The 134,309-nt window shown below is 39.3% G+C and overlaps 1 protein-coding gene across 5 annotated transcripts; it reads right to left on the reverse strand.

The window, feature by feature from the left end:
• Window positions 1-10,992: 10,992 nt before the first annotated feature.
• Window positions 10,993-86,087, reverse strand: LOC150067326 (polypeptide N-acetylgalactosaminyltransferase 4). Of its 5 annotated transcripts, none has more exons than XM_090328364.1 (12): window positions 86,037-86,087; window positions 85,379-85,463; window positions 68,195-68,366; window positions 62,873-63,052; window positions 55,726-55,833; window positions 55,485-55,600; window positions 54,590-54,723; window positions 52,066-52,134; window positions 51,156-51,308; window positions 43,707-43,787; window positions 16,228-16,443; window positions 10,993-11,773 (listed from the first exon to the last, which is right to left on the reverse strand). In XM_090328364.1, exons 1-12 carry the CDS (start codon window positions 86,049-86,051, stop codon window positions 11,669-11,671), a joined length of 1,434 nt encoding a protein of 477 aa, XP_090184490.1. In that variant the 5' UTR covers window positions 86,052-86,087; the 3' UTR covers window positions 10,993-11,668. The 5 variants fall into 5 exon arrangements, with proteins under 5 accessions (XP_090184490.1, XP_090184493.1, XP_090184492.1 ...); XM_090328367.1 differs by lacking the exon at window positions 86,037-86,087 and adding an exon at window positions 16,038-16,128 and having other exon boundaries at window positions 85,379-85,466; XM_090328366.1 differs by lacking the exons at window positions 85,379-85,463; window positions 86,037-86,087 and adding exons at window positions 16,038-16,128; window positions 74,691-74,762.
• Window positions 86,088-134,309: the final 48,222 nt, after the last annotated feature.

The following is a 134,309-nucleotide window of genomic DNA, read 5'->3' on the forward strand; positions in this document are numbered from 1 at the left end:
TGCATTGTTCTCTCAGGGCATCTGTCCTGGAATAAGGAAGAGGATGCTTAAGTCCTCTTTTCTCTCGGGTGGGGAATAGAAGACAGGGTGGTGGCACAGGCAGAACTCTGAGGAAAGGATAGGAATATCAGTGCCCTGGGCCAAGACTGTGGTTCAGTGGTAGAGTACTTGTCTCAGACATGCTGGGTATCATCCCCAGCATACACACACACACACACACACACACACACACACACGGTATAGTAAGTAGCTTTTTCCAGTTTTTTTTTTTTCTTTCTGATTCCCATGCTTTTGCACAATTAGGTTTTTCTTTTTTTGTCCCCATGCAGATATCCGGTAAGCTCTGCTTAGGAATGCACGGGTTACTGCTGACCTACATTCAGGACATCAGTGAGCACAGCGTTGCTCACCACTTCCCTCCCAAGAGCCTGACTTCTGAAGGATATTTTCCCTAAGCCTTCATCTCAACCTTTTGCTTCATAATTTTGAGGTAAAACCCATTTTAAGACAGGTCCTCCCAAAGCGCTAAGAATTGAACAGTGCCTCATTGTGATTCTGGCAGTAATCTCCAAATAACATTGGTGAATTTGGATTTTGTAAGAAAATGTGCATGGATTAGTCACACTATGACCAAGAAAAGGACAACTCTAGTTTACGAAGCTGTGGTTGCATGTCTTTTTTATGACTGCAGGTGGACGGCAAAGCAGTGAGGCATGTTGCTCTTTTCCCAGAGCAATTGGGCAATTAGGTGTCTTCTTTTCCTTTCCTTCTCTCATTTAGCTCTTTCTCTTCTTCCCTCAGAATACTGTTTCAAAGCAGAAGACCCAAGACATTAGTGTAACTAGTTATAAAGCATAGCTATTGTCCCATTGTTCTTGAAATCTTCAGCTCCTTACTATTAGATTACCATCTAACTCATTAGCTAAATAACTATAAAAGGTATGTTCTCTCTCTCACACATACACTTTTCATGTTAGATTTTCAAAATAGTGATAAAAATAATAATTCTCCTCAATCAATCTAGAGGCGAATTTAGTTTGAAAATTTTTAGTTACTTTGAAGTACTAGTGGCCCCCGAAAAACCGACCTCTGGTCACATATCTGCCTCAGGAAGAGTAAGAGGCTGATATTTCTGAAAATTTCTTGAGGCTGAAAATTCCACAACACCCTCTTATACTTGGGAGTTGCCTCTGGTTCTAGAATTCCTTCTCACAATTACCACTTCAGCAGACAGAAAGCCCAGGAGCACAGTCTCAAGGCAGATGGTTATCGTAAATGTTCTGACAAAAAGATCTATAATTTCCTCAGCAAGGTGTAATGTAGCTTTCTTTAAAGCATCCCTGGGAATAGGCTGCCCTGGACCACTAACTAAGGAGGGTCCATTTGTTTCCAGATAGAACTAATGGAAAGTCCTCATTATGTCCCCCTTCTGCCTTCTGCCTTCTGCAATGTTTTTGAATGTCCAGAGTTTCTAGGTTGGCTGTCTTTTACGTATATGTCAGCCATTTCCCACACAGGAATCCTAAGGCTGATCAGGTGGTTCTGCTCCCAGCAGAGGGACACAGTGACTTCCTTGTACACAGGTGACTGCGTTTCTTGTGCTTTTTCTGTCCTACACCATCTGTGGGCTGTTGCCAGTCGGGAGACCCAGAATAAATATTTATCTCACGAGGGCTGATGGTAATAAAATTCATCAATGAGATTTCTTCTCTCAAGAATTTGGTTTGGAACAACAGGGGAGGTTAGTTAGGAACATTTGTCAAGCACAAGCAAAACAAAACATATCCTAGTCATCTTAATGATGGAGTACTAGAAAGGAGTCCCGATTTTATTTATTTTTTTGCTTTTTGTTTTTGTTGTTTTGTCAGTTGTGGGACTTAAACTTAGGGCCTGGTTGATGTCTCTGAGCCCTACAACTTTGAACCACAGCTCCACTCCTAGTATTCTGGTGGGTAATTGGAAATAAGGGTCTTATAGACTTACGTGGCCAGGCTGGCTTTGAACTTCTGATCTCAGCCTCCTGAGTAGCTATGATGTCAGGTGTGAGCTACCAGTGCCCAGCCAAAAGAAGTCCTTTTGAGGGTCTGGGATAGTAATCAGGCTATTGTAGTATTGATGGACTTTACAACCATTTTGAATGGATCTCAGTCTGAAGTTCAGATAGGCTCATCTATACTACAACTCATCCCTTTTCCAATAAACTTCTATGCTTTTCCTAAGTTGCCGCAATCAATATAGGCTCATGCCTATAATCCTATCCTTCTGAGATCTGAGGATCAAAGTCAGCCAGGGCAGGAAAGCCTATAAGACTCTTATCTTAAATAAATTACTAACTCTTTGGTAGTTTATACTAGCCTTGAAGCAAAATAAAATAATAATAATAATAATAATAATAATAATAATCATTTAGCACCCAGGCCCTGAATTCAAGTCCCAAAACTGGCGCATGAGCATGTAAGTACACACACACACACACACACACACACACACACACACACACACACACACAGATCTTGCCTTCCTTCTTTGCACATAAAGGTTCTTGCTCTACCAGAAATAAACCAAACTAACCCCTAATCCTTGACCCCACAAGAACCGACTAGTCTTCACATTCTCTAAATCTTCTCTTCTTCTTGCTAAAGATCTCCAACAGTTGGCCCAGTGTTATGAAGTGGCTTCTAGAAGCTTCATCTTTTCTACCCCCTACTCTTTGCTACTACCCATCTCTATCTTTCCCTCTCACCTCTCCTGCTTCCCTCCCACATAATCAGCCTCACCCAAGAAGAAGACAGAATGTAAACCTGCAGTAAGCACTTAATATGTTTGCAAAGTCAACCATCCATTCACATTTTGTGAATGATAGGAGTAGATTTCTCTGCTTGATCAGCACAGATAACCCAACAATTATAAGAATCATTTTCATTTTGAAGGAAGGACAGGTGGGTACTATGGTTTTCTTAGGGCTGTCAACTTATTAAGCAGGTAGGTGCTCTGCCACTTGAGCCACATCTTGAGATCCTTTATTTTAGGTGTTTTCTTGAATTTTGGCCTGGACCATCATGTTCTGCCTTTCTTTCCTTCCCTCTATCCCTTCTTTCTTTTTCTTTAGTCTCCTGAGTACTTGTGCCGCTATACCCAGTTTACCAACCCATGACCATTAAAGAGTGCTTGGAAAACAAAAGGATTCCTTAATGCCACTACCTACAGACTTCTCTCAGTGCATTATTTACAAATTGTTACTTACATACTGCCCAGAAAAGGTATTTCTTCCTTTTTGTATTTTCATTTCAGCATAAGATTATCTAAGGCTCAAGGGTTTTGAAATAAAATGTAAACTATAATTAGATGTATAGAACAGCAGATAGAGGACTGCCTTAAGAATGAGAGATTGTTGGGGCTGGAAATACGGCTCAGTGGTAGAGCATAAAGCCCTGGGTTCAATTCCTCAGTACCACTGAACAGAAAAAGTTGGAAGTAGCACTGTGGCTTAAATGGTAGAGTGCTAGCCTTGAGCAAAAGAAGCTCAGGGACAGTCCCCAGGCTCAAGCCACAAGATTGCCAAAAAAAAAAACAAAACAAAAAAAAGGTTGTTCTGGTACTAATCTAACCCTGAATTTCCATTTCCTCAAAGAGATAAAATTTCTCAGTTCCATATTCTCAAGTCTTCAAGATGATAAATCACGCACCTTTGATGGTGTGATTAATGCAAGTAGGCCAAGAAAGGAGTGCTGTGGCTCTTGCTGTTAATTGCTACCTTGTGAAGTAGGGGAACCAAACTTATAACCCCATAAGGGGTTAATGGGAATTTTGCTGATTAGCTATTTCCCTTTTTGTTGACTCTATTGAATTAGATCTATTTTGTTCCCCATATCTACTTTCCACTTGGCCCATTTCACAGGCTTGGTTCAACTCCACATTCCACCCAGACTTTGCTATAAAAATATAGAAATATCCACAATGTTTCCTGAAATGGGACCATCTCCATACTTGAGACCTATAAGCTGTCCTATTCAGAGACCAGTTAAGCATTGTGGGCTGGAGCCACAAAGATAAGCAGATGAACTGGCAGTTGTTGCCATGTATAATATAGAAAACAGGACATATAATAGTAGGTCATCTAATTTTTCAATAGAAGCCAGAAATCAAGTTCTTTGATTTTTAATCATTAGAACCTAGTTAAAAAAAAAAAAGAAACAAAATGAAGCACAGCAAAGGCTAAGCACATGTCTATAAAGTGTCAATTTTTAACCACCTGGACCAGCAGCACGCTGATCAAGAAGGGTAAATGGTGGATCAAATCCACAAACATCCATGTAAGGAAAGGTGGGTTCTGAAGAGCTTATGAGGCATTTTGCTGTGTAGATCTACATTACTCTACTGGTTGGAAACACCTAATGCTTGTATTAATGGTGAAGAGACAGTCTGGGTATTATCATTTCTAGTCTTTTTATGTTGTCAGAACACTTCCTTTGCTTATTTATTTCAGAACACCATTGGGACCCACTGAGATTTAACGTATTAGCTTTCAACTCCTTTTACAGATATCTTTCATATTCATATCTGGATCCATATGAAATCCAGTGTTATTTGCCTTATTCACTCAGTTTAGGCTGAAAAGGAGAATGTAAATGATGAAAGTGCAGACAGGTGCTCCCAGGAGTGAAAAGTACTATCTCAAGCAATTGATTCTTTTCTTCTTCCTCTTTAATCACTCCTTTTCAGACAGAGAATGAGCAACATCTCCATCTCCAGATATGACATTGATGCTTGCTTGCTGAAAGGGGATTTAACCACTTTGAACTTTCCATGTGATTTTTTTTTTGCCATTGACATAGTTGTTATTAGAGTTCTGAAGAAGCAACAGCTCCCCCTTCCCCTCCCCTTCCCTCCCAAGAACATCAGATTTCTAAACGATTCATCTCTTCATCCTTGATATTCAATCCAGGTGTTGGAATAAACAGCACAACCCGGGGGCTCTATCCTGGGTCTTGGAAAGGCTTCAGTGAAATTCTATAGCAAAAGGCTAGGCGCTTCCCTGACTTTCTCTTTGTTCTACTAACTTTTTATCTCTGAAAAGCAAAGGGATTTCCTCAGGGGATTAAGCGGAGGAAACAACCTGAGGGAGGGATAGTGTTTCATTGGAAGTGAAAGTCACTAAAGTATCCTGCAGCTTTCTCAGCAAGTCTTCCCCTCCCCCCTCCCCCAGGCTAAAACTGCTCTTGATATACCCAGTTTCCAGTGTCACAAATCCCCATCCCTGCTAAGGTTTCTCATTCTTCTTTCTCTAGGCTACTGGTGTCTCTTGGGCAAACCATAGTAATTTCTTAAGCAAGACAGAAAGATGTTTCATCCAATTGTGCAACATGCTTTCTTTTATCCTCTGTAGTTTTCAAGACTTTTACGCGCATTACCTTTTTCACATTAAGTTCTTGTGAAATCATTTTAGTATCAGTAGATGGCTCTTTTATCCTGTCATATTTTAGTTTAGTTTCCAGATGATGAAAGGATCCAAAAAGATGGAGACAGATGACACTTTTTCTCCCCTCCTCCTCCTCCTCCTTTCTTGAGACAGGATCTTGTTATAGAGCTAACAGTCCTCACATTTGAGAGTATTCTGCCTCAGCCTCTTGAGTGAAGGCATTATGCTTGTTCTAATCATGCTTGGCTAATGGCATATGTTAAGGAGGGCTGTACTATAGCCTCACAAATCAAAATTCCTAGTTTTCTTAATGATAGATCTTAGACGTCACTGCAAACAACTGAAATGAGCGCAGAGTTCCCTGCTTCCTCGGGGCTTCTGGGATCTCAAGATATGCAAAATGGCACTTAAGAATTTTCCCTGCTTTTTATTGCAAGCCAAAGTCTGTAGAAAAATTAAGTGTGATATAAAGGATAAGAAATCTGTGTCAAAGAAGCTAAGCTAATGCCGCCTGATGGGACCATTTCCTATCAACCTAAGACTAGATAAAAGTAACATAGGTGGATGTTATTTTAAAGCCACAAACAAAAGTAAATGAAGCAAACTGTTATTAGATGTGTTTCTCAGTTGTGTGTCAGTATAATACTTCAAAAATCTTCAGTGATAATCTAAATAATCAGTTTCCAAGGTTACCAGTTTTTAATTACTTTTGAAGTGAAGCAAGTTTTATCTGTTAGTGATTAACATTAAAAATCTCCAAGATACAATTTTTTCCACACTTATTTGAGCCTTATTTTCTTCATTTATTGGGATTACTATATTTTTAGGAAGATGCATGGCTTATGCTTTGTTTTGACATGTCTAATTTGACACATTGCATTCCTATTTTCATTAAAAAATATTCCTTGCTATATTTTTTTGGCTTAAATTCTTACTGGAGTTTAAATTTTCTTTTTTTTCACATATTCTATGTGATTAAGGATTTTAAAAAGCTTTAAATAAAATAATTTATACTCTCTGGCCACATGGCATGTAGAATTTTGACTACAATGCTCTGTATCAAGTGATCCAGAACATGTTTAAGATGTTTTTGGACAAAAAAAGCAATTTAGTGTGTTGTTTCTTGCCGTTGTTTCAGGGTAAATCCATATTAAGTAGCTCTAATATGTTGACATTTCCAATTATATCTTGTATTTCTGCCATTTTCTCCTGTTCCTATATCTTTTGTTTAATTTAGAATGTGGGATGGTCAAGTGCTTTTGTTGTGAAATATGCTTTATCTGAAAAATCTTAAATCAGAATCTTTATTTTGAATAGAAATGCTTGAACTGTGCCATCTCCTAAAAAATACAATGAATATACTCTATAACAGAAAAAGTAATGTGCATACATCCCTCTTTTTCCCTTCTCCCCCAGTCACTAGTCTCTTGGCCAGTTACTGACCTGTTTTCTTAGTAAGCCTAGCTTGCAACTGTGCTACCTGGCTACCACAGTTGGGGTATATGCAGGGCAACCTGGCAATTACGCTGTGTTCCTAGAGTCAATGACCATTCATAAATCCTTTGGTTCATGAATCTAAAAACCTAATGACTTTGTCAGTGAATTCTAAGCCATCAGGGGAAAAAAAATGTTGCAGATAGTGTATCTCTTATAATCTCACTTAAAAATCCATAATAAAACCATCTGTTTTTATTATTCAACCGTCATATGATTTCATTGTAATTCTTTTTTAATAACCTCCAAATATTACAATTATCTGTTTCTCTTGGTCACCAAATATTCCTCTTCAGGGACAGAAGATTTAGCTTCTAGTCCTCTTAGATGCATAGAATGCTTCATCTTGGAGATGTCTGTACTCCATACGTGGACAAAAAGGTGGGGGAGCACCTAGATGGTCTTGTCTTTCAACAAAAGACTTTAAGCAAATAACACTGGCTCTCTAGATGGTAAATCAGACCAGAAAGGATGAGTTCCAGGCAAATTTTGTTCTTAATGACACCTAATTGACTCACATTCCAGTTCCCTCCCCCACTTCCCGTGTTTGCCTGGCCTCTCTCTATTTAAGGATAATTATGCATTGGTATTTCTCAGGGTAAATTCCTTAGAAGTTGCTCAATGACTGCATTTGGTCAGTACCCTGAGTTTTCTGCCTATTAAAAGCTAATTCTCTTACAGAATTACTCTCATAGAATTTTTACAAATGTAACATTAATTTTAAATTAAGTACTATGCTTTTCATTAGTTACCACTTTAGTATTAAATTCTAATTTCCTTCTGGTTACAATTGAATTCATAATTACTTGGAAATGCTGTCCAAAGAAACAAAATTGCAAATCAACAGTAATAATATCTATTTCCATTGCAATTACTGTTCACTTACTGTGTGGTAGCTACTGTACTGGCTATTTTGTAAACAACTCACATGATTATTATTACCTTCAGTTAAAGTATATAGACATACTGAGCGTCTTCCTTAAAGGAAGACACTACTATGCACAGGTGGAATTCGTACCTAAGTATTTCTGTCTTCAAACACAGCATAACAGCTCCTGAGATACGTAACCACTAGCAGCAGGTCATTTTCACTGCTACTTAGTCCCAGTCATTTCACATGGAAATGTTTATGTACCAATCTCTTTGTCTACTCACTGGTTTTAACTGCTTTTCCCTCTAAGTGAAGAACAATGTCATTAAAACAGCAACAAAATCATCTGACTCTATGAAAATAGTGCTTTACTTGGACATTGTACAAGTAGCTAATCTAAAGGTAACAGTACTTTCCCTTAAAAGTCCAGTCAGAATGGAGGAAGCACAGTTTGTATGAGTGGAGACTCATACAAAATGATCTGGAAGAACAAGAGCAAAATCTGAAGAGATACATGGGTTAGTTTTTGAAAGATGAGGGTTTTTCTGTAAAGAACTTGGAAGAAAATCTCAGAGTAAAGTTGCATTGGAGGAGGACCAAGTTTAAGTTTCACCAATCAGAAGCCACCTTGTATAACCTCTGTGTCTGAGAGTTTATGGCTTTCTATTCCACATTAACTAGTCAAATAGTCCTGTCTTTTTTCCTCAAACACCCTATAAAAGATTCGCCATGAGCTTGTACTTGCTGGGGAAGCCCAGACTTCTTATAGTTTGGTATGGCCAGATTTTTTAATTCATTGCTGTCTGCCCAAAGAAATGAAAAATGTTTAAGGTGGTAGAAATGGTAATGACCCGGATTTGAATATTGACACATAGTATACATGTGTTGAATAATCACACTGTCTTGTCATAAATAAGTACACTTGTTATATTTCAGTTTTTGAAATTATAGCCATTCGTGGCGGAGATTGCCTGTAGTTCTAGCACTTGGAGACTGAGACAGAAAGAGTAGAGTACAAGGAGAAAGTGATTATATCAAAGATCGTAACAGAAGAGCTGGTGAGCTCTTCTGCTCAGGAATTAAATGAGGATGACAAGACACAGTAGGGGTAAAGGAATAAATCTGCAACTTAGTAGTTGTTTTCATATTTTGTAAGATCTATATTATGTTTGCTCCAAAGTGGACATTCTCATCATGAACCATTACATAGGTCGCATGCTAATGAGTACATGGCAGAAAACCACTCCTGGTGAGAGAAAAGCAATCCTGGTCAGGAGGTCTGGTACACGGGTAAACAAAGACAATTAGGAAGACAGTGAACAGTGGCTGAATGCTGTCAGGGATGCCTTGGGGCAGAATTCCAGGCTGAGGAAATCAAGGAGTCTGAAGGGCAGTGCATGAAAGTAACTCAGGGAATGGCTCAGAGGTGAAGACATAACATCTGAAGTTTTGAACATTTCCTTGAGATGGGAACTGGCTTTCTTGTTGCTGTGTGTTTCTCTGAGACAACGTCTCCCTAAGTGACCCAGGCTGGCATTCAACTTTTGATCCTTCTGCTTCAGGCTTCAGAGTGCTTCGATTGATTACAGGCATCTACCAATACATCTGGTTGTGCCCCCTATGTTAGCCCAGGTTTTCAAGAACCACTAGGCCTGATGTTTATAGGTGGTAGTGGGAAGAACAGTTAGGAGGTACCTACAGTCATCCAGAAAGAGATGATGACGTGGGCCACGATGAAGATAGAGGTGATGAGAAACTGAGTTTCATAAATTTTTAAGATTTGCTGAAGAATGGAAGAATGAGGTTTGAAAGAAGTAGCCAAGGAGGAAACCAAGACTTCAGTTTCACCAATGGAAGACTGCCATTTTATGAAGTCGAAAGAGTAGAACACTGGTGGGGCTACTGATGGTGGTAATCAGGAGAGCATGGCAGAACTAACTGATTATGAATGTTCTTAGAGATGACTACTGGACTTTGAGGAGGAGATATTCCAGTTAGGGGTGGGAGGGCTAGAATCAGTTTAGAAGTGGAGGGGAAGAAGGGCAATTATAAAATGACCTTCCAGAAAACGTTTTAAGTTCATATCATTCCCATAGATCACTTCTGCCAGGTCTGTAAAAATAATGTGGCAATATCGTGTTGAAAAAGTGAGCTAAAGCTACATCAGTGATTCCTCAAGTGTGAGAGCCTCAGGCCAATGTCCTCACAGTAGCTGGTGAGGAGTTAGAGACATGTCCTGGGCCCCTTCATCCTTGTGAGTCATTTACTGTGGAGATGAGCCTCTGCACGCTGTTTGGACCAGCTCTCCAGGACAGTGTTCTGTACACTGTGAGGGCTGGATAAGAAGTTTAGTATTTCCAGGTTTTAAGCATTAAAAAAAAGAAAAAAGACTTTTTTTTTTTAAAAGGAAAAGTGTCTTTATTGTTTGAAGCATAAAAAAATTGTAAACAAAAATTGGCATGACATTTCATTTCTTAGTCTTTTCAATGAAGTTATAAAAATATAATACCATTTACTCTTTGAAGCTCTTGAAAATGTCTAAAAGAACATAACATAAAAGGCACTTATAACACACGAGGAGATGATAAAAATAAAACCAGCTCATGGGTGCAATTGAAATTGCTTTGAAAAAATTTTCGAGTATAAATTCTCATATAAAAGTACTTCACCCTCTTATTTTAGTTTTTAAGTCATCAATAATATTTTCCTTACATTATCTTTAGAGACTTTAAATGGTCTTCCATCTCCCATCTTTGTTCTTGATTCAGGTTACTAGAAAAGCAAGCTGCAATTAATTTGACTTCTTTTTTTTAAACTTTACTGTTTTGTTAAAGATAAAATAAAATTCTTAATCTGCAACCACAATCTTTTAGAAAGTCTGGCTCATTTTCATTTTGTTTCAAGTCACAATTCATTAAAAAAAAACCACCAAAACCAGGAAGACAATGGATATAAATAATGTTTTTCAAAATAAATAACGAACTTATTATTTAGCTGCCAAAAAACACCCTAAGCAAAGATATTTCAGAAGCATGTGCATGTGTGCCTATTTTTAAATAGATCTGTTACATCATTCTGGCTTTTTAGCCTGCTGAAATCACATTAACATAATCTCTGCAAACCATGATTGCAGGTTTAAGCACAGCCCAGATCATTCTGCCCATTCATCTGTGACATAAACTACACGTGCGTTTCAATTGCTTTTCCTTTTAGGACAGTTAAAAGATAAAGAAAGCACATCAGAAATCAGATAAAAACCCTCTGCCTCACTTTCCACAAGTCCTGTTGCTAATCAGGAATATTCTTGCTGTGGAAGTTCTACAGCTTTGGCATTTTTATTCATTATTTTTTAAGACATTAATAAGAGGATGCTTTTTCTATTGTTGTTTAAAAAGAAATATGAGCCGGATCAATAGCTCATTCTGTACTTTCAGATGCTGTTTTAGAAATGAATTATTCACTCTACAAGTGTGTTGTTAAGGAAATAAATGATTCACTTTAAGGAATTTCCTGAACATGATCAATCTCCAATAATTTAGCAATAAAATCCAAAGATTTGGTAAACTTTCCTGGCAGGATTTAAGGTATGAATGAAAAATGACATTTATATAAAATAATATGGGGGGGGAAATGCAGAATTGCTTGAATGCTTCTCCGTTTTATTACGGCAATCATAGCTGGGGTGATGTAAATTAGTTCTTGACATTGCTGTGTATGTTTAAATTGGTGCTTCATTAGGCCCTTTCTGTCTTTTGTTCTGTTGCTCACCCTTTGAAGAAATGTCATGGGAAATGGCGCGTGGGGTGTGGTGTGGAGCTTTGGGGGCCACCTTCCTGAGTATACACACGTGTTCATTTCTCATGCCTCTGCTCACACTTTCCTAGTCAACTCTTCTGGCGGATGGCACCGAAAAGTTTTTGCTGATTTTCAAGGCAGTCTTTCAGCTTATCCTCTGTCAAAGTCAGTCGCTGCTCCAAAATTGAAACAGTCTGCAAATAGGAGGACAGAATAATCAATAGCTGGTAACTTTGAGATTAGGATGAAAAATATGGTGTCTGCATGAGCAGAGAATTGGGATGCCAATCTTCTGTGAATGAAAATGAGCCCCAGAATTTGCAATGCTGCTGGACCCTACCAAGGGTCTAGCACTATCAAGCAGATTGAGGGAATGGACAACACTGATACATATGAGGGCAAAGGAATAGAGACAATGTTTCTATCTGATCTGCTGAAGTCACAAGGTCAGGAAGAGATCATATAAAGTACTCTAGGTGGTGCCACAGGCTACACAGTAGTGTGCAGAGAGAGGTGACAATCTTCCACATGCCTGGCTCAGGTGGTATGGAGATGTCATCCTGTCATTCTGTTGTAGTTGAATCCCTGGCAAAGCATCCCTTCAGCACCCCTGAGTGATGCAGAGTTAGAGTACTTGGAAGAGACTATAGTAACTGCCACTGGTTCCCTCACCTAGAAGATGCTGGCAGCAGCTCACAGGCTGACAAGAGCAAAGATGTACATACACAGTGCTTCTGCTGGTTCTAGGCTGCTGCACCCAGTGGTTCTTGACCATGCTAACTCCTCTTCAAGATGCAATCACATACCCTTATTAAAAATGCAAGCACTAGAAGCTTGGCAAAGTGGCTCATGCCTGCAATCCTAGCTCCTCAGGAGGCTGAGATCTGAGGATCAAGGTTCAAAGCCAGCCCAGGCACTAAAGGACCTGAGACTTCTTATCTCCAATTAATCTCTGTAATATGGAAGTGGGGCTTGGCCCAAAGGGTAGGGCGGTAGCCTTGAGCTGAAGAGCTCAGGGACAACACCCAAGCCCAGAGTTCAATCCCACGACCGACAGAAAAAAAAAAAATATAGGCACTAAATTTGAAAAATCTTGGGATATTATTTGCTTTCAGTATTTTACACCTGTGTGTGTGTGTGTTTGTGTGTGTGTGTGTGTGTGTGTGTGTGTGTGTGTGTGCGTGCTTGCATACACGTGTATTTGTGTGCTGGTACTGGGCTGGAACTCAGGACTTAGATAATATCCCTTAAAAGCCTTTTCATTCAAGCCTGGAACTCTACCATTTAAGCTACAGTTCCAATTCCATTTTTGGCTAACTGGAGATGAGTGTCTCACAGAGCTTCCTGTCTGGACTGGTTTAGGACTCTAATCCTCAGATCTCAGCCTCTTGAGTAGATAGAATTCTAGGTGTGAGCCACTGGCATGTGGCTTCTTTTACACCTTAAGAAAAATACTTGTTATGAACTAGAATATACATCAGGAAGTCATACAAGACTTAATGAATTCTCACAAGGAAAATGTCCTAATAGCTACCACGAAACTCTGCTGGTCCCTAGAGCCCCTTCCACTCATGCCCTGTTACTTCTCCGCATTCCTTCCACAGCAGCCCATCTCCTGACCTTTACAATCACTTCTTTAATATTTCCTTATGGTTTTATTTCTCAAATGTAAATCCCAAGACAATACACTCTCTCTTTCTCATCTTCAAGATCTGCTGTGTTTCTTTTAATCTACAGGTACCACATTTTCCCTATCTTCTTTTGATAGATGATTTGTTGCAGCTCAGGTCAGCTGGCCTGTGAAGTTTCCAGTGATCTGGACTGCAGGGGTTGCACACTCGAGAGGTGCAGCCTAGTTTGTTCCTCCAGCCTCTGCACATTCTACACGAGCAGGGTAGGTGCTGGTGGTCTGTGCTTTCCTTAGCGGGCACACAGTCAAGCTCAGTTGTTTCTCTTTCAGTGATGACTCAATGCCTGGATGTATTCATTCTTGGGAGATGCAAATGACAATTTTCTAATTCTGTCATATGAGAAATCTTATACGCTGGGATAATTTATAAGTAAAAGACAGTTTCTGCACTTCCTGCTTGGCTATCCAAAGGCAGAATTCATATAGGAAAGGCAAGCTAAGTGTTTGGTTATTTTAGCCAACAACATACAAGAAAATGAAGTGATTTTTCCATCATACTTGAAAGGTAAACTGTCATCACTTCAAAGCTCTTGCTTTCAGATTCACGGAGTCGATCATGACATTAAAAATGATAGCTAAGCTCATAATACTTTCTACCACTTCTTGAGTGCCTAAAGTGTGCCAAACAACTTGCCAGATACAACATACTACGACATTATCATTACTCATGCTAAAGTTGTTTGACACTGACTGACTCCATTTATCTACTAGCTAAATGTTATTTCATTTAAATTTAGTTCTAATTACAGTTCCTAAGACAGTTAAATTCTATGTAACTCAAGTGATGTGAAGTCACTTGTAATTGGGGTAAGAATATACTTATTTTTCTTGCTACTTGCCTGCCGACACTTTGTCCCCTTTTACAAGTGTGCTGGGCCTGCTTTGACCTCTTTAATAGACAATCCTGTCCAAAATTATTTTTTTTTAAATCATAGATTTAACAGGACTGAACATTTTTCACTTAACTTTGACTCAGGGGGAGGAAGCAATGGATCATGAAGCTGAAGCGGTACTGAATGAGAAGGTTTTATGTGAGAGATTCTAATGAGGACTGGCACTCACAAGTAACAGCTTAGGTGAAGTCATGACAATCTGGAGAACAAGCCAGCTAAAACTGATTCTTGACATAAAACTAAGAGGGCAACAAATCTCCCCTCCCCCTGTTTCTTCTTATTTCCCCTCTTCCTTTTCTTCTTCTTCTTCTTCTTCTTTTTTTTTTTTGTTATACAGCTCAAGCTGGCTGTGAACCCATGATCCTCTAGTTGCAGCCTCTCAAGTCCTGAGATGACAGGTGCATACTTTCCCACCTTACCACCTTTAAAGGAAAGAAACGTGGCAAAAACAGAGAAAGTCTCTCTGGCACAATATGACAAAGTAGTAACAGGTGATTTTTATATGTTCACTGAGCAAATCATACATGGCTCCAAGTCTCACATGGTTCTGTCCCACAGCTTGTTGACTAAAACCATGGGAACGCTTCTTAAAGCTCCAAAAGCCTTGAGAGGTTGTCAACAGAATACACATATGCATTAAATTAGTGGTTCTAGCCTAGTGCCTGTGGCTTACACCTGTAATCTTAGCTGCTCAGGAGGTGAGAACTGAGAATTTTGTGGTTCAAAGCCAGCCTGGGCAGAAAAAGTCCCCCTGACACTCTTATCTATAACAACAGAAGTGGACACTGTGGTTCAAGTGGTAAGAGTGCTAACCTTGAGCACAAAGAGATTCAGGGACAGTGCCCAGGCCCTGAGTTCAAGCCCCACAACTGGCAAAAAAAAAAAAAAAGTGTTTCTAAACATTGGCTACAAAACAGAATTACAAGACATGCTGAATGTCAGCAGTATCTTATCCCATATCAGTGGAAATGAGTCTCTTGTGTCTGTAAAGCTAGTACTGAGAATGAGGTAATTTCCATACAGAGCTATTTTTTATCTTGGAATATTTTTCTAGACAAGTAATTGATATCTATCTAGATAGTGTTTTAGTCCTTTGTTCTATATAATTTATCTTCTCAAACATTTTATACGTGGTAGATTGTACAGACATTATATGTGTCTAAGAACTTAACATAAGACATCTCTAAAGAAAACATGAGGGGGTGGGGGAGAGGGTAATGGGTACCAAGACATGTGAAAGGGTATCAATGTATGTGAATTAATGCACCTTCTATCTGGCAAATATCCTGTAACCCTTTTATTAATTACAATAAAAAATTATATAAAAAAAAGAAAACATGAAATCAGCAGAGATGAAGGGAAACCCTTAGTGCGCCGTTTCTATGTACAACCTTCTTTACCGCATCTATACCTTTCACCAAGAACTGGAAGGCTTGGGGAACATTATTTAAGATCCATTATTTCTCTTCTTGTGAGAAAAAGGTAAACTCCCTCACAAGACTGGTTAAGGTTCTAAACTTGGAATACAAGTCCTTACTACTGGGAGACTATTACTGATTCATGAAGCTCTGGAAAGAGAGAAGTTACATATGGACATTCAACAGAATAAAATAATACACATTGATAATAGTTCATAATAACCAGAAATGCTTACTTGCAATACATTTTTCTTAAGGTCTTGAGTATTACTTAATCAACATTCAGAATATCACAAATTCTAAGGGCAAAACATTACTGCCTAAAACCAAATGCCTTTGTGGCATGGAGTATCATGGCTTTTTCCAGAGAAAGCTCTGTGTGTTTGTGTGTGTGTGTGTGTGCGCGCGCTCGCACGTGTGCAGGCATACGTGTGCGTGTGTATGCACACATACCTACTTTTTTCCTCTCTCTTTATCCCCTGCCCTTTTCTTTCTCTCTCTTCAAGCTTCTCCACGAGGCATGGCTTAGAGCAGTTAGCCCAGCATTCCTTGCCAATAAAAAAAAAATTTCTTCATGCACCATTAGTTTTGCAACCTGCTGCAACAAAATTTTGTGTATCTTCCTAAGGCCAAGCATGCCAACTCACCTGTGTCAAGACGTTGAGCTGTTCCATAATATGCTCTAGTGCATCGGTCAGAGCAAGCGGTATGCTTCTTTGACTGTCAGTGAGGAGGTCACTCACATCTTCTGTTCTCTTTCTCACAGCTGGTGGACACCCTGGCTGTATCAAGGACGGGTTCATGAAATACCCACAGACGTCTTCATTCTTGTCTGTCTGAGTTCTATCAATGGTGTCTGTTGTCTTTAAAATCATAGAAAAGACAGGGAGAGTTATATTTCCCCAAGTTTAAAATGATATGCATCCAATAAAAGTGTAAAAAATTCTAGACTTACAGGGTTGTTAGGGGGCAGAGATAGAGGGATCATAATTTGAGGCCAGCATGGGAAAAATGTTATGAAAGATCTCATCTAAATAAAATAAGCCAGGTTCCATGGTGCATGCCTGTAATCTCAGTTATGTGGGAGGCACAGGCAGGAAGACTGTAGTCTGTGCTGGCCCTGGGGAAAAATATAGGAGACTATCTGAAAAATAACTAAGGCAAAAACAGGCAGGAGGTGCCTAGAAAGTTGAAGGCCCTGAGCTACCAAAAATTCAGACAAGCATTTAATTATTTATCAACTTAATAAATTGTGGGTATTCCCAATTATAATAAAGAAATAAAGCTAACAATGAATTGAAAAAAAATCCACCATTTTCTTTTCACTGAAATACTTTTAGTATGTCTAAGAGAGTAAATGTTTAATTTCCAAGTAAAAAGAAATTTATATTTTTTCGTACGATGATGATGATGATGATGATGATGATGATTGTCAGTTGGGCTTGAACTCAGGGCTTGGGCACTGTCCCCTGAGCTTCTTTTTGTTCAAGACTAGCACTCTACCACTTGAGCCACAGTGCCATTTCCAACTTTACTGTTTATGTAGTGCTGAGGAATCAAACCCAGGGATTCGTGCATGCTAGGCAAGTATTCTACCATTAAGCAACATTCCCAGCCCCTAGTATGACATTATATATATATATATATATATATATATATATATATATATATATATATAAAGTAACAAATGTTGGTGAAGATGTAGAGTAGTTTGAATGGTTTGTGCATTGTTGTGTAAGAGGCAAAACGTTTAGCTGTCATGAAAACCAGCAGGGTCATCCCTTAAAACAATTACAGAATCACAAGGCCGATAGGGCTTTCCCTATGTATAGAAGCAGAGGAACTGAAAGCAGAGACTCAAACAGATAGTCACAGCCATCTTTTCAAATAGCCGCTGGTGAAACAGATAAACATGTAAAGAAAATGTGACACAATGCACCTACTAACTGGCGAATGCAACTGGTACCCCTTTAAACATTACCCTGACAATAAAAAAAAGAAAAGAAAATGTGACTGAAATTTATGATGAGATGTAATTCAGGTATAAAAATGAACAGAATTTTGGTACCTAGTATAGCACTGATAAACCTTGAAAACTCTGCTGAGATACACCAGAAACAAAAAGTGCAAACATGGCATGATCCCACTTACAAGAGGTACCAGGACTAAGTCAACCAAGAGATGAAAAAGAGGGTGAAGGTTACTAGGGGCTGGGAGGAAGTAAAATAAAAAGTTATTGCTTAATGGGTGCAGAGTTTCTGTTTGCAATGATCAAAGGATTTTGGAAATAAACAGGGGTGATGGTTATACAACACATGAAGTTGGTGAATGAATATATTTAGTGGTAAAAATGGCAAAAGTGGTGAAAGATTTTAAAAAGTGGTAATAGCGAGGCTGTGTATTTTATCACAATAAAATAAAAACTGATAACACTTCCAACTTATGGCAGTGAACAATACAAACATGAACGTTAGTGCAGCTAAAATGCCATTAAAAGAACAATATATAGGACTCATACTTTCAAACTATAAAACTTACTACCAAGTTACACTACAACAACGTGAGTGGTGGTGTTACTCAATGGTAAAGTACTTGTCTAACATGCCTGAGGTCTTGGGCTCAATCTTGCAGTACCAGGAAAATAAACAAACAACAGGGTGATACTTGCATAGGAATACACACACAGATCACCAGGATAGAACTGAGAAGCCAGAAATAAACACATTTATTTATGATCAGTTAATTTCTGACATGTTTGCAAAATGAATTTAATCACCAAAGAATATTTTTACCAACAAATGGTGCCAGGAAAATTAGATACACTTAAGAAAGTACTTGGGATCCTACCTCACCTCATATATACAAAATTAATTTAAAATAGATTAAATGAAGGAACTATATGTAGAAACTTTAAGAAGAAAATAAAGGAGTAGATATTCCCAACCCTGGAGTAGACAAATGCTACTTACATCAAATGCACACACGACAAAACAAAGAAACCAGTTAGACTTTATAAAAATTAAATATTCATACAACTAAAAGGATCAAGAAAGTTGAAAAAGAAGGCAACCATAGACTAGAAGAAAATATTTTCAGAATATATGAGACAAATGTAGATATGAATTCATACAACTAAATGATAAAAAGGTAATCTAATTGGAAATGAGTGAAGGTACTAAAAAATGTACATTATACCTGGGCATGTAAAATGAAATCTACTTCCAATAACTATCTGACAATAATAAAAATAAATAGGTGAAAAGTTTGAGTATACATTTTTACAAAGATACATAAAGTGTCAACAAACACGTAAGAATATGCTCAGCATCATTAGGCAAAAGGGAAATGAAGAGAGATGGTAAGTGTTAGCCAGGTTGTAGAAAAATTGTCACTCTCATGCACAGCTGGTGGGACAGTGAAGTGCATCCACTTTGGGAAGCAGTGGGTGAAGTTCCTCCAAATGCTGACCACAGAATCACCATGCGACCTGACAATTCTGTTCCTAGGCATAAACCCAGGAGAAGTGTATATGAACATTCACAGAAGCGTTGGCCATAATATCCAAGAACTGGGGAACAACCCAAAGGCCTAAACATGATAATATGAAATACGACATAATCTGACTATGGATTACTACTTGCTTGGGGCTGGGAGTTTGGCCTAGTGGTAGAGTGCTTGCCTAGCATGCATGAAGACCACATACCACATACCACATACACAGAAAAATCCAGAAGTGGTGCTATAGCTCTAGTGATAGAGCTCTAGCCTTGAGAAAAAAACCCAAGGACAGTGCCTAGGCCCTAAACTCAGGCCTAGGACTGGCCAAAAAAAGAAAAAAAAAGAATGGACTGCTTATACATGTCAGATTATATGACTGTTAGGGGTCGAATGCAAGAGAAAATGGAGAGAGACTGGGATTGAGTATGATGGGGACAAAAACATCCTCAAATTCCCTTTGGAGTGATAGAATAGTTAAATGTAGGTAATAGTAAAGATAGTACAACTTTGTAGATAAACTAAACACCACATCAGTGAATTATATACTTTAAAAGAGTGAATTTTATATCATGCAAATAATACCATTAAAAAATAAACTATTAGGGCTGGGACTTTGGCCTAGTGGTAGAGTGCTTGCCTAGCATGCACGAAGACCTGGGTTCAATTCCTTGGTACCACATATATAGAAAAAAGCTAGAAGTGGTTCTGTGGCTCCAATGGTAGAGCGCTAGCCTTGAGGAAACCCAAGGACAGTGCTTAGGCCCTGAGCTCAAACTCCAGGACTGGCCAAAAAAATAAAAAATAAACAATTACGAAAGTAAATGTTCACCTATTTAAACTTATGCTTTTCACTTGGGAATGCAGTAGTTCTTTACTGAGGTTACTTCAAACATGGAGAACACACTTTTTCTGACACTCAGTCCCTAATAAGCTTACTGTGTGCAGTGAATTGTTTCTAGTGTTTCCTGTATAGTAACTGATTGAACTCATGACCACCTGTCATGCGTTTCTCTGCCTCCTAGCAACCCTGAATGGAAAACTCCTTTTGACTACCAAATTATTTCTCACATTTTACAAATACAGTTAGCTTGTCCAAGGTCAGAAAGGTAGGAGAGATGAAACAACAAATTAAAAATCTGACAGGCAGAAATTAGGCCATGCTCTGAAACTTTGAAATCAAAACTATTTTCGGTGATCTTCCAGTGCATGTTTTAGGAAGATGAAAACTTTCAAATTTCGTTGTTACATTTTTAGTATTTGTTTAAAATAAGAAAAGCAAACTGAAAATCCAGTATTCTATTCTTCTTCTTTTTTTTTTTTTTTCCAGTCATGGCACTTGAAATCAGGGCCTGGGCACTGTTCCTGAGCTTCTTTTACTAGCATTCACCACTTCCAGCCTTTTCTACTTACATGGTACTGAGGAAATGAACTCAAGGTTTCATGCATGATAGGCAAGCACTCTACTGCTAAGCCACATTCCCAGCCTCTTCTCTTACCCTCCCCTTCCTCCTCCTCCTATTATTATTATTATTATTATTGTTTATCACTATTTGGTGATAGGATCAAATCAAAGGCTTCAAGCAGGCTAGGCAATTCTCTCATCCTGAGCTACATCCCTGGCATAAAACCACTATTCTTCATTCAAATGAGCTTACCTGCCTGCCTTCTGTACTTTCTCTGTCCCCTTCCCTTCCTTACCTTTCTTTCTCTTCCATTTTTCTCCTTTCCTTTCTTTTCTCTTCAGTACTGGAGCTTGAACTCAGGTCTCATGACAAAGTGTGCCTTTTTCTGCTCATGGCTGCTACTCATTCTATCATTTAAGCCACTCTTCTAGTATAAAATACATCTTTGTAATCTCATTCAGCTAAGTTTATCTGTTCGCACAACATACATTTTTAGAACCTTACTCTGGCCGGGAACTCTTAGGGGCACTGGATAGCATTATCCAACACCGTGGACCCTCCTGCAGCTCCCACTCTGGAGCTTGTACTCACACGAACTTAACCATTTCTCTCCCCAAGATTTATTATTATTATGATGATGATGATGATGATGATGATGATGTTGATGCTGTTGTTGTTCTAACTGTTGAACTCAGGGTCTCATGCTACACCTTCAGGCACCCCTCAGAGAGATTTATATATTTTGTTATATTTTTGTTTACCTATTTAGTAAACATTTGTCTTAAAAAAACATAGTAATTTTTTTTCTGTTGAAGGGTTCTTTTTTTTTATTGTCAGGATAATGTACATAGGGTTACGGTTGCATTTGCCAGGTAGTAAGTGCATTACTTCTTACACATTGATACTCCTTTCTTATGTTTTTATCCCCATTTTCCTCCCCCCACCCCCTCCACCCAATCATCTTGCTTTCTCCCTTTCCCTTTCCTATTGCAAATAAACAAATAAACGTATTTACAATATACCAGGTAACAAAGTCAGTAATAATATGAGATTAACCATAAGGGCAAAAAAAGAGAAGAGAAATAACATAGTACATTAAGAACAACAATCACACAAGATAAAGCTCTTATTTCCATATCCTGGAGATCCTTTCATTTAGTTTTATCCTGCATGACCTTATGTACCTAGGTTTTGAGCTATTGTAATCCTCTGCTAGGAGAGTCCTAGCAGACTCATTATTATAAATGGGGGAAACCATTGAGCCTATGTTCCTTTGGGTCTGGCTTACTTCACTTAATACAACATCGTAATGTTTAAGATGCTATGTTCAGTATCCTTGAATCTCCTCTTGGGATGTGTCTGCTAATGTCAGAGCATGAACCTAAAATAGCTAGACAGAAGGACTCCTTGGAGCATGAGTGTCCACTGAGTCCCACACCTTCACACAATCCACAGTCTGTCACTACCACTCCAATTACTCAGCTCCATATGATAAAACTAACATCATGCTGAAAATGTCCAGAAAAAAAAAGCCTCCTGGCAATCACAGATGAAAGAACAAGTCAGGACAAGGGGTGATTAATACTACTCATTAGCTGAATTCACAAGTATCTATGACCTACCACCTATTCATGCTCTCCTCTATGGGAACGGGGAAAACAATATAAAGCACTTAGCCACCTGGCTCCTTAACTCTCGAGCTGGTGGCTAAGGCTAAAATGAATCAGTGTACAGATGAGTGTGGGAACACAGAGGACTCGTCAGGAAATGCAGCATCACGATCCCAGTCTGCATCCCCATTCCTGGGAAGCCACCTCATTCACCGGAGACAACAGATGTCTATGCATAACTATCTTCACCCCAAAATAATTAATTCCATTCAAAAGACAAGCTTTCCCTGCCTCACTGCTTCTGCTTTGTCTCCAAAGACCACTGCTAGCCTAACATGCCTTTAAAGGCCATCTTAATTGCCCTACCTTTAGAAAATTGTGGACTACTCATCAGAGCTGGACTTTCCGTTGGCTAGCAAGGTACGCCACTGTTCCCTTCAGAATGAATAGAGAGTTTTTAATGGTGCATCTCTTCCTTGTCTGATGTCTGTCTTCTTCCACTGCTTAGCTGGATCATAGCTGTTTCTCTCATCCCAGTTGCCCTAGAGCTAGTATCATGTCTGGCACTTAGCAGAAACATGAGTATCTCTGTAACCACTTACATGCAGAATTCATTACTGTGATAGCAGTAATTCTCTATAAACAAAAAGTACGTACACATATAGCTACAAATATCACTCATTGTATGTCAGCTCCAGCTCTTCATAGAAAAAGGTTCCAATCCAATTAACAAACTAATCACTGAACTCTGGGAACTTGCAGTCTAGGTAGTTATTGGAGGGGTAGGGGGAGTAAGATATAGACAATCTAAGCAATAGAAGAACTGCAATAATAATAACAATAATTCTCTTGTTTGGGATCATATATTATCATCATGGAGAGAAACAAAAAAGTGGGAGAAGTAAGAAAAGGTACAAAATTTCCATTTCTCATTAACCAACAGATTCCATCTATCTTTGTATGAATCAAGGGATTAGAACTCATGTATGGAGAGATTCATACCAACCCTTCCTTTGCATTCTGTAATTTATGTAAGGGAAGAATGAGTCACACAGCTTGAAGAAGTTTCAACACACTCATAACATTTAAAGAAATGATACTTAAGACTCTAGGCTAACAGAAAAGTCCATCAAATGAAGTCTATAGTATCTGCTGCTCCCCAAACTATAAAGGTAATTTGTTTTAGAAAACTTACTGATCACCTATGCCATTCTCAGCAATTGCCAATGAAATGTATATACAGCAAACTGCCTGCTCTCAAGGATTCTCTTCATTATCTTAGATCCCAAATGAGATGACTAAAAACGTGATTCTAAGTATTGTCATGAAGAAGAAATGGATAGGGCAAATATGGCAGTAGATACCTATAATCCCTGCACTTCAAAAACTGAAAGTAGAGAGCTACAGAATTCAAGGTCAGCCTGGCCTATTTAGCAAGAGCATGTGTCAAATACCCACAAATATTTATGTGATGTAATGTCATGCCATAAATACATAAATGATTCTTTTAAAATTGTATGAGAGATAATAAAAATGGCTGTCTTACTCTGAATGCCCTATGAAGTGTAATATCAGGGTTCACAAAAGAAGTAATAGCTATTTACTCCTCACCCTCCCCTATTTTTTCCCCCCACTGTGTGTCAGACTTAAGGGCTTGAACTCAGGGTCAGAGTATTGTCCTTAAGCAAGAAAAGCTCTACCACTTTGAGCCACAGCTCCATTTCTGGCTTTTTGGTGATATAATGGAAATAAAGAGTCCCACAGACTTTCCTGCCTGGGCTAGCTTTAAATCATGATCCTCAGATCTCAACCTTCTGAGTTACTAGGTTTAAAGGTGTGAACCACACTATTTTTTTTTTTTTAATCAGTCCTGGGCTTGAGCTCAGGGCTTGAGCACTGTCCTTGGACTTTTTCTCAAGGCTAGCACTCTACCACTTGAGCCTCAGCACCACTTCTGGCTTTTTGCTATGTATGTGGTACTGAGGAATCGAACCTGGGTCTTCATGCATGCTAGGCAAGCACTCTACCACTAGGCCAAACTCCCGGCCCTGAACCACACTATTTTTCCATGAGAATTTATAGGAAGCTTTCTTGCTATTGTATTTATCAGGAACACTGTATACTTGTAGCCTATTAAGTTCACTATTTACTCAGGAGAGCATTAATTCTATTTTACTGGCTACCTATTTTCTTTCTCCCTATCTCCAGAGAGTTGTAGTCAAATGCTTTTTCATTAATTAAGATATATCTGTATGATACACTGAGGATCAGGGTAGGGCCCTTGAAGGAATTGGCAGTTTCTGTTTTCTTAAATACATGTTAAGTGAAACCAGGAGGGCAATTTTGTTTTTGTTTTGTTTTTAAGATTTTATTTGTCTTAGTTGTGTCTTAATCATTCATGGCTTCAGAAATAATCAGTCTCTAAAGAAATGAAAGTAAGGAATAAAGACAATGGTAGTAATATGTCTATGGCTTCAGCTGTCTTTTCCAAGGGGACAAAAGTATTTGGATATTCTAGTGGACCAAAGAGGTATGGTTGTCAAATCTGCTAGAAATGTGGAGAAGAAAAATCAAAACTCTCAACAAACCTTTATGTCCTAAGCATGAAATTTCTTTTGTTTAGAAAAAGATCTATAATTTCTCCTGAAGAACGAACAGACCTTTTCAGCTCACTAAATTTAACCAGAGGAAAAAGGAATTAAATACCATTCTCTGATCTTTATCCTAGAAAGACTTTTACATCAGTCAGACTTGATAGATTCAAACAGGTATGTTCTTACAGGTATGTTCTTATGGGTACAGTGGCTCATACCTGTAATCCTAGCTACTCAGGAGGCTGAGATCTAAGGATTGTGGTTCAAAGCCAGCCTAGACACAAGTCCATGAGATTCTTATCTCCAATTAACCATCAGAAAGCCAGAAGTGGTGCTGTGGCTCAAGGGGTAGGGCAATAGCCTTGAGTTGAAGAGCTCAGGGACAATGCTCAGGCCCAGAGTTCAAGTCCCAAGACCGACAAAAAACATGAGTATGTAATAGAGAATCATTATAAAAGTTAGATATTGTATAACTTTTCTTCTTCAAGATTCACATCCTAAAAATCCAAGTAATTTAGAAACTAGGCTTGAAGTCTATATTGTACTTTCGTGACAATTCATCTGGGAGACTACCGCTCATTTTTGTTCCTCTGAATGATCCTGACAGCACTGTCTCTGATCTTAGGAAAAGAATCAGCTCTAGAGCACCATTTAGTAACTTCAGGAAGACAGTTTTCTTGTCTGCCAGTATCTCAGTGAACCATCTGAATCCTCTGTGCCAATAGTGGCCACTGCTTCTCCTATTCCTCCAGTCTAATGACTCATCAACTCCAGTCCTTCAAGCTTCCTCCTTTTTCATTATCCATTCCCTATGCCTGTGTGCTTGGATGCTTCAGCATTCCCATCATGCTTTTCCCCATTTCTCTTTCTGTTGTCCTCATCCAGAAAAACACCTGTGTGCACCTACATGCAAGGAATAGAATTCGACTAAACCACTAGGCTGGCTGATCTCACTTCCTATTTAGACAACGCCTCAAGGATACTTAACCACTGCCTCACTTGTAAACAAATCAACAACACTTTTGTATACTAAGTTATTCAGAAAGCCAGACAAATTAACAGGTTAAAGTACATCTTCAAATAACTAGCCTACTTTTACAAGTTACCAAAGAATCAGAAGCTTTACTCAAAATACCTTTATGAAACATTATTTTGCAAGCTGGCTTATTCTCTGAGATAAATGTTATTTATTGGTTTTTCTTAGAGACTCTATTTTTTATTCCTTAAAACTCTCTAAAGGCCAATTCAGCCGAAATGAGTTGTGTTATAAGTCATGAAATAATCTTTAAAAGAAAATTATGCTTTGTTCACTTGACTAAGACTTCAGCTTCCTTACAAGTATTTGTTTTTAACACTATAAAGAAGTAATTTTAAAGCCAGAATTCATCCAATCATTTAACAAAGCCACATTCAAAAACTGGCAAACTGAATGGATCATCTTTTAGAGGATGAATATTTTATTTATTGTTCTATTCACCATCTAGTATAATATGAACATTATAGTAGGATTAATGATAACTCTATGATTACAGAGTAACAGTAAAATATATTCACAGCTAGGTACTGAAAACCACCCTTCTATTTATTATTCATTAAATCATTTAAACACAGAAAACCCAGAAAGTGAAAGATTTCTATGTGAATTCAGCATACAAGTGTACATTATATTGTCAATTTAATTTGCACATGGAAAACAATGAAGTCTTTCCTCATGCTCCCAAAATAGATGCAATCTGCCTGCCTCTTCTCCAAATCTTGATAATAATTCAGTTTTGCTCTTTATGACAGTTTTTTTTGCTTGCATTCCTGCTATTTGTGGTTCCTGTTATTATCTGTGATAGTGAAGATGGTAGTTTCAATCCTTCTCTTCTGTGTACTAACTATATAATCTGGGACAAATCATTTAACCTCTCTAAGTCTTACTTTTCTTATCAATTAAATGGAAGTATTAATACTGAGCTACATTATATGATGGTTATAAGAATGAAGTTAAGGTTTTAATTTATAGTTTGTGTTAACTCATGTGTCATCAACAATATAATATCATCTCCTTTCACACTCCATTAAATTCTAACGTGCACCTTAATAGAGATTAGATGTCATAATTTTACTTCCAGACCACTGATAATAAGCTAGCTACACCTCTTATGTGTAACGACACACATTTCTTGAATTAAAGGCATTTCTTTACTCATTATATTTCCAGATTTTGTTTGTTTGTTTTTGTTTTTTTTTTGCCAGTCCTGGGCATGGGCTCAGGGTCTGAGTACTGTCCTTGGATTTTCTCAAGGCTAGAGCTCTCCCACTTGAGCCATAGCACCACTTCTGGCTTTTTTCTATGTATGTGCTAGTGAGGATTCAAACTTAGGTCTTTATGCATGGTGGGCAAGCACTCTACCGCTAGGCCAAACTCCCAGCTTCTTTTTTTATTCTCTTTCTAATTTTATGTCTTCTCTTAAAGAACAAGCTATTTAACGGCAGGCAGGAGCTCAATAAATAAGTGAATGAGCCATACTATGTTAAATGAGTCATAGGTGAATGAAGTATATACTTAGTGTAATTTAAAATGAATGCCACCATTCAAAAAAAAAACAAACTCAAACCAAATACTAAGACATTTTCAGATATTATTTTAAAAAAGAAAAACTTTTCATATTTAGACAGCCAACTAAAAACCTTGTGTTTTTAAAACTTAGTAGGCACAATTTCAATATTTAATTTCAAAGTTTTGATCCCTAGGGCTAGAGGCCTGGCTCAAGTGGTAGAGTACTTGAAGGTGGCTCAGGCCAATAAGGCTAGCTCCTCAGCATGCTGAGAGCTGAAGATTGGGTTATGAAGCCAGTACAGGCAGAAAAGTCTGTGAGATTTTTATCTATAGTTAACAACAACAATAACAACAACAACAAAAGCCAGAAGTGGAGCTTTGGTTCAAGTAGTAAAGCACTTGTCTTGAGCAAAAGATGTTTAGGGACAAAATCTATGTATTGAGTTAAAGCTCCAGACTAGAACAAAAAGACAAACAAACAAAACTCCATTATTGCCACTCCCCCCCAAAAAATCTGCTCCTATCTTTTATAATGGATGAAAACTGAGTTCTTAACAAAAACCCAGGACCTAGACAATCTAATATCATGCAGTTAGATCCCGAAATTCTCAAATGTTTTAACAGTTTGCAAAAGATTAAAAATTATATAAGTGGACACAGTTGAGAGAATTATGACATGAAAGTCATAGAAGAATATAATTCATATATGGTATAGAAAAAGAGTACTAGGGCTGGAAGTTTGGCCTAGTGATAGAGTGCTTGCCTAGCATGCACAAAGACCCAGGTTTGATTCCTCAGTACATAGAAAAAGCCAAGAAGTGGTGCTTTTGCTCAAGTGGTGGTGTGCTAGCCTTGAGAAAGCCCAAGGACAGTGCTCAGACCCTGAGTTCAAGCCCTACGTCTGGCAAAATAAATAAATAAATAAATAAAAAGAAAAAGGAGTATCAACACCAGGTTCCAGTGTCTCATGCCAGTAATCCTAGCTATTTAGGAGGCTGAGATCTGAGAATTGCAATTCAAAGCCAGCCAGGGCATGAAAGTCCTTGAGACTCATCTCCAATTAACCACCAGAAAATGGAAGTGGTGCTTTGGCTCAAGTGGTAGGGTACAGTGATAGCTTTGAGCTAAAGACCTCACCGGGACAGCGCCCAGGCCCTGAGTTCAGACCCTACAACTGACAAAAAAGAAAAAAGAAAAAGAAAAAGAGTACTGGTAACAAACACCTCATTATGAACAACTGAAGACAAGATGCTAGGCTAACACGGTGTGCTGTTTCCATCTACTTGTAGGCAAATGGTGTGGTGTTCTCCTTTTGTATTTTGCTGATGGAAGAAATTGGGAAACCAAGAAAAATGACTAGTAAAAAATTTTTTCTCATAACAATTATCATGGGGAAAACCTGTCCAGATAAAAAAACTGAAATCTTTTCATAACTAGTATGAATGAGTATGAACCTGAAAGTTACAGAATCAAGGCGAGTTTTTCACTCTTGCATTGTGCACACATACAAACACACACACACACACACAAATGGCAAAACAGGAAGTTCTTCAGGAGGAAGTGCAATACCATTATGCGCAGCACTAAACAAAAAGGTTTCCTATTTTTTTTTGAGCAGGCACAGAATTTACCAAATAGGCAATATTATCAAAAAAACAATATTCCAGTAAACTTTCCTGATAAATGAGATAGTTGATGCAGATGAGCTTTCTGTCACAATCACATTTACCTATGGACCTGCTTTTCAGGAGTCACTCTTTGGGGGGCCCCATAGTTTGGTCAAAATTCATACCCAAACCTTGCTTCTTCCTGCCTTGACAAATAATGTGACTATTGGCCAGTCTAAGTTTGAGAAGCCTCTCAGCACTCTTCCTGTGCCCCCCAATAACCAGAAAGGATGGGCTCATTTGCTTTAATATCATGAGTTTATCTCCTCTTCTCCATTCCCTAAATTACTGCTCTAGATCAACCCCTTATGCATTCCTAATGTATTTGCCTTTTTCTCCATGCCTCTAGTCTGTCTTCAGACCTTCCTATTTCACTTGAGTAACTTTCTAGCAACTTCTAAATTCATTATTTGATTGGTTCTTCCAAAGTTCTTAGGGTAAATTGAAATACCTACAAGTGACATTCCATATCTTCATGATTCATCGTCCTCTCCTGCTCCTGCCTCACTGCTGGTTATTTGTCCAATGGCATCCAAAGCTATAGCCAATCTGAAATGGCCAGTTCTCTGTATTTCTTTCTTTCTCAAGTCTTCTTTCCTTTGCTCTTGCCTATCTCTGGTCCTGTTCCCTTTAATGGAAAACTTCTGAATACCTCTGATTAACTTTCTGTTAATTTTGTATTAATTCTCCAGGGCTTGGGTATATGTATATACACAATTGCACCCACCACACACTCCATCTAAACACTCCAACAATGAGGATCATAGCAAGTTAGGCACACGTCACTGTTATTGAATTTACTCCTTTCCTTTGTATATGTCCACGTCTTGCTATGTACCAGGTACTCAACAAATGTACTGAATAAAAGCACAAATGTAGTCTAGCTAACTTCTTTTCTTGATCCTTTTCTGTCTACTTATTCTTCAACCTACTTCATGTGGCTTATGTTTGTATTTCTCCAGCAAAACAGTTCTTCAAGGATGAGGGTGTGGCTCAAGAGGCAGAATACCTGCCTAGCAAGTGCAAGACCTTGAGTTCAAACCCAAGTACCTTAAAAAAAAAAAAAAAACAGTTCAAAAGATTATCAATAGTCTTTGCTGAATGCATCATACTTTATTTTCACACATGTTTCCCCTCTGTGCTTTCAGCCATGTTGATCTGGCCTATCTTGACATGCTCCTCCTCTCCGGCCTGCTATGATACTATCCTCTTAGGTACTCTACTTCCTCCTGCCCCCCCCCCCTTTTCAGCAGGCTAATCCTCTTTTATAATATAGTTTTATTAAAATTTACTAAAGTTAAGTTCTACATCTTTAAAAAATAAATAATTTGAAATCAATGTGAATATTAGAATATAGTAAATGTATACTTATGGGGTATTAATACCCAGTCTTCCTGCAATTACCAAGAAAGCTCCAGATTAGTACTTCTCAAACTTTATTGTATGCAAACTACCCAGAGGTCTTACTACAACGCAAAAATCTGATTTGGTAGAAGAACTTGAGAATATGTATATTTTTACTAGGTTCCCAAGTGATAAACTTGAATAAACTGTCCATGGATCACACGCAAAAGCAAGTTTTAGATATCAACTCTCGTGCCTCCTGAACACTTTCTTTAATGGCATCTCATGCACACTAGTGCATAGTCAGTGTTCCCAGTTTATACTCTCCTCGGACCATGTAGCACTCTCACTGACCTAGGCTTAAGCCACCGCCCTGAACATAGCAACCACAGAAATCCAGCTCATCTTTGGTGAATGCTGAGCTTCACTCACTTAGGGGTTTGCATAACCCTATCTAGAAAAATAACTAATTCCATATGTACTGGCCTTTCTACTCTGAAAACTGGTTGGTCCTAATCTCCATGAAAAGCAGAGGAAAACAAGTTTCATTTATAGTGGTTGGATCAAAATCTCCATCTTGGAATATGGAATGGCTTAAGGAAGGATGAAAGTAGGAAAACCAGATACAAATATTGGTCCCTCCCTAGTATTCTCCATTAAAAGTAGCTTTGGTTAAATTCTTTAAAAATTCATTTTCTCATTACATGTAGGAAAATAGTGACTGAATATGCTGTAGGAAAATTATAGAAGTTAATGGTTGGATAGAACAGCTATAGCCTTAGCATGAAGTTGGAATGGGAGAATAAAAAAGCTTCACTAAAGAAAAACACATGACAGGCAAAAGCATTACCACTGTTGCCAGGAGAACTGCCTGGAAAGAGTGCTAAAGCAAAATCTAAAAATAAACAAATATATTCACAAGCATATTCATAATTTGTAATAGAAAACCTATAACTGTCATCTCCTTTGACTAATAAATACATAAAAAAGTCATAGCACTTAATAGAGAAATAAACAGTTCTTAACAACTGAATATTAATATCACAGAGAATACTTGCTCTCTAAAAGTTTTAAGCACAGTGAGTAATACTTTATTCTGAAATTAAAACATCTTTTCCTCAATTCTGAGAATTTAAAAAATGAAAAAAAATATTTTTGGCATAATCTGATTTTTCTTTTTCAGAGGCACTGAGGAATAAACCTGCTTGCTAAACAGGTACTCTATCACTTGAGATACACCTCCAGCCCTGTTTTGCACTGGTTGTTTTCTAGGCGGGGTCGGCAGGGTCTTACTTACGTGCAGGTGAGCCTGGGCTATGCTCTTCTTACCTGTGCTGGGGATTATAGATACTCACAACTGTACCAAGCTATTATATTTCCTCTAAAATTGGGATAATAATCACATGGCACAGTGATCAGTTACCGGGTAACATGGCCTCACAAACTTTCTTCAGATTCTCAAGTAACCAGGGATTATAGGTTTTAGGCCACAACACCCACCTTGAACTTTCTTTTCTCACTTAACTTCATGTCAGAGAGATTGCTTTTCTCAGGGATGGGACTCTAGAAAATGATCCTCTGATATGTTTGGTACCCCAAATGTAAAATAGCCATATATTTATTAAATTTACAATTTATAGAATACTTTAAATGAATGGTTTTTAGAGAACAGAACAAGAAAAGTTGTTTTATTTATTTATTTTTCTCTCCTTGTGCCAGTTCTGGAGTTTGAACTCAGGAACTGGTCCACTGCCCTCTTGGCCTATTTGCTCAAGGTTAGTGGTCTACCACTTGAGCTACAACTCTACTTCTTACTTATTTTTGGTGGCTAACTGGTGATAACAGCTTCATGAACCTTCCTGCCCAGGCTAGCTTTGAAATATAATCCTCAGCTTTCAGTTTCCTGAATAGCTAGGATTACAGGTGTGAGCCAACAGTATGAGGACAACATTTCAAAGTTTTAAAGTTTTGAAAAAATTTTTCTTGCCAGTCCTGGGACTTGAACTCAGGGCCTGGACACTGTTCGTGGGCCTTCTCAAAGCTAGCGCTCTACCCCTTGAGGCATAGCACCACTTCTGGCCTTTTCTGTATATGTAGTACTGAGGAATCGAACACAGGGCTTCATGCATGCTAGGCAAGCACTCTACCACTAGGCCAAACTCTTGGCTTATGTCTTGAAATTTTAAAAAATATTTTACTAGCTACTAAATTGTATAGAAAGCACGACGTTTTCTAAAATTACCAATCTGTAAGTTTATTTTGTAGTCAAATTCTTCAAATTTCTACTGCTTTTCCAAAGCACACAATTGAGTTTGCTTTATCTTAGTGATGAATTTACAGTTCTGTTCTGAATTTAGATTATCCTTTGCTCAGCCTGGTACTTTGCCAGATTACATAATTTCCTTGAAGTTCCACCTTTAATGATAAGGAAATAACTGCTATACACATAGCTCTGTTATATGCTCAGGCTGAAAGAGGTAAACAGTCTGAGAAGCTATGAACATGGAGCCTGCATCCTTTAGAACTATGTTCATTTCTGTTCTGAGGAATAGGAACAGCAAAAGAAAAAGAGGTTGGAAGAGATGGCATGAATCTTGAAAATAGCCATACCATTACAAAAGTGCCTTAACTCTTTAGGAAAACTAAAGCAATAAGCAAACCCCTAGGGTTTGGTCATGCTTTTGACCTTTAACTACAAGACTTCCAGCTAGGGCCTAGAAGTTTGGCATAGTGAGAAAATGCTTATCTAGCATGCATGAAGACCCAGGTTCGACCCCTTGGGATCTGGAAGCAAATCTGGAAGTGGTGTTTTGGCTCAAGTGGTAGAACTCTAGCCTTGAGAAAGTCCAAGAACAGTGCTCAGGCCCCAAGTTCAAGCCAGGAATGGCAAAAAAAAAAAAAAAAAAAAGATTTCCAGCCAATAAATTGATATTTACCAAGAAAACATAGTTCTGTCTAAAAATAAATGTCAACAGAAAGATAGGATTTCTTTTATAAAAATCACACTAGCCAGAGGTGGTGGCTCATGTCTGCAATCTTAGCTACTCAGGAGGCTGAGCTCTGAGGATTGGGTTTCAAAGCCAGTACTAAAGACCATGAAACTCTTATCTCCAATTAACCACTAGAAAACCAGAAATGACACTGTGGCTCAAGGGGTGGAGCAGTAACCTTGAGCTGAAGAGCTGAGGGACAACGCCCAGGCCCAGAGTCCAAGCCCCAGAACAACAACAACAAAAAAAAAATCACAAGAGCTAAATCTGATGGCAACTACTACCTCCACAAGGAAGAAAACACCTGTCCCAACCAGAACTCACAACAATAACAACAAAGAAAACTTCTGCTACAAATAACAAAAATATAAAATTAGTGTTGGGTAAGATGGGAACCTGGGCAGAGCTACAGCAAAGCAGTAACAACAATGTCTGACAAGGGAGGTATAGTCATTATATCTATGTGAAACAGATTAAAGATATGACAGCTCAAACAATTGTATCTGGAAGCTGAATCTATAGAATTAGGCTTAAACAACCTATAACCAGCAGCCATATGGCACACCTTTTGGATAATCTGTAAGAGACTTAAATATTTGTTCCATCCAGGCCTCGACTGCCTTCCTCACTTCCAAGCTATGTAACAAGGCAAGGTGCCTAACCTCTTCAAGGCTGATGTGAGGAATCAGACAATGTGTATGTTTAAGTCAGGAGGTAAAATGCTTAGTAGTACATGAAAAATGGTGGCTATTTTTATGGCACCCACAGGAATGTAATTAGGACTGCTTCTAAATCAATTCAGTGAACTTTAAAATACTTATCTTCCATGTTACATTCCTAGATGAGCAATTCAACCTTACGGTTGGCAGCTCTCCTCAAATTATTTTGTAAGTCCAATGCAAAGCTAATCAGCATTCCAGTGGGTTGTTTTCTGGGAACTGATGAAAAAAGTTCTAAAGCTCATATAAAGAAATGAAGGGCAACAATATACAATAATCATAAAAAACTACATTATTTTAAAAGAAATATTGTAAAGCCACAATAAGTAAGGTATAAGAATTGATCGGATCCAAATGGAATGCCAAGACAGAAGAGAATGTCTCAAATAGAACAAAATGTTCAATAAAGGTAATGAAAGGCAAAACACAATGCACATGGATGGCTTGCTCTAACCTCATAACCTAATAACTAAATGAATATTTGCGGAATTTCAGATTTCATTGTTAAAGATTAAACCTCAAAAAGAACAGCTAAGGATGTATTTTGCACAGAATCCAGACATATCATAAGATGAAATTAATACTTATCCAATAGTTAATGCAGTTAAGCCTGGCAATAATCAGCAACATAATTCAAAGGGAAATGACAAACAGGAAATCATATTTGTAACATATAGCAAAGGGTCAACCTTTTGAATACTTACAAGTCAATTTTTAAATGAATAAAACACGATGGGAAAACACATCTATTCCTCAAGACTCAAGTGACGATTAATCATAAAACCAAGTCAAAAGCTCCTAAGTCACTACACAATGAACTTGGTAATAAAAATTGATAATATCTGTTGCTTATTGAACTTAAGGCTTTTAACATACTAAACAATTAAAAACAGCTACATACTTAATATAGTTAAAAGTAAACAGGAACTCATGAATTACCAGTAAAAATAAGCATTTGTATATTTTAGAGTGAAATGAACTTTATAAAACTTAAAAAAAATAAGTTTCTATCCTTTAATCCAATAGTTCTTCAAATACAGAACGTGGTAGCTTATGCCTGTAATTTTAGCTACTCAGGAGGCTGAGATCTGAGGATTGAGGTTCAAAGTCAGCCCAGGCACTAAAGTCTGTGAGATTCTTATCTTCAGTTAACCACTAGAAAACTGGAAGTGGTGCTGTGGCTCAAGGGGTAGGGCGGTAGGCTTGAGCTGCAAAGCCCAGGGACAATGCTCAGGATGAGTTGAAACCTCATGACCAACAAATATATAATTTGTTTCTATATCAGGTGCCTGGGAGACTGCTCTTACTAAGCACTGACTCCTTACATGGGCCCACAGATTAACAGAAAGCAGCATTACAGGCTTGGCCTCCCTGCCTCAGTACCTGTCTTAACTCTGAGCCATTCTCTGCAAGTCAGTCACCTTGGATTCCAAGAAGACAGGATGATGACAGTATCTCCTGACAAGCGTTAAAGATAACCCCCAAGCGACAGTGACTTTGTTATCATGAGCAGGCCTGGCCAGATCATTCCAGAGATGTAGATCTCCAGACCTCCCCTCAGACCACATTTGTGACCTCACCACTTAATAAATATTCAGCTTTTATACCTGCCTCAATTCTTCTACTATGTACTGGTACTGGGGCTTGGACTCAAGCTTTTCTTATTTTCCTTCAAGGCTAGTACTTGCCACTTCAGACTTTATGGAGGTAAGAGTCTCATGGAATTTTCTGCCTGGGCTGGCTCTAAACTAGCATCCTCAAATCTCAGTCTCTGGACAGGCTAGGATTACAGGCATGAGCCAAAAGCAGGTCTGGAGGCACAAGTGAAGTGTTGGGAGTGCCAGCTGAGCAAATAAGATGACTAAGTTTAGTCTCTGAGTTCAGACACAGAGGGAAGGAGAGACAGAGAGACAGAGACAGAAGAAGATGGCAGCAGGGAGGGAGAGAAAGAAAGAGAAAGGAAGTATATGGTACATATAGGATATTCAGGAGTTCTGCTGATCAGATCTTTCCCTTTAAAAAATTAGAACTTCATTGTTTGTTATAAAGTGAGATTATATTTTGAATTGTGATATATAATAACATAATTTCCATTAAATTTTTTTTTTTTACTTGGAGGGGCTGAGAGTTTGGCCTCATTGGTAGAATGCTTGCCCAGCATGCACAAAGACGTGGGTTCAATTCCTAGGTACCACATACATAGAAAAAGCCAGAAGTGATGCTGTGGTTCAAGTGGTAGAGCTCTAGCCTTGAGAAAAACCCAAGGACAGTGCTCAGGTCCTGAGCTCAAGTCCAATACTGGCAAAAAAAAATATTACTTGGAAATAATTTCAAGTTTACAGCAAAGCTGCGAGCATAATGGAATACCAATTAAAATAATATTTAGCAAGTTATTATGTAAAAATAACAGTATATCAATAGATGGTATATGCAGTGTTGTAAATGTTAAGTTCAAAAACAGGAAAAAAGGAGAGAGGAGGAGGAGAGATGGTGCAACACAAGTACAGGCTTACTAGGAAAAAAATTCTGCAAGGGAGAGCCTTTGGCCAATGCCAGAGACTGACTGTGCTTACAAGCTAAAGTACTTATAATGAGCCTGAATAAATGCTAGAATTGTCTAGGGAGGTGGTTTGAAACTAATTAATGGCAGGAAAAATGGTGGGAAATAAGGTCACAGTTGGACACAGGAAGAGTACTGAGGAGCCACAGTGCCATTTCTGATTTTTGGTGATTACTGGAGATAAGAATCTCTTGGGCTTGCAGTGCTTGGGCTGGCTTTGAATCATGATCCTCAGATCTCAGCCTCCTGAGCAGCTAGGATTACAGGCGTGAGCCACCATGCCTGGCTAACACTGATACTCTTACAGAGAATTCAATGTATATTCAACTCCATTTTTTTTTTTTTTTGCAGTGCTGGGGATTGAACTTAGGACCTCAAATATGCTAGGCAATTGTTTTAATGTCTTGTAAAATGATTTTTCACTGACCAGGGTCAAATTTGGAATCCTATTGTATTTAGTTGTCATAAAATACAGAATATCTTATAATATTCTTTCTACTCATATACTACTTTTATCTAATACCTTACTAAAAGCCAATTAGCTTGTGTTCCTTTTTTGAGGCTACTGGTATAAACAATATTGACATTTTTGAATAAAAATCCTTGTGGGTAGATCTTATTGTTTCTTGGCTTTTTTTCTTTCCACAGTATTGGGATTTGAACTCAGGATTTTGTGCTTAGTAGGCAGGCATTCTATTGCTTGGGCCACATTTCTAGCTATCTTACTATTTCTTTAGGATGATTTACTATGCATTGTTTACAGTCTGGCAGAAAGCAGAAATATCAATAGGGGACTTAACAGAGAAGATACCGAGAACTCAAGGTGGTTTGCAGCTCAGAAAGGCTAAACCCAAGCTTTAGGATAAGAGAGATGGATAGCAAATGCTAGAAACAACTATTGCCCAGGACTGGGAAACAAAAGAAAGAGGTTAAGATATTTGAGACTACACACTTGAAGGGCTCCTGTAGAACTGAAATGGTTTGTACATAAGGAGGAAAGAGGAATGCGCACTGAAAAGACATTTGGATAAGGAACAGGAAATGCCTGGCATTCTTTCTCCATCTCCTCTTTAACTTAAAACAAAGTAACTCATATGTACTTTACCAAAATACCCCAAATAGATATATGGAAAGTAAAAGAATTTTGTATTCAACTGACCAAAAAAAAAATAATTTTGCCACCATAAACACTGAAACCTGCCAAAAATTTGCAGAGGGCTTTGGAAGTTTTAAACGAAAACTGAGGTTCTCAGTGGCCATCATCAACTACAGCAAAACAACAAGATACTGTAGGAATTAGGAAAAAGCAGAGATCAAATTATCTTGAAAATTCACTAACTGGAAAAGCCAATCCACACCAATGTGAAATTTATGAGGCAGGCACCCTTTTAAATTTGTGCTTGTGTGGTTGTGTACTGGATGGTAACTGCTATTGATGTCTGACTGCCTCGGAATGCAAAAGGAAGGACTCTGAAGTAGGCAAGGACTGGTGCAGAGCATTAACAGTCACTTAACCAAGATTATGAGCTATTAAATCTTTCTGAGGCCTTAACAGAGTTTCTAAAACTTGACTTCGGAAAACATTAAAAACTGACTGAGAAGTTGACTTGGCAGACTTGCTGACTACTTCCGCCAAATAACTTCCTATCGAGTGGTCAAATAAAGAGTAATACCAAATAACCCAAACCCAGATGGGCAGAGGTACGCATAACAGCTGCAAGATAATACTCATTCTCCTCAAACAAGCCCCAAACAAATGGCAGTACACCAGGCTCTGGGTCAGCAGGAAGCTCTTTATGGCTGCCAGTCCAGGAGACAAGCACTTTTCACAGCACCACCTGAGCCATTTCCTGTGTGAAAGGCTTGCTGCTGCTCTTGCATTCCTCCGGGTGCATTTCTTCTCATCTCAGAGGATGTGGCTCTTCCACAGGAAGAGGAAGGACTCGGTTGTTATGGGATTGTGTGTGTGTGTGTGTGTGTGTGTGTGTGTGTGTGTGTGTGTGTGTGTGTGTGTGTGTGTGTGTGCTGAGAGCTGTGAGGCATTTTCAGCATGCCTCAGTCTCAGCTGTGGGAACCTGGGATGCAACTTCGATTCCCAGACCAGGGGCAGGCAGTGTCACTGGTGGGGGGAGTCACAGTACAGAAATTCAGTGCCTCAGGAAGCGAACAGAAAAAAATACCTGGAGTTTCAACATCCTGTATTCGGAGAAATGTATTAGGTTTTCTAAAGGAAATTACAACATGTATTTATTCTATTTGGGTCCCCCAAATAGCATGTTTTACAAAATCCTTTTGTACAGTTGCCTTTCTTTTAACAAAACAAAACATACATCATATATAGGAAGGCTTAACCTTTAAACCAATTTTGTTGGCAGGAATCAGAAACAAGTTCACTGGATAAAGCAGTATTTACCTGGGAATACTTAGTTAAAACTTGAGTACTACAAAATATTTGTTAAATATATTATATTTTCTTTCTCCGTGATTGAAATTTAACAGGAAGGAAGCTCAGACCAGTCTGTTTTCAGTACACCTCAATCAAGTACTTAGGACTTACTGTAACAACTCCTCTTTACTTATAGATTAATTGTAAAAGAATTCTGTGGGCTGGGAGTGTGGCCTAGTGGTAGAGTACTTACCTAGCATGCACGAAGCCCTAGATTCAATTTCTTGGTACCACATATACAGAAAAAGCCAGAAATGATGCTGTGGCTCAAGTGACAGAGAGCTAGCCTTGAGCAAAAAAAAAAAAAAAATCCAAGCACAGTGCCCAGCTCAGTAGAAAATAAAAAAGAATTCTGTTAAAGTCTCTGGTCTATATACCATTGATCTCCTTCACAGTGACACTAAAAGCCAAGCTATTCATATCTCTAGATTTAGAAAAACATGCCATGTTCCTTTAAGACTGTTTTTTTCTTTCTTTAAAAAAAATCTCAAAACACATTTCTTAAAAAGGTCAGCTCACATTCACAACTGTCATTTTTTGGTAGCATATGGGCCCTGGTGTGCTTTAAAAGCAAGGATCTAACTGACCTAGAAATAGTCTCCATTTCATCTTCATTGTATTGTCTTCTCTATTTTGTGGATTTGAACACAAGTAAATGGTAGGTGAGCTGTGGAAACATATTTTTCTTCATTTAATTTAGTTTATTATACCGTATGTCGTATTGCTTAAATGATTTGTACAATTTATTCCACATCTTAATTGCAAAGGAAATGATTATGGATTATTCCTCAAATATTGTAAGAATTTGTTATGTAATTCACCATCTGGAAGGTTTAACATGTAACTTTTTGAGATAATCCTACACCTGATGTATCACTGAAGTTAAGAGTCTCTCAATGAAAGTGGGATAGCTTGAAGGAGGCATTAGGCTAGAATCCAGAGGCCTGCATGCCACAAATGCTTGTGTGCATTTCCTTCAAATTCTTACAACAGGGCCTGGGAGACAATGCTCTGACACTACAATGCCAGTCCCCTAAAGCTCAGAAAGCAGCTACAAAGTTACAATCATAGTCTCACAATCAAACACAAAGTTTAAAAACTTAAAACACTTTACCCACTCTAAACTGAGAGGATATCTACACAGACCCAAGAAAGTCAGCAGATAGAAAAGTAGAAAAAGCAGGTAGATACGCAACATGATTTTTAGCAACTTACTTTGAAAAGTAAAGGAGGAAAACCCGAGGACAACAGATTACACATGCCATTGGATACTTTCAAAGTTATCCACTTTCAAGACATACATTTTAGTTTAGAGACATTTAAGTTCACATACACTGTGTTCTTTCAAGTAAGTCTTTCCAAATCTTTGCTTACATAAGCAGTTAGGAACTGAAATAACTCTCAACTGCTTATGCAATGTTGTCTGGTAACCAGGATGCACTGTTGCCACAACACTAAGAAGCGTTCTCTGTGGATCTGCGGGCCTCTTCTTGGTGTGTCTATATATTTATTTTGTCAATACCTTAATAGTGTTTCACGTAGCATATAACATATGTTGGTTCCCAGGAAAGTAATTTTTTTTCCTAAAATCTTTCTAAATGAGAAACCAATAAGCTTTGCTGAAAAACATGCATCAGATGACATTTAGGGGGGAAGAGGGCTCCTCCCAAACTCTTGCAAACAGCAGAGTATTCAGCTGATGGCTTTTCCTGATCCTAGCACGGAAAGGATGATTCCTTTTCTCTAGGAACCTCTCTGCCAAGATGAGGACAAGCCAGGAGATATTCTCAGCTATCCCTAAGATTACTCAGGGTTACACCTTACTGTCCCTAGAGAAAGGAGATAGGGAATCCCACAGCTGACATCCCATCTGTCAGGAAATCCTCTTGGCTCTGCCTTCAAAATGTATCCAGGACCGGATCTTTTATTACTACTTCCTCTGCTATTGACCTGGGTTGAGCCACTATTGCCTTGTGACTAAGCATTTCATTGGCTTCCTAATTACTCTCCTTGTACCCCTATTACCACTTCCAGTCTGTTCACACCCAGAATCCAGAGAGCACCTGCTAGGGCATAAGTCAAATCTTGTCCTTTCTCCATAGAAAACCTTCTGGGGGTTCCTCTCTCATTGTGGATCTGACTTTCCATGGTTGATCCTTCTGACCCAGAGTCCTTCTCAGATACTCACTTTACTGTCTTCCCTCATTTCTATAGTCCTTCACTGCAACATCATGTGACTCTTGTCCTGACCCTGTGACCTAATCTGTAGCTGTCAATACTATTTTATTTTTAAATCTGCCTGTGCTGCCTTGATTTTGGATTATATCATAAAGTTTGTTTTTTATTAGTCTTTTGAATGGTAAGTGGCACAGAGTGGTTATTCAGTAGATGCTTATTAGAGACATGTGTATATGGGTATCTTCCCAAGATGCTGCCATACTTGTCACTTACAGAGGCAGACACTGTAAAGAGCCTAAACCAGCTCTGTGCGTGTGCACATTTGCACATGCACATACTCATCTATGCCTGTGATTCTCAGCATCAGGGAGTTGGAGGTAGGAGAATCATGAGTTTGAGGATAGCCTGGACTACAAGTGAGACTCTTATTATACATATACATATACCCATATATATATGATATATCACATATTAAGTATATATTCTTTTATATACCTTAAGTATATGTACAGTAGATACATATATACACATATATACATATTACATGTACATATACTTAAGAATATAACTCCTATAAATAACAAACTTTCTTCAATTTATCCTCTTCAGGAGGATTGGAGATCTCAGACACTCTATGTAGCCACATCATGTATCAATACTAATGCTAAATGTCCAAAAAGAATTTTTTTTTCAGTGCTAGGGATCGAATCCAGAGCCTCAAGAATGTTAGGCTGAACTAGTGAAGTTCTGATGACAAACATTAGTCACAGTTTTGCAAAACCTAAGTAAATAAAAATATTAAGAGATATAAACATCATCTTGAAGTAAAATAACTTTAGAAAATGAGTATAGTATATCATAAGTAACTTATAGTCAAAGCAAAGATTCAGGCATTGGAGAAGATGCATATCTTAAAATGTCTAGATGCCAGAAAGTACTATACGTTTAAAGAAACTTTTTTTACAACAAAGAGTTTTAAATGCACATTGATAACAGCTTATTTTAACCTTCAAATATTATATCAAATTTCCTGCTAGGCATTAGCAACCGAAGTGTAAACCACAGAGATACCATAACTTCTCTGGAGTAAGACAGCATAGGTAATATTATCAGTATACTTAGGTTTCAAAACCATCCTAAATATTACATTAAATCAAGGGAGAACAAGAATAGAAGCCAATTATTTTTTATATCACATAAAATAATGTCTTTAGTCTTCAAAAAAAATAAAAATCTTCACACTGTTGCTGGGGATCTACCTTAGTGTTAGGGTGCTTTAAAAAAAAAAACTGCTTAAAGGCTGGGAGTTTGGTAGTGGTAGAGTGCTTGCCTAGTATGCATTAAGACCCAGATTTGACTCCTCAGTACCACATACATAGAAAAAGCTCAAAGTGGTGCTGTGGCTCAAGTGGTAGAGTTCTAGCCTTGCAAAAGCCCAAGGACAGTGCTCAGGCCCTGAGTTCAAGCTCCAGGACTGGTAAAAACAAAACAAAAACCACACCTGTTTAAGGCCCTATGGTTTGAACCCAGTAAATAATCAAAGTACATTATATACATGCATGAAAATTTTATAAAGAAACTCACTATTTTATATAGTTAAAATATACCAATAAAATACATATCCTTTTTTTTTTTAAGGTATAAAAAACTGGTCCCCAGTGGCTCACTCCTGTAATCCCAGTTACTCAGGAAGCTGAGATTTGAGGATCATGGTTCAAAGCCAGCCCAGGTAGGAAAGTCTGTGAGACGCCTGTCTCCTATTAACCACCAGAGAGGTGGAAGTAGAGCTGTGGCTCAAGTGATAAGAGTGCAGCATTAAGTAAAAAGCTCAGACAGAGTGCCCAGTACTAAGTTAATTTTTTCCCCCCAGTCGTGGGGCTTGAACTCTGGGCCTGGGCACTGTCCCTGAGCTCTTCAGCTCAAGACCACCACCCTACCCTTGAGCCACAGCACCACTTCCAGTTTTTTCTAATGGTTAATTGGAGATAAGAGTCTCACAGACTTTAATACTCAGGCTGGCTTTAAACAGTGATCCTCACTCAGATCTCAGTCTCCTGAGTAGCTAGGATTACAGGTGTGAGCCACTGTGCCCAGTTTTCTTTCTTTCTTTCTTTCTTTCTTTCTTTCTTTCTTTCTTTCTTTCTTTCTTTCTTTCCTTCTTTAAAGGTGTTTTCATTTGTACGTTTTAATTTTTGAAGAATCCATAAAGAGACTAACAAAAACCAACGGAGATGACTACTCTAAAAAGTCTACAAGTTTAGTTATTCTGACAGGCAAATAACACAGCAGGAAATCTCTGGGATGGGAAGTTAAAAGTCATTTTGTGGCATCTTAACAGAAGAGACAATGATATGAGTTAGACTGAGCACAGAGCCTAAAAATACTCTTGAAATGGGCACTGCTCTCTCTTGTGGCTTATTAGATATATTACAAGTAAAATTTTTTGCATAATACCTTGCTGTGCAAAAACAGTAAGCTACTTAGGCTCACGCTCTATCCTCTCCTTTACATGCTGTTTAAGGAAACATATTGTGCTAAATAAACACTACTTTAATTAAAAATAAGAACTTACTGTAGTAGAATCAAAAGAAAGGATGTCCACAACAGGGGGAGAAGAACTTTGCAAATCGATTATATCAAGCTTTGGATTAATCTGTGTGTACAAATGAAAAAAGTTAATGTGACATTTTTATACTATAAGATACTGGATGAAATTTATCATATAGGATAATTCTAATATAGTATAAAATTATATAAGCATATTTGTTAACATGAGTACCAAGTAACTACTAGTCTACAAAGTATCAGTGCATTAGAAAAGATAGTGACAAAATTCAATTTACCACAGGAATAAAGTCATTTTTACATTAAAAATCAAAGTGGTTGATCTACACAAGAATATTTAATAAAATGACCCACCTCAAAAGCTGTAGAAAAATATCCTAGCCAGTTCATTAAGAGAAGAAATAAAAGTATTATAAGATATAACAATTTTTTAAAGTATCATTCATATATAAAATGATTCCCTATGAAAAAAATCTCAAAAAGAATCGTTTGTTAAATCATTAGTACTAATAAGCCACTCATCAAAATTGCATATATAGTATGTGTATGTATATATTGCACTCATGTGTATATGTGCAATATATAACACATAACAACATGCAATATACATATCTGTACATGTATGCTCACATATGTATGCATGTAAAATCATGTATAAAGCAGATCATGTTGCTAGAAAATGAGAAAATATACCACTAATAATACCATAAAATTTTAAAATCATCAAAATACATGGAGATATGTAGGACTTACGGGTTAAAAAAAAGCTTTCACATTAATGAAGACTCAAATAAATGGAAAGTGCCACACATAGAGCTCAGAGGCTGAGAGTTGTACACAGGAAAAGTAAGCATGGTAAGAAACAGAAACACAAATGAACAGTGGGAAAATGGCATAGTTTTAAAACTAATCTACATCACAGATCCCTTCCTACTACTGCATACAGGTAGACAGCAGATAAATTAGAAATCTAAATGTTGGGGCCTAGTGGTAGAGTGCTTGCCTAGCATGCACGAAGACCAGGTTCAATTCCTCGGTACTACATATATAGAAAAAAAGCTGGAAGTGGTGCTGAGGCTCAAGTGGTAGAGCTCTAGCTTTGAGAAAGTCCAAGGACAGTGTTCAGGCCCAAGGCTGGCAAAAAAATAAATAAATAAATAAAAATCTAAACGCTATGCTACAGCCACACAATAAATAAAAAATAAACACAATGGTTGAAAAAGCATTTTAAAAACAGCAAAAAGCAAAAGCCAAGAAAAACATGTATCCAAATGACAACAAAATCCAGTCTAACCATGGACACCAGAATATTAATCATCAAATGAGACATGTGGAAATCCATCTAAAATACACATGGAAAGGTAGAAGGACCAGTAATCAATGTACTGATGATCACAAAGAGAAGACTGTGTCACAAAGACTAGGGAAGTTGGCAAGGTCAAATTATGTAGAGTGATGCCACCTAGAACAGTACAAGGAGCTAGCATATAGTGTTCCAGATTCATCTGACAGCCACATAGAGTACAAATGGACGGAGGGTGACAGTGAAACACTGCTGTGACAGTCTAGGACTACAGAGATGAGGTCTGTGTGCCTGGTAAGGTGGCTGGGATAATTTTTAAAGTACTTCTGCTTGGCAGAATAACCTAAGCTAGCCTCCACCTGGTGATCTTGCCTCTGCTTCCAGAATGCTGGGATTCTAGGTATGTAATAGCCTGAGCATTCTATAATGCTCCAGCCAATAATGGTAGAGGCGGAGGTGAACATGCCCTGTAAGAGTCAAGTTACAGACGAGGAGGTGAAGTTGTGCAAGGCAGAAATGAGGGCTATCAGCCAGGCAAGTCAACACCTTTGCTTCACAAAGAGAAGAGGTACAGCCTCACTGTGTTAACTTTGAATCTGAAGGTATACCAAAGAGCTACTCAGCATGTCCCAAGGCTCCTTTTAATCCTAGGCCAGCTGTTCTGGGAGATTGTTTGACATTCTCTTTTGTCTACTGCCACCTAGTGTAGAGATAGAAGTATCTGCCAATGTTCAGCTCCACCAGAAACTGGAAATATGAAAATAGATTAATAAAAAGAATCTCACCCGTCATAGAAAATTCTTTCACCTTCTCTAAGTCAGGAAACTTCTGACATGACTAACAATACTTTACTGCATTGTGGCACAAGTTGCTACCACATAAATAATTAAGTTGCCTTAAAATGGAGTGGGCTAGAAGGTTGTCAAGGATACTACCTGAACTATAGCTATACTTCTCGTTTTTTAGTGGTTAGTTGGCAGCCAGAGTCTCATAAACTTGAGCTCCGATCCTCAGAGCTCAGCAGCTAGGACTCCAGGTGTGAGCCACCAGCACTTGGTTTGTAAACTGACTTTAGATCCTACTGAGCATTACATCTAAGGGGCTGACAAGGCAGACTGGAACGAGCATGCCTGGACTGGAAATCGAGGGCTGCCACCTATTTGTCTTAATGTGCATTTGCCTTGGTTGCTCATGGGGATGAAATGCTACTTTTACAGGGACCTCAGAAATATTAAATAATTTATGTGAATCACTTAGAAAAGTATAAAAGTGTTGAATATTATAATTATCATTGCATAATTTCAGAAGGACATGTATGGAGGTTTTAGCAGTAAAAACATCTATGTCACTTAGAATTAAAACATACAACTAGAAGACAGGGGGTCATTTGGTTTTATTCTAAATGGAAATGGTTCAACTTTATCAGAAGATGGACATGAAAATCTGGCCTCAGAAAGATTCAAAGTGATTACTTAAATAATTTTCAATAAAAATATCATTATACAAACATCTAGTCCAAGATGCATTGTTTTCTGCTAAATACCATACAGAATGTCATAATCATTTATGGACTAAGGAAATAGTAAATGGCTATTATAAAACAAAGCCATCATAAACAATTACATTTCTAGTAGATTTAACTCTTCATCACTCCTCCTCACTATATTCTGCAATTCTCCTAACAATAACTACTGGATGTTACTATCACCAAGATCTAGCCCTACCCTTTAAAGTCTTTATGGTTTTCTCATCAAATAAGGAAAGAGGAAGAGGGCTACATAGGGCTACATGTGTTCGGCTCATCAAGTTTGAAGAAGGTAGGATCAAGGTATACTCTGCATATCTTAAAATTCTTTGATAAAAAAAAACTACCTCTTTCTTATTTAAAAACAAACCAATAGGGGCCAGGAGTTTGGCCTAGTGGTAGAGTGCTTGCCAAGCATGCACGAAGACCCGGGTTCGATTCCTTGGTACCACATACACAGAAAAAAGCCAGAAATGGTGCTGAGGCTCAAGTGGTAGAGTTCTAACCTTGAGAAAGTCCAAGGACAGTGCTCAAGCGCTGAGCTCAAGCCCACGACTGGCAAAACAAAAACCAAAACCAAAAAAAAAAAAAAAAAACAGGTGAAGGCATTGTTCTGAGTCTTAAATTAAGAGAGTGTGCCTGGGCTAGACAGACTGTAGGACAGGGCGATGGAAAGGAACAGAAGGGTCTATTTCATGCATACAGCAAGGATACAGGGATTCTGGCCCGCTCAAAGCAACCCGTTTTTCCAAGAAGGAAACATAAGAAAAGAAACAACCATGTAGGAATTAGTAATTTATATATTTAGTCAGCTGCTGCACAAGACCTCCAATTCTGCAAGATTCCTCACCTTAAAACAAGAAAAGTCCTTAACCAATGGCTTTTGCCAAAGTCCAATATCACCCAGAGGATTGAGACTATAAATTCAAATGAGCCACACAGAAAACAATAAAATGCAGATTAGGGGAATGCTATCTTGCTTCAAGCTCAGAAAGAAAACTCTTGCTTCTGTTTTGCATTTTTTTTTTTTTTTTTTGGCCAGTCCTGGAGCTTGAACTCAGGTTCAGGGCCTGAGCACCGTCCTTGGACTTTCTCAAGACTAAGCTCTTACCATTTGAGCCGCAGCACCACTTCCGGCTTTTCTATGTATGTGGTACCTAGGAATCAAACCTGGGTATTCATGCATGCTAAACAAGCACTCTACCACTAGTCCAAACTCCCGGCCCTAATGTTTTGCTATTTTAAAAGTTAACATATATAAACTCACCTTGACTAGAGCACTAAAGCCTTTTTAATTTACAAAGTTTAGCAACTGAAGTATTAAAGCATGATTTATGGATCACAAATAAATATAATACAACTTCTATTCTAATTCATTCTATTCCATCCTAGGTAACATTTTTAGATTAAATAGTCTCTCTCTCTCTCTCTCTCTCTCTCTCTCTCTCTCTCTCTCTCTCTCTCTCTCTTCTCTCCCACCCTCCTTCACTCCTTTCTCTATTTGTATTAATATAAAGTACAATCTTTTTTTTTTTTTTGCCAGTTGTGGGGCTTGAACTCAGGGCCTGGGCACTGTCCTTGGACAAGGCTAGAACTCTACCACTTGAGCCACAGCACCACTTCCAGCTTTTTTCTATGTATTTGGTACCAAGGAATCGAACCTGGGTCTTCATGCATGCTAGGCAAGCTCTCTACCACTAGGTCAAACTCCTGGCCTAAAGCACAATCTTAAAAATTGTGTATAACATAATTGCCTCTTCATGCTGTTAAAAATGTCTTCTACCTAGAAATCTTTATATATCTGTTTTCATTTTCTTGTGAGACTTTTAAAACCATACTACTCAATTGTCCACGTGCAAAGTCTTGTCACCTCTCTGGCATTGTATATCACAGTACCTATCTGTTTGACAGAGCTTTATGGTCACATAAAGCAGCCACAACACTAGCAGATAGTTTACACAGAGTGCATGAAGCCAATTTTCTCGGGGCTGCATGAAAAGTTCAGTCTCAATGCTTGGCATTAAGTAGAGTGACATTGACCTCTAATTCCACAAGGAAAAGTCAGTTTTTAATAGAACTTTAAGAGGATCTGTGAAAAGTTGAGAGCTGCCTAGCCCAGCCTGGGTCATACTGACCTGGCAATACAAAGCAATCCAGCTAGTTTTATGGCTTTCTGGCTGTGTAGGCAGAAGAAAGCTGCTCAGACAACTTTTTCACATTTTACAATAAATCTAAATCTTTTAAAGGGATTGGGGCTGACAATACATCACAGTAGAAATGGCTTGCATCTCTGTTGGGATAGCATGATGTAGAAGTATCACTAGTTAGAGGTGAGGAGACAGGCCAAACCTGCAGTTCTGTAGCCATCTCTCTGGTAAGATGGCCAAATGGGTGACAGGACAAGCCTGGCTGGATCACAGAAATGCTAGAGTAATAATGCCAAGACTCTGGCTGGGTGCTGGTGATTTATGTCTGTGGTCCTAGCTACTTGGGAAGATCTAAGTTGAGATCATCTAAGGCAAAAAAAAAAAAAAAAAAAAAGTAAATAAAGTAAAACAAATAAATTGTAAAATTCCCATCTCAACCAATAACTGGGATTAGTAGTTTATACCCAGACATGTGGGAGGCTCAGATCAGTAGTGTGGTTCTAGCCTAGACAGGGGAAAAAAGTTCATAAGATTCTAGCTCAAAAGAAAAAGCTTGGCACGGTGGTGCATGTTTTTCGTCCCTCCCCATGCCAAGCACACACGGGAGGAACATAGCCTAGGCTGGACTAGGCAAAGGTCAAAAAATATCTAAAGCAAAAAGGGCTGGAGGCATGGCTCAAGTGGCCCAGCCAGTATGAAGCCCGAAATCAAACCCTCGTAGGGCCAAAAAAGCAAATAAGAAAGCCAAAACCACTTTGGTATCACAAGAAAAAGATACTCAAATATAAGTATAATAAAACAAAATACATTTATTTTATAAAAAGATATCTGATCACCAGGGAGAAAAAAATATACCTACAATTACAGAAACTGAAAAGGAAAAAATAATGATGAATAAAGAAGTACTTACATTCTTTACATCACAGAATGAACAAAAACTAGAGGACTAGAGATGTAAGTCAGTGGTAGAATACCTGCCTAGCATGTATGAGGTTTTGGTTTTGATTTCTAGCATCACACAAAAAGAAAAGGAAAATGGTAATAAAGGAGAATACAGAAATGGAGGGGAAAAAAGGATGAACAAAGGCAGCAGTAGTACTCACTAGACACTATGTTGAAAATAACTATATAGCTTGTAAGTGGGGCTGGGAGGAAAAACTGGAAGAGAGGAAAGGGCTGTCCAAAAAGAAATATACGCATTACTGGACATACGTAACTGTAACCCTTCTGTATATCACCTCTATAATTAAAAAAAAGTTTTTTTAAATTTTTTTTTAATAGAAGTAATCTAGTCAGGTGTGGTGGCTCACACCTAACTACTAACTACCTAACTACTCAGGAGGCTGAGATTTGCAGATCACAGTTCAAAGCCAGTCTGGGAACTAAAGTTCATGAGACTCTCATCTCCAATTAACCACTAGAAAACCAGAAGTGGTGCTCTGGCTCAAGTGGTAGGGAGGTAGCATTGAGCTGAAGATCTCAGGGACAGCGCACAGACCCAGAATTCAAGTCCCACAACTGACAGAAAAATAAATAAATAAAAAAATAAAATAAAATGGCTCTTCGAACAGAAAAAGGGGTTAAGAAGAAACATATAAAATGGTGGTACATAGGCTGATACCAGCTGTCTACAGTGATGAGTTCATCTTTGAAGAACACTTGCATTTACCTACAGGATCTAAGGAAATATGTCAATAAAATCCCTACAGTTAAATATGTTAATTATATATTCAAATACACATGCAGGCAGCAATAAAATGATCTCAATGATTAGATTAAATGCCTAAGTTTTCTTTTTACTCTCCATAAGCTTTTCCTTTGGTTATAGAAGGGTTAAGAGACATTTCAATAGCAGTAACAACAACAAAAACAATCCTTGCTCTTTAGCTCTGTTTTTACAATGCCCAACCCACAACAATCCTAAAAACACCTAGAATGTGATGGAAATTGGATGTCAGTCCAGGAAATAAGATTTTGCATACTGTATTATCATCAGCATTTTATTTACTTGTAGCCCAGCGTATCCTTAAACTCAACTCTAGTGCATGCCTCAAATGTGTGATCCTCCCGCTTCAACTTTAGCTTCTTTTGTACTGGGATTATAGGTGTGTGCCACCATAATTTCTCTTTCTCTCATGCATGGTATATATTAGTTGTACAAAGGGAATTCACTATGACACATATGAAACTATACAGGTGTATAAAATACTTTGATCAAATCCACTCTCACGTTATTTATCTTCCCCCTTTCACTAACATGACCTGTTAACTTTATTTCTGGATATTTAAGAAGTGAATATAAGAACTTTTAACATTATTTAACACTACTATATGCTGATAGTTTACTAGTGGAAAAAAAAACTTTCTTATAGCACTGCTGTTTTAGTTCAGGGCTAAGTTTTATCTAAATTACATATAATTTCAAACAGCTGGCAGAGTATCAGTCCCGCAGTGTACACAGAACATAGGACAAATACTCACTTCAATAGTCCCAACTTTTCCCTCATGGGAATGTGGTGTTCTTGGATAAATGTCCAGAAGGTGTGGTTGTGAATCAAAATGCAATCTTTTGAGATTTCTTTTATTAAAATCTTTACTATGCAACTCATCAAAATTAGTCTTCCACAGTAAGACCTAGAAGAAGTCAGTGATGTTGGTGGTTATTGATTTGCACACACCCACATCCAGTTTTGTTAAAGGGCATGTACAGAACTATCCCTCAAAGTACACAGAAAGGCTATGTATACATATACATCTGTATTTCAACGATTTTACTATTTCTCAACAACATTTTTGACAAGGCATAAGAAAAGATTTCACATTTCAAATTGCTATTATGCATGGTTTAAAATTCATTCTAAGGTATTATCTTAAATTTTAATTTCCCCCCATTAAAGCTCCACCAATGTTTTTGGCTTGATAATCAAGTTTATTCAATACATCTGGGCAATGAGTGACTTTGGATCATTTTGTATAAATGCAGATTTGCCTCCTAAATTATCTGTTCTTAGTTTCTCAAGGATATGTTGTGCAGTCACTTAGCATAAGAAATGAGATCTGCAGACAAAGCATTAGGCCATAATCCAGGCAAAGGGGCTACATCTTAAACATGGACACTGAATAAGTGTCCACAATATATACAAATCCAGCTAGATGGAAAAGTGAAAAAAGAAACGAATTTCTCAACTCTAAAAGCTATTTGAGCTGCAATTATGTCAGCTATGAGATGGCAGGTTTTCTGTTACTAAATGAAAATATAAAGCCATAATATATCATCATCATATATACACACTAGATGGTTGTACAGATCTCAGCAGGGGTCAAAGATTCCTTTAGCCTAATCAAATCCTTCTGTCCAAATTAAAGAGGAAACTGAAAAGCAGGTTTGTACCTGTGCATCTGCTCCACCTGATGCAAACTGCTCCCCACCTTTTGAAAATGAAACGGTAAAGACAGGTCCCTAAGAAACAAAGGGAGCAAAAAGAAAAGTAATACAAAGTGAAGCTTTCCCAAGGCCAAGAGGACAAAGTAGTCTGACAGCACCCAGCCCGCTCCTAGTGACTAACGCTGGCACAGCACAGTAAATACAATCAAGAATCAACTTAATAGTATTAATACAAAAATAAATGATACTAAACATAAGGCAGTACTAAAAATCAATGACAGCCTGTTTCTCCTTTGAAGAAAGGATTGTGGATGCGTACATTGATCATTTCTGTTAAAATTTTTCTAGTTCCATATTCTGTAATTCAACTAATGACTAGCAAAAACTGAGTCAAGTACATGAGTGAGGGGAATGAGGGTACAGAAACAGAGCCATGCCCTGATCACAGCAGGATCCACTGAGTTCTCTCTTGTGAAGCTGGCAGCAGGGAGCTAGTAAGGTTTTAATAAAAGGATGGGCACCGAAGGGGGCAATGACAGCTGAAAACCACTACCACAGCTGTGGCCATGATTAACTTGAGTGGGAAAGACTAGCAGAAGTCACTGAGATTACAGATGACAGAATAAACTTGAGTGATACTAAATTTGGCATAAACAAAAGACCTATAGCCTCTAGGTAAATCTTCAGTCAAGATAAGACAACTTATTTATTTATCTCAAAAAGGATAATATGTGGTATTTTAAAGATGCCCTTAATTTTTTGGCATTTTTTTCATTTTTTATTTCATATATTTTTTATTGTAATTAATAGAAGGGTTACATTATATTCGCCAGATAGAAGGTGCATTACTTCACATACATTGATACCCTTTCTCATGTCTTGGTCCCCATTTCCCTCCTCCCACCCCCGCCTCTCATCTTGTTTTCCCCCCTTCCCTATCCTATTTCAAATAACCAAATAAGCATATATACAATATATCAGATAACAAGGTAAACTACTGTAACAATATGAGATAACCAAGGGACAGCAAAAGAGATGAGAGATAATTAAGGACAATAATCACTCATTATATGTAAATATGCCCTTAATTTATACAATTAAAGTTTGTGGAAAAAAGTACTGCATTTTTCAAGTGTACCATGCCACAGATTTAGAATGCTTTAGTTTCAAAAACACCTTCACATACAAATTAGGAACAATTTCATCTGTGCTTTTCTCCTATATTTACTTTTATACACTTTTTAAATATGTTTATATACTTTTCCCTATTATTTTTCACTTCTTTCATAGATATAGGTTCTTGAAAATTTCTATTGTGTTTTTTCAGCCCAAATCCTATGAATGCATACATCTGAGCTAGTTTGTCCATTTCTACTTCACCTGAATATTGAAGCCAGACAAAAGAAAAAGTAGAAAGCAGGCAGGATAAAGAAGGTAGAAACATGCTCTAGCATGCTTGTATATATATTCCAGACCTTTTTAAAAGGTAAAAGCTGTACATTTCTGGGAAGTTCTGAATTTCTTTTGTTTCCTTTTCCTTCCAACATTTTGCAGTGAACTTCTTTTTAAACAATTTGAGAAAATACAAAAACATGTGAAGTTCATTAAAAAAAACCCAAAACTACAACACAGTGCTGGTACAGTACACTAAAGCTGATAAAAGAAACAATAATAAAAGGCCTCCATTTTAAATGTCATTCATATATACCTTGTGGATGAGAGCTATATACTTTTACACTTTTTAGAGGAATAAATTATTGAATTACTGAGGAAAAAAAGAAACATGCTCTTGCCTTTCTAGACCACAAAACCCATTTTATCCTAACTATAAAGAGCTTACACTTGGCTAAAATGAAGTTCCTAGTATACCCATCCCCCTTAAAAAACACACACACACACACACAAAAAAAAAAAACCCACAATAAAAAAACCAAGAAAAACCCAAATAGGGTTTGAATGTTTATCCACAAAAGAGAAATAGTTCATATATAAAACCAAATGCCTCACCATGCTGCTATAGCATTCTGCCACTTGGTTTTGAGATAGGGTCTCCATTTCTGCCTAGGCCAGTCTCCAACTCATAATCTTCCTGCTTTAGCCTCCGGAGCACTGAGATCATAGATGTGCGACACTATGCTTGACTGAATGATACTGATTTTTGATGAGAACCACTGCATTTCAAAAGAGTGGTGCTAGAAGCTCCCTCCTATACTCCAAGGTACATGGGAGGCTGAGAGCAAGAGGATGTAGTTTATGGCCAGGCTAAGCAAAAAAGTTTTTGAGACTCCTATTTCAAAAATAACAAGGAAAAAAAAAAGCCAAATGAGAGCTGGAGGAATGGCTTAGGTTTGTTGGGCAGGAGCCTGGCAAGCATGAGTTCCTGAGTTCAAACCCCAATACTTTATGTTAACTAAAAAAATAAAATTAAAAAACTAAAAAGATTCTAGAAGTAAGAAAAGCTGTTACAACAAAAATTTCTGTGACATTAAAATAGATCTTAATTAAAAGATAAAGATTTTGGTGTTAATACCGTGTGTCCTTGAAGCGTATATATGAGTCTTCCTTCTAAGAGATCCAGAATCTTAAGCATGCCATCAGAAGAAGCAGTGATGAGGTAGTTGCCAGAAGAGTGAAATGACACACAGTTAACTCCACAGTTGTGAACTAATTTGTAGAAGATAAAGGCAAAAATTAGCAACTCAGGAGGCTGAGATCTGAGGATCATGGTTTGAAACCAGAGAGGCAGTAAAGTCACTGAGACTCTTACCTCCAATAAACTACTGACACCTCCCCCCATAAGCCAGAAGTGGAGCTGTCTCAAGTGGTAGCCTGGAGCAAAAGAAGCTCAGGTACTATGCCCTGCCCCTGAGTTCAAGCTCTATAACCAAAACTAAAGGAAAAAAAGTTTGCTTTTCCATGTGCTTGCCAGCAAAATGTCTTAAGTCAGTTCTATCAATTATCTACTTCTAAGCTTTAATTTTTCTTATCTTTACAATGGATGAAATAATAATACACTAGGAATATTTGAGGATTAACAGTCTCTACTACATAGTAAACACTGACAGCTTTTGTTACTCTTATATAGGACAGAAATGTGGATTTAATACACTGTAAAGCCAATACAAACCAAGAAAAATTCATTTATCTTTATACAGACAGGTAGATGTTTTCTACCAGTTTCAACATCCATTAGGATCACCTAAGTCCTTGTGATTCAGAATTCAAACCTGCCATGTCCATCCCTGTGACAGTCCAGCCCACCATAACTTCTTCCTTCTGGTTTTGAGACTGATTACATACCTACACAATTCAAAGGCAATCTCCACCCCCAGGAGGGGATCAAGAAGAAGTGGACTTTCCTAAAGCAGCCTCAGAACTCTGTGTGTGCGTGTGTGGGTGTTGTATTTTGGTTGGGGAATTGTTACCTTGATAATGCTGGAGTAATTTATTTACTCGGATATCCCAGAGTTTCACAGTGTGATCAGAACCTGCTGAAGCTATGCACGTCCCACTAGGGTTGAAGTCCACAAAATTTGCAAATCTGGGAAAACATAATAAGCTGACCTAAGATTTCAAGTTCTTTACTCTCATTTTTTTAAACCTGTCCTAATTTGATGTCTCCTTAGTGAACTGACATATACAAATGTACAAAGAGGGTGGACTTACCCTACAGAATCCGAGAAGTTATTAACACACTGCTTATTTGTGGTATCCCAAATTTTAATTGTTTTGTCCTCACTACATGATACAATGAGTCTTCTATCAGGTGAAAATCTGGAAAGCAGAAGAAAGATTCTATTTGTGAATGGTTCCTGATAATCACCATCTCATGGTTTCGTAGTGTATACCAGTCTGGTGTGCCACACAGCTGTCATATCCTGGAACCAAAGGTCTTTCCAATTAACTATCATCACATATATTTTGATCATTAAAAAATCAACACAGAAATGCAGCAGACCAACCAAAGTTTCTTTCTCCCTTTTGTTCTTTTATTCAAACAATTTAGTTTTGTGGCTTCTACTCTGGGTTTCTGACTCAATTCAACATTCCTTCCAAGCCAAATATCTTATCTTTTTTTTCAGGTATTATATATTTTTTTCTGCTTCTGTCCATATCATTTAAGAGAACCTTTTCTATTCACTATACCAACTGCATGGTAAAGCTTTAGTGTAAAGAAATATGACTGGTGCTTAAGAATTACAATTAAGGGTCAGGAATTTGGCCTAGTGGTAGCGTGCTTGCCTAGCATACATGAAGACCCGAGTTTCATTCCTCCATACCACATACATAGAAAAAAAGCTGGAAATAGTGCTGAGGCTCAAGTGGTAGAGCTCTAGCCTAGAGAAAGTCCAAGGACAGTGCTCAGGCTCTGAGCTTAAGCCCAGGACTGGCAAAAAAAAAGAATTATAATTATGTGACATTAACCCTTCTAGGCTGTCAGCTTCCTGAACCCTGATAGGGCAGGGACTATTAGTGGACTGAAACTAGAACAACTCCATGCAGCACCATAAAGAAAGGGATAACACCTTGTATCTGACCAATTCTAAGTAGTCTGCTCCTTTAAGATCTTTTCCAAGTTTCTCTTTTTTTAAAGTCCTATCCAATAATAGAACACAGACCCAGGCAGAAAATGAAACAGTTTTATTTAATTAGGAAACTGAGTGGTATTTTTTTATTAGTATTTTTTTTTGTAATAGCCAAACCCAGAAAATGCAGATTTATGTCACAGACTCATGACTAGGTTTCACTTGTAGTTTCCCTCTCCCTCACAAAGCCCACTGTCAGTCACCAGCTAAGGAATGGGTGGGGTATGTGGCTGAAGGTTTTCATTGGGCTCACTCCCTATTCCCACCACCTCATTCTACAGGAGGACCTAAAAATAACGCTTCATGGAAACTGTTACTCTGGCCATTTATGGATTCATCATAGGGGAAGAAAAGGACAGATAAACTCATATGACACAGGATTTCCAAATACGTGAAAATAATCTAATGAGAAATCTTCCATGCTGGGTAATCTACCCTGACTTTATTATAGCAAGTGATACCTTATTACATTTTTCCTCCAAAATTTATGTAAGAAAGACTCATATACAGAGAATAGTATTATAGAAATGTTCCCAAGAGAAGAAACTTACTTTATATAGAATCTTACTCAGTATCCTCATGAGAATAAAATTGCCATGATAAATATAAACCAACGTAAATAAGCACACATTTTTTTCTTAGTGGTGCTGTGGCTCAGAGTGGTACAGTACAAGCTTTAATCAAAAAGAGCTCAGGGACCAAGCCCTGAGTTGAAGCAAACAAACCATTTTCATTTCTTTTCCCCTAGTCCTAGGACTTCACCTCAGGGTCTGGGCACTGTCCTTGGGCTTTCTCAAGGCTAGCACAGACTTCTGGCTTTTTCTGTATATGTGATACTGAGGAATCAAAACCAGGGCTTCATGCATTCGAGGCAAGCACTCTACCACTAGGCCACATTCCTGGCTACCATTTTCTTAATAACTATCTTTACTTAATGTCAATATGTCAAGTGGCAAAAATATTTCTGAGGTTCTGATTTTTTCATTTTGGGAAAACAATGATAAAAATTTAGTGAAGTGGAAGATAAGGAAAAAGTACAAAAACATACCATAACTGTTAACTGATTGCCAATGGGATCAGATTTAGGGATTAGTAAAATATAGCTGGGGTGTCTGTTTCCAGAGAAGATTAGAACCTGAGGCTCTGACCTAATCAGTGGAGTAATCTCATAGATTCTTAGTGTAAGGACCTTATTGGAAAATGGATTAAGGGTAAGAAGAAACACATCACTGAAGTATGCCCTAGGGACAACAGGTCCTAGGCTCTCCTCTATGTTGTTTCCTAAAGGCCATGATGAGAACTACCCCCAGCTCTGCCACATGCTCCCTGTCAAGAGAGACCACCTCTCTGAAGCTACCAATCAAATTAAATCTGATTGTTTCCGTGAGTTATTTTAGTTATACAAAAGTAACTAATACACTTCTACAATATTACTGACCTATCCCCATCATCACATCATTTTCCTATCTACATTTATTGATTACATACACTCTTGAATAGATCTTAACACTTTTCCTAGAGTAACTAATTTAGTCTTCAAAATAACTCTATGAATCAGGTTCATGAACTGAGGCCCATTAAGGTCCCAGGAGAGGAACTCAGGTTTGACTTGAGCTTGGCTATTAGCCAAACTTTTTTTTTTTTTTGCCAGTCCTGGGCTTGAGCTCAGGGCTTGGACCCTGTCCTTGGACTTTCTAAAGGCTAGAGCTCTACCACTTGAGCCTCAGCACCATTTCCGGCTTTTTTCTATGTATGTGGTACCAAGGAATCGAACCCGGGCAAGCACATTACCACTAGGCCAAACTCCAGGCTAAACCTTTGAAAGACCCTGCTTAAGTTTCTGATCAAAGAGCTTGTTGACTAGACAAATTACTGTGAGTGCTTTATGTTCTGTGTAAGCCACAGAAAGTTCTAAAGTGGAACAGTATTCCCAGTGGAGAACAAATCATCCTACAATAAAAAACCTTTGAGGGGTGATAGAAGCATGCTCCCCTCTCCACCCCACTCATGTCCTTGAGGAGTTTATGGGAGAAAATTTATTCATTCTAATTCACTCATTTACCCATTTACTCATGGAGTCAAAGATCTACTGAGCACCTTGCAGTCCCCAGGGTAAGCCGTGTTCTGGAATACAGAAGTGAATAAAACCATAAGATCCCTGCTCCTGGGGTGGGAGGAGGGAAAGTAGGAGGAAAACATGAGAAGGGGTATCCATTTCAAGAAGTAATGTACCCCCGTATAGAGGGGTTACAGTTACAGGGGGAACTCAGAATTTACATAATTTTAGAATGTGATATTTAAAAAAAATGGGACAAAAAGGCATCAATTTGTCACCAGAAACTTTATGGAAGAAACAGGTAAATAAGAAAAAGCAGTTGATCAGTTAAAATCTTATCCTGAGTAGAGTAAATTTCTCAGAAGTAAAGGAGTAAAGTGTCTATGTGTTTTAGATATGTGGGGGGAGGGGAGTGGCAGCCAAATGGAAAAGCAACAGGCAGAAGCAAGGAAGGATCTTCCTCCAAAGAAACACAACCGAAGGGGAAAATGGTAAAGCCTTCCTCCTTCTCTGGACACTCCATTATGATTCCTACATGGGTTTTTTTTTCTTTCTTTCTTTCTGTTTTTTTTTTTTTGCCTTTAGAAGAGCTGAGAGGGAGGATAATGGCTTATATTGCCTCCTCCCTGTTATTTTAATTATAGACATTACAGAATAAGTCAGCACTAAAGTGACAAGCTTTCCTTTACCCTGGCTTTCATGATTTATTGTTAAAACTCAAACAGTACCAGACTGGGCTATTAATTTTGAGACTATTAGCAGGATATAAATTTTTCCATTCAGAATTGTTGGACTGTTTCATCTCCAACTTAGATCCAATCTCCTTTGCAAACATCTACACACAAAGGGAGTATTAGTCAATGGTGACTAATGAATCAGCAGGTAGATTGCCTGAAAGGCATTTTAGGCCAACCTAATTGCTGTTGAACCTTCCAGGTTAACTAGAAACCAAGAAAAATGAGGGAAATTTTCAACTTCTTTCTAGAAAAACTGGTTCATATGTTCATAAAAGTATTAAATTATAAAACAGGAGTTCTTAAGGGATTTATGGAATTCCTGAGTCTTGATATAAAATTTTATGCCTAGATGTAGTCAGAAAGTTACTTTGTTCATTAGAGACCATGATTTTGTGGTGAAGAATGGGGATCTGGTACTAGGACTCAAACTAAGGGTCTGGGTGCTGCATCTTAGCTTTTTCCCTCAAGGCTGGTACTCTACCACTTGAGCCATAGCTCTACTTCTGACTTTTTGATGCTTAATCAGAGATAAGTGTCTCCCAAATTGTTCTTCCTAGACTGACTTTGAATCATGAGTCTGTAAGCCTCCTGAGTAGGTAGGCTTACAGGCATGAGCCACTAGCATTTAGCTAAGAACCAGGAAAATTTCTTTTTTAATGAATCTGTAAAAAATCCAAGTTTTCCTTTCATTTCTTTTCTTGTCGGTTTACCTCCTTTTCCTTCTTCTCTCTCTCCCTCTCCCACACTAGGCAAGTATGTTCCCACTGACAGTCACCTACTGGCGGTTTTTTGTTTTTTGTTTTTTATCATTAAAGTATATATTCCATAAACACATTTTGAGCCTTCAGTGTTCTGAGACCAAACAGAGTGGGTACTGTTCCATGTTCTATAAGAAACAAACCATTAAGCAAGAGGACTCAGAAGCCTGCAGCTCTTCAATAGGAAGGCCACCAAACAAAGAACAGTAGTGTAATAAGACTGCCTTGATAAATACAAAGCTTTCAGTCCTAGGGCGAATTCTGAAACTGCCCAGCCAGATAATCTCAGAAAGCTAACAGTCACACTGACCATGATTTTCTATTTGTTAAAAATGAGGGAGTTTTGAATGTAGTCAGACCTAAAATGTTCATATATGTGTTAAAAAACATTGGCAGTCTCAGAGTTTGCTTATAGGATTGGTTGCTTTATATGTTTATGGGAAACTAAGGATTTTTTGTTTGTTTTCTGAAGTGTTGGATGAGAAGCCATCTTTGACTGCAATAACAATTCATTCCTGCAAATGGAGGCAAAAAGTAAATGAAACCAATATACACCTAATATATATACAATATATATTATCAAATATATATTTGCTATAAAACATACTAATTGGTTGTTGGATAATTTACCATGTATACACCAAGATTTATTCTCTCTTGAGGTTTCAACCCATAAGTACAAGGCCAAATGCCTTGGTGATCCTTCATAAGCAGCCTGGCAGGCACCTCCAACTCTGAACTTTTCCAAATTCTCATCCATTATTCTCTGATCTGCTTCTTTTTCAACTTATTTTTTCTCAGCAAGAGAAACCTGGGAGTCTATTCCCATTTCCTTTCTAGTTCCTCTCATTCCAATCCATTCTTGAACCATCTCTGGCCCTCTGCTTCTGTTTACTATAAGCAACAAAAGTGATCTTGATGCTGGGTGCAGGTGGCTCCTGTCTGGCTACTCAAGAGGCTGAAATGTGAGTGTCTCAGTTAGAAATCAGTTATTCTTAGGCTCACCATTAGAAAAGTGCTAAAAAGCAAAGATCTTTGAGAAGGCCAGAGAGAGTGAAAGAGAGAGAGAGAGAGGAGAGAGAGAGAGAGAGAGAAAGAGAGAGAGAGAGAGAGAGGAGAAGAGAGAGAGAACCACTATGAACTATAAACCAGAAGAAAATGGGATGCTGTCAGTTGAATAGAGCTTCTATAACAAAATACCATAAACTGGGAGAAAGCTAATGGTACTGAAGTCCCTGGTTCTAATCTTCTCACTCCAAGACCACAGGTCAGCCAAGTAACCACCATAGGGGGAGAAAATGAAGTTTTCTATGTTTCTGTCACTTTCAGCCAGATGAGTCTTAACTGTAACTTTCTACAATCTACGTTTCTCACCTACAAAATAAGAAAAACAGAACTGTCTTCCCTTCCTCGGCAACTCTGATGGAGAAATGAGATGGGAACTTGGAGTATCTTGGCAGTGTCCTTTTTAGAATGCAACTGCTTCTCATAACCTACACGTGGATATCTGCATTGCCATAATGGCCTAACTACTATATTTCCCTATATATGGTTCACATATATATATGTATATATATATATATACATATGATCCATCCATACACATATGCATATACATGTATACGCATATGTACATGTATTGTGGCCCATATGCATATACATGTGTGTACATAAACATATATATACATAACATATATATATGTGTATATATACATTCATAATGCTCATAATTTAATTTTGCACTACTTAGTATATAACCAGGGACCCTGCACATGCTGGGAAAGTGCTCTATCATTAAGCTACATTCTTAGTCCTTTTTTTTTAAAAAAAGAATTTATTAACATTGATTTTTACATCATATTTTAAATGACAAGTTTAACATACAAGTGTTCAAGGAGGGAATCTCTATTTACAATCACTGGGACTTAGTATTGAGAACTTAATCACAATTAGGCTAAGGGTTTGTATGTCATAGAAATATATTAATTTAAGAAATAAAACATTATGTCTATAGAGTCATAGGTTTTTATGTCTATATAGTTATGTTTATATTTCCATTACCATGTCCATAGCTTTGGGTATGCAGTTATTGAGTCCTCGCTCTTGTACTCTTTGGATTTAATAGCCACATATTAAGGATACCATGCGCCTTTTGATCCTTAGGTCTTGACTTGTCTCACTCAACATGATTCGCTCTAGATTCATCCACTTTCCTGCGAATGCTGTTCATTCTTAGTCCTTTAAATATTTTATTTTGTTTTGTTTTGGGGTACATGGTAGAGCGCTCTGACCTCACCTAGGTCTCCTGCTTTACCTCTCCCAACTCTGCACTACTCATGCTTTCTCTCAAATAGCCAGCAGACTCCTACCTCCTTTCACAAACTTTTCAAACGACACTCTTCCTTCAATTCTCTGTTCAAGAGCCGTCCTCTCTGAGAGGCATCCATGAACAAAGTTTAAAACTACTTACTCTCCACCAACCCTGCTTAGTTTTTCATTCTATATATTGTCTGTCTCTGTAAAACACAGCTCCATGAGTGCCAGAGGTTTATTATGGCCCCAGCATACAGTAATCATATAGCACATATTTGCTGAGCAGATGGATTTCTGGAGGTTGGGAGGTGAATATGGACCATGGCAGAAAAAAAGTGCTATTATGAAACTTTCTGTACTTACTTGGCACAGCGCACCCAGTGTGTGTGTCGGTATAAGGAAAATAAGAAGCGTTGGCGATGCATATTCCATACTTTGATAGATTTGTCTTCAGAAGCTGTAACAAGATATTGGCCATCGGAGGAAAAGTCCACACTTCGAACTGGAGCTGTATGTGCCTTAAATTCTGAAGATTTCCCTTTCCTGGAAATAAACAGTTTAACATGAATAACTTACTTGACTTAATTATAATCAGTCTTTAAGCACAATTATAAACCTAAAAGAAGTATGAAGTATGTTGGATGTACCCTCCCATTTCAAACTGGTTGGGTAATAAAGTTAAAACGAGGAAGACCCTGGTTCTACTTACCGTTGACATGCATCTCCTGCTTCTTTCCCAATTAGAAGAAATTTTGAGCCAATCTCTACCATGCATTTTTAACTTCCTTTAGAAATGGCAATGTATAGGCTGGGTATACCTAGCTACTCAGAAGAGTGAATACAACCTAGAAAAGCTAAGAATGATTAAATGAATAGCTCCAAGGCAGTGTTGTATAACTGGGTCACATGGATGTTGTGTGAGCTGGCAGCATGGGCTGGGAAGAGAGATAGCCTAGGTGTCATTTGCCTTTATACACAATGCTCCCAGATGATCACTGTCCACCAAGGGTTCCAGCCACCAGTGAGTGGGAGTGATGATAACCGAGACCCACATGTGTAATGAAAGCCTAGTTTTCTTTTTAGACGATCATTATACTCACAAATGAAACACGGTATTAATGGGGGGAAGCATATTTCAGATGCTTTATTTTTTCTTTTTTGGTTAGAAACAGAAAAAAGATAATCAAAAGAGTGGAGAAAATAGGGGCCGGGAGTTTGGCCTAGTAGTAGAGTGCTTGCCTAGCATGCACAAAGACCGGGGTTCAATTCCTCGGTACCACATACATAGAAAAAAGCCAGAAGCGGTGCTGAGGCTCAAGTGGTAGAGCTCTAACTTTGAGAAAGTCCAAGGGCAGTGCTCAGGCCCTGAGCTCAAGCCCAGGACTGGCAAAAAAAAAAAAAAAAAAAAGAGTGGAGAAAATAATGTGAGGTACTAGAGGAAGAAAAAGCATAAGAATTGCTAAAACAGGAAAAGCTTTCAATAGTTTTGGAGCTAGGCTTGGGAAATACTCCAGTGTTACTATGTTCAAGGCATTTTCACTTTACAGGACTGCATAATCTTTCCACTTAGAAAATCTCATTTATATTATTGATACCTCAAATATAAAACTGCTGTAACTGCATGAAAAAGATTGGGCAATGGAATTTAGTTAGACAGTCTCAGCTTTCCATATCCTGCCTTCCCACACATCTGCCCCTAATCCTGTATTTACCACTTTGATTGGTTAAAGCTATCTCTACCTAGCTCAAGGCCAATATCCACCTACTTCTGGAGCAGAATCCTGGAAATCACACATGAATCCCACCCACTTTTCCAGTAAGTAAATACCTATTGTGTGACAACTTCTGAATGTCCTTTGAATGCCCTCCTTCTTTTTACCCCAGTTCTTACCTTCGGGTATATATCCTCAACCTCCTTCACCTAGATTACTATAAAATCCTCTTAGCTACTTCCCTATTCTAATCTTCTATCCCCTTTAGTTACCTACAAATTGTGGCTGTCTTCTTGCTAGAAGCAATATGTAAATCCCAGTGTAAACACATCACTGGCTCTCCAACATAAAATGCAACTCCCATATGAGCTGTTGACCTTTGTACTCAGAACAGCCACAGTACTTAAAACATACCTCTGCCTTTTTGACTGTGCTTTCTCAGGTGAATCACTTCCCAACTCCAGCTTGCTTTGGCTCTTCTTTAATTATTTAATTTATACATTATATTAACACACACACACCAGTCCTGGACACTGTCTCTAAGCTTTTTTTGCTCAAGGTTAGCACTCTGCCACTTGAACCGGAGCTCTACTTTGGCTTTCTGAGGCTAACAGAGGTAAGAATCTCCTGTACTTTCCTTCCTGGTTGGCTTCAAACTATGATCATCGCATCTCAGCCTCCCAAATAGCTAGGGTTACAAGCATGAGCCACACCAGCACCTAGCTTATATCATGGTTTAACAAAACAAAAAAACAGACTTGCTTCTCTTCTCTGAAGCAGAATATGCTTTTGAGGACAAGTCTGCGTCTTTAGTCATCTCTGCAAGATCAACCCTAAGTACAACGTCAGGCACATAAGTGCAATTTTGTGAACTCCACACACACAAAAAATCTGGGAAAAGTCCAGGTATAAATATTTATTTATTTATTTATTTATTTTTTGCCAGTCCTGGGCTTGAGCTCAGGGCCTAAGCACTGTCCTTGGACTTTCTCATGGCTAGAGCTCTACCACTTGAGCCTCAGCACCACTTCCAGCTTTTTTGTATATATGTGGTACCAAGGAATCGAACCCGGGTCTTCATGAATGCTAGGCAAGCACTTTGACCACTAGGCCAAACTCCCGGCCCCAGGTATAAATATTTTAAGAACCAACCTGGCTTCCCCTTCCTGTGACCTGTAGAATGCAAAGGTGACTTCATCATTAATTCCTATTATTAGACTAATATATCAGGAATAACTAAAATTGGTATTTATCCAAGATGGGGGGGCATTCAGGGACTAATTTAATGAAGATTCAAGGGAGGTTTTTTGTTGTTGTTGTTTTGTTTCATTGTGGTTGAACTCTGGATCTGGGCATAGTCCCTCAGCTCTTCAACTTGAGGCTACTGCTCTACAAGTTTGAACCACAGTGCCACTTTCTCAAGGGAGATTTTTATATGTAGCAATCAGGAGTACAGTTTAACACCAAGAGAAGATAAAGAAGACCTGGCACCTGAGATTTGGGAAGGGAAAAGATAGTCTATCCTTTCTGGATCATTAAAACCTACCCTGATCTTCACTTCCTCATTCCTCATAGCCACAGGCCCCCCTGCTAGCCTTCATCTTAAAGGCTCTGTTATCTGCGGCAGACTGGCCTAGCCAGGAACCTGTCTCATCGGGAAGCATGAAGAAACCAAGTAGGTGGGCTCTGTGTTTGCTGTACACAATTGGTTTCTCATTTGAATTGGAACTGGTGTGTGATTCAGATCCAGAGAATGTAGCAGAAGTAACACTGTGAAAGCACAAAGTCTAACCCTTAAAAGGGTGCATTACCTTTGTTTTTACTCTCTAGGGCTCAGCTCTCATGCTGTATTAAAGTCCATGTCCTGCTGAGACAGTACACACGGAGAAGAAACTGCTGTGGCCAACTACAGCACCAAGGCTCCCCGCATGTGCGTGAAGTGCTGGACCTGTCCACCCAGCTGCCAGCATTAACGAGATATGTGAGTAATCCCATCCCACATCAAGTGGGGAGAACCCCCCTGACAACCCAGAAAATAGTTAAAACAGTCATTTCTGTACTGAACTACACTGTGTGGGTCACTGGTGGAAGCATCTGCTTTGTTATGACCCGCATTGCTCTGGCCCTCTAGGACCTGCTTTAGAAAGAGAAACCAGACATAATCAGCGTGCTAGTATGAGCGATGAGCGGCTATGAGCTAATGACTCAAGAGTGATTTAACCTCAGCAACCTTTCTACAGTGGGCTCCTTGAGAGTTCCTTCAATCAGTTAAAGAAGACTAAAATTTGTGGTGTACTACAATGGCAGAAACCAAGCAACTAGCCCTAACTTCCAAAGTTAAAGACTTTAGAACGTGATTCTTCTTCTGAGCCCCCAACTGGTCTTACCCCCTTTGTTATGTCCTTCTACACTCATCCACTTTATCACTCTAACTAGTCATTTCTCAGCAACAAGTTTTACATTCATCTAGGTACAAACACAGACTTGGAAGTTTCCTAGCTGATGGCAGGATAAAGTGGCTAGTGGCATTTTGAGTGGCAGGTATTCACCTGCTCAGCCACATGTTGCAAAAAATCCTGTCACCACAGATTCAAGGAAAATGCCCAAATTCCTATCCTCTGATAAGACATAGCAGGAACTAATGATGAATGAGATTCATTCTAAAAATACAAAAAAAAGGGAGTGAGACGGATGAAGTAGAATGGCAGAATAATCATTGAAGCTAGTTGATAAATAAAGTTAGGATGTTGTTACTCAGTTTTTCATGTATATGAAAATTTACACACTTCAAGGTATTTTGTTCATTTGTTTTTTTCTTTCTTTTTTTTTTTTTTTGGACAGTCTGGGGCCTTGAACTCAGGGTCTGAACACTGTTTTTCTCAAGGCTAGAGCTCTACACTTGAGTCTCAGCACCACTTCAGCTTTTTTCTATGTATGTGGTACTGAGAAATTGAACCTGGGTCTTCGTGCATGCTAGGCAAGCACTCTACTGCTAGGCCACACTCCCAGCCCTTGTTGTTTTGTTTTTTTTTTCTTAAGACGAAAACTCAGACTTGCCTCAAACTCTTGATCGTCCTTCCCCTGCCTCCCTTTTATCCTGAGATTACAGGCATGCTCCACCACACTCAGCTATTTAATTTTTAAATTTTTCTTAAAAATCATGATTTCATAATTGCTTAAACTAGCTGGACTATCAACTAGTATTAGAAAAATCTCTTACAGAGAGATTTGATACAATAGGATATGACCTGAAAATGCAGCAATTTTTAGTGTCAGAAATTTTCTTTAACAAGGAAATGCTGGAGCCACAAAATAAATGATATTAATCAAAATCAAAGAATAGTTCAATCACAGAGCTATTAAGTAAAGATCAAAGGAGCCCTAAAACATGGATAAATGGACATTAAGAAGTTAGTAAACTAAACTTTTCATACACTGTAATGCGTATGTTTCTTGGGAGATCATCTAAATTGCTAACGACTGTGTGATGGGGGTGCTTAGCTATTTAGGGGACTATAATCTAAGAATTTCCATTCAAAGCCAGTGATCAAAGAGACAAAACTGTGAGATTCATCTCTGATTAACCAGCAAAAAGTCAAAAGTGGAGATGTGGCTCAAATAGTAAAGTACCAGAATTGATTAAAAAGGCTAAGGAAGAATGTGAGATCCTGAATTTAAGCCCAGTTCAGGTATCAATAATCAACAATGAATAAGCTGTTAACTACCGCCATCCGCAGAAAGGTCAAGACAATCCTATCACTGTGTTACAAGTATGTTTTTAAAAAGAAGACATAATTATGAGATAAAGAGGAAGAAAAGCACATAGGAAATAGTCTTTAAAACATCTCCTATGTAACCAAATACAATACATGTAACTGGGAAAATTCAGGCAAACCCAAGAAGCACATTAGGAGCAGATGTTATAGTTCTACATTCCTAAAGCCAAAGAATATTAAGTGTTGATTTCTCTTACTTATCAGGAATCCAGAGTCTAACAGTCCTGTCTCGTGAGGCAGATGCCAGTAAGTTCCCTTGTGGAGAAAACTGCACGCTGGTTACAACATCTTTGTGACCTACATATCTGTAAGCTCTAGCTTGTGGTTTCAAATTCCATAGCATGAGAAAGGTATCCCAGGATGCAGTAGCTATCAAGAAAAAGAAGGATAAAATCACCGTTAGTTAGGCTGCAAATGCAGGCATTTCTCAATTAAGAGGGCAGTGCATCTAATAACAAGGTGTCCTGGTAACAGAGAAGCTGGAAGTTGTAAGGCACATCACATAAGGGCAAAAATATTAAGCCACATCACAAATATGCAAGTTTGGCTGTATCCCGTGTAAATCACACAGCAGGATTCCAGGCCCCAGTATTTAATTAGTGCTCTGTAACTATTTAACAGGAAAGCATCATGGTACTTGAGAGAATACAATTGACTAAGAATCAGTTTGTCTCACCCTCTAGATGACTGAGGAAGCTACCAAATCTGTGTTACTGGTACCAAAAAGTATTTTTGTTTTGAATTTCTTTGGACAGAGATAAAAAAAATCCTTCAGCATGTTTTTCTAATAAATAAGTATATTTTCTCACATACCAACAGCAATTGTCAGCTAAGAAAACAATCAAATATATACATTTATCAATTAAATTCAGAATTTTGTCAATACCCAGAAATGGCTTTCATAGCTAGGGAAGATCTTAAAAGTCTCTTTGCTTAGGAATTTTATGAAATTAGACAAATAAAAGAATCATGTGTGTAAGACATTAGGTTAAAACTTTTGGAGAAGGAAAACAAATATAATCAATTGTGGGAATTAATGCCTGACAAAGAATTAATATATAAACAGATGTGAGATAGCCCCAGGCTTGCATAAATTAGAAAATTTTATTATATGTCTACAGCTCCAGAATAGCCCCAATAGCAAGAACCAGGTCAAAGATAATCACTGAGTCTAGACTACAAAATAGGCCTGGCTTCATAAAGATACTGAAACCTTCCAGGCTCTTCAGCCAAGATTCAATATTCATTTGGACTCAGCCTATATATTATTTTCATGCAAAATAGTTAAGGTGAGTTTGTAAATGTTAGAACCTATTTTTAGAAAGCAGACAAAACTGATGTTCCTTTACAGCTCATCTAAATTATGAAATACCCATATTAGGATCTGGATTAATTGGAATTAATGTATCTCAAAGTGAGAAAACAAATAATTCTCATATGGATTATATTTAGGACCCTATTTCAGTTTTATGTAATATACTGCAAACAAGATACACTAAAGCAAATAAAAAGCAATCCTTCCCTCAAAACAGTATAGTATGGAGACACCATTGATAATTTCATGTGCATACAGGACTTCTATGTATTATTACTCTTTAATGTTAAATGAGGTAGTAGGTGGCCCTTTCTGGATATATTTGAGCAGAAAGCTGATTGAAATCAAGTGTTCCAAGCTAAGATGAGAAGAAAGAGCATTCTGAGCAGAACTTGAGACAAGAATGCATATGCAGGCCAGGTGCTGGTGGCTCATGACTTTAATCCTAACTACTCAGAGGCTGAAATCTGAGGATTACAGTTCAAGGTCAGCCTGGGCAGGAAAGTCTGTGAGACTCTTATCTTTAATTAATCACCAGAAAATCAGAAGTGTTGCTGTGGCTCAGTGGTAGAGTACTAGCCTTGAACAAAAAGCTCAGTAATCATAAGGTTTCTTGTTCTGAGTATTAGTGATGTGGGTATGTTGCGCTGTGAAAGTTAATCAGATTGTAGATTATGTTCTGTGCAAGTTTTGTTGTATACCTATTTATCAAGAAAACACTTAGAAACACTCAAAGTCTACCATTTTGGCTATTAAATGAAGAGTAACAAGGAACAGTGAGACAGGACTAAATAATCAGTTCACAGACAATACAATAAATCAAGACACTCTGTAAAACAAAGGTAGAACCCATGAAATTTTCTAAGGGGTGAGAAGTAAGGGAGAGGAAGAAAAGTGACAAAGGTGCCAGGCTTTGAGAGAGGTAACCTAATCAACCTTAATGCCATCTAATGAAGTAGGAAAGACAAGAAAATGGAATCTGGAGCAAGACTGAATGAAGAGGAATAAAATTTTTAAATTTCAGACAAAGTAAGTTTACAAACCAATTGGACACACAAGTAGAAACAGCAGATAGAGACAAAGACATAGATCCATCTGCCTGGAACCCAGAAAGAGGTTTTGACTATACCATGCAGTGGTAGCACTTTTGAGGCCTGGCCATTAAGGAATATCTGAGTAGAGGTAACCCAGTTACAACATTATAACTCAGTACACTTTTATAAATTCTTCTAAAATTTAGGAAAACAGAAAAAAAAGACAGAAGTACAAAAACTGTATGAATCCATTCACACTAAAAGTTATGAAAAGGTATGGAAACAAATGCAAATTTTCCCTTCTTAGTTCCTTAATATTTCTTAAGAAAGAATTGTTCTAACAAACCCACTATCATTTTAATAAAAAGTAAGTGTTCGATTATTGATGTTAATGTTTCACTATGTCAACTCAGAATTTGCTTTCAGATGTTTCCACAGAACCACACCCTATGTAAATATTATCTCAAAACTGCAAATGTCAAAGCATTCATAAACCAAATGGTCTATTTTAAAATAAAATGTTAAAAGGAAGAAAAAGGTTAGTAAAACTATCAATTTAAAAAAAAACTTTGTTTTATCATATACATATACCGATACATTCTTGAAATGATAATTCATGGGCAGAAAATGTATTTTTTTATATAATAAAGCTTACCCTCTTCTAGCCTAGTGCTTTGTTTCTTAACTCAACCTAAGCTTTATCATTTAACCAGTTATATAGAGGTGTACTCTGTTAGGAGTATTATTTTCTAAAAAAAAAAAAAAGCTAATTTCTCTAGTTTTTCTGGGCTTTTAAAATTACCTCACAAGTCTAACCATTTGCAATTGGTTAGACAGGTCCCTGATACAAAATACCCATATTACAAAACAAGATTCTGTGAAACCTCCTTCTGCTCTTTGGCCACCTAACTCCCTTTCTTGGATCCAATCTGCATTGCCATATGTCAACATAAATTGTACTGCCATGTGCTCAAATAAACTGGTATGTCCATTCTCATGTATTCTTGCATTGCAAATGGTAATGCATATTTCCTATTTCAAATGGTAATGCAGCATATTTACTCTTGTGCATTTTGCCACTCCAGTCTCCCTGAGTGCCAGTGGGTCACACCTATAATCCTACCTACTCAGGAGGTTGGTTAAAAGCCAGCCCAGGCAGAAAGGTCCCTGTGAAACTTTTATCTCCAATTAACTACTCAAAAAAACGTTTAAGTGGGGTTGTGGCTCAACTGGTAGAGTGCTAGCCTTGAGCACAAAGAGGCTCAGGGACAGCACCCAGGCCTTGAGTCAAGTCCCAGAACCAAGAACCCACGGAAATTACACACACACACACACACACACACACACACACACACACACACACACAGAGGAAATCATGTGGGTTTTTTTTGGCCAGTTCTGGGGCCTTGAACTCAGGGCCTGAGCACTGTCCTTTGGTTTTCTCAAGGGTAGAGCTCTACCACTTGAGCCACAGCACTATTTTTGTTTTTTTTTTTCTATATATATGGTACTAAGGAATGGAACCTGGGTCTTTGTGCATGCTAGGCAAGCACTCTACCACTAGGCCAAACTCCCAGTCTAAGGTTTTTTTGGTTTTTTTTGTTTGTTTGTTTTTAAGGTAGAGCTGCCTTAGTATGTTACCCCACTATTTTTTTTGATAAATTTGCATTTTGATAACCTCAAGCTTATGGAAAAATGATAAGTTAGGGCAAAAACCTTATATATTTACTATCCTAAGTTTTGCTATTATTTACATTTTGTCCATTTACTCTATCCTTATGAATTTTCTGATTGTACAAATAAATTACTGTAATAAATTTCTAAAATAATTACTACTGGGGCCAGGCACTGGTGGCTCATGCCTATAATTCTAGTTACTCAGGAAGCTGAGATTTGAGGATCGTGGTTTGGAGCCAGCCAAGGCAGGAAAATCTGTGAGACCCTTATCTCTAATCACCAACAGAAAACCAGAAGTGGTGCTATGGCTCAAAGTGGTAGAGCAAGTAGCCTTGAGTGAAAAATATCAGGGACAGCACCCCACAACTGACCAAAATAAAAATTATTACTGAGTCTGAGTTAAATAGTACATAGGGTCTAGAGGTATGGCTCAGTGGTAGAGCACCAGCCTGGAAAGTGTAAGGACTTGAACTTAAACCCTAGTAATGCGTGCACGTGTGCGCGCACGCGTGTGCACACACACACACACACACACACGTGTACACAAAATAATAATAAGCATATATTTAACGAATTTGAAAAGGTCCATATCCTTAGTACAGATTTTCTGTATCTTAGGAACTTGAATTGCATTCTCTCAACTTGTTTCATTCTATATGTAAAATATTCTGAAAATCCAAATTACTTTCCATGAAAACCTTTGAAATTTTCAATTATTTCAGAAGTTCTATGTTTTCTATTTCTATTATGTCCTACTATAAGGTCTATTACAGAATGACACTAAAATGTTCTGGTGTTAAGGCATGGACTTTGTACTTGATTGTACACAAGGAAACACAAAGAGGAAGCCCTATACTGCCTTCTTCAGGCAAAAACTAACAAGGAAATAGTGTAAAGAAATCGATAAGCAGTTCCCTATCACTTTTTTTTTACAAAAGAAAAAAAAAATCTGATTCCCAAGTATATGCATTTGCAAACCTAGTTGGAAATAAGACAGTCACAAAAAATAATGACATTTCTATTTGAACTAGACAAATTTTAACACTTTAATACTGTCAGGATTAGATTGTCTACGCAAGCACTCTGTAATAATATAATTAAGTGATGGCAGTACTTTAGAATTCCCATGGCCCAAATGAGGAATTAATTAAGCATGTTTTCTTTCTAGCTCATAATAAGTAATTAGCTTCCTAGCACAGTAGAAGCTATGGGTGTTTTGAAAAATAATTTTGACTTTGACAGCTCTGGAAATAATAGCAAAAAGTGACAAATGGGATTGCACTAAATGACAAGGCTTGTTCCTAGCAAAAGAAACCATCCACAAAATTAAATAGAGCCAGGCCCTGGTGACTTATGCCTGTAATCCTAGCTACTGAGGATGCTAAGATCTGAGGCTAATGATTCAAAGCCACCCAGGGCAGGAAGGTTGTAAGACAACTACCTCCACCAAACTACAAAAAAAGAAAAGAAAAGGAAAAAAAAGAAATAGAGCTGTGATTTAAGTGGTAGAGAGGGTAGCCCTGAGCAAATGAAGCTCAAGGACAGCGCCCATACCCTGAATTTAAGCCCCAAGAATGTGCCCCCCCAAGACAATGAAGACAAAAAAAAAAAAAAAAAAGGTTTGGAAGGTCAAACAGTAGAGTACTAGCCGAGCAAGCAAGAGGTCTTGCACTGAAATACCAGTTCTGCCAAAAAAGAAAGCTTTAGTAAGGAGATGTGGAGAATTGGAATTTAATGTAGTCAAATTCGAAGCCTGGTTATTATCAATGATACAAACCTTTATTAAGTCACTATTGTATTATAGGCCCCATACTTCTAAACACTCTATAAGCATTCTTTTATCTGGGCCTCACAAGGCAGTGAAATATCATCATGTCTGTTTTATGGATAAAGGAAGAAAGTTTAGTGAGGTGAGGTAACCTGCCAAGGCCATGAAGGTGAAAAGGGGTTAGGTTCAATTTTACTCAGTCTTTCTGTCCTAGCCACTGATTCTCAAAAAACCATAGGGGGGACCGGGAGTTTGGCCTAGTGGTAGAGTGCTTGCCTAGCATGCACGAAGACCCGGGTTCGATTCCTCGGTACCACATACATAGAAAAAAAGCCACAGATTTTTTTTCTCCAGTATAGTTAATTACTGGGGACTAGTCTTAAATGAGTATTTCAGGACGGTGGGGGGTGGGGGGAATCACACATTCTTTGAGGTGAGAACATGAAATTTTGAAAAGTTAATTTTGATACACATGGAAATCAGCCAACTGTCACTGCTTCTCCATATACACAATAGTTTTTTCTAACAGTTGCGAATGATTTCAGCATCTATCCAGCATCCTTTACCATCACTTATTCTACTAATAGCTTGCATGTTAAACAGCAATTGAGTTGATATTGAGATAACCCCGGAGAAAAAAGGAAGAAAAGTACCATTCTATACTAAAAACTAATAGACCTTTAAAATGTAAGTGCTAAAGTACAGCTTGGACACTGCAAGTTATGTGGAAAACACTTAAATTCTTAATGTCTGTTAAAACTTGGATGTGACTGTTCAGGAGAAAAAAAAATTGGTTTAACTTAAGAGTACAGTTCCAAAACCATGACTCCAAGCCAGTACTGCCCACGCTTTGCTGCTTACTACCTAACATTACTTTTTTGTTTTTTGCTGTCCCTTACCTTTTTCACTCCACTACTGTCTATTGATGATTAATTAGGGATTAGAGCTCCATGTGCTTTTTCTGCTTCTGCTAGCTTTAAATCATGATCCTTAAATCTCAGAATTCTGAAAAGCAAGAATTATGGGCACGCGCCACTGGTGCTCAACTTACTACCTAATAGTTTTAGGGAAAACTACTGGACTTTGAATTTAGCCATAAAAAGGGATGATGCTTCGTAAGGCCATTATTTCCTCCCATTCTCTCCTTTCCTATCATCTCCCAACCCAGCCTCCAACACCCAAGAGCCCATTCCGAAAGGCTATAGGGTAGGAAAGGGGAAGAGAAGATATCTGCCTTACTCCACATAGTTTCCTCCTATCTCATTTAAGTTTTGAGTCTCTGTGCTCATCAACTGCTATCAAAACCTGTACTGGCTTCCTGCTGTTTTTATCCCTTTAGCTACTACTATGGATGACTTCTCTTTTTCCCCAAAACTACCCCAGGGCTAGAGGAACCATTGCTGCATGACTTCCTTTAGAACCAACAACCTCCTCTCTAAAATCTTCTCAACTACATTAACTTGGACTTGACTGCTTGAGAAAACCACGGATCCTGAAATCTCAAGCAACAATCATGTTCTCTTCCATACATCATCTGCTCTAAGTCATCCCCTCTTCCAGCTCACCAGCATTATTAGTTCATACAACAGGCATCTGATCTCTACCACACATGGGACATCAAAACTGACAAAAAAAAATCTCAAATTAAGAAGCTTAAAATCAAGTGAAGCAGAAGGCATTATAGAGTAAGATTATAGGCGTGAACCACTGGTTCTCAGCTTACTATCTACTACCTTTTGGAAATTACTGGATTTTGAATTTCACAAATACAGAATCAGAAAAAAACAAATTTTCTTTTAGAATAGACTTAAAATTGACACTTAGAAATCTACAGGACATAATGTATAATCATTAGATTGGGGTAAACTGGCTTTTCTATCACTCAAAGAGATCATTTTTTTAGTTAAGGACATTCAAAATAACTAATAGTGTTAGTCATATTCAACTTACAATTTTACATTTGATAAAGAAAATTTAAAGACAAAGCATGAAATCATAATGAGAATTTTGAGTGTCAGTCAGTACTATTTTAAGAGGACAAAAAGTAAGTCGAGCCAAGAATGTGGTGGTTAATATTGTAAAATGAGAGAAAAATAGGGCCTTTTCAGAGACCTTTTCCTCCAGGTCCTTTTAGAAATGCATTCTGTTATGACTACTGGATATGGCAACCAGCAGACTTTAAACATCTACTTCAGAAATCATCAGTCAGAACCCATTATGACAACGTAATTTCCTTACCCATAGCTGGTGCTGTAGCTTCCACCTTATGCAGAGCTCCAATCCAATGACCTAAGTTATTCACTGAGGCTCTCTTCTTTCCAGCTTTATCTCACTAGTTATTTATACCACATTTGATCCCCCAAGTCTTCCTCCAAATTCCTCAGGCAAAATCCCAATTGTTCTGCATTTTCCAAGACCATGCTTGTGCCAGTGAGAATAGCTGGACATCCAGCTCCCAACTTGGAAACCAGCACTTTGTATTAAGTTCACAGGAGTCTTCTTCTACACGGAAAAGTAGTGTGCAACTCTCCATTACTCCCTAACCCCATTCTAACAACTCAATGCCTTCCCTCTCTTCCACATCTGTACCACATTCTCGACATCAGCTTCCGTGAAGCAATGGTGTTTCCTTCTTTGTAAATACTACAAACTACATTCCATCTCCTCATCTAAAGGCTGGAGGACTCAGACTTGAGCCATTCCTTCTCATTCTTCTACTTATTACTGGGTGGTCTGATCGCATCCTGTGACTGTAAATTTCATCAACAAGTTTAGAATTTCACGTCTGGAATTTCACGGCTCTCTGCTGCCTTAGGCTATCTCTCTCCTCAGCTTCCCACACCGAATTCACTTGGCTTCCTTTTTTTTTTTTTCTGACTCATGGGGCTTGAGCTCAGCCAGCCTGTGTGCTGTCCCTGAGCTCTTCAGCTCAAGGCTACCACTGCCCTAACCCTGGGCCTAGCTGTTGTCCCAGAACTCTTCAGCTTAAGACGACCACCCTACCCCTGAGCCAAGCCCCACTTTTCTATTTGTTAATTGGAGATAAGAGTCTCAGGTCCTTTTGTGCCTGGGCTGGCTTTGAACCTTGATCCTCAGATCTCAGCCTCCTGAGTGGCTAGGATTACAGGTGTGAGCTACCTGCAGGACTTGGCTTCCTTTAATCTCCAATGTTTTCCTTATCATTAGCTATTTCATGATCATATCACCTCAAGAGCCTTAATTAGGACTATAAATGCCTTTCTTCCAAATAAAGACATCACAGCTTCAGCGATTAGGACAAAACACATCTTTCAGTGCCCCTACTCCCTACTGCAGCCTCTAAGGCCTTTATATGCCAGGCTTTACGCTTTCTGGCATTCTTTAACTTTCTTGATTTAGTACAAGTTCTTTTAGAGCTTATAATGGTCTTTGCCTATGACAATTTCTATTCTTTTACCTAGCAAATTCCTCCTTTATGTCTCCAGCTCTGAATAACTTCAGTGGAGAATTATTACCACTCAAACACCCTGTTTCTTTCCTTCACAGCACTGTTTTCCTTTCTTCCGTCCAGGTGGACTTACAGGTGGATTTGTGGTTTTACTAGCTAATATTTGTCTCTACCATTGGACCATGAACTCCCAGGAAGTGAACCACTGAGTATATAGAGTACTGGGCAGCATCTGGCACACAATGGCATTAACTAAATACACCATCCCCCCTTCTCCTTTTATCTAACAGGTTTAGACACATAGGAACAAGTGAGCCAGAATGGTGACCAGTGGAGGACACTTCCAATCAATCTCTCATGGGCATTTCTTCTCCCTTGTGCCTGAGAAGATAAAGCCTGGTACAGGAGAGAGAAGAGGAGGCTAAGGGGGAGGGGAAGAGATTGAGAGGAAGGGGAGGAGACATGATTATCATTAGCAAGCAGGATTATTATCAGCAAATAGGACTTTGGCTTTTCATTCTGTCACAGACAACTATACAACAAAAGAACTCAATTTACTTTTTACTACAAAAAATTAGTTGAGGCTTCTCTCAATTTTCAGGAAAAACACAACAAACTGATTTCTATATTCTATCAACTACTAAGCTAGAAGATTTGGCTCTATGGCAATTTTTCCTAATTCTACAAATTAAAAAATGATTTCAAAATCTCTTCCCTGAGATACCGGAAATTTCCCAATCTCTTTTCCTTTCCTGAATGATTTTTCTAAATCCAGATATAATTCACCAGCCAGAAAATGTAAGCTTTAGTACAAAACTCAGCGTAACCTCTACCACCAATTCTAGAAATTCATGACACCCATTCTACCCCCCCACCCCTCCTCAAAAACAAAACAAAACAAACAACAACAAAAAAACACCCAGCCACCATCCTGTATTCTTCCTTCCCTGGAAACCACTAATATGCTGTAGTCTGTGGATTTTCCAGTTTGTGGGTTTTTTTTTTCTCCCACATTCATGCTACTGAAACAGTGAGATATAAACTATTTTACATAGTTCCAAGAGTTACTAAGTAAGAGAGCAGGGTTTAAAGAAAAAAAACAAAAAACAGTAACTTAAGTATATTGAAATGAGATATCTGTATATATCCTTAAAGTGGCTATATAGACATGTGATAATATTAGGGCACCTTACATACTGGTATGAAAACTGTCATAATGAAACGCATTATTTTGTACAATTAACATATATTATTTTAAAAAGACATCAGATAAAAGCAGTGTCCTCAGAAAAAAAACACAGGAATTACTACTTTCCACCAGAAACGGATCCTCCCATATTTAAGGGAACAGATGTGAGACAGACCCAAAGAAACAAAGGTTGCAGGGTTTACCTCATTTGTTGTAACTAGAATGTGCCTATAGATCAACAAGTAAACACACTGCATGTTAAAGACAAAAGAAAAAAAAATGCACTTGTACAGGATTAATTAATGGAGACTATTCTTAGGAGAGGATTACAAAGGCTCAACAGCTATGTGTATATGATCATATAAAATGATATTTTTCCAAATGAACTCCAAGAAATAGAAACAGGGTTTTTAAAAAAATTATTATTACTTTGCTTTTTTCCCCCTTCCTCTGTCACTATTTTTGTTTTCTATATCTTTTGTCTTGCCTGTCAGTTTAGATGTTTGGGGGATGGTAAGGGGGAGCACAGAAATAGTGGGATGAATAAATGCAGTGATGATACCCACTAGATACTAGATACTATGCTAGAAATGAACTATACAACGTGTGGGTGAAGTGGGTTGGGAGGGAAACAAACTGCAAGGAAAAAGAGGGAAGAGGTGACACTGTTCAAAAAGGAGTGCACTCATTACTTGTCTTATGTAACTGTAACTCCTCTGTACATCACCATTACAATAACAATATAAATAAATAAATAAATGTTACAAGAAAAGGGGGGGAAAGTGTGAAAGCTGTTTCACAGAGCAGGTATCTTTCTTTTCAGCCCAAGTTCTGAAATGAGTACACATGAGGCCAGATATCCATTTGCTTCCTTCCAAAGTGACCTCAGTGGTCCCAAAGATACTTGATCATTTGCAGTTTGTTCAAAAGTCCTTCATGAAATGATAAAGCTAACACGACATTAAAATACTTACTGGTTAATAACAACTTACAAAGCAATACAGGAACCTAACCATTTTCATATTCTGACTGCATTTTTAATAAAAGAATTAAAAGCTTAACATCTCTTTTACCATCCTTAATGTGTATACAAAAGGATAATCCCATGGGCTCAAATCATCAGAATTCATTTGCAAAAATAACTAGACACATATTTTATTTTATGTCTTAATCAACATTACAAACACCATTAACAAAAAAAGGAAAAAAAAAGAAAATTTACAACATAAGAAGTTTGTCATTTAAGAGATTAATTAGAACCTCAAAGGTGTCTGTGCTCATTCTAAAATGGTAAACAATTTAAAAAGACCATTATTGGAACTAAGTATTTTACTAATTAAAATTTAGATGCAAAAACAGCCAAAAGTATTCAATGTAAAAAACAAATCACCTGTCCCCAATCTAGAAAATTCTAATTTGCTAACATATGTACACACAAGAGCCTCCTACTGCATGAGTAAACAATTTTCTTTCCACAAAAAAATTATTTGGAGTTATAAAGACCTTTTTGATGACTATGTTAACATTTTCTAATGACTGCTAAGAATGTTACATAATCAATCTTTCAAGTTGACATAGTGAATGTTTAAAGTGGAATGGTCTTGCCTATCAATTTGTGCATGTAAATTAGCTCAAAAGGTCCACAGCAAAAGAGAGCTGTTACCAATAAATTAGAATTCAGAAATCAAAATATATTTGTACCTGTTATTACAGTGTATTTTTGGAATCAAATTGGAACATACCTACACATAAAAACATAAGTCATGTTCCTCTGTTAACATATGTAATTATCAGAGATGAACAGCCTGTGAATTATTGATACAAATAAAGAACCAGCTTAAAATTTCTTCCAAAAGAGATTGTTGGGTCACCACCCTCCAATTTAAATAAAACATTAACATTTTAGTTTTAAAAGCCTCTTTTTGCTTTTGAAAGGAACAGTAAGATATGAAACTAAAGAATAATCCAAACAGGTACTTCCAGAATACGTCCTTTCTTTTTCCCATCATGATAGGGAGCTAAGAAAATCACAGAAAGAGATCATTTTAAAAATAAGTTAAAAGCAGAAGGAAGGAGACTGGGCAAAAGGAAAGAGAAAACTTTTTTTGTATAGTTCAGAGCATTGTTAAGAATTTTTCTTAAATGAATACTAGAGCAAAGCATGTTGTACATAGAAGCTAGACAACTCTTTTAACTTTAAGATGGCTGAAACCTTACAAAGACTACTAATACATTTTCATTCTAAGAAGTAAAGCCTAGAACTGGTGCCTCATGCCTATAATCCTAGCTACTCCGGAGACTGAGGACTGCGACTCTAAACCAGCTGGGGCAGAAAAGTCCATGAGACTCCAATTAACTACCAGAAAACCAGAAAAGGACCTGAGAACAAAAGCTCAGGGACAACATTCAGGCTCTGAGTTCAAGCTCCAAGACAAGCACACACAAGAGAAACAAAATAGTCTCAATTACCATAGCAATTTAAAAAAAATTTTTAAATGGCTGTTCTAAATCACTCCTTAAGTTCAGATTTTTGCCAAGTTCCTATTTTCTATGCCATGAAGTAAATGCTGAAAACTCCTTAGGAACACTTGTTGACTAATTCTTTATGGAGTTTGTATTTTTCATAAATGCAGGTGAAACTGAGATTTAATTCCAAGTCCAATCTGTGATTTCTAGCTGTAAATGAGTATGAAAGCAATAAAGATACTTCAAAACAAAATATGTCTACTTTTTATATACTTTTATTTGGAAATATTAATATTCTTACTCAAAAGGTTCCTTTTAGGGGGTAGAAGGTTTTTTGTTTGGTTGGTTTTTGCCAGTTCTGGAGCTTGAACTCAGGCAGGGGCTGGGCCCCTTCCCTGAGACTCTTTGTGTTCAAGGCTAATTCTCTACCACTTGAGCCACAGCACCACTTCTGGCTTTTTCTAAGTAGTTTATTAAAAGTAAGAGTCTCAGGAACTTTTCTGCCCCTGCTGGCTTCAAACTACAATCCTCAGATCTCAGCTTCCCTAGTAGACAAAATTGGTTCAAGAATTGTCATAGTGAAATGATTACCAGAAACAACTGCTTCAGGTAAGCCCAGCTCACCCAGTCTTAAAAACTACCACTCTCTTTCCAGCTCACAACCGGACCAAACATGGCTCAGTGTTACCTGTGTTGGAAGTGAAGATAGCAAAGCTGTAATAGATATTGCATAACGAATGAGTGAGGAGACAATATATAATCAACATTTCATAGCTAGAACATTCATAAATCAATTAATGATGAGGAAGCACAATAAAATGACTCAATGAAAATCATATTCCTCAGCTAAGTCATTCATTCAGCCACCTAGTTAAAGCTGCCTAAGCACTAGGCTGCTAGATGCTAAATGCACAAGAAGGAGGCACTGACTACTAGCAGCACAGCCCTTTTTCCTTGCAATCTTGAGGCAAATCCTCACATTTCCAGATCAGTAGGAACTTGTAAAAGAGTTCTAGTCTTTGTAGAACTGGGCCCATTTTCAGTTTCACATATTTTAGATAAACTCAGCCCGGTTTAACTTCAGAGAAGACTCAATTGTGTTTACTTTAAATCATTAAGCATTAAAAAAGGGAGGGACAGTATTTTTGAATGAATTCATTTCTAGTACATTCATAACATATGGAAGTGCAATCAGAAAATGTCCCACTAACAAGCTCACAGAGGGAGAACATGCAACGTTAGAGGTATTGATATATAGATCAGTTAGTCCAATAGCTCAAGTTTACAAAGTATGGAATGTAACTATCTTCCCATTTCATCCAGACTTTTTTTTTTTTTTTTTTGGCCAGTTCTGGGCTTGAGTGCGGGGCCTAAGCACTGTCCTTGGACTTTCTCAAGGCTAGAACTCTACCACTTGAGCCTCAGCACCACTTCTGGCTTTTTTCTATGTATGTGGTACCGAGGAATCGAACCTGGGTCTTCATGCATGCTAGGCAAGCACTCTACCAATAGGCCAAACTCCTGGCCCCTCATCCAGACTTTTTTAATCGTCTGAGATGTCTGTATATAAAAAAGCCCTCCAAACTCACATTCAAACCAAAGACAGAAATACCTAAACCAGGCTACTTTCTCAAAATCAACTTTGCTTTGATTTCTGCTTAGCTTGGTTAAAGGAAAATTAACTTAAAAGTGGACCAGATTCTATGTGGTCAAAATGGTAATAATTCCAAATGCATGTATGTAAGTTTTGATTTTAAAAATGGGATGTGCAACCATCAGCATAAATCACACTTCATTTTGCTTGGACTTTTACATTCTTTTAACATTATGTCTGATTGTTCCATGAATCTCAATTCACAGTCAGTTTCTTTATAGAGAAATAAGAGGACCTATCAACAAAGCTCTTCCATGAAACAATTCATAAGTAAGGCACAGACAAATTAAACAGCAGCACTCTACACCCAGTCTTGATGTAATATTTCCGAATGAACCACAACGCTCTGGTCCCCTCACAGGTGACTGCTGCATGACTTCTGCTAAAACACAATCTTCACTGGGACAATTTGCCTTTCAGGAGCTACTGTCAGCTCGTGACAAAAAGTTCTGTTGTGCTTTTCTATTTCTCAAAACTCCAGATCTGATTTTTATCTAGGGCGTCACAAGTTCTCATTTGGACAGCAGGTCGGCCCTCAGGTGTCCGATAAGCACTAAGACACTGTCCCGAGTGTGGGTGAAAAATGGTCCCATCTGCTTTAAAATGCCAAATAATATTTACCGGGACTGGGAGTCCATCTTTAGGGCAGTTTTGCATTCCTACATGATTTTTTTGTTCAGGAACTTCTGCACATAACTCAGTGACAGAATTAAATCTTATTTCTTTGTTCGACGTATATTCAAAGAATTGATTGCCTCCTTGACCATGGCATCCGAACAAGGAAAGGTTCGCACCTGTGGGGTTGTTTTCAGGAGAATTGTAATCTAAACATTCGGAAGAGATGCCCATGCTGCGAATGGCCCCGTGCCAGCCTGGCCTATCCTCTGGTACATGTAAGTTAGGAAACACGTTTTTCAAATACCAGTCAAAACTCCTGCATCTCAGTCGTTCCCGTAGTATTTTTCTTTCAGAAATATCCCCATAAGCTTCTTTCCTGGCTGGAGGGTTTCGATTGTAGAAATGCTCTTTGTACTGATCCATCCACACTTCGGCTGCCCGGGCAGTATTCTGTAGGAAATTGGGGCGAGCATATGGTGCCCGCTTAGGGAAAACATGTCCCACGTGAGAGCAGGGGTGGATCTCCAACGTGCCACCACACTGCCACACCCGAAAAGACAGCTCGAGGTTCTCACCTCCCCACACTTCCATCCCCGTGTCGTAGGTCCCCAGGTACTCAAAGTACTTCTTGCTGACAGCAAACAGTCCTCCAGCCATGGTGGGCGATCGGATGGGATCAATCCTTGATGTCCGCCGGTCCCTCTCATGTTTGGGGACAGAATGCCACTGGAATGTCAGGCGCCAGTCGAACCCACCAATCATGGGCTCTCCTGTCTGCATGTAGAACTCGAAAGTATTCCAGTCAATAGTATCGATGACGGGACAAACAATCGCTGTCTCCTCTTGACCGATCCTTTCCAGGAGCGGTTCCAGCCAACCGGAATTACACTCGCAGTGACAATCCAGGAAGGTGAGGACGTCGCCGGTGGCAAAAGTGGCCCCAATGAGGCGGGCTCTCACCAACCCCTCGCGCTTACTGGTTCGAATCAGGCGGACTCTATCCAGATTGCTGATGTAGGTTTCGAGCTGTGCCTTCAGATACACTCTGTCACTCAGGTCATCCACCAAGATGATCTCCTTCAGAAGGACGGCGGGGGACGTTTCTAAGACACTGTGGACGGTGCGGAGCAGGGTGGACCAGGCTTCATTGTAGAAGGCGATGATGACGGAGGTGGTGGGGAGTCTCCGGTAGTTGAACTTCTGGGATTTACACTCATGCATCCTCTTATCCTCGATGTGTCGGTGCAGGGAAATCCTGTCACTGAGGTAAATGTTAATGGCGTATCTCTCCACGAGTTCTTCCTGCTGCTTCAGTTCTCCCTGGCTGAGCTCGAGCTTGCTGGCTCTCCCCCACTCTCCGAGGGCATGGGAATCTGCAGGGGGCTTCTCGTAAAGAGGTCGAGACAAATCTTCTCCCCTGTTCTCCAGGTTTGAGAGCCTTCGTCGTGACGCCGGGTCCCGGGCCTGGCTGGCTCCAGGGAGAACATGCAAAGTGGAGAAGGAGAATTCTACCAGGATATAAGCGACGGTTAAAAGCGCCAGCAGCAGACAGCTCTTGCCAGCCCAGGTCCATCTCACGGCCATCCGGATCCGCATGGCCCGGGCGCGGACGTGGCCACCGAGCCACCACCGTTGGGAAAGTGCGGCCGAACGCACAGCTCTGGAGTTCTCCCCTCTCCCCAGCTCAGGTAGGGGTGAACTTCCCGCTGCTGGCGGGTTCCTCCGTTCATGCAGGCAGTTCAGCTCCTTTCCAGCCACCCGGTGTTTTCCAGGAGATCACTGGGTGATTTTGCCCCCCTGAGTCCCGCTTCCCACAATCCAACCCCTACCCCCGGGGTCCTCGGTCTCCGGTTACAGCCCGACTCCTTCCTTTCCCCACTTCCTCCGGCTCGGGCCCAGAACTTTTCACAAACTCTCAGGCCAAACACCCCACCCCTCCCGGTGCCCGGCACAAATCCCGCCCCTCCCCACTCGCCCCACCTGCTGGCGAGTCGTTGGAAGTGCAGGGCCGAGGCGTACCGGCCGGGGTGGGGAGGGGGCGGGAGAGGAGGGGGCGGAGGGGGGGGGATGTCCCAGGGGACCCCGGCCGCGCCCCGACGCACCCAGACAGACCCCCCCCCGCCCACACCCGCCGTGGTTCTGCCCACGGCAGGAGGGGGAAGGAAAGCAGTGTTTCAGCCACATGAACCTCTATGTCATTAGAAAGAGAAGAAGAAAACGACTCTCAGCTCACCAAGTTGTTTGCTGTTGGGGCTGAAGCTCACGGAGGTGATCGCGGCTTTGTGGCCTTTGAAATAACGCTCCAAGACGGGGTCCTCCTACGATGGAAGGGAGGGGGGCAGGTTTTTTGGACCTCCAGGGAATCGGGGGTCGCTGCCCCCATCCCGGGCTCCGAGCCACCCCCTCCTTCCCGCCGGGCACGGGACCGCAGGGGCGCCGGGCAGGGGGCTCCATTCCCGGCTAGGGAACGGGGATCTGGGGGGGGTTCCCCCCTGCCGGACCCCGTCCCCGGGCGTCCCGGAGGCGGCGCCCCGACTTCGGTATTTGGAAAACCTCCCGGGTGATTCTGACGCGGTCGCTCCACGGAAACCCTACGAGAATTCCAGGGGCCGTGGGGACGCCCTGGGGCTGTCGGTGGGGCCCGGGGAGGGGCAGCCCGGGGGTGATGGGGGGGAAGGGCTCAGGGTCCCCGGCCACCCGAGGGAGGTGGCGGTGTGGTGGGGCGCAGGGCGCCTTGGGAAGGACGAGGAGTGGGGGCGAGGGGCCGAGGCTGCCCTCCGCCTCCCGGCCGCGCCCCTCGGCCCCGACCTGGCCCCGCATCCCGCCGGTGCCCTCGCAGCGGGGTCCCCGCGGGGACTGGCTGGGGAAGGGGCCATCCTGCCGGTCCTTACCAGGGCGGAGGCCATAAGGGGCGCGGCGGGCGCCGGGTGGCGGCGGGAGGGGGTCGGGGGAGGGGGCGGGACCCGCGGGGGGGGGGGGGACCGTGCGGCGGCCGGAACTGTCCGCCCCGAGCGGCGGCGCCTCCCGGTCACTACAACAACGGCGGCCCAATCAAACCCCGCGCTCCAGGCGTGGCCAGACGAGTGCCGAGACGCCCGCCGGAGCGTGGGGGCGGGGGAGGGAGAACGGGGCTGGGTTCTCCTGCCTCCGCCTCTCTCTCCACCCAGGGGGCGGGACGCACAGGGTCGGGCGTTGCTGTCACTCACCCGAGAGTCCTGGCTCTTTAGGGCTTGGTGTGTGACTAGAGGGAGGGTAACCCGAGCGAGGAGGTGGGGAGGGGGGGGGGGGCGATCCCTAATCGATGCGATCGGAGTTCCATTGCTTGTTAAAGAGACAGCGCCCGGGAGGCGTTTTAAACTGGCATCTCCTGCTTGTGGCCTCCGCGGCGGTGTGTGAATGAATGGAGGTGGGACTCTGTCGGATGAAGTTAGGAATGCGTCCTAAGGCGCTCAAGTCCCTGGAAGAATTGAACCCTTTTCACTTCCTCTGATTTTAGATACACACCCTGGGTAAACGTGCGGAAGGACGATTTCATTCGGATGGCCAGTCATTCCGCGTCCACCCCCATCCGCCAGGGTGTGTCTACTCTCTAGTAATAATAATAATAATAATAATAATTATTATTATTATTATTATTAATGTGAGTAAGGATCTTGATAACTAGCTGACTGGGCTCAAACTGGAGATCCTTCCTCGGTGCTGGATGCGTCTGTTCCTATCTGCGCATGCTCCACGGTGCCACACTCACACAAACTGAATGTCCCCCAGAAAACGTAGCAGCATGTGGTCTTTGCTTTCAGTTACTAGACCACAGAGTAATTATAACCATGCCGACAGTAGGCTTTCTTACACATCGTTTTGCGTTTCAACAACATTACGAGGTAATAAAGTTACAATGTTATCGTTTGCTAATTAGAAGCTTCTTTCTTAAATAACACTTGAGGCTACAACAAGACATCAAGTTTCCAAATCTGTACCCTTTCTTAAAACCTTGCCACGGCGCGTACATGACATAACTGAAAATTATATAGAATAAAGAACTGGGCAACGCATTGTTGGGTTAGACTGCAACGATGAGGTGGTTCTCTGTAAATGAAAGGTCTGCTTACGTAACCTTAATTACAAGTTCTCTTAACTAGTTGTGCAGTGACTGAATTGAGTTGTAATGATTACTGTACGTCCAATAAAGCAGTAGAGAATGACTTTAGATTGCAAGATAGCATTACTCTAGTTCAAATATACATGCTAACTATATGCTCAATGTTTGGACTGAAGGGATTCAGAGATGTGCAAACTAACTCTATGTATGAACTCGACAATCTAGGGTGAGGAGTCATATTTTAGGAGGTGTGGATGCATCTTCAGGGATGAGGTTTCAACCGACATGGGGCGAATCTGGGGCTCTACAGATAAAACAGGATTCTCAGGTAACTGCTATGTGAAACTCAGCTATAGATAGTAGGAAAGACGGCTCTAATATAGGAGATGATGTGTTAAGACATCGAAGCCGTCGCTGGTGTCATCCCAGAAGTTAGGAGGCTAATTAGATGTGAGGATCGTGGTTTGAAGCCAGCCTGGGCAGAAAACTCTCCAATCAACTACAAAAAGAAAGAAAGAAAAAGAAAGAAAGAAAGAAAAAAAAAGAGAAAGAAAGAAAAAGAGAAAGAAAAAGCTGAAAGTGGAGCTGGGGCTCAAATGACAGAGCTTTCAGCCTTGAGCAAAAAGCTGAGACAGTATTCAAGCCCTAGTATCAACTCAAAAGCAAACAAATAAGCAGCAATTTATCCCTAGCAGCACGTCAAAACAATAAGGTTTGAAATACCTGTGATAGACTCACCACAACAACAGCTAACTTAGTACCTTATATATTTAACCATCAATAAAATTTTTATCAGAGGTATGCTAATGCTACCATTTCCTTCTTGCAGATAAGAAAGGGGGAAATACAGTGCTATTACTTGCCCACAAGACATAAAGAAAAAATCAGAGCTAAAAAATTTTAGATACCCAATAGTCTGCCTTCCAAATCCATTCTAATCATCACTAAGCTGTGATATCTTTTGTATGATTGTACATATTTTAAAATCATTTATTTACTTATGTGGGGTGTTTTTGACAGAGGATCTTGCTGGGTAGCCTCCAAACTTGTAGTTTGGCCTCAAAACTTGTGATTCTCCTACAGCCGGCCTCCCGAGTTCTGAGATTACATGCATATGCTACCATGCCTTGCTTGATTACTTGCATATGCTACCATGCCCTGCTTGATGATTACAAACATTTGTAAATGTACAACATTCTATATCCTAAGATTTAAGTAAGGTCCAAAAATATTTTTTAAAAAGATCTTTTATTCCACAGTCCTCATTCATCACTCCAAATTGCCCCTCCCAGGTTTTTTTTTTGTTTTTTTTTTTTGCCAGTCCTGGGCTTGAGCTTAGGGCCTGAGCACTGTCCTTCGACTTTCTGAAGGCTAGAGCTCTACCACTTGAGCTTCAGCACCAGTTCTGGCTTTTTTTTTTTTCTATGTATGTGGTGCCAAGGAATCAAACCTGGGTCTTCGTGCATACTAGGCAAGCACTCTATCACTAGGCCAAACTCCTGGCCCCTGACCCTCCCAGTTTTAATCTCCATATTTCTTTTCTGCTTTCCCCTTTCCCCTTTGTTTCCTGAGCTCCTTTCTGCCTTTCTTCTCCTTTGCAGTGAAAGCTTAGAGAGAACACTTGGACATGTGGCCAAAGTTGAGAATGTATTTTCTACCATTACACTTACTAGAGTTTAGGTGATTCTACTTGTGACAGTGATTATTTGGCAACTTAGTAATATAGATAGGACTACAGGCAGGATTGATATTTGAAAACCTATCAGATACAACTGTCAGTCACACTCCAGGTAGTATACACTACCTTTAGTTCAGGTTTCCCTCAAGCCAGAAATGATCTACTTTTCCTTTATCAATAAAGGACTATTTTAAGCCCAATCATTCCTAGGTTAAGGTATAGCTTCCACTTTGGAAACTCAGGGACAAAAGTGCCACCTAGTGTTCCTCTGGCTCTATTGCACTTGGATTAAACAGCTTGCTGCTTGTTTACAGGTGGTAGTGGTGGTGGTGGTTGTCAATGCAACTGGTCCAGAGCATACAGAGTAATAATAGTACAAGATCAACATGCATCACTGATGCATTAATACTTTTGGAGACTGAACGATTCATTTCAATCAACGTGGTGTCCAATCCCTGCCAATTATAACCTTGATATATATGCATGTATAATCTACATATTTTCAGGTTCTTCTCCTTTCTATTTTAGCAGTGCTCTGACTTCAGCACACACTCTCTCCCCACCTCTTCCTGCTCCCGTTCCCTCCCCTTATGCTTGTCTTACTTATTGTCAATAAATACATCACTAGGGTAGCTTACAAAAAGTGCACATGCTTGAGCTTCACCCTAGAGGTTTGGATCAGAAAGCCAGGCATGAATTCTGAAACTCTGTTTTTTTTGTTGTTGTTGTTGTTTTGTGTTTTTGCCAGTCCTGGGATTGAGCTCAGGGCCTGAACACTGTCCCTGGACTTTCTCAAGACTAGAGCTCTACCACTTGAGCCTCAGCACCACTTCCGGCTTTTTTCTATGTATGTAGTACTGAGGAATCGAACCCGGGTCTTCGTGCATGCTAGGCAAGCACTCTACCACTAGGCCAAACTAAGAGGCTTTCCTGGAAATTATAAGATATGGTTAGTATTTGGGAGCTGCTGGACATGTATGTCACAGGTCTTCAAACTGCACCTTAAGTGTACTTTAAAATGCCTCAAACCCAATGATAATGATAGATTTTGACATTTGGGGGGCAGTGGTAAAAGGAATGCAGGGAGAGTGGGAGGGAGGGAGAAAAGGAGAGAGGAGGAAGGAAGAGAGGGAGTTTTGTGCAGGTGAGAAATGATTAAAATAGGGGAGGGGCTAAGAATGAAAATGCTGTTCTTAGTTCCAAGCCAATACCTGTCAATTAGTGGTTGTCTTTACCTATTCTAAGAAACTAATAACTCCTTTTCTAAGGCTTATTGTCTAATTTTTAGTCTTTGACAAAAATGTAGCTTTTACTCTCAGGAAAATAAAATCATATTTTGCCAGCTAATTTAATATCTTTTGATGGTTGCAAAAGGTATTCACTAATAAGAAAATTTCTCTTTTGTCCCTCTAGGATAACAGGCCAGCATTCTCCATCTATCCTACTGTAAGATTAGGCATTGGAAGTTCAGCTGAGCTATGGAATGTCCCTCTAAGGCTCTTGTGTTGAAGCCTTGGTCTCATCCACCCCCAGGAGGTAGTGGTAACTTTAGGAGATGAGGCCTGGTGGAGGGAGGAGGTCATGGAGACCTCAGCTCATTCCTCTCAGTTTTTGCTGCTTTCTGCCTGGAAATGAGCAGTTTCCTTTACCACATAATCCCTCACCATGTTGTTCTGCCTCCCCAAAGGCCTGAAGGCAACAGGGCCAAGAAACCGTAGATGGAAACCTTTGAGAGTATGAGCCAAAATACATCCTTCCTCTTGTTAAGGTGGTTGTCTTGGGTATTTTGTCACTGTGATGGAAAGCTGACTAATACATGGGTACAGGGCTACTGGAGGTAGGTAGAGATGGAGAGAAAACAGGCTTTAGTTTTAATTTTAAAGGAAGTCTCCCACTCCCGACATATGTAACAGAAACTCCTTTGGACATCATAGAAGGAGAGAAGGAAGGAAAGAAGGAAGGAAGAGAGAAAGAAAGGAAGGAAAGAAGGAAAGGAGGGAGGAAGAAAGACCCCCACAGTACTCCTGTAGGGCTTTACCGAATTACTGACTTAGGGGCCCATTAATTTCCAGGAAAAAAATGGGTCATTTATGTAGTCATCATGCATTTTCAAGTCAAGATGGGTACATCACTGGCGAAAGAAAAACCTTGAAAAATAGTCTAGAGATTTCTATAAAACAATTTTAGTACTTAGTGGTAATAGAGATATCATTACCAGCTCCTTCCTGGCAGATAGTGTCTAACAAGAGTGAAGCCTTTGTTGTTCCATCTCCTGACATCCTAAGATTCAGGAAAATCCACATCACTGGAAGAAGAGAGGTAAGACATGTGATGGAACTGTGGCATCCTGGCCTCTCCAGTCCAATGGACACACTCCCAGGAAGCAGAAGGCCCTGCTTCTGGAGTGGGTCAGGGATCCATTAGGGCACAGGCTACATTGCATGGCTATCCCTGAGGCCAAGCAAGAGAGTGATGGAACAAGGATGTTGCCAGATGTGCCTAGCCTTCTGCACAGCTGTGACAGAGTGAAGTACAGAGATGTTACTCTGCTGGATTTCTGTGAATGATCCACTTCCATTGTTTCCTAGACAGGACCATGTAAGAGACGTGGCAATTTGTAGAGAAATGGATAGCTATTACAATTGGGAATATGGGGTGCTGTCAGAGATGACAGATGCTGTCGTAATACTAAGTACCCAGGACAGGGTCTCCCTCCCCTGATAAAAAAATCGCTCAGCCTTGGGCGAGGAGTTTGGTCTAGTGGTAGAGTGCTTGCCTAGCATGCTAAAAGCCCAGGACTGGGAAAAAAAAATTGCCCAGCCTCAAAGGCAGTAGTGCTGAGGTTAAGAAACTCTGACTTAAATGAAAGCAGTACATTGTGTAAAATTTGTTAAAAGTCTGATAAATGTTGATTCTCATGGGTCAATCTCCTGGTGTCTATAAGGTTCTAAATCATAGACAACATGACTTTTTCTATTATGTATTATATTTTCTATTATATACACATATTAATGGCTTTTTAGCTTTGTTAATTGGCACAAAATGTGGTCACATTTTTTTTTTTTTACCTAAGAGGTTGTTATTAAGTCATGGTGCATATCAACTGCAGTTTTCCTTTTCTTTTTCTATACTGAGGACTGAACTGGGGGAGGGGGAGTTGGGGGTGAAAACCTGGGATAAAATGAAGGATGAGTGACACTTCAAAAAGAAATGTACTTGTCATCTGACTTACAACTGTAACCTCTCTGTACATCAACTTTATGATAAAAATAATTTTAAGAAATTGGGCCGGAAGTGTGGTCTAGTGGTAGAGTGCTTGCCTCGCATGCACAAAGCCCAGGGTTAGTTTCTTTGGTACGACATACACAGAAAGAGCTGGAAGTGGTGCTGTGGCTCACATGGCAACACACACACACACACACACACACACACACACACACACACACACACACACACAAACAGACTAAACCTAAAGCCTTGCTAGCAAGCTCTGTACCTTTTGAAGGATGCCTTTTGTTTTTATTTAATTAGTTAATTAATTAATTTTTGGCCAGTCCTGGGGCTTGAACTCAGAGCCTAAGCACTGTCCTTGGGCTTTCTCAAGGCTAGAGCTCTACCACTTGAGCCATAGCACCACTTCTGGCTTTTGCTATGTATGTGGTGCTGAGGAATCGAGCCCGGGTCTTCGTGCATGCTAGGCAAGCACTCTATAACTAGGCCAAACTCCCACCTGTTTTTATTTTGTTTTTGAGATACGATCTCATTAGCTTTGTTAGGGCTGGCCTCAGCATCATAATTCTCTGGTGTCTGAAGTAGCTGGGGTTAAAAATTAAAGGCATGTACTACCCTATCCCTCTGGATCTTTGCGTTTGTTCTGCTTTACTGTTTGAGATGGGGGTCTCACGTTGCATAGCTAGGCTGTTTTGAACTTTTGGGCTTACATAAGCCTCCTTCCTCAGCCTTCAGAGCGCTGAGACTCTAGACACATACCACTTCATCCTAAGGCATGATGAACTCCAGAAAACAAAGTAGAATTCTGTGCCCTCTTAAGCTTCCTTGCTTCTGATTTGATCAAGATATTTTAAAATAACTACCTGGAGAGATGAAAAAGTAACCTGTTAATGTATTAGCTGATTTTATCACCAGTTACATAATCATTAATTGACTTCCCCTCCTACTGCTGACTAATATTGCTGTCAAGTTCTGCACGATGAATATTCAGAACAAAATATTTCTACAAATAGCTTTGGTAGAATCTCTGGAGGGCAAGCATTTCCATGTTCTCCGTTGGATGAGCACCGTGGCAGACAGAGAGCAGAGCCAAGCCTTCGAGGTAAGGTTCCAGCACCCCAGCTCAGGTATCCTCAAATGACCACAATATGCAGTCTGTTTTCTTTTTTAATTTTATTATTATAAAGGAGATATATAGAAGGGTTACTGCTTTCTAAGCTAGGTAATGAGTACATTTGGTTTTGGACAATATACCCCTCATTTTTATGCCCCCCTTTTTCCCCCCAAAGACAGTAAAGTAAACCAACAAGACGAAAAGAAAAAGAAAAAGAAAAAAACTTCTTATTTCTACTTCCTGGAGTTTATGTCAATAAATACTTAAAATTTTGTTTTTATTATTGTTATAAATGGGGCGTACAGCTGGGTTACAGTTACATGTCATGAATAAATACATTTTTAAAACAATATGACCCCTTTCCTTGCTCTCCCTCACTTTTCCCATCCTATCCCCACCCACAAGTTGTATAGTTGATTTTCAACATAGTGTCACTGCTGCATCTGTACACCTTGGTCCCACGTTTTCTGTGCTTTCCCTTACCCTCCCAAGACACATCAACAAGCAAGATAAAAAAATGAAACAAAACCAACAACAAGGTAAAACACCCTCATTTCCATTTTCTAGGGCTCATTTCAAAAACTACCATTTTATGTGATCAGAAGCACACGGGCATTGCACCTTTGTAGTACTCTCCCAAGAATATCCTCCTTTAGTCTCACTATGTGTGAATGCTTACAGTCCTGTATAACTTATCATGTCCCATTTTATTTTAGATTTAGATTTCACATATGAGAGAATATTTGTACCATTCGTCTCTCTGAGCTTGACTTAACATGATGTGTTCCAGGTCCATCTATTTCCCTGCAAAAGACATCATATGATTCTTTCTAATGGCCGTGTAAAATTCTATTGTGTGTAGGTACCACATATTTTGGATCCACTCACCTATTGTAGGGCAACTGGGATGTGGTTTTATGGTATCCTGGCTTGCCATGTTCTGGGTAAATGCGCAGGGCATGCCATCTTTACTCAAGGTACACTCAGGTAGAGGTGGTTACTTCCTTACTCATCCTCTACATCTGATGTCATTCTCCAGGACATATAATTTTGGCCTTAGGCTCTGTTATATTTATCACACAGAATGGACAGGCAGTTATAATAGACACTGAACACATACTAAGAAGTAAACATGAGTACAAGGGTAGAAACCATTCCCTTTAAGCTCAGGGAGACAGTATGAATGGGGACAGGGTATCCTAATTCGACTGTATGAATGTACTGGACCAGTAATGACAATGAGTCCACTGACTGAACTGGCATGAGGTGTAATCACACATATATTTTTCTTCTAAGAAGCTGCTATTGAATTACAGCGCAGACCAGTTAGTGGCATTTTCTTCCTCCCTTGAGATGAGTCTGGCTATGTTTTCCAGAGTGGTCTCAAGTGCAGGCCTCAATTTAAATTCAGTGTCTTGTATTGAATCTTCCAAATGAGCAACTCCTATTGAATTCAAAGTGGAGCCGGGGAGAAAGTACCTTCATCATCTTCAAGGGTGCTATTAGGTTTCTAGTTATTGCCACAGGAGCTCTAACCCCAGGTGAGCATATTACTAAAATTGTCACAATGGAAGTGGAGCTATGGCTCAAATGGTAGAACACCAGTCTTGAGTGAAAAAGGTTTAAGGCCACAAGTTCAAGCCCTAGGACCAGCCCCAAATAAATAACATATTGATAGACAACACATTAAGGGAGAAAAAAAGAAATGAAGGGAGCAAGGATGACAAATGCTGTCATGGTATTCAATATAGACTGTAGAAAAAAATGAAGTATGCAACTTGTGTGCAGGGATGGGAGGGGGATACTGAGGGAAAGTGAAGGAAGGGGCCACATTGTCCCCAAACAATCATACTTACTACCTGACGAATGGTAATTCCTCTGCACAACACCTTAATGGTAGCAACGCTATATTAAAAAGTTCATGACAGCTCTCTCACTCACATCTTAGAGGTGGCCCTGACTGGTCAGTATGATTCTCAATGCTAGGCGTGGAATAAAACTCTGTTTAACTTAACTTCTAAATTCCGCTTTTGTGTCAGACTCGTTCCTTTGGTCACGGACCCTAACATTTGGGGCCTCGTCTGGGATCAAAAGATGAGGACTGAGCCAGCATCATAATTTTGAACAAAACCTCCGGAGCAATCTCCAGCAGGCCTATGGAGAAGGACAGCAAATCCTCATTCAGATGTAATTTTGGCCCTCACTAAGTTCCAGGACTCCAACCACTGTGAAAGGAGCAGGAAAGAGCTACTGGATTCATCACTCCCAGATGGAGACAACATGAGAATGTCACAGCATGATAGACTGATGAAAGATAACCTGGCAGATATAAAAGGAGACTTGAGCACGAAAAGCTTATCCAGCTGGTCTCCATGATAACACCCCCAATATCTGCAATTGCAGAATCCTTAGCTTTACTAATGTTGCTCTTGGCCCCTGCATTGTAAACAGCATAATGATCATTTGTACAAAGGAGAATTGGGGTGGTTAAAAGGCCAGTGTTGAAGACTCAGTATGGCCCTTATGACAGGAGGATATAGGGTGGAAGGAAGAGTCAAAGATTTGACTCATTTTCCAAAATGAGGGGGGAATGAAGGGACCCCTTTCTTGACTTCCCAAAATCCATCCACTCTAGGCATTTCCCATATTTATGACAAAGGACTTGACCTGAGGTGGGGGCTGCGAATCTCTGATAACAGCTCAGATTACAAGAGCAGCTAAACCAGGTGGAGTTACCAGAATTCCTCCCCACCCCACCCCCCTTGGCCTGCCAGGGAATTCCCTCCCCTTCCTTTGTCGTCAGAGCAGTGCGCCTGAAGCCCACCGAAATGATAGGTCAGTTCAAACAGCAAAGGTGTCAGTGGTTGCCCCAGCCATCAATCAACCATGCTCAATTCCATTGGCCACCTGTATATGGCCAGCCCAACCACATGGCTGGGGCCTATAAAAGTAGCCTGTAAGATCAGGCCGGGTCGCTCTCTCACTCACATCTTAGAGGTGGCCCTGACTGGTCAGTATGATTCTCGATGCTAGGTGTGGAATAAAACTCTGTTTAACTTAACTTCTAAAAAAATAAATAAAAATAAAAATAAAAAGTTCATGACAAAGTGGAAATCCAGATCTTCAGTTTAAAGTTTTCCTCGTTTTAGACAGTCACTGGTATAATCCTAGCTACTCAGGAGTCTAAGATTTGAGGACCACAGTTCTAAGCCAGCCTGCAGAGGAATGTCTTATCTCCAATTAGACATCAAAAAACTGGCCATAGAGCTGTGACACAAGTGGCAGAGTTTTAGCATTGAAGGAAAAAAGCTCAGGAACAGGGCCCAGGCTTGAGTTGAAGCCTCAGAATTAGTACACACATACACACACACACACACACACACACACACATCTTTCTAGTTTTAAACATTGTTAACTGATTAGGAGAAAAAAACTATATGGGCCATAGAAGAACTAAAAAGATCGTACCTATGGTTCTTAGTGGTGTTTATGTAAGCCCCAAAGTAAGGCTTCTCTCTCTGTCTCATCAAAGGTAGAACAATTTGAGTCACACAGCTTTCAGGCAGATTGGGGTCAAAATTTCAGTTTTGATATTGATTTAATAATAAAGGATTTAGACTTAACTGTAAAGACATAGGAACTCTTAAGTTGAGGCCACCCTCCTTCCCTTCTGTATTCCAGCCATTTACTCTGGTGAGGTAGGGTTACTTTATAACCAATAGAACTAGCCAGTTATTCCATTCCAGAGGGAGAGAAGGAGGAAGAAAGGGACAGAGGGAGAGAAGGAGAGACAGAGAAACACACAGAAAAAGAGATAGGAGAGGGCAGGGGGGGGGGCGGGGCTGAGCTGAGTATAACAACTTCCACACTCATTCCAAGCTCTGCATGCAGCCTTGCTTCATGCTATGGCAAGGGAAGCAGAAAGTGAGGCTCAGATGCTACTTCCAGGAAGTGCCTCCATATAAGAACACAAGTGGTAAGTGATTCACTTGTCCAGCTATTAGGACTTTGTGAGTCCCCACTTCTGTTCACCTGGCTTAATCTCTGATCTTCACAACTTCTAACTTATAGAGCTATTGATATAATCAGGTATTCCCCGTGTGGCCAGTATGCCATCTCTAGGGGACCCATCTCCACAGTGGAGAAGTGTGCAGGTATGAGCTCTGCATAGGTGACAGGATGTGACGGGGGTTCTCTGCCCTTTCTCTTGCCCTGTGTGTTGAGGCTTCAAGACAGTAGGCAACCAGTCCTCCACTTCTTCCAAAGCCTGAAACACAACACAATACTTCCTTTCACAGTGGGTGCTCTACCACTTGAGCCACCACTGTGTAAATTAATCTGGTTAATGGCACATAATTAAACATCTCCACTTCAACACAGGACTTTCAAGCTGAGAGCAGGAAACCAGTTGCTTCTGCAGCTAGAGTGGAAAGGACAGGAGAAGCTTTAATGGTGAAATAATTTCAAAGATTTGATGATTACATACAAATAGAGAGCTTAATTATTAAGGTAAAGCTATTTTTTTTAATTAGAGAGATTGGAAGACAATTTCATTAGCAAAAGCACAAATAAAGCATGGTAACTTCTTCCCACCCACTTGAAACCTACAACATTTTATGCAGCCGTCCTTCAGATGGATTTGAAGGGGACAGAAGAAAAATACATGAAGTTTTGCCTTTCTTTCTTGCAAGCATTCTACCATGATCTTAACCTTTTTGTTTTTAGTTGGTTTTTGAGATAGAGTTTTTTTTTTTAACCTAAGCTGGCTTTGAACACACAGTCTTCTCTTTCCCACATAGTGGAAAATTTTTAAATTAAGTTGGTTTCTAAGTACATCTTATGGACGTTGTGGTTTTGTTAAACTTGCATTGTTTTTTTCTGTTGGTAAAAACCCATCTCAGCTAGACATGCTGATGCATACCTACAGCCTTAGCAGATCAAAAGTGTAGTGAGTTCAAGGCCAGCATGAGCTACATAATAAAATCTTGTTTCAAAAAGAGAGAGAGAGGGGCCAGGAATTTGGCCTAGTGGTAAAGTACTTGTCTAGCATGCACAAAGACCGGGGTTCAATTCCTCAGTACCACATACACAGAAAAAGCCAGAAGTGGTGCTGAGGCTCAAGTGGTAGAGCTCTAGCCTTGAGAAAGCCCAAGGACAGTGCTCAGGCCCTGAGTCTAAGTCCAGGACTGGCAATAAAATATATATATATATATATATAATAAACATATAAAAAAAGAGAGAGAGAGAGAGAGAGGGCTGGGAGCATGGCCTAGTGGTAAAGTGCCTAGCATGCGTGAAACCCTGAATTTAATTCCTTGGTTACCACATACTCAGAAAAAGTGGCAAGTGGTGCTGTGGCTCAAGTGGTAGAGTGCTAGGAGGAAGCCAAAGACAGTGTCCAGGCCCTGGGTTCAAGCCCCAGGATTGGCATGAAAGAGAAGAGAGAGAGGGGATGGGGGAGAAGAAAGAAGGAAGGAAAGGAGAGGAAATGAATAGAGAGGAAATGAAGGAAAAACCTGTCAATCCAGTTTGCATGACAGTTTGAGGCATGTTTTGATCAATGCCACAGCTCTATTTCTCATTGACTCTCCCAGCTCTGCCCTTCTTCCTTGTTAGTTTCTTCATCAGATTAGAATTCTTCTTGATGTCAAGGTAGCTGCCAGTGGTAGGTGTGCACATACACTTCCTGCTTGCTTTTGAAGGGAAGAGGAGGATGTCAGTTACCACAATCACAGAACAAAACTCCTCCATTTCCTGTAGAGCAGAGCAGTTAGGAGGAAACTCCTATAGCCAGAAAATGTTGTTTCCAGGTAGAATTACTCCTGTGTAAATCTATCTAGCTAATTAAACTACCCAAGATCTACAAAAGGCTTCCTTTTTCCTTGTAGAGAAAAGGTGAAGCCAATCCAAATTCATGTGTGGTACTCAGCAGGACAACACATACATACCTATTGACAGCGGTCAATAAGATGGCTAGAAGATGTGGTCTTTGAGATAAAGGCTTTAATGAGGATAGGTGTTGGAACCAGACTGGAGTTTGGTTGGATTGTAAATTGTGAAGGAACTGGATGCCTGAGATCCCGGGCTGGAAGTATGGGGGAGAGTAAGTGGGGAATTATAATATTGTAACTACAAGTAGTTGCTTTGTTGAACACAGAGTACTGGGGATGTGAGACAAAGAAGACAGGCTCAAGGCACTTGGATGGAGTGTCAGTAGAAACTGTCAGGAAAGAGACAACACAACAGGCTCAAGTAGGGGGTCACTGAGAAGGACTTCATCAAAGGGCTGTTTGAAGGTGTGGACTGAGGGAATCTAAGGTGGAGATGGTGAGTAGGACTAATGAAAGCAGGAAGTCCTTTCCATTCCTATGTATGAAGGGGAAATATGAGAGATCTTGGAGTCAGTGAATCTTCTTGATAGTGAATCTGCTTGCCTACTTGCAGCTGCCTGGCTTGGAGTTTCAAGATATGATATCCAGCCTTCTGTCTCCTTTGTCAATACTGGTGGTGGTGGTGGTGGTAGTTGCTTTCCTTCCTTCCTTCCTTCCTTCCTTCCTTCCTTCCTTCCTTCCTTCCTTCCTTTCTTCCTTCCTTCCTTCCTCCTCTCCTCTTCCTCATCCTCCTCTCCTCCTCCTCATCCTCCTCTCCTCCTCCTCCTCCCTCTCTCTCTTTTGTTTTATTTTATTTTTTATTTTGGGGCTCTGAGGGTTTGACCTAGGGCCTTCTGCTCACTAGATATACGTTCTGTTACTTGAGCTATACCCCCGGCCCTCTTTGCCTGGGAAGCTTGCTAGTCCTTTTGAATAGCTGAGATTATAGGCCTAAACCAGCACACTGTTCATGATACTGAGGTCTTTGATTAGTGAACAACAGACTGTCAGGGGAATAGTAAACTCATCAATACAGAATCCCCAGATCAGCATCCTGAAGCTCAGAATAGAGTAAACCAGAGTGGAAAGTAAATCCAGAGAGCCAAACAGAAAACACTGGGCACAAGAGAGACAAACAGAAAATTGTTGAGATATTCTGTGCGGTGGATGGCAAGAGCCTGGGGAGGTTTGAAGAGTAGGAGTGCTGTTTACCTCTAGAGGGCACTCAAGGACCTTTCTTTCTCCACTGAAAGAGCAAGAAAGTATTGGTCAGGGATGGAGCTAAAGGAGTGAAGGGATTGCCTGTTAACATGTCTCGCTTTCAAGAATACATTCATTACATTGGGGTGGATTGTGGTAGTAACAAGACTAAACAAAGATAATATTAAATCTTTACTGGGGTGCCAAGTTTTTGAATGTCATTTATTTCCTCTCCCCCACCCCCCGCCCAGTATTTATGTTTAAACTCAGGGTCTTATGCTTGCTAGGCAGGCCCTTTGTTGTTTTATTTTAGCTTTGGTTATTTTTTGGATAGATTCTCATGTTTTCTTAGGACCTCTGGTATTCCAGACATGTAATCTGTGACCTCCTGTGTACTGGTAGCACAGATGTGTACCACCACACTGGTTAGTTGAGATGCAGTCTCACTAATGGCTTGCCTAGGCAGACTCTGAACCTCAATCTCCTTCTCTTGAGTAACTGACATTACAATTACAGGTGTGCATCACTGTACTTGTTCTCTAGCACAATTCTTTGAGGCAAACACCACTATTATTATGAATAGACTGATAATCTGGAATTAAAACCCATTTACACTCTGCTGTATTGTATAGAACTGACTCAGTGCTAAAATGTTAGTGTTTTAGTTCCGCAGGTTCTGCCTCTTGGAAAATGTGTGTGTGTGTGTGTGTGTGTGTGTGTGTGTGTGTGTGTGTGTGTGTGTCATGGGGCTTGAACTCTGGGCCTGGGCACTGAGATCTTCAGCTTAAGGCTAGCGCTCTACCATTTGAGCCATAGTGCCACTTCCAGTTTTCTGGTGGTTAAATGGAGATAAGTGTCTCACGGGCTTTTGTGCCCAGGCTGGCTTTGAACTGTGATCCTCAGATCTCAGCCTCCTCAGTAGCAAGGATTACAGGTGTGAGCCATCTATGGGTTTCCTTGGAAACCCATTTTATTTGCATATGTCTAAACCAGTTTTACAGGCTGTTCACTGACAACAATCCATAATATAAAACAAAGACAGTCCTGGACATAGGGGTCAAATCTGGAATTTCAGCTAGTCAAGTAAGGGAGACTGAAATTGAAAACTACCCTGGGCCAAGATGAAATGCAAGACCCTATCTGAAACAAACAAACTAAAAATGGAAAGAAGGACCAACCTCAAGAGGTCCTGAGTTCAATCCCCCATCTCAAAACACACACTCTCCCTCCCTCCCTCCCTCCCTCTCTCTCTCTCTCTCTCCCCACCCTCTCCCTCTCCCTCTCTCCCTCCCTCCCTCCCTCTCTCTCTCTCCCCCCCCTCTCCCTGCCCCCCAACATAAACAAAAAGGAGAACTATACCCTCTTTCTGGTAGAGATTATTGTTTCTATCTTGTCCAATTTCAGCCTTTTCAAATAGACCGTATTCATTCTTCTTATAATCTGCTGCTCTTATTTTTGAAATCTCCCCAGTTTATATTAGCTGGCCTCAATCTCCCTTTCGATCCTCACCTATTTCCCCTGCTGCATGCATCTAGGTCTTTGCAGGAAGCAGATGGCACCCTGGAGCGGGCTTAGCTGGATAGAATTTCATGTGAGGATTATTTACAGGAGCGTGGGCAGGGTTAGTGGAACCAGCAAGTTCTGGGGATGTGCCTGCTCGCTGGCTCTCTTGCTCACTAGCTCGTGGGAACCAGGGAAGCAGATACTGCACTGTGCAGGGGAGGCTGCCATGGCTGGGCACCAGAGCCTCTACTGGCACTGTGGCAAGACAAGGGGGCCAGAGGAGGACAGTGTCACAATCCCTGGCCTTGCTTCCTTCTGTGTTGGAGATTCTTGCCAGGGGTCTCATTGTTGAGAGGGTAAAGAAAACAATGAAGCAACATGTCTTTTCAAGGTCAACATGTAGGTCACAGAGCATGAAAGGGAATGGCAGAGAAGAAGCCTAAGAACACCATGCCAGGACACTTGATTGTCACTCAGCTTCCTCTCTAGTTCCCCCAGTTTGCCAAAGAAACTTGGGCCCTTGACACAGGAAAGGCAGTCACATGAGCTTCCATCATTGGGGTCACAGGCATTCAGTCCTTGTCCTTCCTGGAATCTAAGCTGCATGGAGAGTATCTAGCCAGGTGTCAGCCAGCAATGAAAGGGGAAAATAGCAACAATTAGAATAAAACAACCATCTGAGCAGTGCCTTCTCCCACACTCACTGAATGACTGCTGACCCTTCTCTTGGCAATGACATGCTCACTTGCTAGAGGGGGTGGAGAGCCAAACCTTTACTCTCCTCACATCCAGAGGCTGGGCATCTGCTGTTCTTTCCCACTGGCCATGACTGTTGGACATGAAGGTCACTGAACCTGATGGGTTTCGTATTGCTGGCCACCACTTTGGGTGCTTGACTTTGATTATCAAGGAGAAACGGGGCTTATTACTTTAAACTGAGAGAAACAGTAGAACTGGAACCCATCAGATTTGGTGCCTTCCATGTCCAATAGTCATGGCCAAGGGGAAAATAGCAGCAACTCAATAGAAACACGCTGACTAGTACAGGCCCATCATTCTCTGCCCTTAATCAATGGCATGGCTCTCTTTAAAAGTTCATTGGGGAAATTCTTATGTCCCTTAGCAAAAATATTCTTCCTGTTTGGCACAGAGATCTCAGGCTCATTAGGTGTAACGTTTCAGTAAGAAGGCGGAGTAATTCCAATAGGTTATTACATATGAATGAGGGAAACTCACTCTTGGTTTTCCAGAGCCATACTTTTTCTTTTCTTCCTCTCTCTCTCTCTCTCTCTCTCTCTCTCTCTCTCTCTCTCTCTCTCTCTCTCTCTCTCTCTCTCTCTCTCTCTTTCTCTCTCTCTCTCTTTTTCCTCCCTCTGTCTCTCTGGACCTTTTTCATTCAAGGCTAGTACTCTACCACTTTGAAGCACAGCACCCCTTTCAGTTTTCTGGTGCTTGATTGGAGATGAGAGTCTGGATTTTCCTGCCTGGGCTGCTTTGAACTTTGATCCTCAGATCTCAGCCTCTTGAGTGACTGGGATTATTGGCATGAGCCACTGCTGCCTGGCTCAGAGCCATGTTTTCACTAGCTTGTATTGCTACTGATCTGACCATACAAAGGATTGTACCTACCACACAACACGTTGTTTGTAGCTGGTGTTGTAAATGAGCCTTTAATAGACAATTCCATTAATTCTCCAAGCTAGTGCTACTTGGTGAGAACAACGAAGTGAGTAAAATTCTATCACTGAGTAAAATTCTACCATTGTTTACCTCTAAATGGTCTCTTTGAATACTAACAATGGTACATGGGATATCATGGGGGTAAATAAGACAGTCAATTAATCATAGATGGAGTGGCCTGGCAGAAGCATGAACAGCATGAGGGTTTGGAGAAATCAAAATCTCCAGACTACGGCATTAGGGAAAGAGGTTCACTGACAGTGAAGGAGGAGGAATCATGGTTTTTTTTGTTGCCTTCTGGATAGTAGACCTCTAGTGGGAGACATTCATATAGGACTCAAATAACTTGTGCCCTATAACCTTTCTTAGAGATCCAACATGTAAGGTTCTGGCAGATGATCTTGGTACCAATATCTTAGTACTTGTATAAGTTGATCAATGTATATTAGCGGCTGCCTAGAAATCCTCATATTACAGAAAACCTCTTGTTATCTCTTACTTCATGTGGCCCAGCCATACAAACCTCCAGAAATGCACTGAGAAATTTCTCTCTGACGTTCAGAGCCACTTGCTATTGATCTATCCCCTTCTTTCTCATTTCATGATCATAGGAAATTCCCCATGACATCAGAGGCATCATTTGAAGGAAAGGCGGGAAGCAGTAAGTCTGATTCATCTACTTATGCAGAGAAAAGCAATGCTGAAAATAGACCTGGGGAGGTGAGGAGAGACAGAATAGCAGCTCACCCACACATGTGCAGTTTCTTACTCTTAAGTTAAAGGAAAATGACTCTTTTTCTTTGTTTCCAGTCCTGGAGCTTGAACTGGAGCCGAAGCACTGTCCTTGGGCTTTCTCAAGGCCAGCACTGTACCACTTGAGCCACAGCACTGTTTCTGGCTTTTTCTATGTATGTGGTACCGAGGAATCAAACCTGGGTCTTCGTGCATGTTGGGTAAGCACTCAACCACTAGGCCAAACTCCGGGCTCAGGGAAATGATTAGCAAGCTTTAACTTAACTTTGTGTGGAAAGATCCTCATAAATAGAAAAGCATCTTGATTACATGCCAATGATACAGTGAAGGGTTCGTGGGGCATGTGACATATATTTCCACAAACACAGGAAAGCTATTTCAATAATCCTGTTGAAAGAGTGTGGTGGATTGGCTCAGGCTGGTGGCAGGGAATATGTAAATAAGAGAGTTTAAGTGTATTTGGAAGATTGAACCAATAGGACTTTTTTGAAGGACTGAGTGTGAGATTCGAGGAAAGCCAAGTCAAGCATGATTTTGACTTCTTTCCTGAATGAGGATAAAGCTATCCTTGACTTAACAAAGAGACTTGGTAGAGAGGAATTCAATGTTGGACAGCTTCGGTTTGATGTGCATTTAGCCCTTGTGAAAGGATGATGAATTTAGATTTCAGAATAAATGTGCAGGTGTAAATGAAATTTCACCTGGATAGGCATAGAGGTTAGAAAACTTGGTGAAAGTAACGAACAGGAGATTAAAAGGACTGAAGTACCTCAAAAAACGCAATCAGTAACACAGGAAGAAGAAACAATCTGTGGGTCGTCCTAGGGTATTTCAAAACTGTGACAGGGCTAGCTGACTTAACACCCCTTACCTCTGTAATCATTACCTGCTGGGAACACAAGTCCAAGGACATTTTTCCAGTCTCGATGCCAAACCATGTTCATGAGCAATTATACAGTACCTGGTACTTCCTAATTATTGCAAGTTGTTGAGTGAATTTTTTCAGGGCTCTGGGGACAGACCAAATCTCCTAACACTTGAGCTCTGTTTGAAATACATTTAGGCTCCTTAGAATAGAGGAATACTGGGGACTAGGTATGGCAAAGTATGGCTTCTGTTTGTGACTGAGCTGGAAGTCAGCTGCACTATCTAACAAATCCATTCTTTTCTGATTAGCTCTATCCAAATCTTTTTTTGTCCCTAAAAATCTCAGTTCTGTCCTTCCATAATAAAACCTTTAACTCATTGTCAACTCGATGTCATCTCTTCTTTGGAGTAGTCAACTGCATTCTTTACACTGAAATCTCTATCTAAATCATCCCTGCAGAAAAGACTACTTGCACCATTTCAGCTCAAACTAGACTAGTTTCTTCCACTTACCTTTCACTTTATCTCACTCATTACTTCTTTGGCTGGTTGTTGACTTTTCCACCAAAATATCTCCTGAGTGAGGGACTTCTCTTATTCTTTTTTCTGTCCCCTGGTGTAGAAATCTAGAACAAAGCTCTGCTCCTAGCAGGCAATTCGGTAAAAGTTGGGGTATGGATAAATCAGTTCTCTCAGATCTTGTCAAAGTAGTACTTTAGGAAATAAATATATGATCCAGATTCATGCTCAGCATAAGTAATATGAAAAAATATGATTTCCAACCAAGAAGAAAATGAGTAATTTGGTTGTTGTTATTTTGTAGTTGTAGTAACTTTGTTGTGTTAGTGGTTATAACAGCTAATAATAGCAATTGAATTCCTAATATTCAAAATACTGTATTCTACCAGGATCCAAAGAGGAGCAATCATTCATAGACAATAACAGTCACTTTCAGCAGCAGGTCCAGGGTATTTTCAATGAAAGTCATTTCTGGACAAATGTATTTCAGAGAAATTTAAATTTTCATTTGAGATGAACAGTCTGTAATTTCTGTCTTGTCATTGTACCCAGCAATCCTGTACTCATTCTTGATGCTTTAAAGGGGAAAGAAATAGTATTTCTCACCTCACCAGAAACAGAATAGGAGTTCATTATAAAGGGCTTCAAGAATAACTGTCTTATCCAAAGATTCTCAATCCAGATTATGTGCATAGAAAATATATATACATATATATGCTCTGACTTTGAAAATATCCAGCGTGATATTGATTCCTTAGAATTAATAGATTCACATGGAAACCAGTTACCAGAGTATACATCATATTGAGCTTAATCTCTACTGTAAGCTAATGACATCAACACAGAAATATTCTAAGCACATAAACCAGGTATTTATGCAGCCCAAAGGTAAGGATAGCAAAAGTACATAAGGTTATAAAAGAAATAAAATTACAAAGATAAGCAATAAGAGAAGCTTTTATTTCTGTCTTAAATGTAGGTTTGGGTAAATCCAAATGTAGCTCCTTGTGGTAAATTTCTGAGCAGGTTTGGTAGGAAAAAAGGGAAAATCTTTTTTTGGCTCATCCTGGCGTGGAGATGGTATAAGAAAACCTCAGAAAGTAAAATGCATTTTTCTCTTCCTCATGTCTCTACCAACTTGTCCAGTGAAACTTTTCTTTAGTCTTTTACTGATTCCAAAACTTATTTAAAATTTTTGCCTTTCACTTCTTATTTCCTTTCTACAGATGGTCCTGGGTAAAATAGAAGCCTGTAAAAGTAAAGCTTAAAAGACTTTCTTTCCTTTTCTTGGCTTTAAAATGTTTCATATGACTACATGATAGTCCTACCTCATCCACCCACACTTACATATTTCCTCTTCCTAGCATTAATAGGCCTAAACTTTTGGTGAGGCAGGAAATTTAGAATGAGAAATTGCTTCTGTCTTTTTTTCCCTCCCCTTGAAGGAGTTTTTAGAAATACTGAAGGGGTTCAATGGAGTACGTGTGCTCTCTTCCATCCTGTTTCTCCCACTGAATGAGGCACTAAAACAGCACAATTATGCACAACATCTGAAGGCTGTGAAAAGTAAATAAATAATAGAAGGCTGACTGGAGGAGAAGAATAAAATGTTGAGTTTATCATCTTGCCCCCCTCTAGTAATCCTTGGAATCAGCTCAGGGTTGCTTCAAACCCCAAATGACCCCTAAGGCACACACAGAGGGAACTCAGGAGTGGGTTTTTGTTTTGCTTTGCTTTGTTTTTCAGTTCTGGCTTGGAATGGGAAAGGAAACTCCTTATATTTGAGAGGCTAGAGGAAAAAACAACAACATTATTTCAAAATTTTCCTGATCTTCAGTTTCATTTTAGCCTCTGTGAAAGCAACACATGGTAACCGTCACAGAAATACATAAGAATCAAAACTGTGAGAGAAGGGAGCATGTCTCTGAACAAACTGTGGCTCCAAGACTGCGAGTAAAACTCCAGTGGCTTTTTCTGTCTTTGTTCTTATATCAGTTCTAAAGTGTGTGTGTGTGTGTGTGTGTGTGTGTGTGTGTGTGTGTGTGTGTGTGTGTTGGGATGAGGATGGGGAAGCTCAGGAAATACAAGAAAAAGCAAACTTACACAAACCCATCTTCCTGACCAAAAGAACAATAAGAGAAACCAAGAGGCACTAAGGAGATCATAAAAAGAATCTTGGGATTTCAACCACCCAAAAGCTGTTTGTGAACTTCTGGGATCATTCTTGATTGTATACATGCATGGACATGACTTTAAATAATACAGATATCAAGAGATTGATAAATAGGACTGGCCCCTGACAAGATAATTGACATATAAGATGGCTTATATGTGAGACAATAGAGGTTTCAGAAACTGAACTGACATGGAAATCATAATCCACAGATAACTGTTGAAACTATAGACCAGATGTCTGTTACCTGAAAAAGTACAGAATACAAGCAAGACCTGGAATTCCATCACATAACATTCAATATTCTAGGAAATAGTCCCAGAGTATTCAGTATGCAAAAAGTAAGGCCACAACTCATTTGGGAAAAGATGGTCAGCAAATAACAATATCAAGATGACATAGATTTTGTAATTATTTGACCAAGAGTTACTAATGGAGCTATATTGAAACTATCCCAGCTTAAGGAAAAAACCTGCTATATAATGGAATAATAGAGTACTTCAGCAAAAGAACAGAAGACATAAAGAAAATCTTTTTGAAATGTTAAAATGGAGATATACAACTTAAAAAAATTCATGGGTGCGCTCAATAGAAAAGAGGAGCTAAGAGAAAAACATGATTACTGAGTTTGAGCAACAGAGAGAAAAAGATTAGAAAAAAATGAAGAGATTCATGGATCTGTTGGCATAATGAAATGGTCTAACATTTGTGTCATCAGCATCTTGGAAGCAGAGGAAACAGTGTGACACAGAAAAGGTACTTGAACAAATAATAGATGAAAACAACCTCAATTTATTAAGACAAATAAACAAGATTCATGAAGTTCAGTGAATCTCAGAGATGATAAGAAATTCTTACCAGATACAGTATATTATTAAATCAGAGAAAAACAATAAATTACTTAGAGGGAGACAATGATTTAAACAACTATATTCTTCCCATCAGAAAATATGGAAGAAAAGAAAAAAAAGCTATTAAAGCAATGCTCGACAATCAGTAAAATATTCTTATGGAAAAAGGACATTTTTATACAAAGAAAAATGAAGATAATTCATCATTAGCAGGTCTGGATTAAAGAAGTGATAAAAGGAGTTTTTCAGACAGAAGTGATAATCCTGGAAGGATATTTTAAATTAGAAATCAGACAAGAACAATTGACATGGTAAATAACTTGGAAAATAGACTATTCATATGTTCCATGGTTAAAGAGTAAATATTATAACATTAACTCGTGGCATTTTCAGTGAATGTAAGTATAATAAACAAGACAACTACAACATAAAATTCAGAGAAAAAGTACATAGGGATGAACTTCTATATTCCATTTGAAGTAACAAAATATGGATTAAGTAAATTTTGAAAAATCGAGTATGTGTATTGAAACTTATGAAATTCAACTAAACCAATGCCTGTAGGGTATTTATAGCATTGAGGGCTTATATTAGAATAAAATAAAGGTTTCAAATCTAATTCAAGACACTAGGGAAAAAATTTAAAAGCACTTGGAAAGAAGAAACTAAAAGACTATCAAGAACAGTCACTAAAATAAAAAAATGGGTTCTTGATATGTACATCAATTGGACTGAAAAGAAGGTAAGTTACCAATATAGAATACGAAAGACTCCAGAGATTTTAAAAGGATAATAACAGAGTAGTATGAATAACTCTGCATATATACATTTGTCAACCTAATAAAATGGGCTAGTTCTCAGAAAAATAAAAATGACACTAAGATTTCACCTAGTCAGAACTGCAAGTCATCAAGAAAACAAGAACAAATGCTGGTTGGGATCTGACTACTCATACATTCTTGGTGTGAATGCAAACTCTTGCAACCACTGCAAAAATCAGATACAGATCTGTATCATGAGCCTGCCATACTACTACTACTGGATGTATATTGGATGTATATACAAGAGATATAGCATCATGCCCATGTTTATTGCAGTTCTGTTGGCAATTTGCAGGACAATAGATGGGAACTGGGCATCATCATGTTGAGTGCAATTGGCCAAACTCAAAAAGCCAGATATTGCATGGTTTTAGTCAGATCCCCAAGATACACAAACACATAATGGGCATAACAACTGTAGAGTTGAACTGAGGGATAATGAACACACACAATAGAACATAAACGTAACTATGGCCTTGCTTGTAGGGAACTAGGGGAGTGAGATAAGAGAAAGAGAATGATGGAAGGTGAATAATATTGAGATACAGGATGCTTATATATGAGGATTGCATAAGGCAACTCTGAAAGCTGTTGAACAATGGGTTCAGCAGTGGGAATAGGGAGAGAAAAATAAGTAAGGATCATCTGACTAAATTATATTATATATACATGTGAATTACCATGGTGAATCTCTTTGTCTTGCTAATGCATACCAGAATGATAGAGAATAAAGTTGAATCATAAGAAATTACCACAGGACATGAGGGTAAATATGGTTAACATACCTTTTATGCATTTATGAGAATATAACACTGAAACCTGTTGGAATTGCCTTAAGAGGAGGAGAGTGGATGAAGGAGACAGTGGGAGGGAGGAGATGAGTATGGTAGAGATACAGTGTAGGTATATATAGAATTAGCATAATGAAATCCACTCTACAACTAACTTATGTTAGTAAAAGCAAAAAAGAGGGGCCAGGAGCATAGCCTAGTGGCAGAGTGTTTATCTAGTATGCACAAAGCCTTGGGTTCCATTCCTTGGTACCACATATACAGAAAAAGCTGGAAGTGGTGCTGTGGTTCAAGTGGTAGAGTACTAGCCATGAGAAAGCCCAAGGACAGTGCCCAAGCCCTGAGTTTAAGCCACAGGACTGGCAATAAATAAATGCAAGAAAGAACAATTAAAATTTTAAACAAAAGCAATATAAAAAAGAAAAAGAACACTCGCCATTAAACAGATAACCCAATGGATCCTAAAACCATTAAAATAATTCCTAGTTAAAACATTTGAGAAATAAAAATCTCAAGAGCAATTAGCTTTGCTATTTCAAATATATAAAGAAGAGAGAATCCTTACTCTACAAACTCTCTTCCAGAATGAAGAGAGAAAGTAATACTGTCTAACTCATTTTAAAGGCTAGCACATCTTGATATGAAAACTGAAGATAGTACAAGAGAAATATAGATTCATGTTCCTTATTAAAACACATGCAAAAATCCTCAACAAAATCAAATCTAACAATACAAGGAGAATAATATACTATAGCAAGTAAAATTTATCCTGTGAATACAGATTAATCTCATAACTAAATATCTTCATAGCCTCAGGGTAAGAAAAAAGATTTGTGACATCAAGAACATGACTCGTGAAAGAATAAATCAATTCAATGGGCTCCATTAAAATTTAAAACTTTTCCTAAGCAAAAGGCATCATTTCGAAAACACTACTGACCAGAAGAAAATGTTTACACTCATTTTTTTTTGTTTAGGATAAAATGCTTCAAATTTGAACAGCATGAAAACAATATAGTTTTTAAATGGCCAAATGATTTAAGTAGATCATTTACCAAAGAGAATGTGTGGATGGAAAACAAACCCAAAGATATGCAACATTATTAGCCATTAACATCTATTAGATTGGATAATTTAAAATATGGAACTACCACATGATTGTGAGGATTAGAAAAATTGGAACTTTCATACTTCACTGCCATGAATGCAATATGATACAGATACCCTGAAGGGAAAACTTGACTATTTTAAAGTTAATAACCATATACAACAACTCCACTTAAGCACTGACCATAGGAAAATAAATAGTACTACCCCCTCCTTCCACCATGTCCTCGTACATAAATGTTTACAGAATGGTTCTATTCATAGTATTCCAAACTGGAAACAAATCTAAATATTCTTCAGCTGGGAAATGGATAAACAAACAGCCACATCTCCATAATGGAATATTCTTCAACACTATAAAAGAAAAAAGTAGCTACGGAATCACGCAACAAATTGGTTGAATATCAGAGGCATTAAGCTGGGTAAAAGCAGTTGCCAAAGGCTAGAGTTAAAATTGTCTAGAAGATAAAACTAAAGTTATAGGCAATAGATTGATGTTTATGATCTTTACAAATTAGGAATTGGACGGTGAGTGTGGAAGTGAAGGGATAGCATAAGGGAGTTTTGTTTGTGAGACAGGGTCTGGTGTATAGTCCCATCTCTCCTTCAACTCAAGATCTTGTTTCAGTCTCCCAAGTGCAGAGATTGCAAGTATACATCATCATGCCCATAAGGGATAAAATATAAAAATAAATATGTAATAAAAATAAATAAATGTAAAGTAGTTATTTTTAAAAATTGTTTGTTTTGTGTTTTGGCAGTCCCAGGGCTTGAAGTCAGGGCCTGAGCACTGTCCTTGGACTTTCTCAAGGCTAGAGCTCTACCACTTGAGCCACAGCACTACTTCCAGCTTTTCATAAGTATGTGGTACCAAGGAATCGAACCTGGGTCTTCATGCATGCTAAGCAAGCACTCTTATCACTAGGCCAAACTCCCGGCCCTAAAATAGTTATTTTTAATGGGGTACACTATGCTGTATCTTGGTTGTGGCGATAATTACATGATTTTATATATAAATGCCAAAAATGTATGGAACTGAACACACAGAAAAGATAAATTTTTCAGTGTGTTAAGTTTTAAAAGATTCCAAAAGCATAGAAGATTGCATGGAGAGATACAGGAGGTAAAGAAGCACTGCTTTCCTCCCTCTCTTTTCTCCATTTATCTGAGGTAGAGACAGTTTACATAATGTCCTTTAGATTTAGTACCGTACATGTTTGCTCATTCCCAGCTGCCATCAAAGCAGCCATCAAAACAGCCATGAAACTTGACTCACCAAGTGCAGATCTGGAACAGATAGCTGGGGGAGAGGACGGGCTATCCGAAAGTTAATGACTTGGCAGTGTGCCATGCTTTTAAGGAACAAGAAGGATATTCAAACCTTAATGGAAGTATTCAGTTCACAAGACAAGAAGAGATGCTTTAGTTTTAATCAGTTTTTCCTGCATTCGGTTCCAAGTGTTTGTTGGGGCAGCAAATGACCAGTTTCAAGTTCTTAAGCTCACTGGGAAGAAAAACTATTGCCTTCCTATACTCTTTAAAACAAAACTCTGTACATAACAAAACTTTACTACCAAGATCAAAGTAACACATACCTTTTGCTGGTTTTTTTTTTTTTTTTTTTTTTTTTTTTTTTTTTTTTTTTTTTTTTTTTTGCCAGTTCTGGGGCTTGAACTCAGGTTCTGAGCACTGTCCTTGGGCTTTTCTCAAGGCTAGAGCTCTACTACTTGAGCCACAGCACCACTTCCTGCTTTTGCTATGTATGTGGTGCTGAGGAATTGAACCCAGGTCTTCATGTATGCTAGGCAATCATTCTTTCACTAGGCTAACCTCCTGGCCTGAATACATTTTTTTCTGCCTATCTTCCTTCCTTCTTTTTTGTTTCATTCCTCCTTTCTTTCTTTCCTTCTTTCCTCTTTTCTCTCTCCATCTTTTTTTTTTCTTTTTTGGTTGGTCATGGGACTTGAACTCTGGGCCTGAGTGCTGTTCCTAAGCTCTTCAGCTCAAGGCTAGCACTCTACCACTTGAGCCACAGCACCACTCCCAGTTTTCTGGCAATTTAATTGGAGATAAGAGTCTCACACATTTTCATTCCTGAACTGGCTTTGAACAGCAATCCTCAGATCTCAGCCTCCTGAGTGTCTAGGATTACAGGCATGAGCCACTGCTCCCAGCAATCTCCTCCCTCTTTGCTTCTCTCTGTTCTTTCTTCTCTTCTCTCCCTCACTCCTTCTCTTTACTTCACTCCCTCTTTCCCCCTCTTGCTTTCTTCCTTTTTTTTCTCTCTTTTGTTCTTTCTTTCCCTCTCTCTTTCCTTCCTTCCTTCCTTCCTTCATTCCTTCCTTCCTCTGGTATTTTCAGAACAGAAGTTCCTCTAGACTTGGAGGACTAAGTTGATATACATTAATAGTAGCTTTCATAATCCTGTATATTGCACTGCAGGGAGGGAGTGTGAAGGGACAATATCACTCTTTTAGCTGTAAGGACATATCACAGAGAATGACTGTTACATACACTTTGTGGGTTGACTGGACACTGTATTTTGTTGTTGGTGGTGGTTGTGGGCTTGAACTCTGGGCCTGGGTGCTGTCCCTGAGCTCTTCAGCTAAAGACTAGTGCTCTACCACTTTGAGCCACTTCTTGAACACTCTGTGTTTTACTCAAGTTTGGGAGGTGGCTTCTGGCATCTGGGAAGCTCTGCTACGTGTGTCTTTGAGGAAACTGAATGTGTTGGCTAAGAGTTGGCTAAGAGTATATGATTTTAAGCTGTCTGTGTTCCAACCCTTGCTTGGTCACTTGCTTCGTGATTTTGAATAAATAACTTCACCCTCTGAACCTCAGATTTATTAGTAATAAAATAGGGATGCTTATCTCAGGTTATTGAACAAATTCCAGTATCGTGACTCTATAAAACTCGGCATGGTTTCCTATTGCCCAAAGTCAAATTCTCACTTGCAATGGCCAACACCATCTTGTCTCTTCTTCATCTCTAAGCCTTCTCTCCTCCTTGAACATTCTAGGCACATATCTACCTCAGAGTCTTTGTGAAAGCTGTGCCTTTGTCCCAGAAAGATCTGAACTCTGAGAGCTTTAAGATTCATTCCATGATCTCCTTTATGCCTGTGCTGAAAATCAACGTCTTTTCACCTACAGTTTAAGACTAGAACCATTTATCCTCTCTCCTGCCTTGTAGAGTCTCCATCCTGCTCAGCTTTCCCACAGCACATATCTCTTCTAACACAGCATGTAACTATTGATCTAGTTTATTTTATTTCTCCCACAGTAAAAAGTCCCAGAGAGCAGGAATTTTATACTTTCTTCATTGGTTCACCTCCAGTATCTACAAGGGAATGGAACAGGGTAGATGCTCAACAAATGGTTTGAATGGATGGATGAATGAGAGAATGAATGAGTGAATAGACAGCTGGTTCTATGTCAGCCTATGCTCTTGCCTAGCTGCCCCCTCAAGGTTTTTGTTTTTTTCTTTAATAGTTTAAACAATGACTTTCCTGTCTGTTCGTGCCCCAGGCACTGAGCAAGACCAACGAACTAGGTCACTACTGTCTTACTTGCCAGGATCACAGGCAATGAAAACCTAAACAAACACAAATATCCTGTACTGTGAAGGCCAACCATTCATCAATGAAAATGTCAAGAAGATGAGGTGAAAAGAGTGACTGTACATAGGATGGCCAGGGTGGTGTCTCTGTAGAAGTGGCATTTGAGGGGGAGGTTGAAAGAGGAGAAGGTGTAAATATGTGACTATGGGAAAAAGGTGTTCATGACAACAGACCAGCCAAGACAAAGATCCAGCAGCAGTAGTGATTGGCCATGTTGCTTTTCTCACCCAGCCAATCATCTGATGGTATAATCCACCACCACCACACCTATACCAGCTCAGATCCACTCTGTTGGAGGAGCTTAGACCACCTGGTCAGCTGTAGGCCCTAGAGGTCTATTGTTTCACCTCTGCCTCAGCATGGCATCTTTTGTTCTTAGCTCATTTTCCCCACCCACTCCAAACATTTACACCTCACATAAACCAAAGATAATAACAATAGCAACAACTAACTTCATTCAGATTGTCTAAGGCCTGAACAATGTGTTATGCTTTTTTTCTCACACATATATCACTTCTGATCTTTACCACAACCAGTTCTTTTATAAATAAGAAAACTGAGGTAAAAGAAGCTAAGAAAATTGATCAGAGATCAGGCTAGAAACAGGGGGAGCTAAAAGTCAAAGCAGATCAGGGGATCCCACAGACAGAATCCAAATCCCAAGCTCATCCCAATGGGAAAACTGCTCTCTTACTTCCCGACTTCACCTGTTCAGAAAACCAAAGGTGTGGTTAAGTGCAAAAATCTGTCATATGACTGACATAGCTGCCAGTCACCTTTAATCAAACAAATTGTGTAATGCTAAGAAAAAGATGCTGTAATTAAAATTGTAAAACAATGTCCAGATCATTTTCAAAAAAGAGATATTTCAAGACAAAAATAAGCTGTGCTCAAAATGGGTGATTTTGAAATATGGTGTATCTATTCTAGTCAATATCTCTTTCCTTCCTGTGTCAAAAGATGAGATGTCACTCCTTTAGATTCAAACAACTCCCCATTGAGTGTGTGTGTGTGTGTGTGTGTGTGTGTGTGTGTGTGTGTGTGTGTATAAAAGAGAGGGTGGTAGAGGTGGGGAGGAGAATTGAATTGATGATTAAACTAGGGGCCTCAAGCTGTTGCTTGACTTTTTCACTCATGGCTGGTGTTCTACCAATTGAGTTATGTTTCTGGTCCAACTTTTTACGTTGTTTTGGATAATTGGAGATCATATCTCTTGGACTTTTCTGCCTAGGTTGGTTTTGAATGATTACCCTCAGATCTTAGCCTGCTAAGTAGCTCGGATTACAGGCATGAGCCTCTAGTACCTAGCTATCATTGACTCCTTTCTCATCAACATTTTCTTTTCTGAAAAACTTGAATTAGTGTGTTTTAATTATATATATGTGAATAGGGTTCAGTGTTATATTTCATCACATTATGCAGCATGAATTTCCTTTACTCTGAGGGATAAAAGCTCAACACTTCAACATAGTCATGAAACTCTTTTTTTGTCAGTCCTGGGGCTTGAACTCAGGGCCTTAGCACTGTCCCTGGGCTTTTCTCAAGGCTAGAGCTCTGCTACTTGAGCCACAGCACCACTTCCAGCTTTTTTCTATATAGGTGGTACTGAGGAATTAAACCTGGTCTTTGTGCACACTAGGCAAACACTCTACTTTGAGGCCAAACTCCTGGCCCATTGCCAAGAAATTCTTATGGCTATTCTGGCCCCTGTTTGGCCTTACATTCATTCTCTCCTGTATTTCACTAAATCTCTCTGCTCCAGCCACAACAGCCTTCTTTCCAGTCCAAAAAGTTATTTTTCTTCTATTTTCTGCTCTGCATTTGGTTAAGTCCTCCTCAATAATGTTATCACTTCCCAAATCATTTCTTCTAGAATCTTCCCTGTGTCATCTTCTCCTAACACAACTCTATTTATTTTGTATACATTTTTGTGCTTTTTGAGAGTTTTGCCATGTAGCCCAGGCTGGCATTCAATTTATAATCCAACTATCTCAGCCTCTAAAGTGCTGGAATTACAGCATACATTTTTACATAGGGCCCTCTGCTACCCAATCTTGTTTCGGTACTTCGATTTTATAGCGCTTCTCAGTTTGTAAGAATGATTGAAATGTAGACTCACCAAAGGCCACTAAAATGTGTTGATGATCAAGTAAAACTTAAAAAACTGTTTGTTCCATTTCATTTATAAGGTTTTAAAACCTAGACTCAGTGGGGGAGAGCAATATTAAAGTGACATTGAGCAAGATGCATTATACTTATAAAGTGACGTTGAATTGAACCCCTTTGTACAGCTAGTCAAAGACAATAAAAAGACTAAAGTAATTTAAGGGGAATCGAGTGGGGACGTGGTGAAGATTATTTAATATAATAATTTAGGAATGGTGAGAGAATGAGTTGAGAGTTTTGAAGCAAATTTTGTAAATGAACAATTATTAATGCATGTGTTATATGATGTATTGCCCTGAGAAGTGGGTTGCCTGTGCAACTAACATTAAGATAAGTTGACTTTGAGGAAGTTCCTAAAGCAAACAATAAAGGTATTTATGTGGATAACCTGACCTTCTTGGGCAAGAATTACTGGGACAAAGAGTGAAGTCATGTTGACGTGGGTGGCTTCAGGTCTTACCCTGAGTTAAGGTATGAAGGTGTAGGCAATCTTAGTTCTCACCATGCACCTGTGTTTATGTCACCCCTTCTCCAATAGCACTTGTCTAAGAGACAATTGTAATTTTATATTTAATGAATGACTTCCTTTTCCAGTAGACTGTAGGTTCGGGGGAAAGGATGCGTCTCTGCTTTGCTCGCCTTTCCTGGTACAGATTATGGTACCCGAGGCATAAAAAAATTTAATTATTACTCTCATACTGTATGAATGAGACCTTGGACAATACCCTGGATGAGCTGATAGTGGATGGGCAGGTAAGGGAAGAAATCAAGAGAGTATATTCTCTTCAATTTGGAGTTAGAGTGGTTTCAGTTGAACATTGGGAGAATGCAAACACTTTGGGAAAGGTAAGATGCTCTACTTGGGACATGGCATGGTAACACAAACCTGTAATCCCCTTACTGTGGAGGTATAGTTAGGATTTAAAGTTCTAGGCCATGCTTAAAATGAAAATCCTACTCTTTAGAAATTGAGTATCACTTTTCACCAAGAAACACATAGCTGAAATCCAGAAAAAGAGATACAAATTTTGTTTTGAATGGCTTAAAAAATTAAAGCAATGTCAAATGGCTAGCATTTTGCATTAGTCAGCTATGCCATAAAAAACACCACAGGATGGCTCACACTCGTAATCTTAGCTACTCAGGAGGCTGAGATATGAGGATTGTAGTTTAAAACCAGTCCAGGCAGATAAGTCCATGAGACTCTTACTTCCAATTTACCACCAGAAAACCAGAAGTAGAGCTGTGGTTCAAAGTGGTAGAGAACTAGCCTTGAGTTTAGGGACGGTTCCCAGGCACAGACTGAATGGTTTAAACAAAAGGTTTTTATGTTTTTACCTCTCTCCCCTCCCCCACTCCTCTCCTCTTTTTCTCCTCTCCTCTCCTCTCTTCTCCTTTTCTCTCCTCTCCTCTCCTCTTCTCTCTCTCTCTCCCTCCCTCCCTCCCTCCCCCCCCCCCCTCTCTCTCTCCAGTCCTGAGGCTTGAACTCAGGTCCTGGGCACTGTTCCTGAGCTTCTTTTGGTTAAGGCTAGTACTCTACCACTTGAGTCACAGTGCCACTTCTGGCTTTTTCTGTTTAGGTAGTACTGAGGAATCGAACTCAGGGTTTTATGCATGCTAAGCAAGCACTCTACCACTAAGCCACATCCCCAGCCCTATTTTTACAACTCTTGTAGCCAAAAGTCTAATGTCAGTCAACATGCTGGGAAATTCAGTTCCTAGTAAGGGCACTCTTCTTGCTTTGCAAGAGTTACTTGCAGAGCTGGGAGTTTGATCTAGTGGTTGAGTGATCGCCTAGCATGCACAAAGACCTGGGTTCAACTCTTTGGTACCACATACATAGAAAAAAGCTGGAAGTGGTGCTGTGGCTGAAGTGGTGGAGCTCTGGCCTTGAGAAAAGTCCAAGGACAGTGCTCAGGCCCTGAGCTCAAGCCCAACATCAGCTCCCCCGCCATAAAAAAAGAGAGTTACCTTGCTTTGTCCTGACCTGGCATTTCCTCTGTTTACACATAGAGAAAGGATTCTCTAGCATTATTATTATTATTTTCTTTTCCATGAGGGCAGTAGTTATATTGCTGTATAGTTTTACCCTTATTAACTCACTTAACCGTAACTACCACCTTAAAGGCCCTGTCCTTAGACACAATCAAATGAGGGGTTAGAATTTCAACATATGAATCTGAGAAAAACAAAATTCAGCTCATAACACAATGATCAATATGTAGACCTTATTAGAGAAAAGTCAGATTGACATAGTAAGATTTCTTAAATATCTTGGGTTTAGAGATGATACTGAATTCATAGAACACTTTCTGTGTACCAATCACTCTTCTAATATACCCCCATTAACTCATTAAACCTCAAAATTGCTCTATGAGGTAAGGACACTAATCATCTTCATTTGCAAATCAGGGCCTTGAAGCATAGAACAAAAACTGCTTGCAACTACATGAAATAGAACCAAATGTATCATTGTACCTTTACTATTCAGGGCAATTCTTGCCCAACAAAATAAAGGTGCAAAATAGTCACTTCCTTTCCCTTTATCTAAACTACCCACTAGTTAGCTGAGCACCCAGGCAACCACCCTCCTTATCAAAAGGCTACTTCATCATCAAGATTCACTTCTAAACAACATACTTTCGTGAGTTCTCCAATTCTAAACCACCATGTTATTCCTTTGGCCCTATCAACATCAGATCCCTATACTGAAAACTAATCTAAACTAAAACTGAAAACAGACTCCCTAAATCTTGTAAATATCTAGCCGTGAAGTCCTGTTTCTGAAGCAGAACTAAAATTCTGCCAAGGAGGCATTATCCTTTTACTGAATAAGTAATACACTTGCCATTGCATGACCAACAGGTTATTTTGGTTCTGTTAGAGTATCATCAAATCATGAATGTCTTGTGCCCAGTGCTTTGCTATGTGTTCACTAAATTTATGCCAAAAAGAACCTAAGGCCAGGATAGTAAAGTCAACTAATCATGGACCTCATTTAAGTGAAAAAGTTGTTAAGTTTCAGGAAAATTACAGGTCAACTCTTTTGCATCTCTCACACAACTTAGGATAGCACTTAAATTACTTGGGTATGAGCCTAGACTAAAGACAGAAGCAAGATACTGAATTGAGGTTTGGCGAAAACATCATTCAAATAGTCCAGGTGATGATGAAAACTAGACCTTGAGGGAAAGCTCCATGCAATCATTAGGTACAGACATAGAACGCATTGTTGTTAGTTCAGAAGTGAGTTTAAGCATTGGCATCACTGTTAGTCACCAGTGGCCAGATAGTGGGCAATTAATTTCTGGTGTCTCAGTAGCTCACTTATAAAGAATAATGTGGGTTCTGACATTATAGCCTTAATGAGAAGACCAAATGGGACAGTGAATTGGTTATGTGATGACAGTGGTGTTGTCATTATTATAATTTGCTGATGAAGTGGTCAGTGGTATAGTGAAGGGGTTTGGAGAGCTTGATTTTTTTTTAAATGTGTAATATAAGTGAGGAATTCAGGTTTGGATTTTCTGTTGTAGCTTGGCATATTTTTTTTCCATGATGACTGGTTATCAAGACCAGTGAGGTCATTTCTCCCGCAAAACTTTCTCCATTCAGATATTAAAATACCAAGTTAAGACTTTAAGAGAACTGGCGGTTTAGGCATGGTTTAGAACTATTGCAGAAACATAACCTTACAAGGTCAAGAATATGCAGACCTGAGAGAAATGAAATCTGCAAGTCAAATACCTGAGCATTGCAGGGGGATGTGTAGGAGGTAGTGCTGTTCTCTAGATGTTATCTCTGGGAGACGGGAGGTATGAGCTCACTGAGCCTAAGGTTGCTTCTGCCCTAATAGGCTCACCTACCAGTCAAGTTCTGTCCAGAAGACTGGAGAGGTGTGGTCAGACGAACCCATGTTTAATGCAGGCCGTACCAGTTTGATATGTGGCCTCCAAAGATGAATAATCATGCAGAGGAAAGATACTTTTCTCACTGTTTCTACAATTGCTGTGCTAAAGTCAACTGTATGTTTACCTTGTACTTCTAGGTACTGTGCTTTGTGTGTACTGTTTAATCCTTCTTACAAATTGATCCAGGTGTTTTTACCCTCTGCACTGAACTCTTGATTTTGTGTACATATGTTTCCTCATTATTTGAAAGAAGACTCTGGAGGAGGGAGAGAGGTCAGGAATAATAAAATATGATGTAAAAATCAGTGTTAATAAAATCTTTTAATAAAATAGATCATTTGTTGACTTCCCTTCTTGCAAGATTCAATTGTGCACATCTTCTTTCTTCCAAGACCCAATTGCTACTTCTACTGTCTTTCATGAAAGCATACTATATCACTTGTTTTATATATCACATCTTAGCCTGAGAACTCTTTGAAAGTGAAGTTCATTTCTTTTCCTTTTTATTTTCTCTTTTTTTTTCCATTCCAATACTTACCCCATACCTAGAAGATGGTAGGTGTTCAAATGATGGTATGAAGGGATGGGTGGACAGAGAGATGGGTGGAAAGGAGAAGAGATGGGTGGAAAGGAGAAGGGATGGGAGAATAGCAGTTATGCTAACCAGATTCTCCCTGGGACTATTTTATTTCACCTTACTTCCCACAGACAAATCCAATATCAAATCAAATTGAATATACATGATTATATTCTGGAAATATATGTATTCTTTTTAGAGTGTCAACTAACTTAAAGTAGATTCAAATGAATTGAGAATACTTATGAGACCATTTCAAAAACTCTAGGGAAATATTTTTTTTCCAGTCAAAGCGAAAAACAAGTTAGATGATAGACAAGGTGTGACATAGTAGAGTTTGGCATCAGTGCAGTTCAAATCAGTCTTCGCTACTTACTGATTTTGTAGCTTTTATCTTCTGTAAAAATGGGATCAATGAGTAATACCAAAACATTAATATAAACCAAAGCTGCATGGATAGCATGGAGGAAGGGATCAGCAAACATTAATTACCTTTGCTTTTTCCTTTCTGGCCAAAACTTAATAGAACCCTGTACTTGGAAGACAAACCCATAGCATCATTTTCAAAAAATGTCTAAGTATATAGGCATAGAGGCTCAGAAAATACATGTTAGATGAATGAGAAAATTGTTTCATTGCTTCTAGCTTATCCCAAATTCTAATTTTAGTTCCCTTTCACATTTGGAAATGAATTTGAAAGCATAGCAACATGACTCAAAAGATTAAGACTGTCTATCCAGACATCTTGATTTAAATCTTCAGTGTTTGACTTTTGAGAAGAGTGCAAATGTTGGCATTAAATTCTTTATTAGCAATTTGTAAAGAACTGGGATCTCACACAGCTGTGTGCATCTCAGAGACGTACAAAGCAAAGAATAAATTTCCTGCCCACACAAACTCGGGGAAAGAAAAACTCAAGCTGTTTTATATTATTCCGTCAGCCTGAGCAAGGATTTTTATTTTTCTCATAAAGGAATCTGACAAAAAAATCACAAAAAATTCTCTACTACATATTGTTATCTTTTTTCCTTATGGGATTGCAGATATACTTGTTTTAGGAGAAACTAAAGACACAGAGTTATAGAATTGTATAGCTACTACTCTGACAATTCATTAAATGAGAATTGTTCTTTTAAACATTACGCTTATTAGTGGGACAATTGGGAGGGTTAGTTTGCATCCTGCTCCAAAATGTAAAGTGATTGATACTGGCCTTTTCTAAAACTGAAGCATGACTACAGGTAGTACTCAGGTCTAAGAGGGCCAGGCCCCTCAAAGCCCGGCTGAAACCCATTTCCTGTATTACCTTGTTATCTGATATATTGAGGGGCGGGTGTGGGGGGAGGGAAATGGGGACCAAAACACTAGAAAGAGTATCAATGTTTGTGAAGTAATGAACCTTCTATCTGGAGAATATAATGTACCCCTTCTATTAATTACAATAAAAATTAAAATATTAAAAATGGCAGCATTAGGAAAAGAGGATTACCTATGCCTTCATTTACTGAAATCTTCCAGTACAGAACATTGAATGAGGGCTGTAGAAATGTAAAGTTGTCAGTAGGATAAGGAAACTCATCTCTTGGGCATTAATTATGTGCAAAGCACTTAGCATTTTTATTATGAATCTGTGTACCTATGAGACCCTTGGCTAGTACTTAGCTTTACTGAGAATAGTAAATTTGTGCAACTCTATTTGTGTTCTGCACTAATGATAGATTCCAGTAAGTGGAGGTAGAAGCAGAATGCCTTCCACCAAATTCCCTTTCCCCATCTCTATCTTGTATTATTTTTTACACCTTAGCTCTTTCCAAAAGGGCTATAAAGGTGCTTATAGGAAAACATATAGGATGAATGGGGACACACACAGTAGAATCAGAAGTAAACATGAAGCCAGAAGAGATGGCATACATAATACATAACTCCCAGCTCATATGCTTAGCAGGGAGTTGCAAACTTACCCAGGCTATTGCTTCCAGCACAAAAATGATTTCTTTTTCTGTTTCTGTTCACAGTGTCCAAAAAATAAAAGCAAATTTGTCACTTTGAGACACACAGAATTCCTAGTACTAAGACCCAAGGGAGGGATTTTTCTCCCCATGAGTTTGTGAAAGGTAAAAATTTATAGTGTATCCTGAGGGCATGGTACAACAACCCACATAAGCTTGCATATATCAGTATTGTCTCTGAATCCATTCTTCAGGACATTGTGTATATATAAAGAAAAATTATAAAATGATAATCAGATTACTATTTGTCCAAACCGATACTTAGTCATTCAATATGCTCCTAATTCAAGACTGTCTGGTGATAGCCAACTATGACATGAAGCAAAGGCTTGAAGCAAAAGTGAATTCTCTCATTTCCTTTGGGGAAGGTATGTTAAGGCATGGCTATAAGGCATGGCTAGTAAAGGGGATTAGGCCCCTCAAATTTTCTGAGTCTCTTTACTGCATAGAGTAGAAGAAAAAAAAGTATAACTAACCTTGGAGATAGAGGTAAGTTATCTGTGTAAGAAACCATCCCAAACTTAGAGGCATAAGACAATTACTATTGCTTATTGTTACTATTATTGATCATAATTTTTGAGGACTGACTTAGAGACTTCCACACAATGGCAGGGGTTGGAGTCAGCTCATAAGCTTTCTCATCCATATATCTGGTGGCTGATTTGGCTATCATTTGGGACAACAGTTATGGAACTGTGGCTCCCATAGCTACAGCAAGCCTCTGGATGTATAATGGACTATCTTACATCATTGTGCATGGGTTCTGGAAGCACATGTCCCAAGAGGTAGAGAGAAGAGGAAAGGAGGATGTAAGAAGAAAGAAGAGAGATAACATGGCAAGGAAAGGGTGGAAATGGAAGAGGAGAGAGAGAGAGAGAGAGAGAGAGAGAGAGAGAGAGAGAGAGAGAGAGAGAGAGAGATAGGAGACTTCCCATAGTGGCTAAATTACCAATAATTTTAGATATATAAAAGAGATGTAAAGAGAGTTGCCTAAATATTTCATCTAATGTCACTATCTTTTCTTATAATGCTATATCTGTCAAAATTAAAAATTCAATATTGGTTCATAAATAAATATTTATTAAACTCCATGACATCAGAATTTCACTAGTTTTTCCATTGGTGACCTCCTCAGTACATTATAACTGGGGTTATGTATGTGGTACCGAGGAATTGAACCCCAGTCTTCATGTATACTAGGCAAGCACAACACCACTAGGCCAAACTTCCGGCCCACATAGCTAGGTTTTAATACCGTACTATCTGTGTAGAAGTCTTTAGATATTTGTGGCCATTGACATCTTGAAAATGGCAATCCTACCAAAGACTATCTACAAATTTAATGCAATACCCATCAATATCCCAATTTCACTTGTTAATGAAGTAGAGGAAGCAATCCAAGAATTCATATGGAACAATAAAAGACCCCCTGTAGCACAAACAATCCTTAGCAGAAAGAACAGTGCTGGAGGAATATGAATACCAAACTTCAGACTCTATTACAAAGCTATAGTAATAAAAACAGCTTGGTACTGGCACAAGAACAGGTTTGAGGACTAACTGAATAGAACTGAAGAACCAGAAATTAACCCACAGACCTATGGCCACCTAATTTTCAGTAAGGGAGCCAAAAAAATAGGATGGAGGAAACACAGCCTCTTCAACAAGTGGTGTTGGCAGAATTGGTTAAATACCTGCAGAAAACTTAAGTTGGATCCTTATATGTCACCCTGCACCAGAATTAATTCCAAATGGATCAAAGACTTGAGGTAAAAGCAAATATCCTGAAAACTTTGCAGGAAAGAATAGAAGATACACTAGGGGACAGGTTGAAATTTTCTTAATAAAGGCCCAGAAACACAACAAATTAAAGTTTGGACAAATGGGACTGCATTAAACTGCAGAGATTCTATATGGCAAATGACATAGCTAGTAATTTAAATAGAAAGCCCACAGAGTGGGAGAAGGTTTTCACTAATCATACAACAGACAAAGGCCTCATATCTAAAATATATCTACAGCTAAAAAAACTGAATCTCTAAAAATCCAGTCCTCAGAGAAACAACCATCCCCTTAAAAAGGTGGGCTAAATACTTAAGGAGAGACTTCTCTGAAGAGGAAATAAGAATGGCCTATAAACACATGAAGAAATGCTTCACATCTCTGACCATAAAAGATGCAAATCAAAACAATTTTGAGATTCCACCTCACTCCAGTTAGAATGCCTATTATCAAGAAATCCAATAATAACAGATGCTGGCAGGGATGTGGCCAAAATAGAATGTTAATACACTGTTGGTGGGAGTGTAAACTTGTTCAACTACTCTGGAAAGCAGTATGGCGATTTCTCAAAAGAGCTCTCTTATGACTCAGCGATCCCACTCCTGGGCATTTACCCAAATCTCCATAAACAAGGGCATACTAAAGCTACTAGCACAGCCATGTTCATTGCAGCATTATTTATGATAGCTAAGATATGGAACCCAGGTGCATTCAGTAGACTAATGGATCAAGAATATGTGGTATTTAAATACAATAGAATTCCATATTGCCATCAGAAAGAATGACATCATCTCATTCTTAAGGATTGTGATTGTTGTTCTTAACCTACTCTGTGAATCTCTCTGTCTCTGTCTCTGTCTCTCCCTCTCTCCCTCTCTCCTTCTCCCCCTCCCCCTCCCCCCTCTCTTTTTTTTCCTTACAGGTTATCTCATGTTGTCATTGACTTTGGTACTTGGTATATTGTATATACGTTTATTTGAACTAGAGAAGGGAAGGGGAAAAACAAGATGTTTGGAAGGGGCTGGGGTAGGGAAAATGGGAGAAAAACATGGGAAGGGGGAATCAATGTTTAAGAAGTAATGTGCCCACTGCTTGATGATGAATGTAACTGTAACCACTCTACACATTAACCTGACAATAAAATACAATAAAAAAATTTGAGCTGGTGCTGGTGAAAATGCAAGTTGTACTTTTGTTTAATTCTAATTAATTTTTAAAAATCATATTCAGGTTATTTGAAAGAGTTTTTAGTATAGTTGGAACAACTCATGAATATCTTTCCATCTGTTGATTGTATGATTTTTAAACAACCACACATGTATTTCCAGTGAAAGTGTAACATGTACCAGGTTTTGAAAACTTACCTTAAAAGAAGGTCTTGAGGCCAGGAGTTTGGCCTAGTGCTTGAGTGCTTGTCTAGCATGCACAAAGACCTCCACAGTCTAGAGTGAATGCTCCAAGCTAGCTTTCCTGAGAAGACATTCACTTTTTAAGAGTCGAGAGTTATGGCAAAGGGCCCACTCAGACCAGCTGCTCTGATGACATTTTAAGAGGAGCCGATTAACTTGGCATGGTTATGCCAAGGATACCAAATTATCTTCTGGTTGACTCAGCACTTCCAAAGGATGCTACAAAACAGTGATAGAGATGCCTGCAAATGAGACAACAACCAAGAAATTAGGACATAGAGATAAGCAGAAGAGGAAGTTTTCTCATATCATAAATTATTTTGTGGTAACCTCACTCCCACCACTCTTGTAATTTTTTTTTTCTTTAAATCAACTCAGTTACATACTTACATGTAAAATCAGACCTGTCAGCAAATACAAAGAAAACTAATAAGGCTGGTAAAAGTTGCTTCTGTATCAGAAGCTTTGAGACTTTGGGTCTCATTTAACCTTTGTAAATAAGAACTGACAGCATTGGTTGGAAAATATGGGAGACTGAAATGTTTCTGAAGAATGTCTGACTACAAAGTAAACAGCCTGAGGGAAGAAATATCAAATCAAATGCTGCTTCCGCGTTCCATAGAACTGAATTCACAGTCAAATGTACTGTAGAGATGAAAGGCTTGCACACACACAAAATCATGGGACAATTTGAGTTTAATGATAACCCAAACTTAATGGAATTTTTTGTGTTTTAGCAAGACAGATAATTTATTTTTCCCCTAATTATGTTAGATACTGACATGGAACTGTATAGCATTAAAGACATAACTTTGAAGATGTTTATCTACCTGTAACTTCTCTTGACCTTACTGTAAGCAAGTCAGCCCATGAGAAAATATTTAGTAGGTATTTTACTCATTTCATAATAGAAGCCTTTTTTGGTAATCAAACTGGTATGGACATTTTGTATGAATTAGTATACTGTTCTTCAGATTAAGGATTTATTTTGGTTTATTTGGAAACACAGGGAAAGTGAGCTCAGAAAACTCATAGCATAATGAAGATGACAAGGGGAATGATTTGAGTGCCAGGGAGCATCCAGTGAGAAGCTCATCGGTCTATGCCACTGCTTCATGGTCAGTTTCCAAAACTCTTATTCTCCAACACAGCATTCTCATTTAAATGCCTCTACATATTAAAAGACATACAATCTCAAATCTCAAAGGATCTAGTTAATGAGGTAACTCTTTTCCCATTAGTTAGTTTTAGAGATTTTACCTTATTTTCTGTACTTCCATGGGAGATGAAGCCTGTACTACTGCTTACTTGATGAACTTGTCAACCAGGAAATAATGTCAGTTCCTCCTGCAACTTTGCTCCAGCTGTTTTTCTGTCTAGACTATTTCCACCTTTCTGAATTGTTGAATTTCCCAATCCATTTGTCAGTTTTGTGCCCAGGAGAGCTCTCTGCTTTAACCTTGGACTTAATCCTGCCAATATGATTTGACAATTACGATTTAACATACCTATGCAATGGTACTTACTGTGCCATTACAGTGGTTCCTATTTTTTTCATATTTTTATTGTAATTAATAGAAGGGTTACATGATATTTGCCAGATAGGAGGTGCATTAATTCACATACATTGATACCCTTTCACATGTCTTGATCCCCATTTCCCTCCCCCTGCCCCCACCCCTCATCTTGTTTTCCTATTTTTTTTTTTTTTTTTTTGCCAGTCCTGGGCTTGAGCTCAGGGCCTGAGCCACTATCTTTGGATTTTCTCAAGGCTAGAGCTCACTTGAGCCTCAGTAGCACTTCTGGCTTTTTTTTCTATGTATGTGGTAGCAAGGAATCGAACCCAGGTCTTCGTGCCTGCTAGGCAAGCACTCTACCACTAGGCCAAACTCCTGGCCCTGAGTGGTTCCTATTTTAAGTCTCAGATACTGGGGACTGTAACTGCAGGTTTTTTTTTTTTTTTAAGTTCCAGTCCCCCTTTTCTCTATCATAGTCCTTGCAAAGGAAAGATGCACATGAACTTTTTTAGAACAGAATGAAAGACATGATGTCTTACAACAAGACAGTTGATATCATCAGGCTGCATGCTTCTGGTTTGCATTCATTTGGTTGGGCAGTTGCTATTCCACACTTGTCCTTTGGGGCTACTGTCACTTGACGCTCCTTTTTAGCTTACTTCACCTTCTCTTTCTGCATGATAGGGAAATGGCTTCTCTGTTTATGAACTCAAAATTTATGAGCATCTGACAGAAGAGTAACTAGGACCATTAATGCTTCATTTTCAACCCTCTGAGAGAGAAGCAGACTTTATGGAATAGTTACCTGGTATGTATATATATATATATATATATATATATATATGTTTTTATATGTTTGTATGTTTTTATATGTTTTGTATGTTTTATGGTGTATATATATATAAATATATATGTTTTGAGGGAGTGACAGTGGGACTTGAACTCAGGACCTTACTTTCTTATTCGACTTTTCTGCTCATGGCTAAAGCTCTACTACTTCAGCCATGTCCAGTTCCATGTTGGGGAGTATTAATCACATATTCTTCTCGCTCTTCTTCCTCAGAGATAGCCTTAGCCCTTTCCCCCTCAGCTGGCTTGATCACTAAAATTGATCTTTCATATATGTGTGTAGGTGTGTGTGTGTGTTCCTTTTTATAATTTGGCTTGCATTGGGCTATTTCTAATTTCATCCAAGTTGCTTTGATTTATACTAGCTGTATAATATGCTAGATATTATATATACACAGAATAAAAACACCATCTTCAGCCTGGGTGATGGAGTTAAGAGCCATTTCCTTGTCAATAGACTTCACTAATTTAATAACAATTTAATAACAAACATGTGTTTTTGTTGTTGTTGGTTGTGAGACTTGAACTTTGGGCCTGGACATTGTCCCTAAGCTCTTCAGCGCAAGGTTACTGTCCTACCCCTTGAGCCCCAGTGCCATTTCAGGTTTCCTAGGGAATAGGTCTCTCATGGACTTTTTTACTGCTGGGGCTGGCTTTGAACCGCAATCCTCAGATCTCTGTCTCCTGAGTAGCTAGGATTACAGGTGTGAGCCACTGCGTCTGACTGGATTAGTTTCAAAATCTGAAATAATAACCAATGCTATTTACACTTAAGAGCATTTCATAACAAATACAGTGCCAGGTATTTCATAAAAGTGTTTATAATCTAATGTTAAAAGTTATGTTCCAAAAGGGAAAATGTAAAAAGCTGTTTTCTTAATAAGGCTATAATTTCTTTTTTGATGGGATGTTCAAAGTAATTTGTTAAATCTCAAGAGAGTTTTCTTTATATTTTTATACATATGAATAGTGACGCATTTATTTAGTATAGACCTAATGGTGTAATACGCATCATGTACTTTCCAACTCTGGCTGGCTTCCTCTTTAGAAACTGGAGGGGAAGGAAAAGAACACACAAGTAAAATGGTTTAATTTGGGCATTTGCTATTTACATTAAGCATTGTTTGGAGAAGGAACTTGAAACTACATATAAGATGATCTGTCTTTTAAAGGGCTTCAAGTTTCTTAGGCATTCAGAAGGTACTGCTAAGTCTTTTTTTGATTACCGATTATAACCGATAGCCATCTCTAGATGCATGTTTCAAGGTTGTATGTTTTCAAGGTCAGGTTCCCCTCAACTTCTCTAGTCCTGGAAAAAGGAAACCAGTCATACAAATTCAATACCTTCCCACCTTTAAGATTTGCTACAAATGCTGTAGCAAAACTAAAGCTTAAGCTAAAATGTTTCTTCAGGTTATCAGGAAAATCTACTTTTAGGAACTCATAAATCATACAATATTTTGTAGAACAAAAGTGCATTGGAGGGTTATTTATCCCAGAGAGAAAAACTTAAGTTTTTGAGACTGAGTTGTACTGTGTAGCTCAGGCTAGCTTTGAATTTGTAATCCTCCTGTAAACTTGTTAGATTGCAGGTATACTCTACCACACATAACTTATCTTTCTTCCTTTCTTTCTTCCTTCCTTCCTTCCTTCCTTCCTTCCTTCCTTCCTTCCTTCCTTCCTTCCTTCCTTCCTTCCTTCCTTCCTTTTGTAGGTAGACTGAGAGTTCCAGACAAAGACGAGGGCTGGAGGGGGGCGGGTGTTGGCAGTGTGAGGAGGGGGGAGTACTCGGAAAGGGCTGAATGCTTAATTCCACAATTTCAAAATAACTGCAAGTCTGTAGGCACACAGCAACACACACAGGAGGAAGGAGCCTAAATGATGATGCAACTTAAAAACAAATAATTTCAAACAATTAAACAAGAACTTTTTTTTTTTTTTTGGTGGGTCATGGGGCTTGAACTCTGCCTGGGCACTGTCCCTGAGCTCTTCAGCTCAGGGCTACCACCCTACCCTTGAGCCAAGCCCCACTTCCCGTTTTCTAGAGATTAATTGGAGATAAGAGTCTCAGGTCCTTTTGTGCCCGGGCTGGCTTCTCAGCCTCCTGAGTAGCTAGGATTACTGGCATGAGCCACCAGATCTGGCAGCATTGTGCCACTAAATATAGCCTTGAATTTTTTTTTTTTTTTTTTTTTTGCCAGTCCTGGGCTTGAGCTCAGGGCCTGAGCACTGTCCTTGGACTTTCTCAAGGCTAGAGCTCTACCACTTGAGCCTCAGCACCACTTCTGGCTTTTTTCTATGTATGTGGTACCAAGGAATAGAACCCGGGTCTTCATGCATGCTAGGCAAGCACTTTAACCTCTAGGCCAAACTCCCGGCCCCTAGCCTTGAATTTTAAAATAAAGTATCTTAGTTTTGTGTTTGTAAAACCAACTAGCTTGTTTTGTTGTTGTTGTTGTTTTTTTGCCAGTCCTGGGCTTTGAACTCAGGGCCTGAGCACTGTCCTTGGACTTTCTCAAGGCTAGAGCTCTACCACTTGAGCCTCAGCACCATTTCTGGCTTTTTTCTGTGTATGTGGTACTGAGCAATTTAACCCAGGTCTTCGTGCATGTTAGGCAAGCACTCTACCACTAGGGCAAGCTCCCGGCCCCTCAATTTTTTTTTAAATCAAAATTTAATGATATATATGCTTAATTTTTTTCTAGTTCTGGGGCTTGAACTCAGGGCCTGGGCACTGTCCTTGGGCTTTCTTTTTTCTCAAGGCTACCACTCTACCACTTGAGCCGCAGCACCATTTCTGGCCTTTTCTGTGTATGTGGTATCGAGGAATCAAACTCAGGGCTTCACGTATGCTAATACTCTACCACTAGGCCACGCTTTCGGCCCTATAAGCTTAATTTCCTAAAACATATATATATATATATAATGGTGTGTGTGTGTGTTTGTGTGTGTGTGTACTAGTCCTGATGCTTGAACTGGGGACTGAGAATTGTCCCTAAGCTTTTTGGCTCAAGGCTAGCCCTCTACCACATGAGCCACAGCTTCATTTTGGGGGAGTGGAGTAAGAATAAGAGATAACAATTCTAACAGACTTTTCTGCCAGGCTTCAAGTGCAAGCCTCAATTCTTTTTTTTTTTTTTTTTTGTAGGTCATGGAGCTTGAACTCTGCCTGGGCACTGTCCCTGAGCTCTTCAGCTTAAGGCTACCACCCTACCCTTGGGCCAAGCCCCACTTCCCGTTTTCTAGTGATTAATTGGAGATAAGAGTCTCAGGTCCTTTTGTGCCAGGGCTGGCTTTGAACCCTGATCCTCAGATCTCAGCCTCCTGAATAGCTAGAATTACAGGCGTGAGCCATGTCTGGCTGCAATCCTCAATTCTTAGCCTCCTAAGTAGGTAGGATTACAGGCTTGAGCAGCCATACCTGGCACCCAGCACTGGTGTATTTTGTTTTACAAAAGCATTTTGAGCATTTAAACAACTTTTTGAACTAAGCCTGATCTTTTTTTTTCCTTCTGGTTCTAGGGGTGAACTCAGGTATTATACTCTTGCTTGGCTTCTTGCTCACAGCTGGTGCTCTATCACTTGAGATATACTTTCTATCTGGGACTTTGCTGGTTAATTGGAGATCGTGTCTCGGACTTTTATGCACAGACTGGCTCTGAATTGTGATTGCCTGATCTCAGCCTCTTGAGTAGTTAGGATTATAGATATAAGCCACTGATATCTGGTTCTGAACATGAATCTTGGGTGGGGGATTATACTCAATGTTCACTAATATCTTTATTTTTGGTAATCTGGTTCTCAAAGCTCCCCTCTGTAGCTCCCTAATTTGAGCTGCAAATTGAAAACTTTTACAACATGCCAGGCATAGACCACAGTGACCGAGGGCGAGCTGGGTATTAGTATGTTTTCAAGCTCCCTAAAGTGGCTCCTCCACGAGTAGAAAACATTTAGGAAATATTGATTTATTTCATGGCTTATTGTGAAAAATAAAACATATGACCAGGAACAACAAAAGTAATTAAACCTGGGTAAACATCTCTAACCATTAGAACATGTTCAATTAATTGACTGCATCACCGATGCCCCCATTTTCTCTCCATGACTCAAATGTGCAACAGGTAAGCTAGCCAATTCTCTTTAAAGTGAAACAGAACAGAAGCAAACACTATTACTTCTAATGAGAAGAATGTCTTCACTGAGTTATTTGTGACCCAGTTAGGACACACTTTTCTTTTCTTTTTTTAAAAAAAATTTAAAGGGAGAAAGAGCTCTTCCTAGCAATGTTTCAATTGCTACTGAACCAATGAAGGTAGGGCAGACTGGAATATTCATGGTCCAGAGAGTAATCTGAGGACTCATGATGCTTGCTGGTGCAAGGCAGAGTGGAGACCAAAATCAGATCTACTGACTGCTAGGTACATGTTCTTCTTGTACAATCTGGCCTCTTCCTAAATCCTTTAGATTCATTAAGCCTTTGTTCTTTCTTCCAGGTTTTGTGTATGTGTTTCATGTGTTGTGTCTGTGTTGTTGTGGATTGAACCTCTGGCCTTGTGTTAGGCAAGTAGTCTAACACTACCACTGAATTCCCAGCCCTTGTTTTTATTTAACCCACAATTCTTCTGGCATCTACAATCCTCCTGTGTCTGCCTCCTAGATGCTAGGATTATTATGCATACCTTCCCCCCCACCAAAAAAATGAACAGTTCTTTCAGTCCTATTATATAAAGGAAGGAGAGAGGAAGGGTGGAAGACGGAGGTAAGGAAGGAGACAGGAGACAGAAAACCCCACAAATCACATCTTGTGCTCCAGCAGCAAAGAGAAGGGTAGATGGCAACAATGTGAGGTCACTGCTGTCAGTCACAGAGCAGTTTATAAAGGGCTAGTCTAAACTTGTTGGGGATTACTTACCTATTTACATTTTTAGGAAGAAAAGGACATGGGGAAAGTTGTGATTTAGGAAGGAATATTCTTGGGGTTGATGCATTGTGATAGAAGATATAGAGGGGAGGATGTGGGAAGAACAGTTAAGAAGCTGTGTGGGACTGAGATAAAGAGGAACTAGG

The sequence above is a fragment of the Megascapheus bottae genome, chromosome 2, assembly GCF_031878675.1.
Source record: "Megascapheus bottae isolate mThoBot1 chromosome 2, mThoBot2.hap1, whole genome shotgun sequence".
In the NCBI taxonomy this organism is placed as follows: domain Eukaryota; kingdom Metazoa; phylum Chordata; class Mammalia; order Rodentia; family Geomyidae; genus Megascapheus; species Megascapheus bottae.

Coding starts and splice junctions, on each gene's coding strand:
- LOC150067326 (XM_090328368.1), bottom strand. Junction 84,610..85,367: donor AACAACTTGGTGAGCTGAGA/GTCGTTTTCTTC, acceptor GGAGCCAGCCAG/GCCCGGGACCCGGCGTCACG.